Source organism: Antechinus flavipes, chromosome 5 (assembly GCF_016432865.1).
Source record: "Antechinus flavipes isolate AdamAnt ecotype Samford, QLD, Australia chromosome 5, AdamAnt_v2, whole genome shotgun sequence".
Classification (NCBI taxonomy): domain Eukaryota; kingdom Metazoa; phylum Chordata; class Mammalia; order Dasyuromorphia; family Dasyuridae; genus Antechinus; species Antechinus flavipes.
In genome coordinates this window covers 173,505,220-173,649,398 of record NC_067402.1, presented here as the reverse complement: position 1 = coordinate 173,649,398, position 144,179 = coordinate 173,505,220, and the positions used below count along the sequence as shown (strand labels likewise).

The following is a 144,179-nucleotide window of genomic DNA, read 5'->3' as shown; positions in this document are numbered from 1 at the left end:
GTTTTTGTTTTTGTTTTTTTTTTTTTTTTTTGGCTGCTTGTAATATTTTTTCCTTAGTCTGATAGTTTTGAAATTTAGCCACAATATTCCTTGGAGTTTTTATTTTGGGGTCTCTTTCAGAAGTTGTTTGATGAATTCTTTCAATGCCTATTTTACCTTCTGATTCTATTATACTGGGAAGTTTTCTTTGATGATTTCCTGAAAAATAGTATCTAAGCTCTTTTTTTTAATCATGGTTTTCAGGGAGCACAATAATCCTTAGATTATCTCTCCTGGATCTATTTTTCAGGTCTGTTGTTTTTCCAAGTAGATATTTAATTTTTTTTCTGGTTTTTTTTTTCATTTTTTTTGGTTTTGCTTGACTGATTCTTGATGTTTCAATGAATCATCCATTTTCATTTGTTCAGTTTTGATTCAGATTTTCTTCATTTACTTTTTTTACTTCTTTTTGTATATGTCAATTGAGTTTTTAAACAAGTTTTGTTCTATGGAATTTTTTTCCATTTCACAAATTTTCTTTTAAATGAGTTATTTTCTTTTTCCAATTCACAAATCCTACTTTCCTGTGAGTTCTTTATCTTTTCCATTTTACATTTCAGGGAGTAGTTTTCTTTTTCAAATCTTTCTTTTAATGAGTTATATGCTTTTTCCATACTCTCTTGCAGAGCATCTCTTTCCTTTCCCCATTTTTCTTCTAGCTCTCTTTTAAGATCTTTTATAATTTATTTAGGAGAGCCTTGTGTGATAAGGACCAGGTTATATCCCCCTTTGGGTTTAGTCTGGAGACTGTCTGCTATTAGTCTCCTCAAGGTTGAAAGTCTGTTCTCTTTCAGTATAGAAGCTATCTATAGTTAGAGTATACTTTGCTTTTTTATTCATTTTAAAACTCTTGGGGTCTGCCTTTAGAGCAAGGAGGTTCTCAGTTTCCTCTACAGAATAGGGACAGATGGACACTGACTGTCCTGTCAACAGGTTGCAAAGAGCACAGAAGTGTGACTACCCTAGGAAAAGTGGCTGCCTTGGGATGAGTGGCTGAGCAGCGGAACAGTGGCTGTCCTGGGATGAGCGGCCATGATGCAGAATGTGGCTGCACAGCTATGCTATGGTCCATGCTGAGTCACTTTTTGTGCTGAGTGAGCATGGCCAAGTCCTGTTAAATTCTGGCATTTTGGGGGGTACATTCTGCCTTTGGTGTTTGTGTAACTTTTCTGCTGATCTACTGTTTTTCAACCATAGCAGAGCAATTAACCTGTGGTAGAGTCTTCCCTGCAAATTCTCCACCTGGGGACCAGTCCGCTCAGCATGTGCTCCGTGTTCTGTCTCCCTGCCTGCACTGGCCTCCTCCCGCCCGATCAGGACAAACTTTTTCTGGTGATCTTCCAGATTATCTTCTGCTGGTAATTTGTTATACTTCCAATATTCGTAGATTTTACCAGTCAAGCACTATTTCAGAGGCTGAATTTTGTATTCAGTAGTGAGAGTATAAGGGAGCTCAGAATGAAGCATATGTCCTCTCTGACATCTTGGTTCCAACCCCTCACTCTTAAATATTCTTAACATATGCAACTGATAATCTGTTAGAGGAAAACTTTAAAAATGGTATTTTGTACCCTAAAGTCAAATATATTTTTGTAATCAATAAATAATAAATACAGGGGGCCTTTGTATTTATTTCCTGTAGTTGGTTATGTGACTATGAAAATGTAGTCTGCTACAGAATATCATTTGTAAAAACTTATCTTTTTCATTTTTATAAATTTGTCAAGGATAAGACTATGTATCAGAAAATTTTCATTAAAATAGCTTAGGAATAAAAAATGGTGCTTTGATTGAATTTTGGAATTCTTGTTTAATTGTGTTTTTTTCTTTTCCTATCCCTGACATATTTTGTAAACTGATCCTTCAGTGTTCTTTTGAAAAAAATTAATAGTATTTATTTTCCCCCACTTACATGTTAAAAAAATTTTTAGAAATCATTTTAATAAGATTTTAAGTTCCAAGTTTTTCTCTCTTCCTCCCTTTTCTCTCTCTCCTCTTCTTTTCCAAAGATGGTAGGCAGTTTGATAGTTTATACATGTGCTATCATAGAAAACATATTTCCATATTAGTCATATTTATGAAAGAACAAAAAAATCAAAAGAAAAAATACCAGAAAGATTAAAACAATTGAGAAAAATATGCTTCTATCTGCAATCTGAGTCCATAAATTCTTTATTTGGTTATCAATAGCATTTTCTTTTTGTCTTTGTCTCGGATCATTGAATTGCTGAGAAGAGCTGGGTCAATCATAGTTATCAACATACATATTCAATGTCCTTACAATGTTGGCTCTAGGATGGATTTCCTTTGTTGTGCTAGACCTAGTCAAGCTATACTATCCAATCACATCTTCTAAAGTATCAAGGACTAAATTATCACACACTAAAAGTTTTCTATCATTGATCAGGAAAGTGATTTGTAACTTTATTAAGCTGTCTCAAAACAACCCCAAAATTGAAGGACTGATTTTTTTTTTACTGTTTTGACTTGACTTAACAAATTTAGAAATTATTTTATTTTATTTTTTTTTCAATTCATCAATTCATCTATTTTTATTTTTTTATTTTTTTTAAATTTAATTTTTATTTAATAATTACTTTATATTGACACTCGTTTCTGTTCCGATTTTTTTTTCCCTCCTTCCCTCCCTCCGCCCCCTCCCCTAGATGGCAAGCAGTCCTTTATATGTTGGATATGTTGCAGTATATCCTAGATACAATATATGTTTGCAGAACTGAACAGTTCTCTTGTTGCATAGGGAGAATTGGATTCAGAAGGTATAAATAACCCGGGAAGAAAAACAAAAATGCAGATAGTTCACATTCGTTTCCCAGTGTTCTTTCTTTGGGTGTAGCTGCTTTTGTCCGTCATTTATCAATTGAAACTCAGGTCTCTTTGTCAAAGAAATCCACTTCCATCAAACTATGTCCTCATACAATATCGTTGTCGAAGTGTATAATGATCTCCTGGTTCTGCTCATTTCACTTAGCATCAGTTCATGTAAGTCTCACCAGTCCTCTCTGTATTCATCCTGCTGGTCATTTCTTACAGAACAATAATATTCCATAACATTCATATACCACAATTTACCCAGCCATTCTCCAATTGATGGGCATCCATTCATTTTCCAGTTTCTAGCCACTACAAACAGGGCTGCTACAAACATTTTGGCACATACAGGTCCCTTTCCCTTCTTTAGTATTTCTTTGGGATATAAGCCCAATAGAAACACTGCTGGATCAAAGGGTATGCACAATTTGATAATTTTTTGGGCATAATTCCAGATTGCTCTCCAGAATGGTTGGATTCGTTCACAACTCCACCAACAATGCATTAGTGTCCCAGTTTTCCCGCATCCCCTCCAACATTCATCATTATTTTTTCCTGTCATCTTAGCCAATCTGACAGGTGTGTAGTGGTATCTCAGAGTTGTCTTAATTTGCATTTCTCTGATCAATAATGCTTTGGAACACTCTTTCATATGAGTGGTAATAGTTTCAATCTCATCCTCTGAAAATTGTCTGTTCATATCCTTTGACCATTTATCAATTGGAGAATGGCTTGATTTCTTATAAATTTGAGTCAGTTCTCTATATATTTTGGAAATGAGGCCTTTATCAGAACCTTTAACTGTGAAAATGTTTTCCCAGTTTGTTGCTTCCCTTCTAATCTTGTTTGCATTAGTTTTATTTGTACAAAGGCTTTTTAATTTGATGTAATCGAAATTTTCTATTTTGTGATCAGTAATGGTCTCTAGTTCATCTTTGGTCACAAATTTCTTTCTCCTCCACAAGTCTGAGAGATAAACTATTCTATGTTCCTCTAATTTATTTATAATCTCGTTCTTTATGCCTAGGTCATAGACCCATTTTGATCTTATCTTGGTATATGGTGTTAAGTGTGGGTCCATGCCTAATTTCTGCCATACTAATTTCCAATTATCCCAGCAGTTTTTATCAAATAATGAATTCTTTTCCCAGAAGTTAGGGGCTTTGGGTTTGTCAAACACTAGATTGCTATAGTTGACTATTCTGTCTTGTGAACCTAGCCTTTTCCACTGATCCACTAATCTATTTCTTAGCCAATACCAAATGGTTTTGGTGACTGCTGCTTTATAATATAATTTTAGATCAGGTACAGCTAGGCCACCTTCATTTGATTTTTTTTTCATTAATTCCCTTGAGATTCTCGACTTTTTATTGTTCCATATGAATTTTGTTGTTATTTTTTCTAGATCAATAAAATATTTTCTTGGAAGTCTGATTGGTATAGCACTAAATAAATAGATTAGTTTAGGGAGTATTGTCATCTTTATTATGTTCGCTCGGCCGATCCAAGAGCACTTAATATTTTTCCAATTATTTAAGTCTGACTTTATTTGTGTGGAGACTTTTTTATAATTTTGCTCATATAATTCCTGACTTTCCTTTGGTAGATAGATTCCCAAATATTTTATGGTATCAACAGTTATTCTGAATGGAATTTCTCTTTGTATCTCTTGCTGTTGGGTTTTGTTGGTGATGTATAAAAATGCTGAGGATTTATGGGGATTTATTTTGTAGCCAGCTACTTTGCTAAAATTATGAATTATTTCCAATAGCTTTTTAGTAGAATCTCTGGGGTTCTCTAGGTATACCATCATATCATCTGCAAAGAGTGATAGTTTGGTTTCCTCATTGCCTACTCTAATTCCTTTAATATCTTTCTCGACTCTTATTGCCGAGGCTAGTGTTTCTAATACGATATTAAATAATAATGGTGATAGTGGGCAACCTTGCTTCACTCCAGATCTTACTGGGAAAGGTTCCAGTTTTTCCCCATTGCATATGATGCTTACTGATGGTTTTAAATATATGCTCCTGACTATTTTAAGGAAAAGTCCATTTATTCCTATGCTCTCAAGTGTTTTTATTAGGAATGGATGTTGGATTTTATCAAATGCTTTTTCTGCATCTATTGAGATGATCATATGGTTTTTGTTTGTTTGGTTATTGATATAGTCAATTATGCTAATAGTTTTCCTAATATTGAACCAGCCCTGCATTCCTGGTATAAATCCTACTTGGTCATAGTGTATTATCCTGGTGACGATTTTCTGTAATCTTTTTGCTAATATTTTATTTAAGATTTTAGCATCAATATTCATTAGGGAGATTGGTCTATAATTTTCTTTCTCTGTTTTCAGCCTACCTGGTTTAGGTATCAGTACCATGTCTGTGTCATAAAAGGAGTTTGGTAGGACTCCTTCAATCCCTATTTTTTCAAATAGTTTATATAACATTGGAGTTAATTGTTCTTTAAATGTTTGGTAGAATTCACATGTAAATCCATCTGGTCCTGGGGATTTTTTCTTAGGGAGTTGATTGATAGTTTGTTCTATTTCTTTTTCTGAGATGGGACTGTTTAGGATATTTACTTCTTCCTCTGTTAGTTTGGGCAAGCTATATTTTTGGAGGTATTTTTCTATTTCATTTAAGTTGTCGAATTTATTGGCATAAAGTTGGGCAAAGTAACTCCTAATTATTGCTCTAATTTCCTCTTCGTTAGTGGTGAGTTCTCCCTTTTCATTTTTAAGACTAACAATTTGATTTTCCTCTCTCCTTTTTTTAATCAGATTTACTAAGGGTTTGTCTATTTTGTTGGTTTTTTCATAGAACCAACTCTTAGTTTTATTAATCAATTCAATAGTTTTTTTACTTTCAATTTTATTGATCTCACCTTTTATTTTTAGAATTTCAAGTTTAGTGTTTGACTGGGGGTTTTTAATTTGTTCCTTTTCTAGCATTTTTAGTTGCAAACCCAATTCATTGACCTTCTCTTTCTCTATTTTATACAAATAGGCCTCTAGAGATATGAAATTTCCCCTTATTACCGCTTTGGCTGCATCCCATACATTTTGGTATGATGTCTCATTATTATCGTTTTCTTGGGTGAAGTTATTAATTATGTCTATGATTTGCTGTTTCACCCAATCATTCTTTAGTATGAGATTATTTAGTTTCCAATTATTTTTTGGTCTACTTCCCCCTGGTTTTTTGTTGAATGTAATTTTCATTGCATCGTGGTCTGAAAAGGATGCATTTACTATTTCTGCCTTACTGCATTTGAGTTTGAGGTTTTTATGTCCTAATATATGGTCAATTTTTGTATAGGTTCCATGAACTGCTGAAAAGAAAGTGTATTCCTTTCTGTCTCCATTACATTTTCTCCAGAGATCTATCATATCTAACTTTTCTAGTATTCTATTTACCTCTTTGACTTCTTTCTTATTTATTTTGTGGTTTGATTTATCTAATTCTGAGAGTGCAAGGTTAAGATCTCCCACTATTATAGTTTTACTGTCTATTTCTTCTTGCAGCTCTCTTAGTTTCTCTTTTAAGAATTTAGATGCTACCCCACTTGGTGCATATATGTTTAATATAGATAGTGCTTCATTATCCATGCTACCCTTTAGCAAGATATAGTGCCCTTCCTTATCTCTTTTAATTGGATCAATTTTTGCTTTAGCTTGATCTGAGATCAGGATGGCTACCCCTGCTTTTTTGACTTCACCTGAAGCATAGTAGATTTTGCTCCAACCTTTTACCTTTAACCTGCATGTATCTCCCCGCTTCAGGTGTGTTTCCTGTAAACAACATATTGTAGGATTCTGGCTTTTAATCCATTCTGCTAACCGCTTCCTCTTTATGGGGGAGTTTACCCCGTTCACGTTTATGGTTAGAATGACCAATTCTGTATTACTTGCCATCTTGTTAACCCCGGTTTATGCTTTTCTCCCTTCTTTCCCTTTTCCCCCCTTCCCAGTATTAAGCTTGTGAGCACTACTTGCTTCTCACAGCCCTCCCTTTTTAGTATCCCTCCCCCTGCCTTAGAGTTCCTCCCCCTATCTTACCCCTTTCCCTCCCAGTTCCCGTATTCCCTTCCGCTTAGCTTATTCCTTCCCTTTTCACTTTTCCCTTCTCACTTTTCAATGAGGTGGGAGAAGTTTCACCATAGATTGAATATGTCTTAAGATTTTTCACTTAAAGCCAATTCTGAAGGCAGTAAGATACCCACTATATTCATCCCCCTCCATTCTTTCTCTCAGATATAATAGGTTTCCTATGCCTCTTCATGAGATGTACTACCCCCACTTTACCCTTTTTCTGATACAATGTCCTTTCCACATCAATTTCTAGAACAAGGTATACATGTATTCTTTATACATCTATATAGTCAAAATATAGTTCCCAAGATTAATCTTTACCTTTTTAGATTTCTCTTGAGTTCTATATTTGTAGATCAAACTTTTTGTTAAGTTCTGGTTTTTTCATCAGAAATAGATGAAATTCGCTTACTTCGTTGAATGTCCATCTTCTTCCCTGGAAAAAGATGCTCATTCTCGCTGGGTAAGTTATTTTTGGTTGCATACCAAGTTCCTTAGCCTTTCGGAATATCATATTCCAGGCCCTTCGATCTTTTAATGTGGATGCTGCCAGATCCTGGGTGATCCTTATTGTGGCTCCTTGATACTTGAATTGGGTTTTTCTAGCCGCTTGCAATATTTTTTCCTTCATCTGAGGGTTCTGGCATTTGGCCACTATATTCCTTGGTGTTTTGATTTTAGGATCCCTTTCAGTGGGTGATCGATGAATCCTTTCAATGTTTATTTTTTCCTCTGTTCCTATGACTTCTGGGCAGTTCTCTTTGATAATTTCCTGGAAAATAGTGTCCAGGCTCTTTTTTTCATCATGTTTTTCTGGAAGTCCAATGATTCTCAGATTGTCTCTCCTGGATCTGTTTTCCAGGTCTGTTGTCTTCCCCAGAAGGTATTTCACATTTTTCTCCATTGTTTGATTTTTTTGGATTTGCTTGACTGATTCTTCTTGTCTCCTCGAGTCATTCAATTCCACTTGTTCAATTCTGATTTTCAGTGAAGTATTTTCTTCACTCACTTTTTTAAAAATCTTTTTCTAATTGTCCAATTGAGTTCTTTTGTTCTGTGGAATTTTTTTCCATTTCGCCAATTTTGTTTTTTAGAGAGCTGTTTTCTGTTTCCAGTTCACTAATCCTATTTTTCAAGGATTTTACTTCTTTATCCACTCTCTCTTTAACTTTCTCCAGGCTCTTTTGCCAAGCCTCCCTCTCCTTTTCCCAAGCCTCACTCTGCTTTCCCCATTTTTCTTCTAGCTCCCTTGTGAGAGCCTTTTTAATCACTTCTATGAGGTTCATTTGTGCTGAGGAACAGATGATCTCCTCCTTTGGGGATTCACCTGGGGACTGTCTGTTTTTAGTCTCCTCAGGATTTAGAGTCTGCTCTCTATCTGTATAGAAGCTGTCAAGGGTTAAAGTCCTCTTCAGCTTCTTGCTCATTCTGTCTAATAATCAGAGACAAACTACCAAAGAAAAACAGAAAAAACTGGAGTCTTTCTTTGGGGGAGGGGCTGGGTATGTTATCGAGCTTCCTCTACAGACTTCAGGAGGCAGCAGTGAGGCACTAGCAGGACTGTGTTGCGCGTGCGCTCTGACATCCCAGAGCGTGCTGAGTCACTGTGGGGGGGAAAGGGGGAGGCGGCCAGGTCCCGAGAGACTCCAGCTGTTTGGGGTTGTATTCTTCAGCCCCGGTGTTTTTAGCTTCTCTGCTGGGCTGCTGACTTGCTGCCGGAGCAAAGTATCCAAACCTGTAGCGAAGCTCTCCCCGCAGAGAAGGCTGCGATCACTCCCCACCCCCTCTCCAGTCTGCTCCCATGCTCTCACTGCCGCTGCCCTCAGCCTGCGCCCGATCTAAAACCGCCCCAGCCCTCCAGTAAAGACAAACCTTTCTTGGCGAATCTCAAGGATGGCTTCTCTTGGTAACTATATGTGGGTTTTTTTCAGTCAAGCATTAATTCAGAGGCTTGTAATGAAGTGGATAGTGAGAGAAAGCATGGAGCTTATGCAGTAGTGTGCCTCCTCTCCGCCATCTTAACTGGAAGTGAAATTATTTTATAAACTAAGAAAATGCCCAAACAAAATATTTAGTGCAGTCATATGTTTTGACTTTTCAAGATATCTTTGCTTTCAAGGCCTCTTTGTTCTTAAGTTAAGGGAGACTCCTAAAAGATCAGAGTATTGTTCCAATGCTATACTCAAGCCCCATCCCACTCTATTTCTTCCAATATTAATTTTAGTTGGAAATAAAGGATATTGCTTTGATTCAATTTTGGAGTTCTTGATATTTTTTCTTTTCCCATTCCTGAGATATTTCATACTTGCAATGTTGCCTCTAGCATGGATTTCCTCTGTGTGTATTTGATCTAGTCTAGCCACACCCCACAATAGCTACTTAAGCACCAGTTCTAATTAATCATATGACATATTGGGAACTGAACTGTCAAAAATCAAATGTAAGGGCTTTTCTATCATTAATCATGAATGTATAATTGATCAATATAGAACTGCTGGTGTGCTTGGGCTCATACAGCTGAATTTCATGCCAAGTTTTCTGAAAACTTTTTGTCTTTACTATTTGAAAAAAAATTTATGAAGTGGCACTGTTCACAATCTTCTGCCATGCTTTTCTGTTGTATATTTCAAATGAATGTATACTCTATGTGAGTGCTGCACTTCATATGTTTCTCTATTTTATATCTTTTTCTGCACTTGACAAGTTTGCTAACTAAGGCACTTTAGGGGTTCTTTTAATTTCTTTGTTGATATGACTGTATTATACAACAACAAAAATAATCATTAATACATTTATCATTTAGCAAATATTATCTCATTTCATCCTGACAACAGCCCTACAGTTATTTTTAATCTCTTTTTTTCTTTTAATATCTCAATTTTACAAGTGTGGAAGCTAAGGTAGATGGACATTAAATGACTTACTCAGGGTCACACTATTAGTGCATGTCTGTGGTTAGATTTGAACTTGGTTTTTCTGGCTGCAGGTTCAACATTCTAGCCAAAACAGTCTCTAGCTGTTTTAGTTAAACTTGTATGGGAAGTGGTGATAATCTAAATCAATAAAGCTTCCTCTTTACTATTTTTTTACTTTTCAGAGTCAGTGCTTCATTTGAATAGGGCAAACTGAAGCTTCTGTAATTAGATGAACTCTTCTCATCTTTATACATTCTCCCCCTAATTTTGTATCATTTTTAACATTTTTATTAGTTTTGTTGTACATATAAATGACTAATTCATTGTTTTCTGATATTCATCTTAAAGTAAATATTTATGATATGTAGGTATAAGGATCCTAAAAGTTTTGGTTTACCTTTGTTTATTAAGCCAAAGTCATATTTTCCAAAATACATTTCACCATCTCTCCCTGTATCTGCTTTCCTGAACTTGATTTGGAAGACCTCACCATCAACATTTCCTATATCATTATATTCTGCAATAGATCTTGACTCATAAGCTAAATTATCTTAATGGCAAACTCTTTACTTATATTCATCTTGAATATACAAGATAAGATTATAGTGTTCCTTGAAAAAATTTTTGGAGTTTGTGATGAAAGCAGCTCTACCATGTTCCTTTTTTTGTCTCTCCAAAGGAAACATATATGACTTATTTTCCTATTTAGTTGTAAGTTCCTCACATTTTTATTTCATTTATCATATGAATATTGTTCTTGTTCAATTTTTCTAATAACATTTCAACTAGTTTGTCACTGAGCAAAGATCTAACACATAATGACAACAGTTAAATTTATTTTTAATGTCTTTTAAAATAATATTTTACTTTTTTCTAATTATACATAAATATAATTTTTACATGTATTTTAACAAAGTTTTGAGTCCCAATTTTTTCTCTCTCCTTTCTTTTCTTTTTCTTAAATTGGTAAACAACTTGACGTAGGTTATATATGTGCAATTATGTAAAACACATTTTCAGATTAGTCATGAAGTGAAAGAAAAAACCAAGCAAGAGGAAAAATACACCAAAAAATAAAAATAATATACTTTGATATATATTGAGCACATCAATTCATTTTTTAGATGTGGAAAGCATTTTTCATCATGAGTCCTTTGTAATTTTCCTGGATCATTGTATTGCAGAAAAGAGCCAAATCATTCATAGTTGATCATCACACAATGTTGCTGAAATTGTGTACAGTGTTCTCCAGTTCTGCTCATTTCCTTTTGCATCACTTCATATAAATAATTCCAAGGTTTTTTTTCCTGAAATCTGCCTATGCATCATTTCTTATTGCAAAATAGTATGATTACATTTATATAGCACAGTTCATTCAATCATTCTCCAATTAATGGGCATCCCCTCAATTTCCAATTTTTTGTCATCATAAAAAGAGTTGCTATAAATATTTTCTTGTGCATAGGTCTTTTTCACTTTTTTTGGATCTCTTTGGGATACAGATCTAGTAGTGCTATTGCTAGATCAAAGAGTATTCTCAGTTTGATTATCCTTTGGGGATAGTTTCAAATTGCTTTCCAGAATGGTTGGAGTTCAGAACTTCTCTACTAGTGCCTTCGTGATCCTATTTTCCCACATTCTCTCCAATATTTATTATTTCCCTTTTCTGTCATATTTACCAATCTGATAGCTGTGAGGTGGTACCTCAGAATTGTTTTAATTTGTATTTCTCTAATCAAAAGTTATTTGGAGCATTTCTTCATGTGACTGTAGATAGCTTTGATTTCTTCATTTGAAAAATGCCTGTTCAGACAAAATAGTCGATGACTATTGTAATCTAATGTTTGAGAAACCCAAAGACCCCAGCTTTGGGGATAAGAATTCACTATTTGACAAAAACTGCTGGGAAAATTGGAAACTAGCATAGCAGAAACTAGGTTCTGACCCACACTTAACACTGGACACCAAGATAAGGTCGAAATAGGTTCATGATCAAGACATAAAGAATGATATTACAAACAGATTAGAATAGGATGGTTTACCTCTCAGATCTGTGGAGGAGAAAGGAATTTGTGACCAAAGAAGAACTAGAGATCATTATTGATCACAAAATAGATAATTTGATTATATTAAGTTAAAAAATGTTTTGTACAAACAAAACTAATGCAGACAAGATTAGAAGGGAAGCAATAAACTGGGAAAACATTTTTTACATTTAAGAGTTCTGATAAAAGCTTCATTTCTAAAATACATAGGGAATTGAATCAACTTAATAAGAACTCAAGCCTTTCTCCAATTGATAAATGGTCAAAGGATATGAACAGACAATTTTCAGATGAAGAAATTGAAACCATTTCTAGTCATATGAAAATCACTAATGATCAGAGAAATGAAAATTAAGATACCACTTAATTTTCTGAGTATACCACTATTCACCTCTCAGATTGGCTAAGATGACAGGAAAAGATAATGATAAATGTTAGAGGGAATGTGGGAAAACTGGGACACTGATACATTGTTGGTGGAACTGTGAACAGATCCACCCATTCTGGAAGGCAACTTGGAACTATGCTCAAAAAGTTATCAAACTGTGCATACCCTTTGACCCAGCAGTGTTTTTTCTGGGCCTGTATCCCAAAGAGATCTTAGAGGAGGGAAAAGGACCCAAATGTGCAAAACTGTTTGTGGCAGCCCTCTTTGTAGTGGCCAGAAACTGGAAACTGAGTGGATGCCCATCAGTTGGAAAATGGCTAAAGAAGTTATGATATATGGATGTTATGGAATATTATAGTTCTATAAGAAACAATCAGCAGGATGATTTCAGAGAGGTCTGTAGATACCTACATGAACTGATGCTAAAAGAAATGAGCAGAACCAAGAGGTCATTGTACACAGCAACAACAAGATTATACACTGATCAATTTTAATAGACATGGCTCTCTTCAACAATGAGATGATTCAGTCTAATTTCAATCATCTTGTAATGAAGAGAGTTATCTACACCCAGAGAGAGGACTATCAGAAGTGTGGTTCACAACAAAGCATTTTCATTCTTTTTGTTGTTGTTTGTTTACATTTTATTTTCTTTCTCGTTTTTTTTTCCCAGTCTGATTTGATTTTTTCTTGTACAGCAGGACAATTGTGTTATGGGCCAGAACTTGAAACCAGGTACTAAGTCAGTGGAATTGATAAAGACAATAGTTATCTAATTTAGCATGGTTCATTATGATTGATTTAGTCCTATAAGGAGATGTTATAGGCCAGAGCTTGAAACAAGGTACTAAGTGGAATTGAGACAATGGTTAAATTTAATTTAGCATTGATTTAATCCTACAACAAATAATGGTTTCCTAGTAATATAATGATTGGTATATACTTAGTGTGGGACATATAAGCAAGAAGCTCTCAGGGTCAGGGGGACAAGCACACTAGAAGCTCTTGGAGGCTGAGACAGATTCATTCATTCCATTTTCCACCTTTAGAGTCAGGGAGATTCAGAAGCCAGAGAAAGAAGGTGAGAAAGAGAGAAAGCAAGCTCTGGGAATTAAGGAGAGAAATAGGCCTCCAGAAAAATTAGCTGAGCCCCAAGTGAAGGAGACTTGGATTTGGAAAGAGACAATAAAGGATTTGGGCTTTAATCTCTGGCTGCACTTGTGGTGATTACTGAACTGAAACAAGGCTGCTTCCAGAGACTCCAAGAAAACCTCAACAAGAGAATATTACATTTTAGAGAAGAATATTACACAATTGCATAAATATGCATGTGTATGTTGGATTAACATATATTTCTACCATGTTTAACATATATTGGACTTCTTGCCATCTAGAGGACTTAGTGGAGGAAGGGGGGAAATTGGAACACAGGTTTTGCAAGGGTTAATGTTGAAGAATTATCCATCCATATATTTTGGAAAAATAAGAAATTTTAATAAAAAAAAGATAAAGTTAAAAAATGTCTGCTCATATCCTTTAATCATTTATCATTTGGTGAGTGGCTTCTTATAAATTTGACTTGATTTCCTATATGTATTTGAGAAATGAGGCCTCTATCAGAAACAATTGCTGTTAAGATTGTTTCCCAACTTTCTGCTTCCCTTCTTGATTTTATTTTTGCAACTAATTTAATGCAATCAAGATTATCTATTTCACATTTTTTAATGCTTTCTATATCTTGTTCAGTCATAAATTCTTCCTTTTTCCATAGAACTGACAGGTAAACTTGCTCTCCTAATTTTCTTATTACATCATCCTTTTTGTCTCAATCATGCACCCATTTTGACCTTATCTTGATATATGATTCAAGATGCTGATCCATACCTAGTTTCTGTCATATTGTTTTCCAGTTTTCCTCACAATTTTTTTTAAATCAAAAAGTGAGTTCTAATCCTAAAAGCTTGGATCTTTGGGTTTATCAAACATTATATTACTATAGCCATTTACAAGCAGCTAATCTATTCCACTAATCCATCATTCTATTTCTTAGTCAGTACTAGATAATTTAAATTATTACTGCTTCAGAATATAATTTGAAATCTGATACAGCTACCTTTTCACATTTCCCCATAAATTCTCTTGATATTCTTGTAATTCTTTGTACTTCCCGATAAATTTTGATATTTTTTTTCTGGCTCTATAAAATAAGTTTTGATAGTTTGGTAGTTACCAAATAAACTTTGGTAGTATGGCACCAAGTGAATTAATTTAGGGAGAACTGTCATTTTATTATATTGGCTTAATTTTTCCATGAGCAATTAATATTTTTTGAATAATTTAGATTCAACTTCGTGTGAAAAGCATTTTGTAATTGTGTTTATATAATTTTGGGGTTTATCTTGGAAGGCATACTCCCAAGTATTTTATATTGTCTATGATTATTTTAAGTGAACTACCTCTTATTATCTCTTCTTGCAGGGGATTCTTAGTGATATATGGAAATGCTGGTGATTTATGTTAATTTATTTTATATCCTGATCATTTGCTAAAATTATTATTATTTCTACTAACTTTTTAATTATTTCTCTAGGATTCTCTAAGTATACTATCACATCATCTGCAAAAAGCAATAGTTTTATTTCTTCATTGCTTACTCTAAGTCTTTCAATTGCTTTTTCTTTTGCTATAGCTAAAATTTCCACTACAATATTGAATGATAACGGGCATTTTTGTTTCATCCCTAATCTTTTGGAAGGTTTCTAGCTTATCCCCATTGCAAATAATGTTTGCTGATGGTCTTAGATAAATGCTACTTATCATTTTGGGAAAGTTTCCTTTATTCCTATGCTGTCTAGTTTTTTTTTAATTGAATGGATGCTGTATTTGTCAAAGGAAAAAAACGTTTTCAATATTTAATGAGATAATCATGTGTTTTCTGGTGCTTTTCTTATTGATAGTATTCTTCTTATTGAACTAATCCTTTATTTCTGGTATAAATCCCATGATTTGTATGATCTTTGAAATACAGTATTATAATCTCCTGAGGCAATTAAGGTTAAGTGACTTGCCCAGGGTCATACAGCTAGGCAGTATTAAGTGTCTGAGGCCAGATTTGAATTCAGGTCCTCCTGACTTCAGGATTGTCGCTCTATCCACAGCACCACCTAGCTTCCCCTGCTAATATTTTACTTAAAATTTTTATATGTATATTTATTAGGGAAATTGAGCTATAATTTTTTTTCTCTGTTTTTATTCTTCCTAGTTTAGTTATTGGTCCCATATTTATTTCATAATAGGAATTTGGTAGGACTTGTTTTTCCAAATAGTTTATAGTATGGAATACTATACTATAGTATAGTATAGTAATTGGAATAATTAAATATTTGATAGACAGCAGGATGAATACAGAGAGGCTTGAAGAGACTTACATGAACTGATGCTAAGTGAAATGAGCAGAACCAGGAGATCATTATATACCTCAACAATAAGGGATACTGTATGAGAAACTATTCTGATGGAAATGGATTTCTTCGACAAAGAAAAGATCTAACTCAGTTTCAATTGATCAATGATGGACAGAAGCAGCTATACCTAAAGAAAGAACACTGGGAAATGAATGTAAACTGTTTGCATTTTTATTTTTCTTCCCGGGTTATTTTTACCTTCTGAAACCAATTTTTCCTGTGCAACAAGAGAACAGTTTGGTTCTGCACACATATATTGTACCTAGGATATACTGTGACATATTTAACATATATAGGACTGCTTGCCATCTGGGGGAGGGGATGGGGGAAGGAGGGGAAAAGTCGGAACAGAAGTGAGTGCAAAGGATAATGTTGTAAAAAAAAATTACTCAGGCTTGGGTTCTGTCAATAAAAAGTTATAATTATCTTATAAATAAATAAATATTTGGTAGAATTCATTTGTGAATCCATCTGACCTTTGGGATTTTTTTTCCTTAGGAAGTTCACTTGATGACTTATTCAGTTTCTTTTTCAAAGATGAGATTATTTGGATATTCTATTTCTTCTATTAATTTGGGAATTTATATTTTCATAAATATTAATTTTCCTTAGATTATCAGATTTACTGTCATGTTAATTGATCAAAATATTCACTAATGGCTGCTTTAATTTCTTCTTCATTGATAATGAATTCACCCTTTTCATTTTTGATATTGGATATTTGGTTTTCTTTTCCCTTTTAAACAAAAAATCAATTAATCAAATCAAATTAATCAATGAGAAGGTCCTGGCATTGGCTCTGCCTTTTCACCCAGCAATGTGCTAAGGCATGTGGTCATCAAGATGCTGGCATTTTCCTGCTTGCTCAAGACCACACTGAGTCTCAGAGCCACTGGAAGAGCTTGATTCTGGCTTGCTGCGACATTTTCTTTCCTGATCTGCACTCCCCCTTTACTCATGTGAGACAGACATTTCTTGCTAACTTGCCAAATTTCTTGGGCTAGAATATTAGTTCACTCCATATTTTTGTTGATTCTGCCATTTCAAAATTCATTTGGGGATAAATGCATTTAGTGGGCAACAAGTTCAGTTTGACTTACCAATTTGACCTGGTAAACAAAATAAGTTAATGATTTCTTGTGGTATCTTGAGAAACATTATATCCAAAACAAAATAAGTGATAGTTCCATGAAATCTGCTTCTTCTGATTACATGTGGAGAATTTTATTATGAATTTTATTCATTCCTATATGACCCAATTTAGCAATGACATTGCTGAGTTTTAATATATGTATAAATGAGTAGCCAATATGATGAAGAGACTGGCAATCATATCCCACAAGGGTAAGTTGAGCAAAAAAGATATGTTTAGCTTGGAGAAGAAAAAATTTAGGAAAGATATTTTCAAGCATTTGAAAAGTAGTCATCTGAACTATAAATAGTAGGTTAATAGTTTTATAACTAGATGGGATTTTAAAAGTCATCTAATCCAATAACCTATTTTATAGATAAGGAGACTGAGGCACCAAGAGTTTAAGTAATTTGCCCAAGGTACTATACTAAGTGGCAAGCTTGGTTTGGTTTGGTTTGGTTTGGTTTTGAATTTCTTTAATTTAATTTTTTGGGGTTACATTTAAATTCCAAGTTGTTTCCTTCTCTTCCCTCCCAAGCCCACACTACCACACTAAAAATAAAATAAAATAAAATAAAAAATCAATGTTTGACATAGATATTCTTGTGAAATTGTACAATACATAGTTCCACATATCAAATCTTTCTCTGGAGGTGAATAAGATCTTCCTTCATAGATATTTTGTAAGTGATTTGAATATTTATATAATTCAGGATAAACTTGCTCATTAAAATTTACTCTTTGAAAAACATTACTGTCACTGGAAACAATGTTTTCTTAGTTCTGCTCATTTCATTCTTCAGTATTTCATGCAAGTCTTTCCATGTTTTCCTAAAATCAATCTGTTCATCATTTCTTACAGCATAGTAGTACTACATAATAATCACATATCATAATTTATTCAGTCACTCCCCGATTGATGGGCATCCTCTCAATTTTGAGTTCTTTACTCCACAAAGAGAACTACTATAAATATTTTAGAATATACAAGTTCTTTTCTTTTTCTCCTGATCACTTTGGGAAGCAGACATAATAATGGTTTGCTCGTTCAATGGGTTTTTAACTTGGGCATAATTCCATATTACTCTCCAAAATAGTTGGATCAGTTCACAGTTCTACCAATAGTATCCCAGTTTTTCCACATCCTCTCCAACATGTGTTATTTTCTCCTTCTATCATTTTAGCCAATCTGATAGGTATGAGATGAAATCTAAAAGTTGTTTTAATTTGTATTTCTTTAATCAGTTATAATTTAGAACATTTTTTCTAAATGTCTACAAGTACTCCCAAATATTTTATATTGTCTAACTTGTATATCTCCCTCTAAAAACTGAATCTTAATATGCTTTTTATCACTTACTAAGTGAATGATGACTCATATTCTTATAAATTTGACAAAATTCTTCATGTATTTGAGATGAGGCCTTTAGTCAATTAACTCTTTTAAAATTTTCCCAATTTTCTGATTTCCTTTTAATCTTGCCTGTATTAGTTTTATTTGTACAAAACCTTTTTTTGTAATCAAAATTATTCATTTTAGATCTTATAATTCTATCTTTTGGTTATTCACAAATTCTTCTATCTTCAAATCTGATAGGTAATATGTACCATGTTCTTTTAAGTTACTTATTTAGATGATAGCTAGATAATAGAGTAGAATTCAAACTTGTCCTCAGATACTCACTAGTTGTCTGACTCTGGGTGGCCCACTTAACCCTCTTTGCCTCAGTTTCTTCATCTAAGAAATGAGCTGGAAAAGGCAATGGAAAGCCACTGCAGTATCTTTGACAAGAAAACACCAAATGGAGTCATGAAGAGACAGTCACAAGCGAAATGATTCAACAACAAAATCTACTTTTATGTTTAGGTCATCTATTGATTTTGACCTTCTCTTAGTAAATAGTGTAAGATATTGCTCTATACCTTGTTTCTGCCAAACTTATTTCTATTTTCCCCAGTAATTTTTACCAAATGGTGAATCTTGTCCTTAAAACTTAAGTCTTTACATTTATCAAACACAAGATTATTGTGTGTGTAGTATATACACTCTATTCCACTGATACAATATTCTAATTTTTTTAGTTAGTATCAGATAGTTTTAATATTATCACCTTATAATAAAGTTTAAGATCTGGCAATGCTAGATGACTTTTCTAAACTTTTCCCCCATTAATCCCTTTGATATTCATGACATTTTATTCTTTGAAATCAGTTTTGTTATTATATCTTCCTACATCAATAATTTTTTTTTGGTAATTTAATTGGAATGGAACAGAATAACTAGATAAATTTTGGTAGAATTTTATTAGATTGATTTGCCCCATCCATGAACAATCAACATTTCTTCAATTATTTAAATCTGACCTTATTTATTTAAAAAGTGTTTTATAATTATTTTCATGTAGTTCTTGAATTTGTCTTGGTAGGTATACTACAAGGTATTTTACTTTGCTAAAATTATTAATTGTTTCACTTAGCTTTTTAGTTGAATTTTTATAATATTTTAAGTATATAATCACATAATCTTCAAAAAAAAAAAAAAAAGAGATAGTTTCATTACCTCATTGGCTGTTCTTATTCCTTCAATTTCCTTTTTCTTCCACCTAATGCTATTGCTAGCATTTCTAGTAAAATGTGGGATAAATTTGGTGATAGCAGGCTTCCTTGTTTCACTTTTTGGAAAGGTTTCTTACTTATCCCTAATACAGATAATGCTTGCTAGATGCTTGTTATCATTGCAAGTAAAAATCAATTTATACATATGCTTTCAAGTGTTTTTAATAGAAATAAGCATTGTATTTTGTTAAAAGCTTTTCCTGCATCTATTGATAGAAACATGTGGGATTTTTTTTTGCTTGTTTTTATTATTGATATCTTAAATGTTAAAAATTTTCCTAATATTGAACCCATATATTAAATGATTGACTTGGGCTTCTTAATGATTCTATGACTTTCTCATAGTCACATAGCTTATAAAAGGTAGAAATGTGACTTTAACCCAGATCATCTATTGCTAATTTTAGTATTTATTTATTCTACTGTCATATTTAATGATACTCATATGAACCTAATATTTTTAGGGTTTTTTAAAGTATTGTTGTGTTTTCAAATTCTCATTAGGAGATGGATAATGATAATGTTTATAATATATATATGCAAAGTGAGGTACATAGAAACTAAATCATTTATTTGAGATCACATGTCAATTAAGTAAGAAAACTAGCAAAATAATTTAGAACTTTCAACCAACCAGGACCAGAATTAATTAAGCCCCTAAGTAAGTAAGGAGAAGGTTAAACCTCAGTAAAAGAAGATAAGCTATTGGATCAGGGCATTCTTGAATAAAGTCATAATACAAAGACAAAATTTTGAACACAATGTAGTGGACTACTGGGAGGAATTCTATTAAAAGCAGATAATTTTATGGAATATATATATATGTATATATATACCTCTTCATTTTTAGTATTTCTGTACCTTTGTCCTGCCTGATTTCAATTCCACAGAACCTTTTCAAGGTTAAACTCATCACCATTAAACTCAGTATGATGCTTGATTTACACAGACTCCCTCTGCCTCTGATTAGGAGGCTTGAGGGTGTAGTGTCAAATTCCTCCCAATGACTTCTTTTATTTTGCTGTTGTATTGCTGTTCAGTGATGTCCAACTCTTTGTGACCCTATTTGACAAAGATGCTGACATGGTTTAACTTTTTCCTTCTATGGTTCATTTTTTAAATAAGGAAATAGAAGCAAACAGGATTAAGTGATTTTCCCAGAGTTACACGGCTACTAAGTAAATAAAGTCAGATTTAAACTCAGTAAGATGAGTCTTCCTCACTCCAAGCCCTTTATTTAACTGCACTACCTATATGTCCTGCCTTCCTTTATAGAAGGCAGAAACTGGACTTTAAAACTCACTCCACAGAGAAAGAAAATTATAGACCAATCTCCCTAATGAATATTGATGCAAAAATCTTAAATAAAATATTAACAAAGAGATTACAGAAAATCATCCTGAGGATAATACATCATGACCAAGTAGGATTTATACCAGGAATGCAGGGCTGGTTCAATATTAGGAAAACTATTAGCATAATTGACTATATCAATAACCAAATTAACAAAAACCATATGATTATCTCAATAGATGCAGAAAAAGCATTTGATAAAATCCAACATTCATTCCTATTAAAAACACTAGAGAGTATAGGAATAAATAGACTTTTCCTTTAAAAAGTCAGTAGCATCTATTTAAAACCAACAGCAAGCATCATATGTAATGGAGATAAACTGTCACCATTCCCAATTAGATCAGGGGTAAAACAAGGTTGCCCACTATCACCATTACTATTCAATATTGTATTAGACATGCTAGTTTTGGCAATAAGAGAAGAAAAAGAGATGAAAGGAATTAGAATACATAATGAGGAAACCAATTATCACTCTGAAGATACGATGATATTCTTGGAGAATCCTAGATAATCGACTAAAAAACTATTAGAAATAATCCACAACTTTAACAAAATTGAAGGATACAAAATAAATCCACATAAATCATCAGCAGGGACAGCATGGCTGGAGCCCCTGGCTCTGGCTAAGGAATGGAGAGAAGTGCCCAAGGTTGGGCTCTAGAATAGAGCTTAGGAGACCTTAGGCCTGGGACATTGTTCCTCTTACCTTGGGACTTGAATTTTATTATAATAATTAGCTGCTGAAAATAAAATATCACAAAATAAAAATAAACATGAACAAGCAAAAAAGAAAGAATGCAACCATAGATAGCTTCTATGGGGAGAGAGGATACCTGGATTCATATTCAGAGGAAGATAGTAGAGCTTGAAAAGCTATTCCTTTTTCAAAGAGAAACATGAAATATTACAAGACCAAAAAGACTTCTTGGAGAACTTAAAAAGGAATTTAAAAATCAATTAAAAGAAATGAAGAAAAAATTAGGGGGAAAAAAGAGCACTCCAAGAAACTTATGAAAATAAAATTAACCAATTAGAAAAAGAGAATCAAAACTTGAAAGGTAGAATTGGACAAGTGGAAGCTTATGACATTATAAAACATCAAAAAGTTAAAAAAAAAATCTTAAGAATATGAAACATCTCATCAGAAAAAAACAAACTGGTCTACTAGAGAACATATTGAGGAGAGACAATATAAAAATAGTTGGACTACTTGAAAGTTACAATTAAAAAAGGAAAAGAAATCTTGATATGTTATTGCAAGAAATTAATAAGGAAAGTTGTTCTGAAGTTCTAGAAGAAAAAAGTAAAGCAGAAACAGAAAAAAATACACCAATAATCCCCTGAAAGAGTAAGAAGAAAAATTAAAGGAATATCATATCCAAGTTTAAAAGCTCCCACATCAAGGAGAAAATATTGCAAGCAACAAGAAAAAATTTCCATTAAATTCTGCTCTTTTTGTCACAAAATTTGATATAGAAAATCCAGAAGAAATATAACACAAGCATTAAAAGACAATTTTAAGAGACTCAATAAGATCACACAATTTACTTCTTATATGTGGAAAATGTTATTGGTAATTGTATGAGCATCATAATTATTTGGGCAGTTGGAAAGAAAGGTTTAAGCAAAGCTATGTATGATGATGGGATGATTTTAAAAAATAAAACTACTTAGGGAGAGATAAAAAGGAATAATTATATAAATGAAGCATGAAAGGAATAATTGATATGGAAGAAGCAAGTTGGGATGGAGGGTTGGTAGTGCTTGAACTTTAGTCTCAAAAGAAGGAATACATACATCTAGAATGATATAAAAGTCTTGTAAATTAAAAAAAATATATAGAGAGGGCTAAGGGCTAGGATAAGGGAGAAGTTTTAAAAGGGTGATAAATTAAGAATTAGGAGGGGGAGAGGATTAGGAAGAAATTTTTAGAGAGAGAGGTAGATTAAGGTGGAGGGTTGGGAAAAGGATTAAAAAAAGAACTCTTAGAAAAATGGGTAGATTAAGGAATAGGAGGGAAACACAAATAATTATATATTTGAAAGTGAATAGGATGAATTTACCCCAAAAAACGAATAGCAGAATGCATTAAAAATTTGAATTCAATAATGTGCTGCTTTTAGGAAATGAAATAAAAATGAGAGACAGCTAAAAATAAAGGTTTGAGTAGAATTTATTATGTTAAAAAATCTAGTAGTAATCATAATCTCAAAGTTAAAGCTAAAATAGATTTAATTCAAAGAGCAAAATAGAGAAATTACATTATGTGTCACCAATATTATTTAGTATAGTTTAGAAATTCATTTCTCAAATATGTAAAGAATTTTATCAAATTTATAAGAATATATGCCATATCTCAATTGATAAATAGTCAAAGAATATCAACAAGTAGTTTTTTTGATGAAATCAAAACTAAATATCATCATAAGAAAAAATGAAAGTATTTTTGATTAGAGAAATTCAAATTGAAACCATCATCTTATTTCTATCAGATTAACTAAAATAATAGATGGCCTTCAATTAGGGAATGAGTAAATAAGTTGTGCATATGTGATTGTGATGGAATATTACTATCTTTTAAGAAAAGATAAATTGGTTGATTTAGAAAATCATAGAAAGAGTTGGATTTATGAAAAAAGATACTATCTACTTCCAGAGAAAGAATTGACAAATAGACATATGCATAGGATCATCTTCCATATACACATGTAAGTCTATACATGTCAGTATGTGTGTGTATATATATATATATATATATATATATATATATATATATATATATATCTTTCTATAGATATATATGTATATATGTTTATAGATATGTATGTATATGTACATTTGCATTTAATTGTAGCCTTCTCCATGTCAGAACAGGGTGGGGGGAGGAGGGAGGCAAAGAAATAAAATGTTCATAGCCGAGAACAAAAGAAAACCTAGAAGGAAAAACAAAAAATCTGGGTAGCTTTGAAAGCAATGTATAATATTTATTATGAGGGTATTCTGAAATAGGAATTTATTACTTTATATTTTGAATTCTCTCATATTCTGCTGTGTAGGTGGAAATTTTTCTTTTTTTATCTTGTATTTAACTTTAAAATTAATTTGATTTTTCAAAAAAGAAACAAAGCATTCCATTTATTAAATGATGCTTCTTTTGCAAAGATCATGATAAATAGACAAGGATGATCAACTCTTCAATTTGACTAACATCTGGCACCCCAAGCAAATTTTTGCCTAACATGATTATCCTATTACAAGCTCTTTGTACATCCCCTTGTGTTTAATCTTAACTGACTAACTCAATTATTTTAACTAATAACAAAAGTACAAAGATCTTTCAATTTCCATAGGATTATCCTCTCAAGAAACTTCTACCCTAAATAAGGTCAGAACCACAGTTGGAACCCTTCTACTAAATCCATTTGGCTAGATTACATTTACTATGACCATTTGTTATTAATTTTCCTTTAAAATTTGTACTTCCATTTTTATTCAATATACCCCTTTATTTAATCAAAATAATTATTCAGGCAAGAGGGAAGGGAGATTTTTTTTTGCTTATGATTTTTTTAAATTGCCCTTGATTTAGGGCATAAGGTGCAGTTTTTTTTTTCCTTTCAAGAGGGAAAAATAAACCCTTTACCAATCTTTTTTAATTATTTGAAATTCTTGCAACTTAAGAACTCTTGGAGGTTAAAAAAAAAAAAAAGAAACAACCTCTTTCTCCTCTGTCCAAATAAATCATGACACTTATAGATCTCATAGAGTGACTCAGTTCTTGTGCAAGATTTGCACTTTTGTTAATCATTCCTGAATATACCAGATTCCAGGGATAGAATGCATATTTTCATCTAAGACGTGGCCTAGCTAGATTTAGAGAAGCAAATCGCTAGAATGGCTACAGGGTGATGATTTTAAAAGCCAGATCAACTCTTAAAGATTTTCTATTAAGTTATAAAAGTGTTGAAATGTATGCCAGTGTAGATATTCCCCATATCAACAGATGAACAGATCACTTCTCCTCAAAGTGTTGAAGGATTCAAATAACCATATTTATTTATTTTCTCTTCCCTCCCCCAATACACCTTTTTATGCCCCCAAATTAAAGGAGGAATAGAATAAAGGATCAGGAAAAGTATTATGGAAAGTACTTGGGGTTTGTAATCATAGGACATGAACATTGAAATCTGGCTATCAATTTTACTACTTTTATGTAGTAAGCTATTTGAACTTACTAAGAGTAAATAGCTTATTTTCTCTGACTTCAAGTTCCTGAAATATAAAACCAAGAGGGCCAAAAAATCTTAGTTCCCTTATAGCTCTAAAATATTTTGTTTAAATCATCCTCCAAAAAAGTTGGAAATGATTATAGCAGAAACTATGTGCTAACCCATACCTAACATTCTGTACCAAGATAAGGTGGAAATGGATTCATGATTTAGACATAAAGAGTGATATAAGCAAATCTCAGATCTCAGATCTGTGGAGAAGGAAGGAATTTGTGGCCAGAGAATAATTAGAATATATTATAGAATGAAAAATGGATAATTTTGATTACATTAAATTAAGAAGATTTTGTACAAACGAAACCAATGCAGACAAGATTAGAAGGGAAGCAATAAACTGGGGAAAAAAAATTTTTTTTACATTCAAAGGTTCTGATAAAGGCCTCATTTCTAAAATATAGAGAGAATTGACTCAAATTTATAAGAATTCAAGTCATTCTCCATAATTTTCAGATGAAGAAACTGAAACTATTTCTAGTCATATGAAAAGGTGCTCCAAACCACTATTGATCAGAAAAATGAAAATTAAGACAATTCTGAGGTACCACTACACACCTCTCAGATTGTCTAAGATGACAGAAAAAACAATAATGATAAATGTTGGAGGGGACATAGGAAAACTGGGACACTAATACATTGTTGGTGGAATTATCAACTGATTCAACTATTCTGGAGAGCAATTTGGAACTATGCCCAAAGGGTTATTAAGCTGTGCATCTCCTTTAATCGAGCCTGTTTCTACTGTGCCTTTATCCCAAAGAGGGAGGAAAAAGGAGGGAAAGAGACCCACATGTGCAAAAATGTTTGTGGCAGCCCTTTTTGTAGTGTATAAAATGGAAACTGAGTGGATGCCCATCAGTTGGTAAATGGCTGAATAAGTTATGGTATATGAATATTATGGAATATTATTGTTCAGTAAAAAAAAATGACCAGCAGGATGATTTCAGAGAGGCCTGGAGAGACTTACATGAACTGATGCTAAGTGAAGTGAGTAGAACCAGGAGATTATTATACACAGGAACAAGAAGATTATACCATGATCAATTTTGATGTACGTAGTATATATGTATATATGTTTATAGATATGTATGTATATGTACATATGCATTTAATTGTAGCCTCTATGTCAGAACAGGGTGGGGGGAGGAGGGAGGTAAACTAGCACAATGTCATCTGCAAACATATGGAAGACCTCATCTATAGAGATTCTTTCTTTGACTTGGACTCTTTTCTGGATATTCTCTATAATGGATATAATAGTATTAGTGAAATATGCCTACTGCTTTATGCTTTGAGTGATATTAATGAGATCATGGGAAAAGTTGATCTCTATTGCAATTTTTAAGGAATCTTGAACAATTTTGAGGTACGTGTTGTGACACCTTATTGTAAGATAGCCTTTACAATGGTATCTTGTTCTCCTGAATCAAAAGTTAAAAAAATAATTATTTAGAGTAGATCAAAACAAAACCCCACAATGGGATAGTAAATGTTTTAGATATTTCAGACAATTTCTGTTGGAAATGATATGATCTATACCAGAAAATCACTTGTGAAAACATGCCTATTCCACCTTATTAAGCTAGTCAATAGTGACTCCGTTCATGTGTAGATTGTATTCATGAAATGTTAAGTAAATAGGAAAGAAACCATTTATTTTGATAGTGATGTTCTATGTTCACTTCTTTTTTTCTGGGTTTTTTTTTCTCTCTCTCATGGTTTTTCCCTTTTGATCTGATTTTTTTCCCCCAACATGATTCATAAAGTAATGTGTATTAAAAATGAATAGATTTACTAGTAAAAAGAAGAAAATTTAAAATGCTCCAAAAGATGAATTAAAAGAACATCACTATCTTTTTTAATTTAAATTTTTTATTGTAAGTTTATTTTTAATACACATTGCTTTATGAATCATGTTGGGAGAGAAAAATCAGATCAAAGGGGAAAAACCATGAGAGAGAAAAAAAAAAAAAACAGAAAAAAAAGAAGTGAACACAGCTTGTGTTGATTTACATTCAGTTTCCTTAATTTTTTTTTCTGGATTCAGATGGCATTTTTTGTCCAAAGTCTATTGGGATTACTTTGGAGAAATTTTTAATTTTCAATATATTTTTTTCCTTTCTCTCCCCCATATACATCTCCCAATACCCTTTCAATTTTACTGCCTCCAGAACATGCCTCCATTAAATACACTTCATTTGATCCAGCTGCTTTTCCATTTCTATTTTCTTAAGTTCCATACAGATCTATTTTATAAATATATAGGATTGCAGTGGTAGAATCTGAGTATAATGATTTCAATTTCCTTGAAAGAGAAAAAATTTATTATAACAATCTTTGCAGATCTTTCCCCAATTTTTTGCATTTGTTATTCCTCTTATAGTTTCATCATTAGATCCTTTAGGAATTATTTAGGTAGTTGAGTTTCTCACCCAGCTTTGTTTAAAATGATTTTACTTTCTACTGCTTCCCTGTTTCATGAATGAAAACTTCTCATAAACTTCCATATCCTTCTCATTAAGAGTTTATAAATGAGTTTATGTTGTAAATGCCTGTGAACTACTTATTGCTTTCCTATGTCTCTCCTACAAATATGCCAAGTATTCACTGAAAAAAGGTTTTTTAAACCTTTTTTGTTCTTATTATGGCAAATGATTTTTAGTGGCTAACCTTATAAATTAAATTATAACAATCGATGCCAATATCATTTATCCCTTCCTTTCATCATCTATCATCACTATCATCAATAACCCATTTAAAAAAATAAAGTTGGAGTAGTTTAATTGAATGATATTTTTTTCCATTCTTCCTCCTAACTTTATACTAATTTTTACTTTTTCTCTAGCAAGTTTGTGTCCTATTGTGTCCTATAATTCAGGAATGACTTTTACATTAGTAAGGAATTATTACTTATCTGTTCAATTACAATTAATTTCTTTTAGTGTTATTTTATTTGGTGTTAATTATGTCCAGAATACTGGGTTTTTGAAGAAACTATTTGTAAAGCATAGGCATCAGACTTCTTTGTATTCTGTAAAAACAATAGAGGCAGCTTAGTGGCACAGTGGATAGAGCAACAACCCTGAAGTCAGGAGGACCTGAGTTCAAATCTGACTCAGACACTTAAGGCTTCCTAGGTGTGTGATCCTGGGCAAGTCACTTAACCCCAGTTGCCTCAGCAAAAAAAATAAAAAAGTAACACTAATAAAACAGGGGTATGGAAAGGAAATGCCTGCGGAAAAACCAGAAGGAACAAATAAACTTTCTAATGAAATTTTTAAAAATTATGAAATGAAAAAAATGCCATGAGGTCTCTACGGGAAGAGAATAATTCTACCATAACTTAGCTAGACAACTAGAACCACAGAAATGGAATAATCACATGAACCCCAAGAGTGAGTAGGTGGAAGATCTAATAAAAGAATGGAATAGTAGGAAGTGAAATTAGATCTCTTAAAAGATAACACAAAGGGAAAATTGATGGCTTAGAACAGAAGCAAGAAAGCTATTGACATGCTAAAAATAACAATGGCTTTGTGAAGATATAGGAAACATTATTATTTTTTTTACTTTGATTTCATCTTTATTATGGGTATAGTCATTATTTTCATTTTTAATACTTTTGATTTTGTTGTTTTTTTTAAATCATATTAATCTATGGTTTATCTATTTTATTACTTTCTTAATATTAACTCTTCATTTTTATTTATTTATTCAATAGTTTTCTTACACTCAATGTTATTGCTTTAACTTTTAAATTTTGGGATTTCAATTTAATGTTTATTTTTTTAATTATAGCTTTTTATTTACAAGATATATGGATACCTTATTTACAAGATATATGGAACCTTCTGTTCCAACTTTTCCACTCCTTCCTCCTATCCCCACCTCCAGATGGCAGGTAAGTCAATACATGTTAAATATGTTAAAGTGTATGTTAAATACAATATATGTATACATATCCATACAGTTATTTTGCTGCACAAGAAGAATCGGCCTTTGAAATAATGTAAAATTAACCTGAGAAGGAAATCAAAAATGCAAGTGGACAAAAATAGAGGGATTGGAAATGCTATATGGTGGCTGACATTTCCCAGAGTTCTTTCGCTGGGTGTAGCTGGTTCTATTCATTATTGAATGGAACTGATTTGGTTCATCTCATTGTTGAAGAGAGCCACGTCCATCAGAACTGATCATCATATAATACTGTTGTTGAAGTATATAATGATCCCCTGATCTATAGGAATTATTATTAAAAATCCAGTAATACAAATATTATTACAATGATATCAAAAGACAGGATTGGAAGTACATATAATATGTCAATATTTAAAAATAATTTATGTAGTTGACAGGTTTTAGTGAGATTACCTAAAATTCATTGCCTTCCCAGAAAAACATAGCTGACAACCACATTTCAGAAAATCAATGAAGAAAATGGACTGGAAGTATCAGAACTAGAGGGCAAAAGAGAAATGAACAGAATTCTCAGAATGCCACCAGAGAAAAAGTTCAGACTGAACTCTTACAGAAAATGCATTTTCCCTTCATTTGTTGAGGGGTGGGGACTTACTCGTATGAAGTGTTACCGATGTTATAGGACACCTCAAATGTGCCAACTGGCTTTATTAAATTTCTTTTTCTTTTTTAGGAAAAGGTTTGCTGAGTCGGGCAGAGGTGAACATATTCATCCATAAATGAAATGTAAAAATAAAAGTCATTTAAAAAAAACTAAGATTTTATTCCTCTATAAAAGCAGTAGCCAAAATACAAAGATTTTAATTTAAAAAGGAAATGGTGCAAATATTCAGAAAGAGGAAGATCATTTACTATAATCTTACTAATCTTTTCTCATCAATCACAAAAAAAGAGGGGGAAATGGATTTAATACATTTAACACTTCTTGAAATTGTAGTGCCAGAGATAAGTCACTGACCATAAAGATAAGGACTGGGTGATAAGGAGGACAAGAGATATTTGAATTGAACAGTGAGAGTCTTTAAGAAGATTGTCACAAAGGAACTGGAAACTGAGTGGATGCCCATCAGTTGGGGAATGGCTAAAAAAGCTATGATATATGAATGTATAGGAATATTATTGTTTACAAGCAATGATTAGCAGGATGATTTCAGAAAAGCCTGGAGAGACTTAAATGAACTAATGCTAAGTGAAGTGAGTAGAACCAAGAGAACATTATACACAGCATCAAGATTATGTGATGATCAACTGTGATGGACTTGGAGCTTTTTACAATGAAGTGATTTGAGTCAATTCTAATAAACTTGTGATGAAGAGAGCCATCTGCATCCCGGAAAAGGACAATGGGGACTGAATATAAATCACAACACAATATTTTCACCTTTTTTGTTGTTGTTTGCTTGATTCTTTTCTTTCTCATTTTTTCCCCTTTTTGATCTGATAATATTCTACAACATGATAAATGTAGACATATGTTTAGAAGAAATGCATATGTTTAACCTATACTGGATTACTTGCTGTCTAGGGAAGAGAGTATGGGGAAGGGAAGGAGAAAAATTTGGAATGAAATGTTTTACAAGGGTAAATGTTAAAAACTATCTTTACATGTATTTTGAAAATAAAAGTTTATTATAAGAAAAAGAAATTGCTATAAGCAAAAGAAGCTACAATTATGAATAGGCAAAGGAAAAGAAAAAAAATAAAAGGGAGAAGAAAAAGTCAAAAGCAAGAATTAGTGCTTTAGCTTTCCTAAATCAAGTAAAGGCAAAGAGAATTTATTAAGTTCTTACTATGTTCCAGCCACCATGCTAAGTGCTAGAGATACTAAGAAAAGGGAGAAAGAAAATATCCCCAAAATAAATAATAAAAATCTCTCTTAACAAGGATCTGATAGTTTAATAAGGGGATGTAAACAACTATGTACAAATAAAATATATACAGGATTAATTGGGACTAATCTAATGCACTAGAATTAAGGGAATGAGGAAACATTTCTTGTAGGTGATATTTTAACTAAGATTTGCAGGAAGTCAAATGGTATAAATGAGGAGGGCAAAGCAATTTGGGCACAGGTGATCCAAATACAGAATCACCAGGTGGAGTATCTTGTAGAAGGAAGCAAGGAGGTGGGTGTCACTGAATTGCAAAGCAAAATATAAAAAGACTCAACAAATAAGAGAGGGTAAGATTATAAAGAATTTTGAATGCCAAATAGAGCATTTTATATTTGATTCTGGAGGTCATAGGGAGTCACTGAACCTTTTTTAATAGGATGATGATGTAGTCAATCCTGCACTTTAGAAAGATCAATTTGACAGCTGAGTATAGATGAAAAGGATGGGGAGAGGTATTAAGCAAAAAATTCAAGCAGCAGGTTTTACAATAGTTTAAGCATGAGGTGATGAGGGCCAGTACCAGGTTGGGTCCAGTGTCAAAGGAGAGAAGTGGAAATTTTACCAAGGTAGAATGACAGAACTTGGCAACAGAGTGTATGTTTGAATGAAAGAGAAAATAGTTAAGGGTAACTCCTAGGTTTTATGCCTGGATAAGTGGGAGGACAGTGATGTCCTCAACAGTATTAGGAAAGTTATAAAGAGAGAATATGTGGTTAAAAAAAAAGTTAATGAGTTCAGCTTTGGAAATGTTGAGTCCACAGGTCAACCAGTCCTAAATGTGTAATTGACAGTTGAGGAGAAAAGTTAGGACTGGATAAGTAGATTTCAGTTTCAACTGCATTGAGATGATAATTGAATTCATGAGAAATGATGAGATCACTAAAGTGGTAATATAACCACTTTATATAACATAATATAACAGGGGTCCTCAAACTTTTTAAATAGGGGGCCAGTTTACTGTCCCTCAGATTGTTGGAGGGCTGGACTATAGTAAAAACAAAAACTTTGTTTTGTGGGCCTTTAAATAAAGAAACTTCATAGCCCTGGGTGAGGAGGATAAACATCCTCAGCTGCTGCATCTGGCCAGAGGGCTGTAGTTTGAGGACCCCTGAATTATAAAACATCCCAACAAGTCTATGACAGATTTTCAAGTTCATTTAAAGTTTAGGGTAAAGTGAGCTCAAACTTAGCTCTTAATTGTTGGAAGTCTCTTTCTTTCATTTGCAAGTTATTCCAGAAACTGCCTTTACACATGGTGAGTTTGCGTCAGTTTTTGTTCTTGGCTTCCAATCTAGGATTGAGGGCAGTTAGATGGTGCAGTGGATAAAGTATCAAATCTAGAATCAGGAAGATTCAGACACTAGGTGTGTGACTGTGAGCAAGTCACTTAACCCTGTTTCTCTCACTTTCCTCATCTGTAAAATAAGTTGGAGAAGGAAATGGCAATCCACGCCAATATTTTTGCCAAGAAAACCCTAAATGGGATCACAAAAAGTCAGATATTGCTCAACAATAACAACAACAACTCAATTTAGACATGGCCACCACCTGAGTCAGGATAAATTTTAGGACATTGATGGGAAGTGCAGTATCATCTGGGAATATGTGATATCTTTAGGAAGTGGGGCCCTTTTCCAATCAATGGGGGAAAGTAATTGAAGAGGGAGAGGAAGAGATAAAAGGCTGGGCTAAACTTTTCCATCCCTTCCTCAGGCATTTCCTCTTCAATACTAATTGAAAAGTCACAAAGTTCCAATTTCTAAAATTCCTCCCATTCAGACTAAGTCAGGAAATGGAACAAAATTTCCCAACCAATTCTCTAATTAGATCTCTAATTATCTTTCCCTTCAGTAAATGGCTTTCTAAGACTTAGTCTTAAAGTCTATAATTGATTGATTGATTGATTGATTGATTAAGAAGCTTTTTCACTTAGTTAAGATTTCTTAAGTTTAAATAGAATGGGACAATTTCAATCAACTCTTACAAAAGTACTATATGGTCTCTCCATTAGAATAAAAATTCAGGGAGTTCCCCCATTTAACTCAGTGCCTTGCACATAATAATAATCAATAATATTTATATACATTTTCAAAATGCTTTACAAATGTTTCACTTTATTCTCAAAATAATCTTGAGAGGTAGGTGCTGTTATTATCCCCCTCCCATACCAGTTTTTTTTTAACAGATGAGGAAATTGAGGCAGAAAGTTCAAGTCACACAGCTATTGTGTCTCTAAAAGAGAATTTAAACTGAAGATTTTCCTGACTAAACATTCTATCCATTTCAATATTCTATCCACTGTGCCATCTAGCTGCCTAACACCACTGACTGCAACTATAAAAGCTAACATTTAGGCTTTAAGTTTTGCAAAGAATTTTACATACATACACACCTCATGCTTGGTTGATTGAAACATGTTTTCAAAAAGAACAATAAATAATAACACATCCAAATATTCTCATAAGCATTTTCTTCCCGTGTATTTTTGCTCGTTCAAATGGCAGTTTGGGAAAAAGGAAAAAAAAAATAACATTCCTGTGTATCTCAGAACTTTTGTTACTCATGTCTGATTCATTCTTTGTTCGTGTATGTTTTCGCTTTCTGCCTCATTCATTGCCTGTTTGTAGAGGATGAGGACTCTGAATCATAGTTAACTCAGATGAAAAACAATTCTCATTTGGTCTTAGGAAGTTTGGAAGTATTTGTGCATGTGTTGAAGTCTTCTGCATTCGGGAGTTAATTTTGAGGGAAGTTTTAATAACCCTCTGGTGATGGAAGATTTTGCTCATGAGTTTCTTATGATAAACAAGACATTTATCCTAGCTCTCATCATTTCGGGGAAATCTGGCTCTCCTATTCACACGGTGCCCCAGCTTGAGACCCAGCCGGGGAAACTTGAGCTTGGCTGGGATGGGGGGTGGGGAGGAGTGCAAGGTGGGGGGATGTGTTTTGGTTGTGAGGCTCAGCAGCAGACGAGTGCGTAGTAGAGCAGCTTGAACAAAGTTGAAATGTGAGGTGTGTATGTGTAAGGCTGGGGGGGCGGGGAGGAGTGGGGGAAGAATCGGTGTGATTGGCTTCTTCTGCTGCTGCTTTAAATGCTCCCACAATGCAGCGCCCAGTGTCCCAGTTCCGTTACAATGTATCTCCTGGCAAAGCAGAGGGAGAGAGGGCCCAGAGGATAGGAAGAGAGAGGCAGAAAGCAGTTACTGTAACCAGAGAGCGAAAGGCCGCAGGAGGTGCGCGCGGGAGCGCGCGCACACACGCACATACACACACGCATACACACGCACAAGCGCGCGCAAGGCAAAGGGGGAGGAGCCGCGCTGCTCCGCAGCCCCTCTAAGGCTGTTGCTGGTGCACAGCCCCCTGAGCTACAGACAGAGCTCGAGACAGACGCAGATTCTGGCTCCCGCCCCCTAGCTTGATCCCAGCTGCAAAACAGCGGCGGCGGCGGCTCCTGGCCCCCTCCCCTTCCCTGCCGCTGCCGCTCCTATTCCTGCTGCTGCCGCCGCCGACGCAGCAGCAGCAGCAGCTCGGGTGATTGAGCTCTCCTCGCAGCCGCGGGACCCGAGGCAGTGGTGGTGGTGGGGGGAGGTCCCTCCCCACGTAGGCACTACAGATCTCCTTCACACACAAACACACACATTCCTTGGATGGGAAGCGTGTGTGCTTCGTAGGTCCTGAGCTCTGCTCCTGGAGAAAAAGAGAAGCCGGTGCTGGAGAGGAGCGAAGCCTGAGTAGCAAACAGCGGCTGGAGAAGGAGGAGGAAAAGTGCCGGGCTGCACCAGCCCCAGCCCCAGCCATCGTTGCTAGCCGGGCAGGCAAAGAAGCTTTGCAGCAGCAGCCTAGGCTCCTCGGAGCCGCCCGAGTCCCTGGTGCTCCCGCTGCTGTCCTACACAGCTTTACTCGGCTGGACTCTGCAGCCTACAGGGGCGTTGCAGTTGCAAAACTGTAAGTATCAACTTTAGTTTGCTCTGAAGATTTCTTAATGGGCCTTCCACCCCTCCTCCGCTTCTTCCTCCTCCTCTTTCTTTCTCCAAACCTCCTGCTTCCTCTCCGGGTTCCTTCTCTTCCCCGCCCCCCTCATTTTTCTCTTTCTCCACCTTCTGTTTTCTTTTACTCTTTCAGCCTCCCCTCACCCCTTCTTCACCTCCCCATTCACCTTCTTTCATTTTTTATTTGATAAGTCACATACATACTTTTCAGAAAAGTACAAGGTCGCCCCCCACCCCTTAACCCCGAGCCAATGTCCTTGAAATGAGAGTTTAGAGGCCACTTTTTACTGAAGTGAGGAATGGGATTTTGACTTCTAGGATTTTTGCCCTCAGTAGAAATCAGATTTGTTTTTCTGTCGTAAAGCGGGTTAGTGGAGTATTACTACTTTCTTGTTTTGAAAAGATAATTTGTTTCTTTGTCCATTGTTAAAAAAAAAAAAAAAAAAGAAAAAGAAAAAAAATCTTGTCTTTCTGTACTACGCCCCACCCAGCTTTGAGTCCTACTGAGCAAAGATAAAGTAGGAGAGACATTAAAAGTAAATCCTAATGAGATTTAAAAAGGGTAAAAAGATGAGATTTGGTTCTTGTTTGGTACGGCCGAGTATAGTCTTAAGACGAATATGTAGATTCTTTATGTTGGTTTTCCCAAAAAGAAACAAACTACATTTTCATTTAGAAGAACGCCTGGTGTTGCTAATCATCCACTATTTTCCCTTCGTGTTAAATGGTATGTCGAGTAACTCAGCTGTGCAGATTTAATGCAGGTCAGCATTTCATCTTATGTTTATTAGTAGAGAAAGGGAGAAGATAGTATGCATTTTAGTAGCTACTTAAACACCTGTCAAAGTAGGTAGGATTTGGGGGAGAGATTGTGCTGGAGTAGAAAGAACGCTAGGTTTAGAATCACGATTTTGGTTCTAAAGCTGGCTTTATCACTATATCTACATGTGTGACCTTGGACAAGTCAACTTTTTCATACTGGGTCTGTTTCCTAGTCTATAAAAGCTCTAAATCTGTGATTTGAAATATGCATATATATATATGTATATGTATATATAATATATATGTATGTATAGATTAAGGTATTAAGTAAATTGTTTTCTTATAGTAGGCATTATGAAAGTATGTAATTCTTTTTTTTTTTTTTTTACAGTATGTTCTGATAATTTTTGACTTTTGATTAGATTCACTTTGTATCCAGGAGGCATCCTTAATATAAAACAGACAAAACATTCTATAAAGGGATTCTAATAAAAGGCTCAGATGGGCTGAGATTTTTATTTGTTTAATTTGCATTGGATTTTGTTAGGAATTGCTGCATCATATGAAGGGGAGAGAAATGGTTTGTCTGAATGCATTCTAAACATCATGCAGTTTACCTTAGAACCTCAGATAATCTTGGACCCTTGCCGGGATAAGATGAATAGCAGGCTGTGCAAAGATGTTGATAAGTAAATATCAAATGCTTTTTTCTTTTAACTCAGTCTCTTTCCTCCTCTCTTAGAAGAAAGGTGTGGTACTTATGAATTTTATCATTTTGTAGCCTCTGATAATATTGCCTTTCATTTTATTATTTGGGGGGAGAGGTCAAATGAAACAGTTACATCTGTTACTTATAAATTCACAATAGAATTCTCTTTGAAGAATGCAGTTTGTAATGGAGTTCATACAGATTTAAGGAAATCTCTTGCTTAGTTTCTTTCCTTCTAGGAGTTTCAAAACAGGAATATCAGGTAAAAGGTACAATTATGATAAAGAGAAAGGTTTTCTTAGGATCATCTAGTTAAAAGCTTTTCAAGTGTTGGGACAGAATGATACAAGAAGTATGAGGCTGTAAATGAAGGTACTTTGTAGAAATGATTAGTGTGTTTGAATTGTACCATAAAGCTTCAAAGTGCTGTAGGTAAAAAGTTATACATTATTAACGCATTTCTGCTTTGAAATTTCAAAGGAGAGAAAATGTTTGGAGTTGCTTTTCTTATTTTATTTTTAAAGAAATGTAAAATTCAATAACCCTTTGGGAATTGCAGATTTAAAATTTTAAATGTTTTGTGTACATGTACATTCATTTCCTTTTGTTTTTTTTAAGTGCTAAAGTCTTTTAGGTAGCTCAGAGTATGACTTTTGTTGTCTCTGTCCAGTTTTTTGTCATGGATGTCTCAAATATCTTGAGAGTTGATCATAAGCCCATAGAATCATAGATTTAGAACTGCAAGGGGTCTTGGAGGAAGTGAGTCCAGTTCTTTTCCTTTACAGAAGAGGAAACTGAGGCAGAGAGTTAAGTATTTTGCTTGAGGTCACAGCTAGTTCTTCAGGATTTTATAGACCTATAAATTGATAGTGGTGGGAGGGATAATAGGTATTTATATAGCATTTTAAGGGGCAGCTGTAGTATAATGAATAGAGTACAGAGCCTGAAGTCAGGAAGATATGTATTCAAATCCTGCCTCACTCATTAGCTGTGTGACTGTGGGCAAATCATTTAACCCTGTTTACTCCCTACACACACACACACACACACACACACACACACACACACACACACACACACCCCTATCCCATTTACCTCTTTTCTCATCTTTAAAATAAACTGGAGAAGGAAATGGCAAACACTCAAGTTTCTTTGCCAAGAAATCAATCCCAAATGGGATTGTAAAGAGTTAGATACTACTAAACAAGGTTTCCCAACTATCTATCTGTATATGTATATACTTGTTTATACATACACATCTACATATGTGTGTGTGTGTGTGTGTGTATATATATATATATGTATTTCAACAATCCTGTGAGATTTTTTTTTATCCCCATTTACAAATGAACAAACTAAGCTTGAGAGAAGTGATTTGTTCACTCTTTAGTGGTCATTTAGACCAACTCTTCTGTGTTGTACATAGGAACATAGATTTAGGAAGCTTGATGTTTAGACCAACCTCCTCATTTGACAAATGGGGAACCCGATTTCCAGGGACCTTAAGTGATTTGCAGCAAATCTCAGAGGTAATAACCATTATAAACAGGATTGAAACCTAGTCCTCCGAGTTCAGAGCTGGTGCTCCTTTTCATTATATGGGTCAAATGGTAAATTAGTGACAACCAGAGATGGGAAGTTACTCTCCTATTGACAAGTATAGTAAATGGTAGAATCAGAATTTGAAGACAGATCATTTAATTCAGAGTTCAATGCAGTTTTCAATTGCCCTTCCTTAAAATAAGGTGATTCTTGTACTGTTGTGGTGGTGAATGGCAACGGGGGGAGGGGAACATCATTTTGCTAGAGTAATCACAATTGTTTAGATACTGTGTCACTTTCACATCTGCTCTGAAATATTGGGACAGTATACCTAAACATTGCTAGAACCCTTTCAAATGATTTCAAGGTCAATGAGGGTGGAGTTTAGGATATAGTGTAATTGATAAATTCAAGCTGTTATATTTCTTTCATTATTACCTATTTATCCCACTTAACATGGTCTTCCCAGAGCTCAGAATATAAAGAGAATTTAAAATATCATTCCTGAAAGTGAACAGCAAACTCAATTATTGCATATGAATTGCCATCTTTGACATTTTTCTTTGTTCCTTAATGCAGAGGTCAAATTAGCATTCTCACTCTACCTCTTTGCCAGTGACATACATAATACAGATTTTGCAGTATTTAAGGGGGGGAAACTGATACAGAAAATTAATTGCACAGTTATAAATTGAGACATCTTTTAATTAGTGTTACCCTTGTTTTCTCTTGTAGATAAATCTTTTCCCTAAGTATATCATTAAAATAATTATGCTGCTTTTTAGAACCCAAAATTATTGAAAGAAAAGGTCTTACTCTGGTATATTATTTTATACATTGTCATATGATAACACATGCTAGTTATTGTTGATTACTTAGTGACAGACTTCAAAGAAAGTCAGTGAAATAAAATGATGGCAGAAGAAAGAATTCTGCTTCTAATTTTAAGACTCAAGATATTTAAGCTGTTTAAGTATCTTATTTATAAAAGTAGAGAACTATTTAATCCATTTTATTATAGAAAAGTAGGTATAACTATAAAAGAGAGGTATTGTTAAATGGACTACTCAGAGAAAATGTATTCCTTGTTTTTCTTACTGCTATCAACTCTAGCAGACTGATATCAAAAACTCAATTTTGATTCTCCTAGAAATAAGAAAACTAATGCTCTTGTGATTGATACCAAAAGGCCCACATCTGTATAGTCTTTAAATTTGCAAACAACTTTTACCACAAGAATTCTTTGAGATAGATAGTATCTTCCTTTTTACCAATTAGGAAACTATATTGAAGTGAGTTCACATAATTAAGTTTCTGAGGTGGGATTTGAGATCAGTCTCCTGACTCATTAGAGAGGGAACTTTTTGAGATCAGTGACTGTTGTCTTTGATATGGTCTTGTTTGCCTTTTTGTTTCCCCAGACTTTAGCACAGTGCCTGGGAAGTAATAGGTACTTCATAAATGAAGTTGAGAGACTGACTATGCCTTTCCAAAGGAGTATCAACTCACTTTGCTGAATTGTATGCATGTTTCATTTCAGCAAATACTTTGAAACACTTATCGTGCTTCTTTGTTACATCAAGGATTTGAGAATTTTTTTTGAGGCACCTATTTCCACAGGAATGCAGAAGATGACCCCTTTATAATGTATTGTATGGTATTTGAGAGATGTAGCAATTGAAAGTTCATCACTCTACAGCCAGCTTTTAAAAACTAATTCTAAGAATATTTTCCTTCATCTCTATTTATCTTCTAACTTCCCTTGCTTTCTTTAGGTGTGTTTAAAGCAATAGTGCATACCTTCTGCAAGAAGTCTTTCTAGTCCTTAATTTTTATGTATTCCCTTTGAGATTACTCCCAATTTATCCTGCATATAGCTAGTACATGGTTGCATGTTAGCTCTTCTGTTAGACTGTGAGTTTCTTGAGAGAAGAAATTTTTTTCTTCATTTCTTTGTATCTTCAGCACTTAGCACATCATAGGCATTTAATAAATACTAGTTGATTTATAGGGTGATATATGCATAGTCACAACTCCAACTTTGATAATTCGGAATGTTGCTCTGTATTTGAAAACATGAACGTGCCACAATGGAAGTCCAAATCCCAACTTTATTGAGTCTATTAATGTCATTTGTACTTGTTACTTAGTTTTGTCAATTCCCCCTTCAGAATTTTTACCATATTTTTTTGAATGATTCCTTTAAAAAAAAAATGAATGTAATTTCAGTGAAACTTGGAAGATACAGTAGATCCCTTTAACAATTTGTCCGTGCTCTAAACAGATCAATCCCTAAGATATGATGAATGGGATGGGTGCCTTGGCATAGGGCAGTAATTATAGATATAGTTGGAAGAGAAGGTGAATTTCTGTGATGTCTAGAAAGAAAGAAAAAAGACAGATAGACTACTTGACTTATAGATACAGTTAGCCTACATCCCTATATACAAATAGAACTGGGCCTTCCCAACTAGATTATTCTTGTTTCTATTGTGTTGATTTTTGTCTAATTTTAATGTAGAAACCTCAGGGGGAGTGGGAAAAAGGAATTCTTTTCTTTTTCTCTGTATTTTATATATGTATGTATATATATGTGTATATATGTGTATGATATGTAAATATTCTGTATGATACTTTCACACATACAGATGTAGTATGTGGGTGTATGTTTGGATGTGTGTGTGCACATGTCTTCAGTGGAACATGTGCTCCTTGAGGCCAGTTACTGTTGATTTTAGTTTTAATACTCATTCCAGCACATTACTTTCAGCACTTATGTAAGTAAGCACCTCCTAGTTGTGGAGGTGCTTAATTTCTTGTTAATTTGTTGATTTCTAGCTAATATCTTCCAGGCATGACTGACACTATACTTATTTATATAATCAATTCTCTATATATTTATGGAGTTAAGAATGACAGAAGACTAATTTTCATCCCTTCCATTTAGTCATGCAACCAGCATTTATTAAGCCCCTACTATATGCCAGATAAGCCAGATACTGTATGCTAAAGCACTGGTGATAAAGAGGCAAAACAATCAGTCCTCTCCCATTGTCTAATGAGAGCGAGGACATGCAACAACTATGTACAAACCAGAGGTGTATAAGATTGTTGTTATTAAATGTGAATTCGCAAAAGGGACTAATGACACTAGGAGGATGATGTCTTGATTTGCAAGTCAATTGGATTTAAGTAAGGCAGGACTGTGCAAAGGCATCCAAGGGTGGTGATGGCCCTCAGAAGGGCAGCAAGGAGAAGTAGACAGCCTGCTTTTTTGAGGCATACTGTCTCAGACCTTGGACCAGTCTTTTAAATCCTCAGTGCCCCAGGCAACTGTCTAAGATTATTAGTTGAGAGCTAATAGTTTCTGTTAAAAAATTTCTTTACATAGCTGCTTATACTGGTGGGATTTTAAGGACACCCAACTTACCTGTATTATGTCACTAATGTACGTTCTCTTCTTTCTTTTACTTATCATCTAGATAATAGAGGGTTATTGTGAATATTTAGGAGACTGATACAGCAGTGTGTGATTGATACCAGTCAAAATCGATTATGGCAGAATCCCCCCAAAATGGATATATTCACAGTTTTGAAGTATTTGTGCCTCTTGCTTGGTTTAATATTCATTATCCTAATTATTGATTCATTTTTTAGTGATTTTCAAAGAATCATAGAATCATTCTAGAAAGGAACCTTGCTTGCAATCTAGATCAATCCATACCTAAAATGAATCCTCACTATAACATAATCTGCCAAGTGTTCATCCAGCTTCCCTACCACCTCCTCAGATGGTCAATCTCACTTTTATATGGTTCTAATTGTTAACAGAAATAGAGTGAAAATAATATACTTTGGGAATAATTGTACTAAAATATCTCATGCTTTTTCTATTTTGTTCTGTGTAATTCTCATTTTCCTTACACATTTATTGGCTGTATGACCCTGGACAAGTCATTTAACTCAAGTTTCCTCAGTTTGTAAAATTGGAGATAATTGCATCTACCTCACAGGATTCTTGGAAGGATTAAATTAAATAATATGTAAAGAGCTTTGAAAACTTTTGCAAACCTAAAATACTATTTAAGTGTTAGCTATTATTACTATTATTATTACAACTTTATGATATGAAGGAATCTCAAGATTTTAGCAGTAATTTAATTTGTGTGCACATAAGAAAGTTTAGAAGCTCGATTTCTCTTAATGCTTAGTCAAGTCAAATCCACAAGCATATATTAAGTATTTATTATGTGAAAATAGAAATAGAAACACAGTATTTCCTCCCTAAAGAAGCTAATATTCTAATGGGGGAAGACAATACATAAAAGGAACTGGGGGCAATAGGAGCTTTCCCATCCAAGAAAGTGGGAGAATCAGGAACAGAATAGAAGGAAATGAAAGGGTGAACATAACTAGCCTGGGCTTTCTTGAAAATGGTAGTTTTGGGAGGAACGAGGCAATAAGAAGGGCCATAGGAATGGAGTGATCTACTAAAGTGAAAGGCTTTTGAAACATGATGGTAAAGACTGAAAAATTTTGCAATATGATTTTGCACAAACTGCCAGGAATTTTTGGGCTTTGATTTCTTATATTGTAAAATAAAGGTTTCAAATGTGGTCTCAGACATTTCCTGTCTATGTAGCCTGTTCAGTTCTTTCATCAATGAGACTTTTTGGTCTCAGGACCATGCTTTTAAAAAGCATGGAGGAGCAATTTACTCCCATCCCCTACCCTAAGAGCTTTTGTTTATGTGGGTTCTATCTGTTGGCATTTACCATGTTCAAAATTAAAAGCTCTTACCAATGTTATAAAAAGAGTTTGGTCTTGAGAACCTCCTGAAAGTATCTTTGGTATTTTTTGATACTGACATTCTATTAGTCAATGAGCTAAACTCTTCTGTGATTCAGCCTAAAACTCCTGACATTTAGTTCCTCTTCCATGGTTAAGCTCCGCCTTTGAAGACTGATAGCTACCAAGAGAGCTGTGCTAATTGGTATCTTCCCACTCCATTTCACCTTCCACACAGCTACTGAAATTATTTTCTTTAAGCACCTGTATGATCACTTCTCTCCCCTATTCTTAAGCTACAGTGGTTTTATATTAGCTGTGAGATCGAATATAAACTCCTTTGTTTGGCACATTATTCCTCTCTGTATATATATTATAGTCTAGTTTTTTTGGCTAACCAGATTTCCCTCACACAGGATGCTCCATCTCTAATCTTTGTCTCTTTGCTTTTTCAATGTTTCCTCTGTGTCTCGAATGCATTCTCTCTTCACTTTGACCTCAGAGAGTCCCTGACTTCCAAGACTCAGTTCAATTACCACCTGCTATTGGAATGTAGACATGTATATTATATAAACATATAATATTATATATGTATATACAACCAAACATATGTATATGCTTATGTGCACACTATACATAGACACATACCTAGAGTATTTAGAAAATAACCTTACAGGAGAAGGCACTTTTACCTGGTAAGGATCAAGGGGAAAAGGTGGTAATTGAACATCGTTTTTTAGTTGTTGCAGTCTGATTCCATTTACTGTTTGCTATTTCCTTCCCCAGCTCATTTTAAAGACAAGGAAACTGAAGCAAACAATGTAAAATGACTTGGTTAGGGTCACACAGCTGATATCTGAGTATATTTGAACTGAGTTTTCCTGACTTCAGGCCGTGTTGTATCCACTTTGTCACTTTACCTAGCTTTCTGCTTTTTTCTGTAGTAATTACATTAAAAAATGCTTGATTGATAATGCATTTTTAATTGGTTACAAAGCATGAACTTTGTTAATTGATGTATTTTTAATTGGCTACAAAGAATCGACTTTGTGAATTGATAATGAATATAATATGTTCTTTCTAAATGAACTAAATTGGCTGTAACAAGTTAATGGTTCATCCAACTGATTGAATTTCTACTAAGATTTTAGTTTCTGTATAGCTTTCAATAATCCACATTATCAGATGTTACAAATTGTGCTAAATTTCAAAATGCAGGTATCAGACATCTTTTATTTGGTTTTGAATGACAGCACAATTCATTTTATAGCAGATATGTCTTTCTAATTAAGTTTTGCTTTGCCTAATAGCAATTATTTTCTGTGTGCAATAAGAGAAGGTGGCTTCCAACTTACTGGTGATGAGGAGAGGAAAGAAAGGCAGACTGGTACTTCAAAGCAGGAAGTTGATCATCCACATATACTAGTCCTCAGTTTGCAAGCTGTGTTTTATAAAAAGTCTCTTTGGGAATAGGTTGTTTAGAATTTGGAGTTCATCTTCCCAGAGAAACAATGCTTTAAAGTGATGCTTGAGATCTAGGCCAACCAATTTAATCCAACATATAACTGAATATGATAGTACTGTTAATACTAAAAATTTTAAGAGAACGTGTGGTAATCTTTCAGATAATTATAGGATGACTAAATTATTGGACTGAAAAAACCTGATAAACTTTGATATTGTTTAAATGGGAAAACATTACATGGGGAGATATTGTGTGCTAGAGACAATATCTTAATATTTGCCTGGTTTGAATTGAAGAAGCAGGATGTCTTTTGTGACTGCTACTCTTTTCAAGCTTGGGATGGAGGAGGAGGTAAATTTCATTAAGTAGTTTTTATAAAGTACCTATTATCTGAATAAATTAAAAGAATAAATGCAAATAAATACAAAATAGAGAGGGAAAAGAGCTCTAGAAGTTGAGGGAGGACACCAAGAAAACTTTTTGTAGAAGGTACTTAAGCAGCTGTATGTTGAAGGAAGATAAAAATTCTAATGAAGCAGAACTGAGGAGGATATGTAGTCATCCCTCAGACATGGCCTTTGAATAGCCTGCTCAAAAATATGAATGAGCAAAGTGGAGTTCCATGTGTGAGGAACCAAGAGAAATCCTGTATAAAGACCTTGGGGTGGGAGTGGAGTTGGAGAAGTATAAACTGGAGTAGTGGAAACTTGAGTAAGGGAGACTAATTAGAAGGCCACTGCTATTGTAGTAGTCTAGATGTACAGTAATGAAGGCTTAAAGTGATTGTGAATAGAAGAAAAAGTGATTGGATAAGAGAGGAGTACTGGTAGGAATTTCAATATGGAAGGAAAGCTGGAGGAGAGGCTTGATTCTGGAAGCTGGATATATCAAGTCATCTGCATATAATTAAATCTATGGAATTGATAAAATCACTGAGAGTTAAGAAAGAGAAAAGGGCTCAGGACAAAGCTTTGGAGAACATGCACAGTTCAGGGGTATGATAAACTTAGTAAGAGACCAAGAAAGAGACTTACATCTAGGTGAAACAACTAGGAGAAAAAAGCATTTCAGAATCATCTAAGAGAAAAGAATTGTTTCATTTGAGTGATATCATAAACCATATGCCAAAAGAATTGAGGACTGATAGAAAAACTGGAACCAAAAGAGTATAGAAGTCTTTTTTTTTTTAAGTTTGCAGAGAAAGGGGAGAGATAAGAATGAGCTTGAGGGCATGGATAGGGTTTAACGAAGTGTTTTTGTTTTTGTAGGGCATGCTTGTAGGCCACAGGGAAAGAATCAGCAGATGGGAAGATTTTGTAGATTAGAGGTTGAGATGATTGAGAAGATGGGGAAAAATTGAACCAAAGGCGCATGTAGAGGGACTGACATTGGCATGGAGAAGGGTCACTTTATTATCAAAGCCTGGTGAAAGAAAGCAAGAGTATAGAGGATAATAAGTGGAGATGTTAAAGGTTTTTGAGATGAAGAGTAGATCATAACAAATGGCCTTAATTTTCTTAAAAATTAAAGAGATGAGATTGAGAAACTGTAGAAGGGGAGGAAAAGGTCAAAGGGGAAAGTTGGAGTAAGCTGGTTTCTTTCTACCCTTTCACAAAGGCTTTTTATTTTCATTATATGTCCGGGAAGTGCTAGTAGGGGTAATCAAAAATCAATATTAAACATTTTCTTTAGAGCTGGGATTCTTAACGTAGGTTCCACTCACCTCTAGATTTCTGTGGGTTGGTGGACTTGGATGGGAAAAGCAATTGTCTTAAAAACCTACTGAGAAGGGATTTGTAAATTTTACCATATTGTAATCTTGTCTTTAGATTGATCAATTTAATGATCTTTTTGGGGTAAGGTACTTTTGTATTGACTTACTTCTCTCAGGTCAACCAGAATTAAAGGTAGGAACCCTAATTCTAAGGCAACTTTTTGAGAACATCTGCTAATGGAAAAAGCCAGGTACCTTTGATCTTGGGATAAGTTCTTATGATTATTTTCTATGTAAATAGGATCATTTTTAGTTGTCTACCCAATTTTGAACCTTTTGAAATTATAATTTCTTATTTTTCATATGATGTGTGTATATTAGTGTGTGTATGCAGTTTTATAGGATACTTTCACATATTTTAATCCTTAGAGGAGCCTTTTGAATTAGCTTGGAAGCTGGTATTTCCTACTTTAGATGAGGAAAATGAATTTTGGAGAGGTTGTCAGCGACTTTCCTCTAGTAGCATAGGCATAACTAGTAGCATCACTGATAGAATTTAGTTGTAGAATGCTGGAATTAGAGATTTAGATTTTTGAGTCCCTACTAGTACCTTGTTACTTCTCACATAGTAAACACTATTTTCCTTTCTAAAATACAATGCCTCCCCAATCTTGGTGTGGTTAAGCTTCAAATGATACCAAGACTTTTGGGGGCAATCTGAATTAAATATGAAAATTTTAACATGAAAGTAGATCTGATACTGGCCTGGAAACTGCAGGTGCCTTCTTGCACAATGTTCTGAGCACTGCAGGTACTAGATTTTTGGGTGAGCCTGGCCTTCAAAGAGAGTGGTTCATAATCCTTTTTATTCATTGTCTTTGATTCCTTAAATTCTCCCAATCTGGAACCCCAAGATAGTCAAGTTTACATATGATTCATGTATAGGGCTTTTCCAAAGGAATAAAAAAGGTACTTAAGCTATTCATTTGCTCAACTACAAAAGATTTCTTTAACACAAAAGACTGATAAAACACACATTGATAGGACTTAACACATGATGAGATAATAAAGAACTATTATATTTTCTTGGGAGGTTGAGACTTGAGACATGGGACATTTGTTGGATTACTAAATGGGCAATTTACCTTCATCTCTGATCGACGTTGTTGAGCAATTTCATATTAATCATGATAAATTTGTAATGGTTGCGAATTTTGTGAATTATGGCCAGCATTTGAAAGATGGCTACAGTTTGATTTTGGGACTATAGAAGAATGATGCTAACTCACTTATATATAAAGTAATCACACCTGTCACCAACTTGTCATTAGCCTGATTTTCTAACTGTATTAACTAGTGCCCTATTTCATGTAGTATGCTGCACTGAGCTGACTACTTATAGATATTCTAGTAGTATCTCACTGAACTTGATTGGAATTTTAAAATGAATCTCACTCTGCAAATAGAAAGCTGCAATCAGTTATATCAAAGAACTGTTGAGTCAAATGCCTTTTCAAAAAGAATTATAATATATAATAATAGCTAATTGCATCTATTTGCTGGTAAATTTTTAAAATTTCAGGGGAAGAGATGGGGAATGTTTCTGGATATATAGGTAACTAGATGGTAAGGTGAGTAGAGCACTGGACTTGGAATAAAGAAGACTCATCTTCATGAGTTTAAATCTGTCCTCTGACACTCATTAGCTGTGTGACCCCGGCAAGTCTCTTTTTGCTGTTTCTCTGTTCCTAATCTGTAAACTGAGCTAGAGAATGAAAGGGGGTCATAAAAAGTTAGGCACTGGGCAGCTAGATACCACAGTGGATAGAGCACTGGCTCTGAAGTCAGGAGGACCTGAGTTCAAATGTGACCTCAGACATTTAACACTTCCTGGCTATGTGACCCTGGTCATTTTACCCCAATTGCCTCAGCCAAAAAAAAGAAAGAAAGAAAGAAAAAGTTAAGCACAACTGGGAAAAAAAGCAATAGCACATGTAAATGGAGATGAATATTCATCCATAAAAATGAATATGTAAGTCTGTTTTATTGATATGAAAGATTTGTAGTATATAATTTATAAAGAGTAAAATACACAACTCTATTATAATAGCCAACTGATTCTCACAGAATGTTTTCATTGATTTTTTTTGCTGGATTTGTGTCTACAGCCTACCTATGGTTGCTGTTATTGTGCTGTTGTGATTTGATTAATGGAAGTGCATCCCAATCACTAACTTTTTCCCCAGTAAATTTATTGTTGTGAAATGTAATGTTAAATGATTTCTCACCCTTGTCTAAATTATAGTGATTAAATTGAAACCTACTTTCAGCTTTAGCACTGCTGATTACAATAATGCTCACTATCTTTTTTAGCTTTTGTATAATCGCAAGGATTGAAAATTGACCGATTCTACATTATTTACAAAATCTTGAAAATCATTCAAATCAGATCCATATTTTAAAATTTTGCTTAAAATGATGCCTTTTTTCCACCAGCTAGTAATAAGTTAGTAATAATTATAAAAGTTGTAAGTTAGTAATAAGTTATAAGGCCACAAGGGGAGATAGTAGAGCTAGTCAATATTTTCCAAGGTTCCTTCTTTCTTTTCTTTTCTTTTTTTGCTGAGGCACTTGGGGTTAAGTGACTTGCCCAGGGTCACTAAGAAATGTTAAGTGTTTGAGACCAAATTTGAACTGGGGTCCTCCTGATTTCAAGGCTGGTACTCTACTCACTGAGTCATCTACCTGCCTCCCAAGGTTCTTCCTTAAATCAATTATCTGATATCTTATAGATATCCTCATTTAAAAAGTGATAATACACAAAAACACAAGGACTTTGTCTGAATTATATTTTATAGTCATGAATGAAGTGCGTCTAAAATTTGAACCATAAATTTGAGATTATTTGTAATTCCAGCAAAAAAAAATCTGACAATCCACTGTTTTCTGAATTTACTGATTAAATATTCAAGTTGAAATTTTTTGTTTTCAATTTTAATTTTTGTTTCTAATTCTCTGAATGGAATATTCTTACTATTACATAAAGTAGTAATATTGAGCTTATATAAAAAATAGCTCTCTCAAAGATCCTTAATTACTATCCAGTACTTTTGTGGTTTAGAACTTTTATACTCAGACTTATTGACTCTTATTTAACATATAGTTCTTAACCCCTGACATATTTTCCTAGCAGACTAGAAATGGGGGTGAACTGGTAGTAGTTGGACTAGTAACCTTTGGTGACAGCTTAGAGCCTGAAGGGGAAAAGTGGGAAGAACTAAAGCACAGAATAATAATGCTTTATTGGGAGAGATGCTTATCATTATAGCAAGGTAGAGACAGAATACTGCCCTAAATTATCCAAAAAAGAGTAAGTAAATCAGTATTTAGTAAATTATTTTTTTTGTCTAGAAACAGAAGAAAGGTTCATGATCAAATAAGAAACATATCAATATATAATAAGATATCTTATAGAAGACCAAAATCATTTTTGTTACATAAATTTCAAAAGTTTTTGCATAAAGCATTTAATAATGTTGATATTCAAAAGGAAACAGAGGAAGAAAATAATCTTTGCTTCAAGTTTCTCTGAGAAGTTTTCAGTTTCCAAAAAGAAATTGTAAAAATCCAAACCCTTCTCCAATTAAGGGACTAAGGATATGAATAGGCAATCCTCAAGGGAAGAAATTCATACTCTTGATAATAATATGAAAAAAGCACTCCAAATCTCTACTAATGAAAAATGCAAATAAAAGCAATTCTGAGATTCCATCTCACACTCATCAGTAACAGAGGTGGCCAAAAAAAGGAGAAATGGTAAATACTGGTGGGACTGTGTGAAACATTGATATTGGTGGACCTGTGTGAATCCAACCATACATGAAAAGTATATGCTCTTTGACTCAGCTACACCATTGCTAGATGTACTCCTAAAAAATAAAAGAAAGAGAAGGTTCTTTATGTACAAAAATACTTCTAGCAGTTCTTTTTGTGGTGAGAAAAACACTTGGAAACTAAAGGAAGAGCTGAATAAGTTGTATATGAATGTGATGTGGTATCACTGTAAGAAATAAGGAAAGGAATAGAAGAACTGTGGGCCAACAGTGGAGAATGACTACTTGAAGTAGTCTTACTTATGTCATGGAGCCATTAAGCTAACTTCATTGAGACTTTCACTTTTTTTGCTATCTTCTTCTGAACCCTTGTGAACATTTCTCTCAATACTTTTAAAATTATGTCACCTCTAGTAGGATCTCTTTTAAGTGTATTCCATCTAAGTCAAGTTACTTTGTTCAAGTGTCATTTTGTTTATGCTCCATAAACACATCTGGGACTAGTAGGTTGTACTTTCCTTGATTAGAAAAAGGTTGTTATAAAAACTCTGAAAATCTTTTTAATCTGTGGTTTGGTCTGTTGTTTTTCTTTGAGTTTCATCTTTAAATGCCCTCAGGATGACTTTGCATAATTTTGGCTCTGGCTAAACTTTCTTTAAATTGGTTTTTATTTTCCATTGCTTTTTTTGTTTATTTTATTAAGCAAAACTGCTTATAATATTCTACCATTCTTCTAGAATTTCTCCTGCTTCATCTTAAATATCAGAAGTTAAGCACTTAGACTGCAATTCTTTCCCCTTTCTCTTCTCTTTTTCTATTCCCCCCTCCCCACTTAATTGTATTTATTTAAGCATTTATTTTCCTCTCCCAGCCCCTTCATTTAAAAAAAAAAAAAAAAGGAAAACAAAAACAGATATGCTTAAGAAAGCAAAACAAATTCCCTTATTGGTCATTTCTAAAAAACTGTCATTCTGCATCTTGACTCCAGTAGTTCTTCGCCATAGGTAACATTCTTTATCAGTAGTTTAGAATCATTAGTAATCAGTGCATTGATCAGATTTCTTAAATATTATAGAGTTGGTTGTTTTTAAAATACTATTGTTAGATTGGGAAAAGCTTCTTGGGGATTCATGACATTTTAACTGTGACTTCAAGTTGAGCTTTATCACTCTGGTGCAACAAACTATTACTGTGAACTTGTTTAGTTTTCTTTGTAACTTCTCCATACAGTTTTTGTCAAAGGTCTTCCTTCATCTGATCCTTTAATAACTCAGGAATATCACACAGACTCTCCATTTGTGATCTTTTACTTGTGCTCTCTATATGACTCATATTCAAATCTTGTCATTTATTACCTTTGACCACCAGGCATCTCACAACCTCTTGAGGTCTCACTTTGTTCATCTGTAAAGAGATTTGATGGTTTATGAGATCCCTTTTAGCTCTAATTTATCATCTTTTTTTTTTAATAATACAAGTCTTTGATAATATCTATTATAGTGTTCTTCCATCTCTAAAATCTAATTAATTGCCTTGCACATTTCTTTTGGTATTTATAATTAAAACATGAAAAAAGAACAGATTATTTTGTACACAATTTTCATAATTTGTGGCCCTACAACTAAGAAGTAGAGAACATATAAGATCCTGCCATGTTTTTTGTCTTTTAATCTTTTGACATGTAGGAACAAAGCTTACAAGTTTTGTAAATATATTAAAATTTATAGTATCATATGACAGGTGGGTTTACGGAAAGAACTTTGATGTAATGAGTATATATGCTCGCCTAATTTGTAATTTATATTTTATCATTTATATTATTTATTTTTATAAATTTATATAAATGTATTTTGTCATACAAAAAAGTTTGACATTTTACTAATGTCATAGAGTTCCTTTTCAAAGTTTAAACCTTCCTTACATGTAACTCTTTATATTTTAAATGGAACCAACTGCATTTAGCTTTGGTACATGAAAGTTTTCCTCTGTGAGTGTACAACGTTTTGAAAGATTGCTGAACATTTACACTTAAAGGACAAGGTGGATAAATGTATATTGCAGAAACTGGAAAGGGAATTCAGTGTGTGTATATTATCTATTTCCATATGCATTCACATGGAAAGTCTGTGTGGTACAGTCATAAAAAATTGTTATTCTTAGTGCAAACACCATAAATAGTAACTTAGTAAATTTGGCATTCTTTGTCAACATGAAAGGTAAGGGGAAGGAAGATAAAGCCAGGATATATTAAAATACTCTTGTCAGATTCAGATAGGAACAGGAGTCACTACTGTACATAAAAGATCATTATCCATCTTATATTGAATTAGTTTAAGATTTAGTATCTGTGTATTGAATTTTTATTTTAAATATTTCCCAAGAACATTTAAATCTGATTTGGGCCACACTTGGGAAATGGGGGTCCATGAGCTATATTTGAAACCTCTGATCTTAGACTACTGCTGGGAGTCTATGTCTCTAAGAGGATGAAGACCATTTGGTAACTTCTATTTAAACTAATCTTAGCACTTAATTATCAAGAATTACTATTTCATACCTAGCATCCAAGAAGGGGGAGGAGGGATGGAGGTGAGGTAAGTACTTTTTAAAGATAGGTATACACACACACATTTAGCTATTGTGTATGTGTTTCTATACACAGATAGTTTTAGGACTAACTCATAATGTTTACTATGTGAGAAGAAGATACTGGGCTGGGTTTTTGAGAAAATGTTCAGTGCTTTCAAGGATTCTAGATTTATCATTGTTGAAATTGATATCTTTTAAAACATTTTTTGTATGAATTATGTACTAAACAAATTGGAAGAATTAACTAAAAGGACAATAAAAATTTATATAATAGACATAAGTAGAACACATTATGGGAACCAATGATTATTTGTGCTTGAGAATGTATGTAACAATGAGTTAATGACAGACTGAAGACTAGAGACAATACATAGACAATTAAAAGGGCACATTGTTATCCTTAAAATAGTGAAAGAACCAATTCTAGGCTCTCCTAAACTTAGGCATAGAAAATAGTGGTAGAGAATGAATAGTCACGAAGGGTCTGCAATCTGTGCTGATAAAGGCAATTCAGACATTTGGGAAAACGTAGTATGTTTGCATAATGCCTAGGATGCTTATATCAGCTAATTGGAGTGTGATGCCAGTGAGGTCAAAGTTGCGAATTTGATCCCCAAATAGACCATATTCTAAATTAGCCATTTTGCAAATATGTATTTTGGCACAAGGGGAATGGGACTAGAGGGGGTAGGTCAATCACATCTAATTGATAAATTAGCAGTGACTGATGAGTCTTTTTTTTTAATCTTATGGGGGTTGGGGGGGGGAGGCAAATAGAATTAAGTGACTTGCCCAGGGTCAAGCAAGTAGGAAGTGTTTGTGCTCTGAATTCAGGTCTTCTTAATTTCAGGGCCTATGTTCTATCCATTTCGATATCTAGCTGCCCTCCCATCTCCCCTTTTTTAAAGAATAATAGGAACATGATCTATTGGACACTTTTACCTAACTGCCTTTTTTTTTTTTATCCGTAGGTCTTTGATTTGAATGATGATTCAAATTGCTACTATATTGTAATGTATTATTCATTATATTCTGACAACTTGATGAAACTATTCAAATTGTGGGCTTCAATTATATTTTGGACATTTTCTTTTAAAATTGTTTGCCCCAACAGAAAACAGGGAACTTTGTTCCTGTCATATTCTTGAACAAATGTATCTGTAAGAAAAAAAAGTCCTCCATAAAATAGTTTTTCTATATATCAAATTCTCATTCCTCAACTTCCAATATAATATCAGACAGGTTTCTTTTTTTTTTTTTTAAGTTACATAGTGTTCTTTTTTTTTTTAATTTAATTTAATTTTATAATAACTTTATATTGACAGAATCCATGCCAGGATAATTTTTTTTTTACAACATTATCCCTTGCACTCGCTTCTGTTCCGATTTTTCCCCTCCCTCCCTTCACTCCCTCCCCTAGATGGCAAGCAGTCTTATATATGTTAGATATGTTGCAGTATATCCTAGATACAATATATGTTTGCAGAACCGAACAGTTCTCTTGTTGCACAGGGAGAATTGGATTCAGAGGGTAAAAATAACCGGGGAAGAAAAACAAAAATGCAAATAGTTCACATTCGTTTCCCAATATTCTTTCTTTGGGTGTAGCTGCTTCTGTCCATCATTTATCAATTGAAACTCAGTTAGGTCTCTTTGTCAAAGAAATCCACTTCCATCAGAATACATCCTCATACAGTATCATTGTTGGAGTGTATAATGAGCTCCTGGTTCTGCTCATTTCACTTAGCATCAGTTCATATAAGTCTCTCCAAGCCTCTCTGTATTCATCCTGCTGGTCATTTCTTATAGAACAATAATATTCCATAACATTCATATACCACAATTTACCCAGCTGTTCTCCAATTGATGGGCATCCATTCAATTTCCAGTTTCTAGCCACTACAAACAGGGCATCAGACAGGTTTCTACAGGAAAAAAATTTAGGGTAGGGTAATCAGATAATATAGAAAACCATAATAAATTTTTTTAAAGAAAATGTTTATTTTTCAATAAAGTGTGCAAAAAGGTTAAAATACTGAATGCTAGAAAGTGATTATTGATATGAAATGACAGCACAAGCAATCCCTGATTTACTGAGTTTCTTTTCCATTTGGGGTTTTGTGGGAAGAAGAGGAAGGTAAGCATTTCCTAAGATAGCTGCTTTGATTGACTACTCAGTTCCCCACACAACTTGATCTCCCTTTGAAATTTTAATGATCACAAATGATCAGTTCCTGTTCAGGGACAACAGAGGCTGGCATAGTTTCATGTCAATGATTGTAGATATAACAGAAGCATGGGAGAAGTGGGAGAAGAATTTGTTCACCCTATTTTCCCACATAGCTAAATCATTTTTTGGAGGGGGTAGGGAAGGTGGTATTTAAATAAGAAAATCAAAGACCTCTGAAGTTCAGAATAAAATGCTGACATTGGAATCTTTCCTATGATTTTTAGACAGTTTGTAAACATTCAGCTCTTACCAGGATTCTGGGGATAGGACTTCCTACCACAGCCACCACCCTAGCAGCTATTTTTAGTTCAAAACTGGATTGTACTGAGTTGGTGGTGGTAGCAAGATGTCCTGCGGCCAGACTAGTTCAGAGCAGCTGGCAAATTCCATAAACCAAGGGGTTCAAGTTAAGAATATTAATTCAGCATGCTAATTTTTAAATACTCCAGTCAAATTCTGTTAAGACTACCCATAGGCTGAGAGATACATTAAAATATATTTGTTTCAATATGATTTTAAAAAAATTCTTCATTAATTGCAGCTCAATTACTCAATACTAGTGATGTTCAGGTTGAAGTTGAACTTTCAAAGTGATCTTTCAAAGTCATGGAGTTTCTCCGGTTCTATAAAATATTCCTAAATACTTGGCAAGAACAAGAATGGTATTTGATTGTAAGCTCTACAAAGTAAGGTTGGAAATCTTCTCCAGTGCTTACAATACAAGCCATTTATTAAATGTTTGTTTAAATGAGTTGAATGAATATGCAAACAAGTAGATATTTATAAACCATTAATAGATCACAAATATATCATTTTAAGTATTTTTCATTTAGTACTGATTCCATCATTTACTTTGTCCATATCTGTGATTGATGGACAGTCTAAAAATTGAAACCCCCTTTTTCTTTTAAGAAAATCATGAAAAATTAAATAGATATGTTAATTTGGTCATGTGGAATCATACAGATCAGTGGGGAAGTAAGATCATCCTCATCCTGATCATAAATTGCACATTTAGGGCTTTAGCTTAATAGTCCTTTCTTTGTCTCATGTCAAAGTATTTTTCCTTCATAAAGTATCCTAATTGACCAAACATGAAGTTTTTTTTGTTAAAACTACAAAATTTTTTCCATCTACAAAATTAGGGTCAATATTTTAGAATTTGTTCCAGCTCACTAAAATCAATTATTACATAGTGATATGCCCATTGTCTGAGTGATATATTCAGTGTTTCAGTATTTCCTGAGCAACATACTATTTTACATTATATAATGAACTTCCATGTGTTCACTATAGCCAAACGTGAACTGTTAGTACCAATAGGATGTAATTTTTTTCCTGATTAGTAACATTGGAGATGTTAGGATAGGCCAAAGATTTCAGAGCTAAATTACGACAAGATGGAAATTCTCTTATTCTAAAGATTTCTTCTGTCTTCCAGATAATCTATAAGACCAACTTGTTAAAAGTGAAGAAGTAAGTTCAATATCCAGAGAAATCTGTTGACATAGTAACATGCAGTAGGTAAAAAAGAAATCTAATTATGGGTCTAACATTTTAAGTTACAAAGACACACTTATCTAAAAAGTAAAGCAGTGGGGCAGGTACGTGGTGCAATGGATAGCGTCATCCTGAAGTCAGGAGGGCCTGTTACTTAATTCTTTCTTGCTGTGTGACCCTGGCCAAGTCACTTAATCCCATTGCCTTAGGGGGAAAAAAAGTTTTTTAATATGTAAAATACTTCTATTCTTACAAGTATTCATTGGCTATAAGTGAGTCAAATTAGTTCCTAAGCTTTGGTTTCTTCATTTTTAAAGGATGTTGTTGTAACAGGATTGTTATGTGGATAAAATGGAATATATACACAGTGCCTTATCAAAACAAAATGCTGTATAAACATAGCTATTAATAGGATATAGATTTAGAGCTGTAGGAGACATTAAAAGCCTATCAAGTACTTTCTGTTATGTAGAACCATGTTGAGCAATAAGATGTAGAAGCTGAGTTCTTTTATTCATAATTCTTACTGTTACAATAAGATAAGAATGTGGTCTGGAAAGTTTTTTAATCAAGATATTAAATTATAATAAAAGATTTCAAAGGCAAATAGCAATGCTATCTGGTTAATTACTATGCACTTCATTCGTCCTTCATCAACTGTGCTGAATTGTGAATGAAATTATTCTGAGATAGAACTGTCAATAAAATGGCAGAATTTTAGGTGACTATTGAGCTAAAGTGTGACATGGTATCACATCTCAGATGGCAATTGTAAATTTTCATTCACATAGTTTACTACATAAAGGAGCAAGACCTACTTTCTGACTTGGCTTATGGATATCATAAGCCATACTGCTAATTTCTGTGTATTTGTTAGTACTAGTTACTTCAGTAAACAAGGGTCCATATGTGCTCACAGTTTGAAAGTGAATTAACTCAGCCCACTAGATTCCATTCAATAATGGCATTTTTAAGTGCGTTCAAAGTGCATTCAAAGTCTCATGGTAGCATAAAATGACATGGGGAACCATATTTAAACCCAGGTTGAATTTTGTTTATAACTTTTCTTTTTCCAAAAAAATTATTTGTAACCTTTTTTTTCCTTTAGAGTTCCATGTTCTTTCCCTCTCTCCTACCCCTCCCACTCTTCCCCCTTCCCTCGAGAAGGCAAGCAATATGATATTGCTTATACATGTGAACTCATGCAAAACATTTCCATATTAGTCATGTGGCAGGGAAGGCAAAAAAAAGTTTAAAAAATATATACTTCAGTCTACCACTTAGTTCATCAGTTCCCTTTCTGGCCATGAATAGCATTTTTCATCATAGGCATTTTGGCATTCTCTTGGATCATTATTTTGATTTAATTAGCTAAGTCTTGCACTGTTGATTGTTCATTACAATATTGCTATTTACTTTGTACTATGTTTTTCTAGCTTTGCTTTTCATTAGTTCATATAAGTCCTCCCTGACTTTGCTGAAATCATTCCTCTGTCCTTTTTTATAACACAAGACTTTCACATCACAATCATATAGCACAACTTGTTCAACCATTTCGCAATTAATGGACATCCCTTTAGTTTTCAATTCTTAGCCACCACAAAGAGTTGCTATATTTGTACATATAACTCCCTTTTCCTTTTATCTCTTTGGGATATATATTTACATTGCTGGGTAAAAGTTTTTTTTATAAAAGTTTTTATATTTATATTTGAGAAAGGAGGCCTTTATTAGAAACTTGCTTTAAATTATCTTGTGGTCTCAGATCTTTCCCTTCTATTGGTGCACAGATCCATGATAATTGGACTATTAATCTCTTTTGACTTCTTTACTCCAGGTATGCTGGACTTAGGTCATTTCTCAGAGGATAGACCTGACCCCAGCTGGTTTTCCAAGTTCTTTTCCATTACACTTGATAGCATTCTTTTCTACTTAAACTGTGGTTTTGTATTCAATAATAAAATATGTTTTTATTTTTCCAAATGCATGTAATTATGGTTTTCAATATTGAATTTTATAAGAGATTTTATGTTTCAAATTTTTTCTCCCTCCTTCCCCTATCTCACACCTTCCCAAGACAGCAAACAATCCGATATAGGTTATACATGTACAATCCTTTTCAAGAGCTTTCCATATTCACACAACATATTTTTAACTTAAGTAGATCCTCCCTTCCATTCTTAACCTCAGATAGTGACATACTATGTGACCTTGGATAAGTCATTCTCTGCCTCAGTTTACTCAATTGTTTTTCTTGTTCAATCATTCAGTGATAATTTTTCAGAACCCCATTTTCCATGGGGTTTTCTTGGCAAAGATACTGACATAATTTTCCATTCCTTACATTTAAGGTCAAGTGATTTGCTAAAAATTATAGCTAAAAAGTGTCTGAGGCTGATTTTAAATTTATTTCTTTCTGACTCCAGGTCCAGAACTCTATTCCCTGAGCCACCGCCTACCAATACCTGGCACACAATAGGCTCTATATACATGCTACTTATTATTGCTCTAAATTTGACATTGTTGGGCAGAATCACTTTTTGCTATTTCTTGTAGAGTATATGTATAGTGGGGTGCTAAAGCAGAGTTACTGCATTTATGCAAATTCTTTTTCTCAGCCTTCATTCCTAAAAAACTGAATTTGCTTATACTCTCCATAACTGACGTTTTGAATCAATTGAACAGAGATGCTTAGTGAGAGTTCTAATTGTAAGTATTTTGTTGGATTCAAGTTTTTTTTTTTTTTTTTAACCTTGTGAACAGTATTATCTTATCTAATGGAATCGGCTATAATTACTCTATATTGGGCACCTCATTCTTTTCTTTTGAGGCTTAAGGTTTAAAAAAAATTTGCAGAAAGTAATTACTTCACCATCTTGCTAGTCAGGTGATTAGTTCTTATCATTCTACTGTAGAAAATAATCCTTCCTTATTAATGATACTTAGATGCAGAATATAATTTGCTTTGTTGCTTCTGCTACCTTTTGAAGAATGAAATTTTTATTTAAAAAAATCTAGTACATATCCATGGAATTAATGTGTTGTTCTCTGTTCCACTCGCCTGTCTCCTCATCACAACGATGCCATATTAAGATTGTGATATTTTCTTTATTCCTCATTTTTTCTTTTTGTTAAGGAAGTATGCAACATAATCTGAATATATTGTTGCTTTTGTCTTTATTGATATTTACAAAAATTCTCTTCACTTTGATTTCTCTCTCTGATTACTGAATTTCCTTACACAAGTATCTTTTAAATGGATCTTCCAGTTACTAAGTTCATCTTTCTTTGATATTTTTTAGATCAAATTTATTTCTTTGACCTAGGATGTCTTCCCATGAGACTATATATATATATTTCCAATTGTTTATAGGTAACCAAAATCTTGGATTTTTCTTTGACATTTGGATTTTTGTTTTCTGAAAACTACTCTTAATTTCTATATTGTAGGTTCATTCTAGTGTGTGTGTGTGTGTGTGTGTGTGTGTGTGTGTGAGAGAGAGAGAGAGAGAGAGAGAGAGAGAGAGATGACATTTTGCTCTGGCAAAAAAAGTATTTTTCCTTTTAACTTTTTTTTAATAAGCATTTAATTTCTTTACTGTCAACATAATTTTCAAAAAGAAAAACCAATCCCTTATATAGTAAATAGAAATAATCTAACAAACAAATTCCCACACACACATATAATTTATCTAGTAGGAGAATTATTCTCTTGGTTCTGCATGTTTCAATTTGCTTCAATTTATTCAGATCTTCCCAGATTATTCAAAACTATACTTTTCACCATGTTTTATGAACTATTCCATTAGTTATATATCATAATTTGTTCAGCTGTGCCCCAGCTGACTCTTAAATTTCCATTTTTTTTCCACTACAAAAAGAGTTCCTATGAATATTTTTGACATAAGGATCTTTATTTCTTTTCTTTGATCTCTTTGGGATGTAGACCTGATAGTGATATGGTAGGGTCAAAAAGCATGCATAGTGATTTTTGGGGTATAATTTCAAATTGTTTTCCATAATAGCTAAAACAATTTAGAATTCCACCTAACATTGCATTAATGTGCCTGTTTTCCTGAAGTTTCTCCAGTTGTCATTCTTTTTTTTAAAAATCACTTTTTGCCAATCTGATAGATGTGAGATAGAATTTCAGAATTGCTTTCTATTTCTCTAATAATTAATGATTTAATTTTTTTTTCATATAACTATTAGGAGCTTAGATTTCTTCCCTTGAAGAAAGAACATTCTTTGACTATTTAGCTTTTCTCTTTTAGTTAAATTTTTAATTTAACTTTAGGCAATTACATTCTTAACCTATTACCTACTTGTGTTACATGTACCCATCCCTGTAACTCCTACATTTTGAGTTTTCCCCCAGAAATTTAAATCCCATTGTCAGGCATTGTCTTCTTAACCAATATTTGCTTCTAAATCTTTCTCTTATAAATCTTTTTGTTGCCTGACTTAGACTTCATCTAATTCAAGTCAACATACTAAAATGATTTAGCATTTCTTTCTCCATCTCATTTTATAAATAAAGAAACTGTGGCAAACATAGTAAGTAACTTGCAGGTGATATAGCTAATAAATGTCTGAGGATGAATTTGAACTCGGGTCTTTTTGAGTCCAGGTTCAGCATTCAGCATTATACAATGTGTCACCTAGCTGCTACATTCATACATACATATACACACATACATACACGTGCATACACATATATATTATATATAATTTGATTCTTTTCTTGATGTTTATAGAATCTTTAAATTGAATCAAAAAACTACTTTAGTATTCAGTTTATAGAAAAGAGGAGATGTAGAAAAGTCAAATTTTTGTAAAACCATATTTTCTTCATAAATATATCTGGAAATGAAATTTTGTTAGTACCTGTTTTGTAGGTCACTGTCAAGGTTCTTGTTACCATGCATCCAGTTAAATGGCTTAAATAACTTCACATCTTTAAAAAATATAGATTGTAATGAAAAAACCCATGAAATGAAATGGAAAAAAAATTCTCTTTATGATGAAAAGTATTTTCTGTTCTCTGAACACATAGGAATATGTCTTGTTACTAAAGTAAATCTCCCTAAAATAAATACAGCAATGCATCTCTTTATTTTCAGAATGCTGTCATAATTCTTTGGGAAACTCTCAATTTTCATCAATTCCATCTTTCTTAAGCTTTAAAAAAAAAAACTGTCAGAGTTTCACATTTTCACAATACTAGAAAAATATCAATAGAAAAATAAGTTAAATAATTATACTATAATATTAAAGTTATATTTCAGATAGATAAGTAATATAAATAGAAAATTTCATGTCATTTCAAGAATAGATAGATATGAAAGTTCATCTTGTTCACAGTAAATAGTTTGTTTGGCACTCACTATATTCCAGACATTGTACTAAATGTTTTACAATTATCATATTAAACTGAGAGGTATTTACAGGTGAAGAAACTGAGGTAAATAAAAGATCAAGTGGCTTGCCCAGGGACATATACTAGTAAGTGTCAGAGACTGGATTTGAAGCCAGGTCTTCCGGGATCTAGGCCTGATATTCTATTTACTTAGTGGGATTGTGGATTATCCCATCCTCCTGGAAAATAGTTTGATATTATGCAGAAATCTTTGACTTTGAACCATGTTCATGACAGGAAAAGTAATAACAAAAAATACTAAGATATTTGCCCCAGCATTACTAGCGACAAATAATTATGGAAACAAATTTTGTGTACTGAATTGGGCATATACCTAAAAAAAAGTGGCTTATGAATCTGACTTTAAATTTAAATTTAAAGTAAATTCACTTTAAATAGTGACAAATTAATCAGAGAAACATGAAAGTTTGTATATTTCATTCAGATAAAAGAAAGCCAAATAATAATAAAACATAAATGATGTAAACAAAAGTAATATATTAAAGCAGAAGAAAATTAAGATCAGATGTAATGGCCAGTGTTGGCTCTAGACAGTTGAAATTGGCAAGGGATCAGGGAAGGAAGGATGGGAAAAGTAGTACAGAGTTCTGGGCCAAAACCATAGGTTCCTGCTGACTGAAATTATAAATTTCTTAATTTCAGTAGTTAAAGACAGCACATCCAAAAGGAGAGGCATTAAGTGAAAGTCCAGATAATAAAGAATAATCTGGATATCCCAATATTGTATATTCCAGGAAGAATTTACCACTTGGGAAAAAAGGGGTCCAACGAGGAAGGAAGCAGCTGAAACACCCTCTTCTTCTTTGGAAGCCATTTTCATTTTTTCTTCTCTTCAATGAACGATACTAGATTTTTGGTGTTAAACAACAAAAATAGGATTCTTCCTTTCCCCTTTGCATTAGGCAAGATTCCAATTATTAACACACTAGCTGCCCTTAAGAAAGTTACTGCAGTATTGTGTTTAGTTCCAGGCAGTTGAAAAGGAGGTGCAAGGTCATTTCTGGAACATCTTGGTCACATCAAATGACTTACAAACAAACTTCTCAAACTCTATTTGCAAAGGTACAGAATGGTGTAAAAAAAAAAAAAAAAAAAAAAAATTTAAATAAACATCCTGTAGGGAATGCCTTCAGATGGTTAATAAAGTATAGAGTATAGGATAAAAGTTGAGTCTGGAAAGTGAGAACTGGAATGATTGTTGTGAAAGCTACTTGAATTTCAAACCAGTAGTTTTTTTTGCCCTTTGCCATTCCTAAATTAAAAGAGGACAAATTTGCATTTTTAAGCTAAAGATTAGCCAAAGTTGTAAAACATTTTGTACTTTTTCAGGTGCCTGTAGCTACTCCCAAAATATCCAACCACACTGAAGAGTGCCTCATTTTCATTTCAAATTCTTGATGTGAGGTAAGTCTAAAACTGTTTTCATTTTAAATGAAGAGCAATTCTTAACTTGGCTTGGTGAAATGATTTTTAGATCATTAGCATCTTAGAAGTTGAAATTCAAAATTGACGGGCAGAAAAGAAACATTTAGTTTCATTTTGGTAACCTAATCTGTATTTTTCCTACATTAACAGAGCTGGGCAAGATTCTTTAGGAACTGAAATGACATGTGATTTACTAGATGCTTTTATAGTTTTTAAATCAGTTGGTTTCACTTGTAAACAGCATTACAGATTTTGAACATTACACTTGAACTCTTATCAAGTATGTATTATGTGTAAGAGACATTGTTAGTGAGATGTAAAGATGAAAACCTTCAGGGAGATCTTCAAAGGTGCTTATTATATATATTTCCATATTTTTATTTCCTTTTCATTGATGGAATTTCTAATTTTTAGGCTTTTTGTTTAGATAGTGATGAATTGAGATCAAGATGGGTTTTAGTGTCATTTTTAGTAATTGAAATGGTAGATTCATGAACACACTGTCACAGAAGGTGTCCTAGGGAGGCTATATGATTCACTTATCCCAGTGTTGTAGAAAGGAGTCATGTTTCAGTTAAAAGTTGAACTGGATGACAGGTAAGGATTCTTTGCAAATCTTAAATCAATGATACTTGGAAAATTAGCTTGAACCTGGAACAGGAATGAATGGGTCTCTAAGCAAACTTTTCCATAGTATTGCCTATCTAGATCATTACTCTATGAAGCTTGTTTTCCAAATTGTGGATTATTTGAGTGCTAATTCAACATAGGAATAGAAATATAAGTTTGGAAGTAGCACTCAACTTTGAAGGCCTAGAATAGCACTAAAATTAGTGTTAGTCACTAATGGCTAACCAAGACCCATGTGTCTTGGTTATATCCTATTAAACTGTATGGCATTTCATGCTTTATTAACCTTGTAATTCTCTTAATCTAGTACATTCTATTATATTGTATTCATAACAGTCCTTTTGTTTTTTGTGTGCTTACTGTATACTTAAAAAATTGATTATGGATCCTAGAAAATAATTTAGATTGATTCTAATAAATTAATCACTTTTTGAAAAAATTTTATATTTTAGTGGCAGTAAACTTTGAGATTGAGATTAAAATTTATTAATTAAATTCTAATTAATATTTTATATATTTATTATAATTACAAATTAATTAATATTATAAAATTAAATAAATTGAAATTTATTAAATTCTTTAAAATGAGAAATTTGACTCTGAATATTGAGGTCTCTTAATTTTTAGTTTATGTGACGGTTACAAAGTTTTTAATTAGAGAATAAAACTCAAGTTCTTTGGCTGTCCCCCTTGCCTAGAATGTTCTTCATATCCGCCTGCCTTTGACTTTTTTTTAGTCTAAACTAAAATTCTATCTTTTACTAGAAGCTTCCCCCAACCCTTCTAGTGCTTTCCTCTTGTTAATTATTTCCCATTTTTCCTGTACAAGGCTTGTTTTGTATATATTAATTTTCATGTTGTTTCCTCAATTTGCCAGTTTGTTGAAGGCAGGAAATGTATTTTAACTTTATTTATATCCCCAGCTCATAGCACAGTGACTGTTATATAGTAGGTGCTTAATAAATGTTGGATTAATTAACTGTTGAATTAATTTACTCATGATATAGAGTTGTTCTGCTACAGAATATGTTGCTGCCAGTGGTACTAATAGGCAGAATTAGCAAACAACAATTGACTAATGGAAATAATTTAATACTGATTAAGTTTAATTCATCTTAATTAATATTGATTAAGTGTTCTTTAGGGAGCACTAATTTTATTTGAAAACTGTAGTCCTCACAAGAACTAGCAAACAAATTTTTTAAATGAATATATTTTATGTATTATTAATTATTCTTGATACAGGTACAATTAGCAGTGCAAATTGCAACCCAAATTCACCCTTTTATTGACTTCTCTGTTTTCCCCTAAATCATCATTAGGAGGATCATTCAATATATTCGGAGAATTTCCTATAGATTTCTTGATATTGTGCAAATACTAACAAGGACAAACAAGACAATTGGGGCATTTGTCAGCTAACTCTCATCCTTTGCTCCTTGACTGGCCTATTTTGTATTCTAGTTCTACATCTCTAATGATAACTGTAATGATATTTCCTATTCAGTGCCTTATTGGTAATGTGTTATAGGCCATTCATGCCCTCCATGCATCTTTTATTATTTGGGTAACTCACTGCTAGTAGTACTGTTTTTGTTTCTTGTCCCTCTATGACATCTCTTATGTCTCTATTCATATAATTACTACTATAGTTCCGGCCCTTTTCACCTCTTCCCTGGCTTCCTAAATGTTCTTCCTGCCTCAAGATTTCTCACTTCTCTGATCTGTCATCCTCACAGTGGCTTTCCTTTAGTACAGATCTGATCATGTCCATCTCCTTATTATCTCTGTGAACAGATATAAACCCTTCTGTTCCCAGAACTCCAACCTGTCTTTGCAACTTCCCTTCTCCCCTTCCCATACCCCATGCTGTTTCTTGACTCTCATACCTACTCTCATCTCCATAATCTATATGAGAATATTTTACTTATGTATTGAAGGGCATCATTGATTAAGGCAAGAGAAGGAAACATGTTTTTCCATCAGATGACATCTGTATAATTAGAAAATTGATAGATGTGGACAAAGTCCCGCTGTACTTATCTGTTGACTGTTTTAAGAATACCTGCTTAAAGGTACTCGTTCAAATAAAAGTATTTCTGATACCAAGATTGTATGATTCACTGAAAAAGGTAAAAATATAGATAACTTTATTTAAAAATTCTATACATATTAATATTGAACTAGCATAAAACAGATGCATGTCATTATCTTGTGAGATATTAGCACAAAGTCCAAATAGGATTCCATTTAGATGGTAAGGTACTGAAGAGGTTCTTTCTCATGACACTATTCTGAGGGAAATATACTCCCTCTTTACCTCTCTGTCTCATAGAATCCCTCTTTTCCTTTGAGACGTACCTCAAATATGATGTTCTACAAGACTGTCTCCATTTCTGGTTTTTGGCCTCCCTTCTTGTTTTTAACTGTCTTATATTTATTTTCTTTATATTTATTCTGTATTCTTTTGAATGTGAACTCCATGTACTTAGGAATTATTTTGTTCTTTTTTATTTGAATATGCATTAACTAACACAATACCCGACGTATCCTAGATGCTGCATGAATACTTGCTTGATTTATCCATTTACTCTTTAAAAAGTTTTAAGATAACTGTCTACCCAGGGGAGGAAAAAGCAATTGAAGAATGTTGCACTAGGATGAACAGGCTGGGTTTTCTTTGGGAAAACTGCATAGTGTTTTTAGTGAATCCCAAGTGATCTCCAGGTAGGGAAACTGAAATTTTTAATTTTGGTAAACTAAGGAAATGAGAGGCAAAAGCCTGGGATCCTGGTACAAGCCTAAATAGTTGAATCCCCATTCTACTGCCGTCATTATATTCTGGTAGAGATGCATTATCTTTCTCGACACCTCACTGAAATCACATGTCATCTGGATTACTATATCCATTATTCTATGTACCAGAATCTACCTGTACTGTGTGTACACATTATGTAATCAACTTTCCAGCACAGCAGTCAATTAGACTCTGTGGATGAGTCAGTCATACATAGCCAGAAGTTTTCCCTATAGTCAAGTGGAATGGTGATTTGGTAATCTCTAAGGGGTAGAAGAGCCCATATTATATAAAAGATTTTTGTGTAAGTTACTTTATACATTATATTCCTTTCTTGTAACTATGGAATCTTAGAATTGTAAAATACTTTAGAGGTAATTGACTACTCTAGGGGTTCTGCTCAATGCAGAAAATATCCTTTATAACATTCCAGTAAGATAGTTCCTACTTAAACACTTCAATGGTGGAGAGGCAACTCATTTCACTTGTGAATAGCTCTAGTTATTTGAAAATTATTTCTTATCTTGACTATATCTGCTTCTCTGTAGGTTCCATCTAGCAAATCCATTGTTACTTCCAAGGCTACAAGGATTCTTGCCTTTGTCAGCCCTACAGACATTTGATGGCAATGAGCATATTACCCTTAAGTCTTCTCTCCATGAAAATTTCCTGCTTTTCATTTTTTCCTCATATGACATAATTTCATAAATCTCAGCATCAGATTCTTCACTACTTTTTTTTCCAAAGGCAGAATGAAAGTGTGAGGAGATAGAATGAAAAAATAAGGTTTAACATTCATTTTAAAAGAAATTTTAATGTAGACCAGTATAGATTAATTTACTGGTTTTACTTTTTTAGAATCCTCAAATATTTTAAGCTTTTTTTCTTTCAATGTGAAACTCAGAACTTGGCACACAGTAGTCAAAGTTTTGTTTAACCCAGTGCACAATGACATTATACTATAGAAATTTTTCTGGATAGTAATGGTCTATTGAAACCAAGAAACTTTGTGAAGCACATGTCACAGTATTTGCTCATTTTGATACTGTATTACAAACATCCCTTGAGCCTTTTTTGCAATACTAGTTGCTAATTTACATGTCTGTCTTCCTTCCTATACTTTTAGCTATTTAAAAAAAAATCCTACATGTAGAGCTATTGATGTCTCATTAATCTTACTATATTTGGCCTATTTATTATTCTAGATTATTAAGAATTTTTATAAGCATATTTTCTTCTTGAGCTGAATCATTCATAAAAATGTTAAATCAGAACATGCTTAAGATAGAGCTCTATAATATGCCAACAGATTTTTCCTCTATGCTTTCATTAATCTATTACTCAGTACTTTGATTATTGTTCAGACAGTTAACTCTACTGTATTCTAGTTTACATTTTCCCATATTGTCATTAAAGATATCTTAGAAGAATCAAATGCTTTACTGAAAAAAATCATTGTACTATATCCACAACATTTCCTTAATTTAATAATCTAGGGACTTTATAAACAAATGAAAATTTAAGTTGCCAAGACAACTTTAATCAATTTTACTATCTGTTTACTATCTGTCGAGCACATTTTGCCAAGGTAGGATCAAAAGTTCTTGACCTCAATCTAATGGTAAAGAACAGTGTACCAAAAAAAGTATATGCGGGATAAATATGAAGTAGCCTACAGAAGAAAGATACAAAAATTAAAAGGGAGTAGAAAAAGCTTCTAGTAGAAGATGGGATTTTAGCTAGAACTAGAAGGAAGCCAGAAGGAGGCAGAGATGAGAATGGAAAGCATTCAATGTATGAGGAACAGCCAGTGAAAAGCCCAAAGTCTAGAGATAAAGTATCTTTTTATATAAAAATAAAAAGGTGAGCATCACTAGATAGAAATGAAGGGGGAGTTTGAAGATGTAAGGACCTAAGAAGATTGGAGGGAGATGGGTTGGTTATAAAGGATTCTGAATGCTAGACAATTTTATATTTGATCTTGGAAGAGGTCATATGGAGCTACTGAGATTTTAAAAAAATGTATCTGACTTTTCTTTCATTGTTAGTGACAGCCAGAATTTTTTCTATATATTGACATATGGAAGTATATACCAAAATTCTGTATATACTATTGTAAATACTGAAATTCTGAGCCCCAAAAGAAAACTTTTAATATGAAACCTTTTATTTTTAATATAAATATTATTTATATTTTAATTAGCTCCATTTAATTATATCTTCTGTATTTTTTCCTTTTATTCCCTTTTTTTGAATATTGATGGAAACAAATTATCTTCACTTTATTTAGAAGACATTAATAGTTTATTAAGGTGAAGCTGTCTGAAAGCAATTATCTTTAAATTTACATTAAGTGAAGAAAGCAGGGGAAGGAGAAATATGAAATTTTATTTATTATTTCCTTCTTTTTCAGCTCAAAATATCACTGTTTTTTTTTCTTTTATATCCACAAATAAAAGTTTTCTTTAGACAATAATGACTAATGTCTATAATCAAACTTCAAAATTGTCAGCAGAGTAATTTCCTTAAAATTCCTAGACCATCTGGCTATAATAAATCCTTTCCCAATTTGCATATGGATATTCTCAGAATAATCTCAATTTCTGTTTGAGATATTTCTTTTTTTTTTCATTTTCTTGTTTGAGGCAGGCCTACTATGCCCTATATGAGTTTTAAGTGCTTGTAATTTATCTTAGGGTGGGATGTTCCCAAATAAAAGTGTTATAAAGGAGTATTTGTCATTGTCACAGAAAATTATTTGCACGATTTTGAAACATTTGAAATTAAGGTACAAGCAAAGCAACTTGGTACTAGAGGAAAAGACATTTTCTATAATTTAAGTTGTCATAGTAACATAATGCTAATACTTCCTTAGATGGCAGACCTGAAGAATTTCAGTGACATTCAGATTGCCTTCATTATCCTTTCATTTTGCTATTTATTGTGACCTAATGTAGTTTTGTTTTTTAAAAAATGATTTTAGCCCTTCCTTTGAAAACTTCTGTTGCAAATTAAAAACTAAAAAGTCATATCTGTGTGTGCATGTCTATTTGTTAATTTTTAAAATCTTCCATTAAGCACTTTCAGCAATTATTATGGTATTGATGTAATGTTATCATAAATGGAGAGAAAAATATTATGGGGAAGATTTGGAGGAAAATCTATCTCAAAATAAAAATCTTATTTTGAAAATAGTGCATTGCTAATGTTTATGGAACTTTTTACTTGAGTTACTCAAAAGTTATGACTCCATCTCATTCCTGATATATTTACCAGACTGTATTTTGAGTTGCCATTTTAACATAGTAATACTTTATTTAAAGAAATTTTTAAAGAAAAGTCTTAAATAGTAAAAAGGACTCTGGATCTCTCCCCATTTCTCTCCCCCAAAAAAAAAAAAAAAAGTTAGGTATTACCCTCTCAGGATAAAATTGTATTTTGAGTAAAGGGTAATAGCAGAATATTTATTAAGTAAGAAAGGCAAAAGACAACCTGCCCTCAAGGAATTCAACTATCTAATGGAGGACCCTAGTAAACAAATATGTATGAACAAACCATGTACAAGACAAATATGAAATAATTAAACATTAATTAACAAAGGAAAGAAATTAGAATGAAATGGGGTTAGGAAAAGCTTTCTACAGGAGGTGGTATTTACATGGGAAGGAAGCCAGTAAGAAGAGCATTGCAAATTTAGGGAGCAGCTGGAGGTAAGAGATGAGTATCTTAGTCATAGGATAGTAAGGAGGCTGCTAATGGTGTAGAGTAGATAGGGTAGGTAGGTGTAAGATGTAAGAATGGAAAAAGGACTGGAAATCTGCCTGCTGGCAATGATCTGATCCTTACCTTCTGGACTCTAACCTTCACACTAAAACTGGTTCCCAGACTTTCACAATCTGGGATAATCTTCATCCTTTGGAAGTTAGCTCTCTCGTCTTTGGAATTGGGCCCCACTTAGGACTAATTGGTCAGTTATTAAATATATGCAAATTAATCTATTTAGTCCACTCAAATCAAACTCAAAAGATTCAGCTTAATATTCCATTCTGTCATTCATCAGATCATGTGCCTCTTGCATGTGTTTTTTTTTTTTTGTCATTCCTCACCCCATTCTTTATCTTCAAGTTATAGTTGTTTATTTTGCTGAGTTGGAGTTAAGGGACTTGCCAGGGTCACACAGGTAGGAAGTGTTAAGTGTCTGAGGCCAGATTTGAATTCAGGGCTGGTGCTCCATCCACTGAGCCACCTAGCTGGTGGTTAAGCAGTTTATGATTCTAGACTTGAATTCAAGAGAACAAGGTTGGATTTACCAATATATGATACAAATGCATGGAAATCACAAATCTTTGGGAACTGATGAAGTCATCAAAAAACAGAAAGGAGAGATAAAAGAAGACCTAGGAAGAAACCACTCATTATCTTTAAATATCAGATCTGGGTAATAGTTCAGCAAAGAACAATGAGATGGAGTCTTTAGAAAGATGGGAAGAAAATTAACTGCAGTATATTGATAACCCAAAGAGGAAACATTTTCATTTCCCATTATACCACCGTTTCTTTCATTTTCTTTTCTTCTGACAAAATAATTCAAGTTTGTATATGTATGATATAAAGTCCAGCCTCTTCACCATCCTGGTTGCTTTCTTTTTTGTCATTGTCCCTCCTAAAATGTTCCACCCTAAATTGAGGGAGAATTCTTTGCTTTTCTCTGTCAACCAATTCTGAAATCTGAATTTACACTTTTTTTCTTTCTCTCTTTTTCTCTCAGCAACTTTTTGCTTTTGACCAGAAATTTAGCAAAGGAAGTAAAAAGAAAGTAGGCAATTGTGGTATAGTACTAAAGGTTTCTAAAGTTCTTTTTCTGGCTTAATAATCTGGTTATTTTGTTTTCAAGAGGGAATGGTAAAGCTAACGATGTGTGTGTCATTTTTAATGACAGATGAAACTTCCATTGTGTTGCCTTCAAATAAGTGGAAGTGATGGCAGAGAAATGAAAAATGTTCATAGTTTGCTAAATATGCCCGAATTTATTGTTGCACCATGTAGCTCTTTATGTAGTCCTTTACATAGGTGTACACACTCTTTCTCTTGTTCTCTTGCTTTGAGTATGACATGTGGAGATTTTTGCTCGAGATAGTTGATTGAAGTTAAGGAATTGCAAATTGAAGGTAGCCAGTTCATCTGGAAATTGAACATTTGACCTGGGGCATCAGTCAATTCAGTTAAATGTTTATTGATTGGCTGTGTACAAGGCATTATGCTACATTCTGGAGATACAGAGACATATACAAATCATTATGTCTTCAAGAAGTTTTCTTTCTGTCATTCAGATGTAAAAATTTATAAATAAAAACCAATCACTGGAAGGATCAGGAAAGACTTCCCAGAGAAGTTGGCATTGAGATTTGCTTTGAAGTAAACTAACGTTTTTTTATATGGCAAGATAAAGTGGATGTGCTTTCCAAACAAGGGACAGCCTGTGTGGAGGTATAGGGTACCTGAAGAGGTTTGTAGTCTTAATTTGTTCTATATACACAATGAAAGGGGGAGGAAGAGGTTAGGAGTGACATACTTATATTCCTTTTAATTAGCTACACTTGGCCACTAATTTGTATATTAAGTACTGTATACAATACTATATATTGCTACATACTACCAATTATATATTGCTGTGTATTACCATTTTAGTCATCTTGTGATCTGTTCAGGTCTGCAGACTGCTTTGTCAATATTTAAAGAGTTAAAAAAACATGAATACATGAATACTAGTGATCTTTTTTAAAAATAACTTTCTGGATTTAGATAAGTGAATCTCTTATTAATATTTTATTATAGGATGGCTAAATTTTTATTCCCTATCCTTATTAACAGTGTGCTTTTTAATTCATACACTTTTGGGTGTATGAATCCAACATTGATGGAATTTTTTTTTTATGGTGACTACTTCAAAAATGCATGGCCATAGCACTTTTTTGAACAAGGTTCCATGTAGTGGCAAATGACAAGTGTTTCAGTCTGATATGGATGAACTACTATAAACAGAATTGTTAGTGTGAGAATTACTTTTTGAAAATATAATCTAGCAGTTTGGTAAAGCTAAATAATTATTAGAGATAGATAGCTATAAACCAAAAGTTCACGAGTCTTTGTAGAAAGAAACCCTTTTTTTCCTTTCACACATTTCAAATAGGTGTCAGAACAACTTTCAACAAGCAACATTATTCATCCTAGTTTAGAACTGAATTAATGCTGTTTTCTTTCAAGTACCCTTGGCCTTTTATTTTATTTTATTTTTTTGGTTGAATCATTTTATTTCTTTTTTTTTTTTTAATAACTTTTTATTGACAGAAACCATGCCAGGGTAATTTTTTACAGCATTATCCCTTGCACTCACTTCTGTTCCGATTTTTCCCCCCTTCTTCCCTACACCCCCTCCCCCAGATGGCAAGCAGTCCTATACATAGGACACAGTATATCCTAGATACAATATATGTGTGCAGAACAGCCCTTGGCCTTTTCAACATTAAAATTTTTTATAAAGAAACAGTGCATAATGTGATGTAATCATACCTATATCTCCTTTCTGTAGAGACTGAGGCTGAGGCTAAGGGTTCTGAATTGTAGTAGGGCTATAGCTGATTGGGTGTAAGCACTAAATTTGATACCAGTATGGTGAATTAAGAAGGTTTGGGGGAAAAGGGAAACTAGGATGCCTATATGAGCTTGTCTAAGCTCCAAACCAGCCCAGACTGGAAATGGAGCCTGTCCAAACTTCAATGCTGATCAGCAATGCATGGCCATCATACTTCTAGCTTAGGTGTGGAAGAACAGAAAGAAGGAAAGGGAAAAGAGAGAGAGAAGAAAGATGCATGTGAAGAAAAGAGGAAGGGAGGGAAGGAAGGAAATCATTTCAAAATATAGTAATCCTGCCTCTTCAGTAATAAATCACTTTTAACCAAGTTAAGCAAAACCAACCAACAAAGGAAAAATATTTGGTTTCATTTCATTGCTCTTTTCATTTATTGTTATAGTCTGCTAATATCTCCAATTTCTACTAGTTTCTTTCTAGTTATTTGTTATTCTGTGAGCTCCTTGAGGATAGTGGGTTGCTACATTTATATAATTTCTTTAAATGGCCTGGTTTAGTGTAAGACCAGCACACAGTAGGTGCTTAATAAATGCTTGTCACTTTGACTCAACATGCATATTTTCTGGATTTTCCTTTTTTCACTCCACTATCACACAAGTCTGCTTTTCTTGACTCAGTCTTACTTTTAGAAAAAGCTAACCATAGTAAGTGTTCATAACTTGCTACATCCCATTCAGCCCCTGGCAACTTGCCATCCTTTCCACACTCAATCTAGACTGCTTTTCCCAAGGCCAATGATGATTTGTTCATTGTTAAATACAATGGATTTTTCTTAATTCTTCTAATTCTTAAATTCTTCATAAACTTTGATATTCTTATACATCCCTTCCTGAATACTCTCTCCTGCTTAGGTGTTTACTGCCCTGTCTTATTTCTACCAACCGATGGATCTTTTCCAGTCCCCTTTAAAGCATCATCATTCCTGTCCTAATCCTTCATCAATATAGTCTTTATTCTCTTCTTATTCATTCACTCTCTTGATGATCTCCTCAGATTCCAAAGGTTAAATTTTCATTGTCAGTAGATAGCTTATATTTCTATCCCTAATCTTGTTTTGAACTGCAATCCCAAATCTCTAATTGTTAGCTGGATGTTTCTGCCTGGATGTCCCTTAAGTATTTTTGCTTTAGCATGGACAAAACGGAACATATTTTTGAGATTTCCCCAATATCCTTTGCTTTAAACTTTCCTAATTTTGTCAAGAATGCTATCACTCTTTGCTTTCTCACAATCCAGTAGTAATTTACTCTTCTTAACATATCAATTGTATCCAAACAGCTGCCAAATATTGCTAATGCTACTTCAAAAATATCTCATTCTCTTCCCTTCTTTATTCTTGTCCCAGTGTATGTATCTTCTTCATCACTTCTCTGAGGACAGATTGGAATTGAGTGGTTCTGGAGATGAGAAATTACCCATTAAGTAAGAAGTTTTAAAGTAGTATTTACAAGTGATTGATGGGGGTTTATATTAGGGTAGTGTTGGCAAGACTTCAAAGAAGAATGTAGACAGAGGAGATTTTGCAAAATTAACTTCATCACTCTAGCTCTAGTTGTCACCTCACTGAAATGAAATACCTGCAGGAGGTTTGCTTTAAATGTTCCTTTAAGGTATCTTCTGGGATTTTGTATATCTACTCAGTGCACAGAATAAATGAATTAAATATCATATTGAGTTCCCTAATTTATGATATAAGAGAAATAATCCTTATTTCCTTTTCAGGATAAACCTTTCTCAGAAGCATGTGGGGCAATTTAATAAAAAAATATTTTCCAACTATTTCCTGCATATTGTCCAAAATTATGACATTACTAGACATTAGTTAGATATTAGCTTGGGTTTATAAGTACACCGAGAAGCTTAAATTACATCATCATGTAAAAATTTTTGAGATCTGCTGCACTGAATGAAAATTTTGATTGTCAAATTAGGTAAAGAGTTGGAAAAGTTGCTGATATAGTCAAAAGTACAATTAAAATAAAACGACTCTAACAAAAGGAAAGTAGTGTGATCTTGATTGTCTTGAACTAATTCACAAATGTTAGGATATCTGTTTTCCTCAACAATTTAAAATATTCTAATGAGCTTGTGATTTGCTACTGTATGATGAACCTCGTCAGGTACATTGGAACGGAAGGCAAATCGATATAGTTATCTTTGAGGAAACATAAGGCAGTTTGGGAGCTAAGAATCTGGGAACCTGGGAACATGATGTGGGAGAGAGGCCCAGAAGGAAAATGAGAGAGCCCCCATTTCAAAGTTTGATTTGCATTCAATCTTTTTCGTAAACACAATAAAGAAGCTCTTCTGCCCAGATAATCATATTTAACTTGTATGAAAGAGCCAGCAAGTATACCATTGCTTTTTCCTTCTTGGAATGGCAGAGACAAGGGAGCAAGTTTTTGAAGTTTCTTTACCTACATCAGAAACTGGGGACCAGGCCCTCATTCTCTTGGCATTCCTGACTTGTGAAACTCCCTCTCCCGCTTTCCTGTCTCTCAGGTGCCAAAGTGCCCAAATTTTGTACAGGAAATTCAGGAATATGGGCTGATTTGTCCATAGACATTTAAAGCACTTGTGTGCCTAGAAAAGATAAAGTAGAAACATTATAATAACACAGAGCCTAGCACTTGAAAAGATCTTAAAGGTCAAGGATCTCATATTGAGGAAAGAGACTTACAGGAGTTAAATGACTTGTCTAGATCAGCCACCAATTTAGACAAAGAGGTGTGACTAATCAAGTCTCTGACTACTAGTGTGTCTAAGGGTAGTTTGCTTTTGCTTTCTTGTTTTGTTTTCTTTTGTTGTTTTTGTTTTCTTTGCAAAGCAGTTGGGATTGTCCAGGGTCACACAGCTAGTCTGAGATAAAATTTGAACACACCCCTTCAATGCAGGGCCTGCACTCTATCCACTGTGCCATCTAGCTACCACTGTTCAGATCACACTACTTTCCTTTTGTTAGAGATATTTGTGTTTAGTTGTACTTTTGACTACATCTGTAAGTTCTCCAACTTTTAAAATTTGCTGTGTCATGCCTTTGCAGAGCTGGATTTTTGGCAGCAACTATGATTAAAAAAAAAAAACACCTAATTCTAGGCAAAAATCAATGTCAAACAGAAAATGAGGATGTTGGTGCACTATCTGATTCCAAAGTTTTAGAAGTTGTGCAGAATCCAACAGTGTGTACATCCCATTAATAACTGCAGTTATTTAAGAATGAAATAAAAAACATTGTTTCAATTTCTTCAATTCCATACCATACAGAGATACTGCACCATGGTACTTCTCCATGGTGGTAATATTAAATATTTAAAGAGACATGGAAGAAAATGAGTCATATATCCATATTTAACTTGTATTGACTACAAAATTTCTTAGAGGAGAGGGCTACATTGGAATGAACTGAGATAAAAGACTGAGAAGATAGTTTGGGTTGGGTTTTTTTTTTTTTTTTTTTTTGGTAGTGACACAGGAGGCACTAATAGTATAGCATTACAAAAGAAAATAAATATTTATATATAATTGTCAATTTTTAAAAAATGACAAATTCATGGACTTTAAGTTAAAAACTACTACTGTAGGAAAACCCAGAGTGGCAGAAGGCAAAAGAGTTAAGAATTGTATTCTGGAAGTCTTAAGTCACAAAGTGTGTATTCAGTGATCTGAAGGTAATACAGAAGACCCAGGAAGGTGAAACTGAAAAAAAAAAAATTACTATTGATTTTAGAAAGCAAGAGTGTCTTTAAGAACCTTAGTATAGTTTCCATTGAGTTAGGATAAAGAAAGACCTTGAAATAGTTACTTGGTCTTGCATATATTTGGGTCAGTCTTGAAATGCAAATGTCATAATTATTCAGGTAAAATTGAATTAGTCTATCTGATAATATATTGAGTCAATTTTTTTCTTTGAATAGCAGAATAGTAGTAGCTTCCATCTTTCCACTGTTCCTAACCTTATCCCACCTCCCACAAGACTTCACTTTTATATAGAAATGAGCTGTTCTGAAATATAGAAATCAGCTGTTCTGCAGAAAATTTCCCACTGGAAATAGTAGTTTTCCTAGAGTTAATATTGCACAATCAGGTCCTCTGAGGTTTAACTGATTCTTCTTAGAAAATCTGTCTTAAATGGAACATTTCCCCAAAATGTTTTCTTTCATCTCTAAAAAGTTTTTTGAAACTTCCCTCAAAATACTATATGGATTAAATAACTAATGACGTGTAACCTAATTAATTCACTCAAGATATGAAGAATGAACATCTAGAAGATAAAATACTTGTTTTCTTTCATATATTAAAGTACTCCCAAAATTTTTATTTATTTTGTTCATTCATCCATTTATTTTTGAAGGCAATCAGGGTTATGTTACTTGTCCAGGAACTACACAGCTAGTAAATTTATAAGACTGGATTTGAACTCCTGACACCAGGAGCAATGCACCAAAATTTTCTTAATATTCCCACTCTGAATCATCTCTTATAACAAAGAAGTAGTTCAACAAAACAATATGAAACTGATTTTGACCTTAAAATTAGTTATCTTCAATGTTTGGAAGATCTGAACATATGCTTTCCCCTCTCATGAGTAAACCACTCATATTTATATAGCACTTGGTAGTTGTTTTTTCATAAAGCCCTGAGATAGGTAGATTGCTAAGGAATGAAAGATGCCTTGTTGATTTAGGTTTAATGTTGGATGGAAATGAAGCACTCCTTGGTTATTTCTTAAGAAAAGGAGGCTTACTTAGAATATTCAAGGTGGATTCCTCATTGCTTAACTCTATGTATGGAACTCCCCACCACATCCCCCTTATCTCTATATGGAAATCCACTGGATCAGCAGAATTGGGTGTAATGATGATTCATGCAGTTAGGAACTAGTCTAAAGGACTGGTTAAACGATGTGGGCCTTTTTTTTTTTTTTTTAAACTCCTAATCAAGTCCTGGGGAGAGCTTTATTGCCTTTCAGGGGGAAAAAAAAAAATTGGTCTAACCCATGTTGGGAGGAAAGAACCCTAGCAGAAGGGGCTGCAGATAGTACAAATACTTCTCTCTTCAATGTTCAAACCAAAGTTTAGATTTTTCAGTTTTCCCATTGTCACATAGGTGGCAAGTGTCAGGCTTGAAATTCCAATCTAGGATTCTAGTTTACAAATCTAGCATCTTTACTACTTTGCTATAATTGCTTTTGTATGGATATACAAAACAATAATAATAGCTAACATTTATATAGTACTTACCACGTGCCCACCACTATGCTAATCACTTTACAATAGCTATCTTATTTGATCCTCACAACAAACCTAGTTGTTGCTATTGTGATCTCCATTTTATAGATGAGAAAGCTGAGGCAGAATGTTATTTCCAGTTTTACATAGCTAGTAAACATTAATAAATATATAAGACTGAATTTGAATCTGTCTTCCTAAATAAAATAAAAATAAGCTACTTTGTGGAGTTTAGCATTTTTTTGTTATAATAAATAGACGTATATGATTTACCTCTTATGTAGCCCTTTTTCCTGTCTTGATATTTCCCCTCTCTATTCTTTATCCTGATACCTATGGACTACTAATGTTAACTGATATTCAAAGAGGAATGTTCAACTTTTAAGTTATTGTAGTTATGGTTCTTGACTCTCATAGAGCAAAAAGATAATAACCCATACTTAGTTCTGTGTTCTCATCAAAGTCCTTGGGGACTTTGGAGAATTAAAATTTGGTGGGCCTGGTCCTCTACACAGAATAGAGTCTTTAGGAAGGATTTAACAATGGAAGAAGAGGGACAGCCTTATAGAGGAGCAGAGGTCTTGGGAGAGATGGACTGTTCCTGGGGAAGATTCCCAAGTTACTGAGAGAAGTTCCAGAATGAGCTAGCAGTAGAAGAGACATGATTTTGAAAGTGAGAGGAAGTCAGGAAGGCTGAGAGAAGAATGGACTGAGTTTATTGTGCATCCTCATAGCCTACCATGCATAGACATATTGAGAGACTAACATAGTGAGTTGGCCATGTGACTCCATGTCATAGTTAGGCAGATTTCTTTTGCATAGTCACAGGTTTCATTTAGGAGTGTTTTGGGTATTTGATATTCTGGGACTTGATAGTTTTGGCACAATATCATCTGTAAACAATACATGGAAGACCATACCACATCCTTCTATTGGGCAATAAGTCACATCCTTCCGTTTGGATTCTACACAGAACATCATACATATAAAATAGATATGAGATTTAATGAGCTACCAATTGTTTTCCTCACAAATTTTACCCACTCAGAGGCCATATTAATTCCAGCTCTGATTTTGGACCAATAAATCGGGTACCAAGTTCAATATCTTTCCCCTTAGACCCCACCCATCCAGATATTACCATTTTGTCCCCTTTACAACAATATACTTTAACAAATAAATCTTTTCAATTTCATGACAAAATGCTGTCCAGGGTCTGAGAGTTTATGATATCTGAAAAATGTGACTATTTTAAATGTTATCAGCTACTTATCATTGCTCACATAATTATATCGTAAACACACTAGAACTCTGTTTCCCCTCCCCCCAGATATAAACAATAGAAATCATTAAGAAATTACTATCTTCTTTATCTATATTGCTCATTTAATAACACATGTTATATAATAGTCCAGACAGCTAAGTGTCACAGTGTATAGAGTGCCAGGCATGAAGTTAAAAGAGGATTCCTCTTCCTGAATTTAAATCTGCTCTCAGATGCTTACTAGTTGAATAATCCTGTTTGCCTCAGTTTCCCCATCTTTAAAATGATCTGGAGAAGGATATGGCAGTATCTTTGCCAAGGAAACCTCAAATTTGATACAAGTCAATTAACCTTTCAGTTTCCCAAGCAACTTTTCAAATCTCTAAATTACAAGTGTCTTGTTGACTTGTTGAAGACTATGTAGAGACTAAGGTCATTCTTTTTAGTATACATAGTTTATATTTTCTGACTGGTTGCAATTTGTTTCCTAAAAGTATATTAACAACATTGAGTCAGCAGGCTTCAGGAAAAAAATTCTTTTTTTTTTCATCCAATGTAGTTGTGGTTGGCATAGGTCATTGGGTTTAGATTAAGGCTCTTGTCAGGCTTCTTGAAAGAAGGCAATTGCTGACATTTATTTTATCTTGGTAGGAAAACAGAGGTGTTTCTATTTTTATAACTAACCTCAATTTTGTTCTGGTCTGTGCCACACAGACTAGTGCCGTACATCTTCAGTCATTCCCATCAGCATAACAAAATTGCTCTAGAACTGTATGTGTACATTTTTAGTGCTTGGTAAAGTGGAAAACTATTTTGTTGGTCTAGCCTCTTAATAACTTCACTAGCAGAGCTGTCAACATGGCTGACAGATGGTAAGAGCACTTGGTTGCTCTCATATATACACTGGTCAGTCCTTTGTAGAAAAAAGTGATTTAGGGGCAGCCAGGTGGTGCAGTGGATAGAGCATCAGCCCTGAAGTTGGGAGGACCTGAGCATAAAGCTGGTCTCAGACAATTGACACATCCTGGTTGTGTGACCCTGGGCAAGTCCCTTAACCGCATTTGCCTCAGCAAAAAAAAAGAAAGAAAGAAAGAAAAAAAGTGATTTAATAACTTGCCATAAGATTCAATGGGAAGTGGGGCTCAGGCTTCAGAATTTTAGATACATTTTCTATAGCTTATTCAAGGATACATCAAAGAATACTATCAGTAAAATGTATTAGTTGCCCTAATTTTTGAAGTTATTTAACCTAATGTTCAGGAAAATAAGAAATAAAGCTATGACCCGGAAAATTTCAATGGCACAACTGCATAATTTTCAAGTGTAAAAATATTTGGGTGATAAAATTGGAAAATACTATTTTTGGTCAGAAAAGAGGTGTGATAATAAACTGATGAAACCATTTCATGTGGTTCATGAGCTGACTCTGGCAGAATTTCCAAAGGAGGACATCCAAAAATATTTTGAGCATTAGCATATATAGCTTCTCAATAAGATTAACTTATGTGTTTTATTTATGTGTATATATTACATATATTTATTGCATAACATGCATATTTATTTTATAATGCGACAATTATGTATGTGCCATTATCATTATATTCAATATGTAGTATTATATACATTATACTTGCAACATTGTAATATGTATGTTACATAGCTTGAAAATTTGGGGACCTGGGATATTGCTGCTTTTTTCAAGAAAATATATTTTACATAGAATAGGGAATAAAATCATATGATACTTGGTTGTGTATCTACAGAATGGATTATGACCACCACCAATACTATTATCATCTTGCACTTCCTTGTAGAACAAAGTGCTTTAGATAATTGATTCACTTGTGGCTCTGGGTAGGTTAAGCAATTTACCTAAGATGTAAATTCATCTTTTATGACTTCATGTTCAGTACTCTTTCCATGATGCAATATTGTCTCTTAGGCTCTTCGTAGTAACAAAGAAAGAAAGAGTATTCTCATCCTTTTCTAAAAATGAAAATATTGGGTTGAAGAAAAGTCTTTTGATGCCAGATCTAGCACTTTCCCTTTATACTTTCATATTCCACTTCTACAAATTTCCTAAAGAAGTGTTCAATTTTGTGTGTGTGTGTCATGATCCCTTTGGCAGTGTGTGAAGCTTATGGATCCATTCTCAGTAATATTTTAAAACACACAAAATAAAACATATAGGACTACAAAGGAAACTAATTTATTGAAATTCATTTATTAAAATATATTAAATAAAAATATTAAAACAAGCTTATAGACCAAAGCTAACAATCCCAGTCTGAGTCCTGTATCTTTAATTAAATATTCACTTAATTGTGCTAATTTAGCTCTGGGTATACAAAAAAAGTGAAAATCAGCCCCATTCTACTAAATACTCATCCCTTAATGAAAGAGACAATAAACAGCTATGTACTTAAGCCTTTTTTTTTTTTTTTTAATGCTGATTTGAGTTCAGTAGAAACCTTAATTTCAAGGGGCTTAAGTCAGGAATATTGCATTCTTTTAGTTTTATGAGAAATAGTTATGAGAAGCTGCTTCTCTTGCATACTCCTGTCTGACATGGACACTCCTCAGTATCTCACCTAAAAACTATAATTGATAAGCAAATTTCTATTCCATCATAGTGGAGAGAGTTTCAAACAAGGGTTTTCTTACACTCAGTGAAATCAGAAATTCTGAGCAATTGAATCTACCTTAGGATGCTTATGTTTCTAAAGAAAAGAGAAATTTAGGAAATTTAGATAAGCCAAAACTCTAATTAGATATTGATAATATAGTTGATAATATAACTTACAAGAAAATAATGCATAGTTCTTATTAATTTGGGGAATCTCTTGTTTTTTTAATGATTTTATTACATTTAGTTATTTGACATTTGTGGAAAGTAAGTGTAAAATCACTTTAGTTTCTTTTGTTAATGTGTTCATGTTCTTTTATAACTTTGATTAATGATGTGCTGCTAATAAACATTACTAATTAATATGAGGATCTGCAGATGTTGTATCTTGTGATTCAGAGCTAATATCCCCATGAGTACTATGTAATTGACTCTAAATTATCTTTCTGATTAGATGTCCTTTAGGCAAACAATGGGCAAATCCATTTTAGTGTTAGAACTAAGTGATAGTTATCGAGTTGGAAAAATCTTTATGTTTGGATATCTCCACATCCCAAATAGGAAATCTACTACAACATGCATGAAAGGTAGTCATGTAGTCTGTTTAAAAAATTAACAGATTGGAAGCTCAGTACATGAGTAGCCTACATAATGTTACATAAGGCAACTTGACTGAGAGGGAACCAAGAATCCTGAGGAAAAAAGGGAGAGGCAGAAATGAGGACCTAACAGATAGAAATATTAGCAGTTTGCTTCAAGAAAAGACATTAATCAAGCTCAGTTTGTTTGATTTTCCCGCCTCTAATTTGTCTTAATATTCTATCTTAAGGTAGTTTAAAATTTAGTTAAATATCTTGAAAAATAATATTTACATAGTAAATGAACTCGAGTATTCTGACTTAGACCTCTTCACTCTGCTGTCTAGGTGCTTCTCATAGTTTTCTGCCATTCAAAGTGGAAGGGCCATGGAGTCTCTAAATGGAATATTGTCTTTATCACATCCAGTGAAGGTATCAGAATAGAATTGGGAGGGTAAGGGGGGAGGATTTTTGTACAGTACTTAAAATTCGTTAATATATTAAAGATTTTATTTATATATATATATATATATATGTATGTATGTGTGTGTGTGTGTGTGTGTGTGTATATATATATATATATATATATGCTTTGTGTGTAATGGAAAACATATTAGGCTTGAATTCAGAAGAGTTCAGATCTGACACTAATTTTAGTTAAATCACAAAACCTCTCTTGAGCCTCCATTTCAAATAGGAACTGAAATGATATGCATTAATAGGTACAGTTAGTTTGGGGGGGGATGCCTTTTCCCCTCATGGTTTAGACTGGAGATTATTAATCAGTGTTCTCTGGGGCTGCTTACCTGAAATGAGAACTCTGCTTCTTGCCAACCAGGCAAGCTATCAAGTAGCATTTGGGGGGCAGGGTGGGAGAAATCAGTTAATCTGCAAATATCTATTAATTGCTTCTGGTAATATACTATTGAAGATTCTCTTGTGATTGTAAGGAAAGAATCCTTGTCCAAAGGTTTAAAAAAACTGTCTCCTTTCCATTCTCTTAAATCAGAATCTGGCTAATGATATTACTGGTAATTCAATGTTTGTAGTTAGAAGTCAAAAATTAGTTTATTTTTGGTTCAATTTCCTTTTAACATTATTGAGCTCATCTGGAAGAATCTATTCATCTCAAAGAGTCAGGGTTTTTTTTTCACAATAATTTAATAAAATGACATTATTTTTTGGAGAGCCTTTATTTTGGTCTCTGGTTTACATTTGCAGATGCATATATAATAGTTTTTATAAAGTGGGGTTACTATTTGCAGTTTTAATTAAGCTTCATAATAGATGATTAGATAAATTTGTTAGAGCATGATTCTGAGAATCCTTGGCTTTTCCAAGTTTTTCAGGTCTTATTTTAACTTGAAAGAAAATTACATTTAGGAAAGGCAGAAGGAAACTGATGTTTTATAATCATAGTTTTCAAACTTTTTGAGACTGTAGAATTTTTTTTTCTTATAAACTTTTTTATAAACAGGAGATGATAAGATTTAAGCAAACATTTCATAGACATCTCAAAATCATCAATTTCAAACCTGAACCTATTTTTCTCCCAAAACCCCTATTTCTTCCTTATTCCTCTATTTCTCAAGGCACCACTGTCTTTCCATTTTCCTCGGCTCACAATCCAGATTAGTTTTAGACTTTTCCTTCTCCTTAAACACCCATATCCAATCAGCCACCAGCCCTGCTCACTTCTCACCTGAACCCTATCAATCACTTCTAATTGGTCTCTTTGGTTCCATTCTCTCTCTTCTCCAATTCATTCTTTGCATAGCTACCGCAGTGATATTCCTAAAGTAGGAGTGACCAAGTCACACCTCCTTGAAAAATATTGTGACTCCCTTTTGCACCTGTAACCTCTTAATTGCCAAATCTCATGGTCTTTTCTCAGTCCCCATCCTTCTTGATTCTTGACATCTCTGTATGCTTTGAGACTACTGATCACTGACTTTTTTCTCCTGGATACGCTCTTCTGCAGGATTTTATGACATGACTCTCTCTTGATTACCCTCCTAGCCATGCGGCTGTTTCTTTTCAGGCTACTTTATGATCCAGCAGCATTTACCTTCTTGCTGTTTCTGCCACAATGTGTTCCATCCCCCCCATGCCTAGAATATTTTTTATTTTTCACCTTAACTTCCTGGTTTTTCCTCTCTTTTTTTTCCCCTGAAGGCAAGTGGGGTTAAGTCACATAGTAAGTGTCAAGTGCCTGAGACCAGATTTAAATTCTTGATTCCTGGCCTTGTGTTAGGTCCATTGCCACATCTCCTGCCCTGGCTTCTTTGAATACTCGGTTCAAATCTCACTTTCTGCTAGAGACCTTTCTCACTCCCTAGTTCCTCTAATATTCTGTATATATTTGTGCGCAAATAATAATTAGAATTCAAGTTCCCTGGGGCAAAGGAACCTCCTTTTGTCTCTCCTTGAATCCCTGCACTTAGCTCTTCTGGCAGGGGGTAAATAATTAACAGATGCTTGCAGCTAACTAATTTGTCGCTTTCAATCAGGTATTTAAGCACCTACACTGAGCTAGGCACTGGGTATACAAGTACAATGAATTCTTTCTGCTCTTTATACATACAACATTCTTTCTCCCTCCTTCATGCCTTTATTTCATCTTTCCCGTATCCCTTGAATCTTCTCCATCTTTCCTTCCATTCCTTTGGATTTTTACCTCTCTTCAGGTGCCCCTTTCTTGCTTGACTTTTGAGCTTTTCAATTCTCTCATTTTCTCAGATTACCTTGTTTAGCTTTAAATACGCTTGCATCTTCTTATATGTATACATGTTGTTTCCCTGCAGTAAGAATTAGTTCTTGAAAGTATAGGACTCATTTTATTTTTCTTTGTATCTCTAGCAGCATAGAGGTAGACTGAATACAGAGCTCTGAACTTGGAGTCAGGAAAACTTGAGTTCAAATCCAACTTCAATTACTTTCTATGTGACTCTTGGCAAGTCACTTAATGTTTATTAGCTTCCATTCCTCATCTGTAAAATAGGAATAACAATGGCACCTATTACCAAGGGTTATTGTGAAATCAAATGAGAATATTATGCTTTGCAACCCTTAAAGTACTGTGTGATAGTTTTAAAAAATTATTATTATAATTAATGCTTAGCATAATATGTAATACTTTAGTAGTGTTTACTAACTGTTCATTGAATTGAATTGAAATTAAGCTTCATACAGTAGCTATTAATTTTCCTTTTTGAAGAGGACCAGTGACATAAGGATGACATGTTGCCTGTGAATTGGATTTTAGTAAGGCAGAAATGAGCCAAGTCTTAAGTCTCACTATTTCCTCCAGAGTTAAGGGAGTCCAGTGGCAAGACTTGTGATACACAGGACTCAATGGGTGACCTTGGCCTTTCCAAAGATCTCTCCCAGGTCTCAGTTTGTGTAAGGCAATGATGCCCAAGGGGGACACTTAAAATTTCTGGTTAGAACAGAAAACAATTGGACAGAGCACCCACATGTAAGGAGGAGGGATCATAGTTGGTGAGGGGAGAACAAGGAGGAGGAGGTAATGAAGAAACATCAGCACCCCTCAACTTCTGCTCAAATCGACAGGTTAGGTTCCCAGAAGACAGCTATTACTACACTCAGTTAACATGAAAAAGATAGTCAATACAAAGCATTTTTCTCAGCATCTATTGGAGGAGCTATACTTTGTTTCAAAATGTACCTTGTTGAATACTGGCATTCTTATCAACTTTTTGAAAACTCTTGATTTCAAAAGTGGTCAACTTTCTATTTTGCAACCAAATGTTAAGGAAAAATGCTTTAGATATTATCAACAGTGTCATTTAGCAACAATGACAAAGAGCTAATGCTGTCCAAGACTGCATTGAAAGACTGTAAAAAACACTTTGATAGTACTACTGTCTCATGGTCAGGTTACATTAGAAATAACCAATTCACAGTTCTGGGTGCCACATTGTAGGAAAAACACAGCAGATCCATATAAAACAATCATCATTTAAAATAACTGGGATTTTTATTCTGGATAAGAACCTTGTAATTGGCTTCAAATATATAAAAGATTGTTATGAAGGATTAGACTTGTTTTGCTAGGCCTTTGCTCTGCCTTAGTGATAGATTTAGTCCCAATATGATAGAAAACTTCTTAATAATTTATCCTCTTAGAAAGATAAGTAACTTGCTAAAATAAGTGTTTTAAAAAGATTAATTTAGTGTGTGTGCTTTATAGACTGGAGAAGGAAAATTGGAATCAAGTGTCTGGTACTGGTCCAGCTATGTTATAATGAAAATGACAGCAATGGAAACCAAAAGAAGTGACAAATAAAATTATAAAAAAAAGTAACAGAATTTAGGACACATTGTCATCAGGAGTTGAAAGAAACATTTTTAAATTAACTCTTGACTTGGTGTCACTGTGACTCAGAATTATAGGGGTTGATAAGGAGCTTTGATAATGTTATAGACATGCTGTATTTTTAATCTTCAGATTTGTCATGTATTATTGTGATAAATGTGGAAAATTCTTAGAAAGAGACTTTTAAATCATAGTATTTATGTATATTTTTATATATACTTTTAAATCATAGCTTCCAGGCTTATAAATTCATAATTATATTTTAAAATAATGCAACCAACATAATATTTGCTAAATGATGTTAATTAGCACATGGTACACTTAAAATAGTGCCATGAAGGTTTAACTTATGTTTTATAAATATGATATAAAAGCTTGAAAGAACTTTCAAGGATCTCAAGGGAGCTAGTGACATAGTCTACAGACTTAAGGAATTTATATCAGGAAAGCCTCTAGATTGGGGGTTACTTCACTGAATTTATTTTTATTAATAGACATCTTCCAAGATAGACTAGATAGTTCTTAATTATACTTTGCTGTCAGATAACATCAGATTAAATGTTGTTTGGAAATATGAAAGAATTTTCAACTTATTAAAAGAAATTTTGTTTGGAATTTTTTTCTCTTTCTTTTTTTTAAAAGAATGAAATGTGAAAAAATTATTAAAAGAATTTTCATTTCATCTATTATGTTTTGGGGCAGCTAGGTAATGTGGTAAATGGAGTGCTGGTCTAGAGTCAAGAAGACTCATCTTTTTTAATTCAAATGTAGCCTCAAACACTTACTAGTTGTTTTACTCTGGGCGAGTCACTTAACCCTGTTTGCCTCAGTTTCCTCACCTGTAAAATGAGCTGAAGAAGGAAATTGGCAAATCACTCCAGTATTTCTGCCAAGAAAACCCCAAATGGGAGTCAGGGAGTCTGACGTGGCTGAAGAACAATGACAGTTATGCTTTGAGTGGTATAGTGAACTCTATCTAACTTCTGAGTTCAGAAAATTCATGAAAATTCAAGCCCACCTCTGATACATAGGCTGTATAAGTAATGGAATCTTTTGATACTTTAGGCAGCTCTGATTATATCCCACACATATCCATTGCCAATGAGAATTTACTCATCAAGAATTCCCTTGAAAAGTGAAATCATAAGACACCCTGTTTTAATTTTCCTAGGAGACAACTTGAAAACTAACACACATTCTCTCTCTCTCTTCTTACCCACTTACTTCACCACTCCCTGGGAAGGGGGAAAAAGGAAACCAACCACCAAGCCTTTATTTAAAAAATATATAACCTAGAAATCAACATTAGCACAGAAGGATATTTTCTCTGTAGTCTGCCAAAATGTTCCTGGGATCCAAGAATAAGAAGTAACTATAAAGTAAAGAATGAAGTTGAGTTAGATACCTTAGTGGCAAAAAATGTGGACTTTGTTACTATAGTACTGATTTAGTAAAGGAAATCCTGAGTAAATATTGGTAATGATGGAGATACAATAGAGTCGTAAATGTTCTTTAAGTGAACCAAGTTGATTTTGCATTGTTTTTCTGTCCCAAGAGACTCTTGATCTGTAAGCTCCTAAAAAGAAGTTGAATCTCATTATCTCCACAGATTTTTATAGTGGATTGATAGTGGGTGTTTCAGCTGTATCATTCATTCTGCTAATGTCCAAAATGCCTGTGGTACCAATGGAACTGAAAAAGTTATAAAAAGGGTGTTTTGAATATATATATTTACCAAAAGGAGACTATTTGTTTAATATTATTTTCATGTGTTGCCATAACTGTTAGAGTAAGCATATAGAAGTTTTTATTGCTAGAAACTCATGCACATGTTTGTGTATACATATTGGTATGAATGTATGCATACAAAGTTGGTCTGAAACTTAGCTTTCTTATCTACAGATTAAGTTAAAATATGAAATGGGGAATTGCTTCACTTTGTCTCTAAGCAGGATTATGATTTCCATTTTAAATGTAGATAAATAGCTTAGTCTAACCATGGATAGATGACAGAATCCAGTGAAATTGTTCTAATCTATCATTCCTGCAGTAGTTTCTCAGGCTAAATTTTGATTTGTGCTTGAGTATCACTCCTAAAGAAAGTACCAGTAGATATTCTTTGATATTAGATATATTACAGTTATTACAAAATATTACATATATGTATATATGGTTACATGTACATATATATAACATGTGTGTATATGTATACACACACATATATCAGTTATTACAGATATTACAGGAAGTACCAGTAGATATTCTTTGATCATGAGCAGTTTATGGTATCCATTGTTTCTTTTTAATCAAATTATTTTTATAGCATTGTCTTGTCAATTTCCACAGTGTAAGATAGCTAGTAAGATACGATGAAACTTTATTAAACATGTTGTGTTATTATAGCATGTTCCTTCAGTTTCTAAGGTCCCTTTCAGCTCTGAAATGCTGCAGTTCTATATAACATCTGCCAAAAGTGTTGCTTCAATTTGCTCAAATGTTTTTTTTTTTTCTTTTCTGAGTTAGAAAGGAAGGCAGACATTATTTAGTTTGCAACACCCACATCTTTTTATTGATAAGGAGACTGAAATCCTGAGTTAAAGTGCCTTAGCCAAATTCAAATTGACATCAAGCAAGTGACCAGAAATATTTTGAACACTTGCTACTAGTGTGTATGTAGAGGAGGGAAAGGTATTTCCCCCCAATCTTTTGTTTAATGAAAAGAATCTAGGTAACACTAGATCAAGATGAAAACCTAATGCATGTATTTAACATATCTAATAACATCAATCTCTCAAAACTGTTAGTGTTTACTATAATTTGGCCTCTATCTCCCACCCCCCTCCAAATCTTCCCATACTTTTTGTTCTTTTCAGTTAGAGAAATATTTAGTATTCAGTATATGAAAACCATGAGGTCTTCACAACTGATAAGTAAAGCTTCTTTTCCTATTCTCACATGACAATTTTAACTAATCTGTGAATATATAGAATTGTTCCCACATTAGTCATGTGTGAAAAATTGACTAGAGATTAAAACTGCAGCACACAGATCAATGCCTTATCAGCATTTGGAAAAACCATCCTATTAACTCAAAATAATCATTGTCTTTTAATATTATTTTTTATCGCTTACTATATAAAATCATTGGAAATATGCTCATTAATTGGACAGGGTAAGTTTTTCAAAATTATTTTTTTAAATGAACTATTAAAAAGGATCTTTTTTTTTGACAAAATTAGATTATGAATAGTGTGAATGGGGAAAAAGGGTAAGGTAAAACACTTAAGGACCAAAATTAAACCATACATCAAATGATCAAAGTAGATTGAATCCTGGTTGGCAGAAATGAATTGGTCGTGGTTAAACAGCTAGGTAGGTAGGGTAAGTAAGAATACTGAACATGGAAGATTTCATATTAGTTCAAATGTTGCTTCAAATTACTATATGACCTTAGGCATTCACTTACCCTCTTTCAGCCTCAATTTCCTCATCTATAAAATGGAAATAATAATGAGAAAACACAGAACTTTGTAAACCTTAAAATGCTATTAATAATTTCTAGATATTATGATTGTATTGTTGTTTTAAATATAAAGTTAAATATAGTATGTGGGTTAAATAAAATTCATGTATTCTACTTTAGATACTTAGTGATTTATTTCCTCTTCATTTTATGAAGGATGTAGGAAATTTAAAGGTTTTTAAGAAGTTTTCACATTTTAAAATCTCAGGAATGGGAGGAGGAGATATGTAGAAAGACTGAAGAATTATTTACCTGGTCTGGAGAAAAGAGATTTAAGAAACTATTTGATTGTACGGGGTTCATCAGACCTTTATATCTCTTAATGATGACAGAAATAGAAGGAAATGGCATTATGTAAAGATTTGACATAAAGAAATATTTCCTGACAAGAATGATGTATTGTTAGGAAGGATATCAAGGAGTGTACATTATCTTCATCCTTGGAATTATTTAATAATAAGTTAAATAATCATCTGCCTTTCCTTATCTCCCCCAGGCAGAAATAATAATTCACTCTCATTCCACCTTGCTTGCACCTCTTCATTTTACTTTCACATTATACCATGACTTATAATTCTTCATATGCAAGCTTTCTATTCCCTACTCTAAGGTCCAAAAAGAAAGGAACTAAATCTTATTCACTGAATAGTATTTTGCACAGACTTAACACTCAAATGTTTGAAAGAATGGATTTGTTTATTCCTATCTATAGTAGACAGTAGAATAGAATGATCTCCTAAGGTTCATTTACAAATACAATGTATTTACATGAATTGATTTAGAAATGTAGAAGCTATGAAAGCAAAATGAACATCTGAAGGATGTGATAGGTCTATGATTCGCTTGTGGAAGAGACTCGACTTGAAGTCAAATCTGGCTGCCTTGCTGTTCATTTCACAAGACATTCCCTCTGCAGATTTTGGGCATTTTCACAGGCTGTTTTGCAGGCCTAGAACTCTTCCTCTCATCTCTATCTCCTGACTTTGTTGGCTTCTTTTTAAAGCTCCGCTAAAATCTACCCTTTTCTACAAAAATCCTTTCTTGATCCTTCTTAATGCCAGTGCCTTCCCTCTGGATTATCTCCAATTTATTCTGAATCTAACTTGTTTTTATGTTATCTCCCCATTGGATTAGGCTCTCCTCGAGGTAAGGTCTGTGTCTTTGGTGTTTCTTTGTGCTTGTCAAAGTGCCTGGCACACAGAAGGCACTTAATAGTTATTGAGTGACTGAGTAACTTTGTTTAGAATAAATTTATGTAGAAGTTATTTTGTTTGTTACAGTTTATATTTAGAGATGAAGGAAAAATTCAAGGATATTTTGTGTCTAATTTTGTGCACAAATCCCATCAAATATTTCAAATCCCTTTCCTCAGATATTTTTGTTCCCTCTTTCCTAAAAGCAACACACATTCTCATTCATTCTCTCTCTCTCTCTCTCTCTCTCTCTCTCTCTTTCTTTCACTGTAAGATAGTGGTAGAAAGAGTACTATCTTTGTGTTCAAAGGACCTAAATTCTAATCCTACAGTGATGAATTTACTGTTCATAGGTCTCAGTTTTCTAATTTTAAAATGTGTAAATTAGACAAAAGTTTCTTTCAGCTCTACATCTGTGATATCCTACAAATTTCTCTTTAGGATTTTTTTTAATTGGACAAATAGCATATATTTCCAAGTCCCCCATGTTCTTAAAAGGTTTTAAAGACAGACTTAGGTCTCCTCTTTCCCTTTCCCCCCTTTCTTAAAAAAAAGTTATACAAATATTGAAGTTCAGAAGTGATCTCTAACATATTGAGGCATGGCATATTTAAAATTGAGTTACAGAACACTAGGCCCCAAATCATAAAGATAGAGATTCAAATATGGTTTTATATATGAACTATGTGACCCTGGCCAAGTCACTTAATCTATGTCTACCCAGTTTCCTCAGCTATAAATCAATATAAGAGCACCTTCCTCTTAGAGTCTTTGTGAAGTGAAATATTTGGAAAGTGTTTTGTAAACCTTAAAAGCATAGTTGCTAGTTGTTCTTAGAGTTCAATCATCTTTATCATAGACTGGGAATTGACAAACTTAGTTTTTAATCTTCAATCTGCCATTAAAATACCTTTTGAATGTTGGTGAGAAATATTTAATTTTCCTGGATATCTGTTTCCTCATCTACAAAAAGTGTGGGAATAGATTATCTCAAAAGTCCTTTACATCCCTATAATTCTATGACTATACATGGCTGCTATTATCAATTAGCAATACTTTTCTGTCTGTGAATTAAATTAAAAGTATTGTGGGGAAATAACTCAGAAGCTGACAGACCCAGACCAGGAAATTTCTAGCATAATATTTGACATAACATATTGACATATAGTGGGCACTTAATAAACACTTATCAATGAATGTAGTATCAAATTAACGGACTTAATCATGATTCTATTTTAACATTTGGTACATGTGTTGGAATGGCCCTTTTTTGGTTCTAATATTCTGTTATCCTTTTCCTACTGTTCTCAAGTGAATTGAACAATAATTAGAAGCAGTTTTAAGAGGAGCATGGCACACCCAAAACAAAAACAAAAAAACAACAAAAAAGTAAAAAAAAAAAAAAATTAAAGGATTTCTGAAATAAAAGAAAATAAGAAATCTTTGAACAAGACTTAGATTACTTCTTGCATGATAGTGTCAAGGTTCTTTTTTTAGTCACAGCTTTTAAGTAGTCCAATTATTTTTATATTCTCTTCTTGATCTGTTCTTTAGACCTGTTTTTCTTACAAGATGTTTCACATTCTGTTCTATTTTTTATATTTTGTTTTGTAATTTTTTCGGCCTCTTATAGCTTCATGGGGTTCTCCTTGCCCAATTCTAAAGTCAAAGAGTCATTTTTATCTCCTTTATTCTTGTTTTTCTTGGATAATTTACATTTTTGTTTTTGTTTTGTTTTTCCTTACTGTTTCTCATTTTTAAATTCTTTTTGAGTTTGTCTATAAATTCTTTCTGGGCCAGTAGCCATTTAACATTAATCTTTGGCGTAGAAGATGGATTTTTTTTTTTCCTCTTCGGTGTGTTCCTCCAAAAGATGAACCTTGATGTTCCTGTTTTCATAGTAAGTTTCTAAGATTGGGTTCTTTATTCTTTACTTGTTCTTTTTTTTTGTTTTGTGTTGTTTAAATGAAAAGTATTAGTGTAAGCACCTGATTGTGGGATGGGGGGGGGGTGATGGCTCTAGCTTCACTTCAGCTCCCCCCACTCTGGAACCCCAAACCAAAAACTCCTGCAAGTGCCCCATTGCCTCTGCATTCCTAATATGCTGGCTCCTCTCCAAGGGCTGCTTTTCTGCAGCATAGCTAGGCCTGGCATTCCTGATCACCAGAGCTTTCCTCAGTCTTTCCGGGACTCCACTCCTCAAGATGTTCTGGGGAAATAAAAGGTCCTATGGCTCTTATTGAGGCTCCGGAAAATAGCTAGTGCCTGGGGTCCCCACTTGGTGTTTCTGTTAGCTCCAAGGTGTTTGTACTTCACACTAGTTAATCCCTGTCTAGGGTCTTTCTTCAGATTTTCTTGGGTTGTGCCTTTAGAACCCTGCTTCTGCCTCAGCTTCTTGGTTTTTCCGTGTCTGTGTATTGTCTATCTGTCTGTGGGAGAAATCTGAAGAACTTGAAATTTACTTACCTACTCTGTCATTTTACAGAATTCATCAGTAGAATTTTTTTTAAAGATGATTGTATATGAAACAGCATGTTTCTTTCTCTGAATAAAGATAGTTTCTTCTTTCATATGTCCTGTGTAGTTAATTTGAATATTTACAATAGTTAAAATGACTTAATTACTCAATGTTGTTTCTAAAATAATATTCCTGTTATTATTTTACTTTCAAAAAGTATTGCTAAAGTGTTGCTATCACTTCACATGGAGTTTATTTATACCACTCTGCCATTTTCCCCACTTTATTCCAGTCTACCCCCTGGACCCAGGCAGAACAAATCCAACCCTTCCTTGATGGAAAAAAATCTTTCAATTAACATGTTACCTTAAATATTCTATTCTCAGGATTAAATAACCTTTTTTTGCTTTTGTTATTCTTTATATGGGGCATGGTTTTCAATTTTGTCGCTATTCTGGTAACTATTCTATGGATGTGTTTCATATTATCAATGTATTCCTTAAAATGTGTTACTAAGAATTGTACTTGATACTCTAGATCTAAGAGGATAAAGTGGAAGTGTCATTTTTCTTAAAGAAACCTTAACCCACATTAGTTTTTATTTTGCTTGTTGTATCATACTGACCTTGTTGTAATCCATTGCAATTCCCAATTTTCCATGCCAACTTTGACTTTTAAAGCTGATTTGCCATCCTTATTTATGGCAAGTCATTATGATTTTGTGAGTTTATAGATTTATCTAACAATAAAATTCTCATCCTTAAGGATATTTGCCTTAGTTCTTTAAAGATCCAAGATGGATTTTATGATACTCAGAATATTTTTTTGATGTTCTATAACCACATGCAATTGAATAGCTCTTTTCAATGGTATACGTTGGGGATTTTGGCAAAAAAGAAACTACTTTTTGGTTCAAATGTAAACATTTTACATATACATATACATATATATGCTATTGGCTAGCTAATAATTTTTTAAAAGTTGCTATCACTATTGCTTCAAAGTCCAGAGTGCTTTCCAAAAAACAGCATTGCTCTATCCTAATTAACTATAAAGGACATATGAAGGAAGAAACTACCTTTATTCAGAGAATTTATTTCTGGGGGAAATTACAGAAGATTAAAGCAAAAAGTTCAGGAGTCTTAAAGATTATATTTGAATAATATTATAGATCTGGCTTAATCCTTAATCCATTGTTTTAATGTAATTATTTCATTTAATTAGAAATGCTTTTATATAGTCACTTAAAAACTGAATTACATTCACAAGACCCTCTTATTTGTTTTCCCAAAAATTCCTTCTCTGAGAATATGCTTTATAGAAAATTGTAACCTACAGTTTTAGTTTAGCATTAAAAACATACATAAGTCAGCATTCTCTATGTATTTCAAAAGGATTTACAGAAATCAAGCCAATTAATTAGAATAGTCATTCTGGATTGTGAATGTCAAAGAATAGGGAATACCATTTATAGTACTGAATACTGGCTTTGTAGCTCTAGGAAACAAAAACATAAGAGACCATCAAGTATACCTTCCAGTACAGTTTATTTGTCCTTCCACAAGCTATTCATTTTTAGGATGATTTGAATTGGATGGATAGAAAGGATCTTCAAAAATCATTTTGGCTATTTCCCCTTTGTATTCTTGTCTTTTATTCAGAAGCATGTACAAGCTTGGACAAGCACAAGAGCCAACTGTTTTTTAAAAGAATACAATTTTCAGGTCCAAATTCTCTCTCTCCACCCATTTTTATTACTTTAAAGATCAGGGATACAATTTTAAAACTCCCCCCAAAATAGTTATACTCCTCCCCTCCTTTCCCTTTATTTGTGCTTTCCCACAGCAAGAAAATATTCTCCTTTAATAAAATCCTTCAGAAACTGGTAACAGAACACTGAAACTGTCTCTGTATGGAAATTTTGTTGTTACTCAGTTGAGTATGAAGGAAATACGCTTATTGTCATACTAATACTAAATCATTGGCATTGTAAATTAGTTAAATTAATGTAGGAAAAAAGTTTATAATCACTCAGCAGTCACTAAATTATTCATAGTTGTTGATCCTCAAGAAATCTCTCCTTATACCCCAATAAAAGACAGAAATGTAAGTCCTATCTTTACATAATTTTCAGTGTATTCCTGTGTCATAGGAAAGAATGAAACAAAAAGAGCAAAGCGTTAGTTGGGGAATAACATAGCAGTTGATAAACAATGAACCAAAAGAATTCAGAAAAACATGGGGAAACCTTGTGTAAAATGGTTCAGAGTGAAGAAATTAGAACTAAGAGGTCAATAGCTACAATTTAAATGATAATATAAATGTCTCCTACGTAGTATGTCTAGTAAGTCCTATGCTAAGTGCTGGGAGTTGAGACATAAATGTCACCAAGTATCTTACATTATATTAGAGGAAACAGGTATATGCAAATAGATATAAAATACATGGAAAGTAAATACAAAGTAATTTTAAAGAGTACTAGGTACTTTTTGGAGTGGGGAGCATAGCAGAGGGTGTAGAGAAAGAGAAGATCAAAAAAACTTTGAAAGAAGGTAGCAGTTAAGCTAAGTTTGATAAAAGCTAGGAGGGTGAGTGCATTATATGCATAGGGGAAAGCTGGGAAAAGAGCTGATAAATGGCTTGAGTCTTAGGAGAAACATCTTAATGAGCCATTTTGGTTGGAACAAAATATATATGTATGAAAGGGAGCATACATACAGAAAGGTAGGCTGGAGCCAAATTGTGGAAGACATTAAATCTTAAATAAAAGAGCTTCTAGAGCTTTTTGAGTATGGATTATGGTTAGAGTAGTGAAAATATCATTTTTGTTTTTATAAAAAGATATGATATTGGAGGAAATGTGAGAAAACTGGGACATTAATACATTGTTGGTGTTGTGAAGTGATTCGGCCATTCTGGAGAGCAATTTGGAACTATACCCAAAGTACTATCAAACTTTGCATACTCTTTAATCCAGCAGTATCTCTACTGGGCTTGTATCATAAAGGAGGGAGAGGGACCCACATATGCAAAAATGTTTGTGGCAGTCCTCTTTGTATTGGCAAAAAACTAGAAACTGAGTGGATGCCCATTAATTGGAGAATGACTGAATATGAATAATAAGAAATATTACTGTTCTTTATCTTTTTTTTACTTTTTGATCTGATTTTTTTCTTGTGCAGCATGATAATTGTAGGAATATATATATAGAAGAATTACACTTGTCATCTAGTGGGGAGAAAAGAAGAAAAAAAATTTGGAACACAAGGTTTTACAAAGGTGAATGTTGAAAATTATCCATGCATATGTTTTGAAAATAAAAAACTTTAATAAACTCTCATATCTCCCCTCCTTTTCACTGACAGTCATTATTCTAGTTGCTGACTAACCTGTTTAATTATTTAATATCTTAAGTTTCTTCCCATTAACAAATATCAATTAAATTTTTATCTCATCTCCCAATTCATTGAAGGAAAAAAATTAAAATATGTCTTTGTGTATGTGTGTGTGTGCAGACACACACACAGAAACAAATTACCATTTTGATCATTGATCTATATTTCACTAATCTATCTAGAGCATCCTTCATTGTCTTCAGTACTTTAGAATCATGATTATTCATTGTACCATAGATATCTAATTAGTGTCTTTTACTCAAATATCTCCCACTCCAATCCATCCTACAACACAAAATAAAGACAATTGGCCACTCCTACTTTTCCAATCTTTTTACACTTTATTCTCTTCCATACATTCTATGATCCAACAATATAGACCTTCTCTCAATTCTTTGGCACAACATTTGATGAAATGTTTTCATTCTTTACCTTAACCTATTTACTGATTTCTCTGGTTTCCTTCCATTTCAAATTCCACCTTCTGAAAAAGACCTTTCTAGGTCTCCCACCTACAATCTCACATCAGCAGCTAAAACCTTCCCCTCTCAGATTATCTATTTCACATATAAAATTTCCAGTAATGTTACAAATTCTCCCCATTCATCTTCAAGCCAATGAACATCTTTGTTTTAGTTCTCAGCTATGACAAAATGTATATTAAAGCATATGCTTATTGACTAATTAGAAATATTTTAGTAGAGATAAAACCAACATAGAAAATGGCTTTCATCTGTATACCTTCCTGTGAGATGTCTGTTTATGGAATTTTTTTTTTTGGAAAAATCAGAATTTGAAATTACTTTCAGAATTGGATTAATTCACTTTTATCAACAAGTTTTCTTTTGTCATATTTGTTAATTTGATCATTGTAACCTAAAATTACAGAGTTGCAATCTGCTATTTGAAATATTTGTGAAAATTGTTTATTCATATCTTTTGACCATCATATCCACTGGAAAATGATTTTGGTTATATAAATGTTTTAATTCTCTCTGCATTTAAGATTTCAGACTTTTGTCAAAATTATAAAAAAGGAGCAAGGGGAAAAATTAAAAATAAAATTTTGAGTTTCAGAATGTAGACATTTGTAACATCTTAAACAGAATTACATAGCTTTTGAAGTATAATTGTAGAGTAACAAAAGAAAATGGGGGAGTTACTCTGGTGCGGTGTAGAGAATGCAAATGAGAATGTATCCTAACTACTTATTGGGAACCAGTTTGTACTTGAAAGTTGAACCCTTGTGGTAATTTGGAAACAAATTAAGACAAATTAAGAAACTATAAGAATGTCTTCTGCTTAATCAAAGGCAATCAGCCAAATTGATTTAATTCTGTCATGAACACTATAATTGTGCAATACATAATCTTGATGGTGTCGAATCAATAGAGAATAATATTTCAAACATGAACATATTGATTGTTAAAGAGGAAAAAAATAAATTAGTTATGTAATTAGGAACTTATTTATTGTTTCAGCTGCCACTAAATTTAGTCCAAACCCTTTGATCTATTGTCACAAATCCCAAGAAGTTTGCAGACCACTAATAAAAACCACCCTCTGTGCATTATAAAGATTTGGTTTTATGAACTGTGCACATATAAATGTTCATTTTACTTATTATTTGTCAATATACAAAAACATATTTAATAGAGATGTTTATAATGGTATATATTGAATAATTAAATACATGAATTTCTTACATGTTTTAGATAGCATCTGGGAGAAGAGAAAAAGTTGAAAGGTCTATTTATGGATTTCTTTCTTTTTTTTTTTTTTTTTTTTTTTTTGATAAGTGAGGACATTATTCAGATGGCTAATTTATTACCTGAGATAAAAGAATAACATGGGAACTCAGACACCAGAAATAATGTCTGGTGTATTTGCATTTAATTAAGATCTTCATATTTGTAGATGGAGAATATTATATTCTAATAAGCAGGCAACATTTTAACTTTTTAGTAATTATGAGGCAGTAGAAGCAGTTTTTATTTGATAAGGTTAAGGACTATCTGTGCCAGCAATAATTTATGTTAAATAGTTAAGGGCTAAACTTCACATTTCTTCTTTGTATTATACATGTATTTTCACATAGACTTATCTAATAGTACCATTTTTACTTCATTTTTTTCACTGAAATATTACTGTAATCTAAAAAGGATCTTATAATTTCAAGTGAATGTTATATTGCAATTAAAGTAGAAATGATTCATTTCATTTCATAGTTGTCTACTTTCCCTGCTCATTTTAACAATATTAATAGGATTATTTAAAATTCAAAATTTATCCCACAGATTTAGTGGTGGTCTTAGATATTCTAGTGCCAATTTTAGCATTTCCAGATTCATATGGACATTTCTGCTGTAAAATTTGTCCATGCTTTTTCCATCTAGTTGCATATCATTTATTCTCAAAGTTCAGAACATCTTATGTTACTACCCATAATGGAGATTCTAAGAATAATTCTACAATTTCCTACAATGACTTATTATTAACATTGAGTGTTTTTTCTCCTTCCAATGATTTGTTTTTAAATGTGAAAAACTTTATATATATCTTTGAAAATAATGGCAGCTAGCAATTTTTAGATGTTTTAAGGTTTGTGAAACACTATACATGTTATCTCAATTTATCCTCACAATAGCTCTGTGAAAGTATCTGGGAGAGTGATACTATTTTCCCATTTTACAAATCGGAAAACTTGAGTTAGAGAAAGGTTAAGTGACTTACTTGCACAATATTATATAGCAAAGGATCTGAGATGGCATTTAAATTTATACACTCCTAAATCCAAGCCCAACACTCTCTACTGTATCATTCATAGCACTGAAATTTAGTTCAAATCACTTTGAAAGTTTTTAGTCTATATATAAACAATCCTTTTTGTTTACATGAAATTCTTAGAGCAGTATTTCTCTTTTATAATATTACAAAAATGTTGACAGCAAAACTAACATCCTAACAATGTAATTAATTTTAATGAATTAATTATATTTTTTGCCTGTCAGCTTTTGACTTTACATAAATTTGAATTTTGATAAAACACCACTGCAGTTCCTTTCAGCTCTAGATCTATGGTCCTATATTACACATGAAGAAAATCTTAAGTCTGAATGGATTGAATTTTGTTAGTGTTTCATGATTTTAATTCTATAAATCTTAAGAACCAGATGCTAAACAAACCTTGTTTTGATGATTCCAACATCTTCCCAGGACTTTTTTATTATCAAAAGCGGTATATGAACAGTGCATGGTATTTATACTTTCCATACTATTTGAAATTAATTTTGACTTAAAATCCTTGATCATGAAATTTTATTTCTTCACATTTCTCTTCCTTCTTTGAATTACACAATTTTATTAGATAAGAATAAAAATCAAGTACATTTAAAATAAAGTAAGACAAATACATCAATCTTTATATTCTCTCAGTATTTTTTAAAGTTTATGCCTTTATGGCACATAAGTTCTTAATAAGTAGTGATAGTAATAATATAAACAAAGTTGACCTACATATCCAAGTAGGAATGCTTAATGATTTTCTAGTAATTCCAGAATATATTCCTACTTTTCTCCATTATAGCTCTAATTCCTAGTTCTTTCTCTTGATTAAAATTTCAAGGCCTTAGTAATTTAGTAAAATTAAAATGCAATATTGTTAAAACCCTGACAACTAGCTTCTAGCTAGAGACAAGGTTCTGAACTGATTCTAGAAGTAGAGTGGATAGTAGCTTAAGACCATCCCCAAATATATTTGATGGTGAACAAAATAATCCATGAAAAACACAGCAACAAACAAATGTGGGCAAGAAAAGATGGAGATACAAATGTTTTATTTAATATATTGTGAATTGCTCCTTCATTGTGCAGAGAAATGAGGTCGTCTGGATAGCAATTTTATAAAGTTCATAATTTTTATGTAGAAGTAAGAAATTTGAGAAAAGGAACTGACAAGAAGAAAATAGGGGAAAGGGATGCTTATAGAACAGAGCAGTCATACCAATAGTAGCATTACTTGCAATAGTGTTAATGTTAGTGGTAGCATCCTTTAGAGGTACTGGTGAGTACTTAACACTTTGACAGTGAGAAAGAATGGAAGGGAGGTAAATAGCCTTCTCTATCTTAATGTTATAAACTTTGAAGACATAGGCATCCATTCTGGGTGGGTGTGTTGAGGGCCAAGAGTCACACAGCCCCCTGAAACTCAGACCCTTGAAGGCATAAGAAATCTCCATGGTGACAAGCTATGCAATAATCACAACTGTATATACTAGTATAGACAATAGCTTTTATACAGGTTGTACAACAGAGCTGAGTTTATAATCCTACACTAGATTCTAATATCCTAGTGAAAGGAAGAGACTGAAAGAGCAACAAGATTTCCCATCAGGGTTCTTTTCCACCAGAGAAAAATCAACATCTGTACATGACTTCAAAGAGTGAGCACAGTAAAATGTCAGTGGATTAATAATGTATTGGTTAAGTCTAGGATGTCAAAGCTATCGTGCCATGGTTAAAAATTCTTAACAAATCCTGAGTCATCTAAAGCTGTAGAACAGTACCTTATAATACAACTGCTCAAGTTAGCATACCTAGCCTATTATGTATAGATAATTCTCATTAGGGGGAGGAGGGGACTTCTGTGACTAAGTGCTCAAAGGCAGATTTTTTATGAACAAACATAAATTAATTGAACCATAGTCAATTCAAATAGATGGCTAAGAGCATGAGGGACAACAGGGGATAGGCAGCATAATCCAACTGAGATATAGTATTAAAAGACTATATTATAGCTGGCAAAGAGATGGCAAATCATAATGCTATGGCTTTTTCAAAAAGCTCATTTATAAGCCCAATTTCTTATCCCTTGATCAGTTTTATAATACTAATAAAACTGACTGATTTTGCTTGGTAATTGGTATCTTGTAACCTTGGTCAGCAAACACTTTACCTTCTTTGCTAAATACTTTAGGCTCTCATTAAATAAAACCTTTCATTACTGGAAAATGTCATCCTTCAAGAACAGAGATTCTGAACTTTTTCTTTATTATAGACTGTTATCAATCAAGGTAAGGCTGTGGACCCCTTCTCAGAATGATATTTTTAAATGGTACAAAATCAAATATGTAAAAACTAATTTTAGTGAAACTTTTTCCTGTCCAAGTTGACAGACCTCCTTGAAATTGATCAGTGAGGGTCCATGGACACCAGGAAAATGTGACCTACATTTGTGGATTACAATAAGAAAAAATTTTTTTTTCTGTGCATGCCTGCCCATGTGTGTGTGGTGGGTGGGTGGGTGTGTGTGTGTGTGTGTGTGTGACTGGTTTCATTATCTCTTTGTATTTTGAGTGAAAAAATATTTGAATCATAATCTAATTAAAATTAAAGAGGGAATGAGAATATTTTGAAAAATATTGGGCTTGCCCAAATGTTCTAATGTTGCTTGTGTCCATAAACTAAAGTTCTTGTGAAATTCAAGCATGCTTATAAAAAAAAAAAATCAAGCTTCCATTTATTAATTATTTTAATGAAATCAAAAGACTTTTGTTAAGCAATTTAGAGCAATACATCAATAGGCGATTTAAACAATTTTGTAATCAGGAATTCTTTTGCTGAATTATGTTATTTTTTTGCATTCTTTTGTGTATATTTTTCTTACTCATTCATTGTTAATCTATTCATAATTAATATGCTGTATTCATCTCTATGTTGACCAAAGTAAATAGTTATGTTGAGCAAAACACAAGTTTCCCAAGGCCATTTTGTGCAAACAAACAACTGCTCCCAAATTAATTGTAAAGTTAATAAGCTAGTTATTTAAACAAAACAGGAAAGAGATTGTTTTTGAGATAGAAATTCAATTCTTCATAAAATAGTTTTTTCATCCATTACTTGCTTTCCTCTTCAGTTAGCTTGAATACTCTGAATAAAAAACAGCTTATTATTTTAGTGAATAAGAGTTTTGAATTGAATGGAAATTTCAAAGAATATAAACTTTAAAATATTTTGATTCAGTAATTTTTAAAATAAATGGAACTAAACTCAAACTTATTCTTTGGCTTGTAAGATTAATGAATATGTGGCTGAGAAATTCTAAAATGGGACTTTCCCCATATGGATTGATACAGTTTAAGGTAGGTTTTTTTTTTTTAAGGTAAAATTTAGCTTTGTTAAAAATAACTTTGTTGCATTTTTCTGCTTAAGGAGATTTTACTTAAAAGGTGTTTGGGAATCTAAAATTTTGAGTGCAGGAAAAGTGCCATGATGAGAACCGTATACTTTATGAATATCTGTTTTGGATATCTCAGGTGACAACACTCAACATTGAAAGTTTAAAAATTGGTTCCCTATTGTTGCTGACTCTAAAATACCCCTGAGAGAAACAGAATGCAGAGAGATCAGTTAGGAGGGCATTACAATAGAACAGGCAAAACATTAGCTAGGCTGGTTGCAATGATAAAAGCTAGAGGTTTGATGAAGTGGACTTGAAAAAAACTTGGCAACTGATTGGATATGGAAGTGAGAATGAGGGAGAAAAAATGATTTGCTTTTGCAAATCTGGGTGATTTAGAGCCCTGAACAGAAATTGTCAAGAGATTCAGGTTTGGAGGAAAGATGATTTCCATTTTGGAAATCTGACATAAGGTGCTTCCAGTTGGAGATTTCCAGCAAACAGTTGGTAATAAGAGAATTAAGCTCAGGAGAGAGATGAAAGTAGAATTTGTAGACTTAAGAATTTCAACATAGAAATGATGAAAAACATAGGGACACTGACAAAGCGTCATCATTTACTAAGAGGGAATGTAGAGAGACCATATGCATATACCCAGGACAGAATCTTAGGGTATAGTAGGACATAGAAAATAGGACATGGCTGAATGTATATAAGAGACCAAAGAGGATCAAGTAAGGAAGAAAACTTGATGGAAAGTATCACAAAAACCTAAAGAGAAAAGGGTATCTAGAAGGGGAGGTACTTTTGCCTACCCATTCAAAGGCTGCTAAAGAAGTTAGAGAACAAAGAAAAAAACATTGGATTTGGACCCAGTCATCAAGGAGCCATTAGAATAATGGGCAAAAACAACATATAAAGGAATAAAAGTCAAAAATGCATCTTTAAATGCAAATAACTTTAAAAAGTGATGGAGAACATCTTAATACAGATAAAGTATTAAAACACAAAATCTGGAGGGGAAGAAGATGATTTGTTAGGGTGAGAACTGGATCATGTTGAAGAAAGCAGTCTGAAAAATCAGGAGAATCCAGAGAGGAATGAAGGAGTGTACACTTAATGGTAGCCCCCTGAAAGAACAGTTTCAATCTAATGGAGAGATCAGAAACCAGATTGCCAAGAGACAAGCGGAGTGTTAGAAGTATTTTATGGAGTGTAATGTGGAACAATACAGGTGAGACATTTATAGCAACTTATCAAAGTATACATATGCACTTGCAACATGAGAAGCCCACCTCCTCTTATGTTTCCTGGATGATGTCTCAAAAAGTGATGGCCATTTTTTGTATGTCACCTTTGATAAAGCATGCTACACTGATAACCAAGAGCCACAGGAAAACCACTGGCACATTGGCTAGATTTTTCTTTGAGAAACTCATGAGACAATATGGATAAGTCATTGCCCAGGATCAAAGGGAATTTTTGGAGGGAATCCTCATGTCGTCATGTTATTTGTCAAAACACTGGAGTAAGAAGTATTTTAAGGATTTAAAACTTAACCATTGTCTTAGCATACTACATGGAAACATTTCTTGTATAAATATCATGTGGCTTTTATTTAAAAATGAAATGTGGTTTTCATAAGCTCAACATTGATAAGCTCAGTTAAGTGTTCAGCCATTAGAAGCTGGAACTTTACAGCCCACAAGACCTTATTCATTTGATTACATACCATTGTGAACCACATACCTGCTTATACTATCAAGCAGGCTTCTTTTATGTGATTTCAAACTTCTTACAGAATTTACTTGTTAATATATTTCTTGGTTAGAAATAATTAATGCCTTACTAAAATAGTTAAGAAAATTAATTTAATTACAAAAAAAGAATAAGTTTTAGCGTTTTGAAAAATTGTTTCTACAATGTAGATTTTAGGTTTTACCTGTTCAAAGAAAATTAATTATAGATAAAACATTTCTATTGTTACACAGAGCTAGTTTTTTTTTTAAATGACTTATTTATGTCAGTGTGTATATGTGTGCGCACACACAGATATGCACACACATGCACACATGCTAATAACTACAGTACTGTCCATTCATCAAATGATCCATGTTTCAAGAAAAAAACTGTAAGCTTCTAAAAGTAGAAGTACATTATAATGTTGGGGCTAGGAATAAAAATTAACACTTAATATAGAACTTTTTATTTGACAGTGAAAAAGATGCATCTGTAACAGGGTGTTTTCAAAGTCTTGGTTCAATTTTAAGTTTTAATAGTAACCACATAAATGATTTAACCAGATTTATGGTATAATGAAAAGCTTTGTAAATAGATTGTGACATAGAAATACTTTCAGAATATTCATGTTAATCCCTCTTCAAGAGTTTTAACAAAACAAATTGAAGTATAACAAGAATTGGCACACTCAAAAGTAAATAATACACCTGGCAGTGTCACAAACTTCACTGCCGTACCACTGCTTTTGGGGAAAAAAATGGTATGACAGTGAAACGGATGGATTGGGGATGGAATACATCTTCTGGTATTTTTTCATTTATTTTTAAAGAGAATTTGTGCCAATAAAGTAAAGGGAATATTGAATAAGTATTGTTAAATACCAGGCTCTTCCACTATCCATTTATGTTTAGTTAAATAGAACAAGGAAGATTTAATGCAGAAATTTCTTATTGTAGCAATTCTTCTCTACATATTAGTAATAAGTGTTTTATACTCTAATTCTTTACCAGAATTTTTCTCTGCACATTTAATCTCCATTTTCCTGTTTAACATTTTATTTCAATCTATTAAATCTAAACTTGTTATAATAAGGATTGGTAGTGCTACTAGAAAGACATTGGGAAAGAAAATAAACAATTGAGACTTCGGGTTCCTAATTAAAATGAGAATATTAAACAAGATGATATTTGATTCTCTATAATTATGTTTTTATGTCACATCTGAGATGTGAAACATCAGATATTACCTTTTGCATATTCCTAGATCATGGAGGTGAGGAGGAAGGTGCTAAATGTGGCCTTTGGATGTTGCTATCAATGTAGTCAGGGAAACAAAAGGATAGGGCTGTAAATCATTCCCCATTTGATGGGCATCCCTCTGCCACCACAAATAGAACTGCTATAAATATTTAGGACATATTGGTAGAATGAATGAATGTGTTTGTATAATATGTACCTGTGTATATATGAGAATTTTGTATATTTGAAAGGAATAACAAGTTATGCAGTTTCATGTATAATCACCTTTTTATTATACCATGTTGTGGTAATGCTCATTTTAGTCCATAAATTGAGACAATGATTTTAAAAAAAGAAAAGGAATCCCATTTACAAGGAATAAGTAAATCACATTTTTTTTTAAAGTTTGCATGACCTCTATACTAATTCTACAATTAGAAATATATTCCTTTGGATTTTTTCTTCTTTCAGAAAGACAAATATGTTCTTCGAAAGTTAGTCATGTTCTTAGGATTAATTTATTAGATAAAAGATGGATTAGATGGATGTACTCTTCCAACTCTGGGATTCTTGGATTCTGCAAAATTCTTCCCTTTTTTAAAACCATGCTATTTTCTTTGTCTCTGCTGACCCTGAAGAAGACTCAAATGACCCTTGGTATATAGGATAGTGTTCCCTAATGAATCAACAAGCATTTACTTATTGTTTACAAAGAAAAATAAAAATATAATTCCTGCTTTCCAGAAGCTTACATTCCCTTGAAGAAACCAATAGAGAATTATGTACATACAAGATATAGACAGAATAAATGGACAGAAAATGACTTCAGAAGAAAGGCACCAATAGGGAAGGAACTTAAAGTCTGATCAGAAAATGTATTTTATATAAGGTGAGATTGAAATTAGGAAAATTAATCAGAGATGAAGAGGCAAAGCATTCCACACATTTGGGACAGCCCCATGAAAACCCCAGAATTCAGTGATAGCTATCATGGGATTCTTGGTAATTTTTTTTAGTATGCTATGTCATGGAGAACCTTTTTTTTTTTTTTTTTAATTTTCTTTATTTTAGAGTTTCATTCTATCTCAAAATTATTTTCTTTCTTTGTACTCAAAAATTCAGAAAATATTTACTTCAAAGTAAATCAAGTTATGTTACATGTATATATTTAATTTTTTTTTTTTTTTTTTTTGCAGCTGACCCCAGATGTTCTGCCTTTTCATCATTTTGGTGACTATAGATATGACCTGAAAACTAGATGACTAGGTTTATAGCTCCTGCATGATTGGCTGTCTGCACCATGGAACTCAAAGTATGGGTGGATGGAGTCCAAAGGATCGTTTGTGGGGTCACTGAAGTCACAACTTGCCAAGAGGTTGTAATAGCTTTAGCTCAAGCAATAGGTATGTAATCCAGTCTTTACATTCCTGGGATTAAGATTTTTTTAATTTTTTAAAATGATACAACTTGTAAAAAAAAATAAAATAAATAAATGGAAAATATATTCCAATGTCATCAAGCCATGTCGTTCTCATTAGCTTTCTAAATCTATAGATGACAAAAGGGACAACATAACCTAATGGATAGGAAGTATATCTAGAATATGTTGGTTTAAGTCTTATCTGATATTTACTGCTTGTGTGACTTGGGGCAAATTATTGAACCTATGTAACTTAAAACTATAATTTGCAGATTTAGTGTTTATTTAGTGTTTATAAGAGTTTCCTTCCTAGGAAATGTATCAACCAATAAAATCTTAACAGGCTTAAAAAAAAAAAAAAAAAGATTTAAAATCTTAACATAGAAACATATGGAACACACACATTTCACTTTCCACAATTCCTCCCAACTGCAAGTAAAATTTACTGATTCTTTCTCATACTAGTCACAGAAAATTTTGTTTCTCCACATTTACACCAGTCTTTTTCTATCTAAAATGTATCCTAGAGCCATTATTCTTATTAATAACTTCACAATTTATAAACCCATTAATCCTTATTTGATCTAAAATATAGATACCCAAGAGCTCTTCGAATTCAACATTAATAAATGTACATATTTTTAAATGTTCTACAATAATTAATTTTAAGATATAAATAAATGAGACACAACTAAAAAACCACCAAATCTATATATGTACACACATATATAGAAATATTGTGTGTGTGTATATATATGTGTGTGTGTGTATACACACACTCATATTCAATGGCACAGTACTATATAAATACAACTTGAACATTTCTTTTCTGATTATATAGTAAAAACTAAATTGTAAAGCACTATATGATAGTGATAGATAACTCCTTACATGTATCTTTGTAACATTACTTTAACTTACTTTGTTTTGATTGTTTTATATCAGTGTTTTGTGCTGTTCAAAGTTTTAGTACAAGACCTATAGGATTTATAAAAGAAGCTATTTAGTCCAGTCTTCTTATTTACAATTAAGGAAACTGAGCCCCGAGAACATTAAATGACTTGTATAAGGCCACAGAAGTAGTGAATGATATTTGAACTTAGATCCTTTGAGTTGCAGATCAGTTCTTTTCCAACCATATCATACTACTTCCCTAATGACTACAATTCTACTGGTTGTCATATTGGCTGGTTTGGGTACAGATGGAGCTATCCTGTGCCATATAAGCAAAAAAAATGTCCTAGTAAGATTTGTTTTATAACTTTTCCTTTCCTATGGATTTCTCCTATAAAACCCAATTTGATAAATTGAATTGAAATGTATTGAAATTATTTGAAATCTTATGTTTTTCTGTCCATTAAAATTAACACTTCGTTTGAAAATACATTATATTCTTTAAGTAGAATTTAAGCAAAATATGGAATCAAATCAAATATTTAGTTTATTTAGTGTCATATTTTTAGTTTCCAACCATTTTTCCCAAATATTTTGATCAAAATTTATACTTTGTAACTACAAGCACTCAAAATGTAAACCCAAAGTAATCTTTTATTTCCCCACTTTTGATTGTGTGCCTTATTTGATCTGTTTTGACAACAATTGGAACACAAATTTTGCATTACATTTTTAAATTTTGACAAACCACTCTTTTGTGTCATTACTGCTTTATCCCTTTATAAGTTACAGAAGACTAACAGAAGACACGATAGCCAACTGATATCACTGTTCACTTTTTTAATCTTGGAAAATATTTTCTGCTCTATATTCAAATTCTTTTCAGAAATTCATAGGAATTTATAAAATTTATAGAAATTTATAGGAATCTCTTAATGTCATAGTGGATGGGGTATAAGGATCAGGAACAAATCTGGGTTAACATAAGCATTCTTAAACTTTGATATAATAACTTCAGTAGCCTTATTTTGTGAGTTATTTGTCAGAAGGATCAGAAATGATAGTAATTTTTGCTAAAAATGTGAAAGCACTAGTATTTACGTAGGATTTTAATTTAATCAATCTTTTCACTAATCTTTTCAATAAGAAGTTTGAATTTCAAATATATAGGATTGAATTAAAGCAGTTTATTTAGGAAATAATTAAATTTAGAAATTGATTTTAAGTAGTTTTTGGTTCTTAGAAATTAAGTCTTGCTCAAAGACCATCTGCAACTATTTCTTGAGTTAAGTAAAGGATTCTGTTTTGTTATTCCATGTCTGTGCTTAAAAATTTTTTTTTTTGCAAAAAACTTAGCTAAGAATTTTATTTAAATAATGGAGGATTCCTGTATGAGAATCTTGGGTAGTTTTTTTTTAATTTTTGGACAATTTTGACTATACAATCTTTATAATTCTACAATTTCAAAATGAATTTTAAAAAGGTTTTGCCCCTTTATTGCATATTTTTTCTTAATTTACAGATGATATACTTGAAGACCAAGAACTCCACTATAGTAATAATAATTGCCCTTTCTTCCATTGTTCCTTATATCCATTCATAGCATCACATACTTATATGTAACATAAAGCTTTATACACATTCATACACATGTATATGATTATATTCTATTCCCGTAATTCCTGAGATTAGCATTTTTAACTGGCAACATGCAGTACTGGTTACAAATATAATTCCAATATATTTGAGTGTATGATGTTTCCCTATTGGTGGAAGCAGATGCCTTCCAAAATGATAGATAAAATCTTGAATTCTTCTACAATCTCTCCAACAGATGTTAAGTGCATACAGCTTTTACATGACTAAACCTATGTCCTTTCTACTTGTACATCTTGCTTAATATAGTCTTTTCATTGCTTTTCTTATGTAATTCTTGAATAATGCATTGCAAGCTGCTCACATCTAAGATATTCCTTTCCATTGTTCTTCTAGTAATTCTATAGAGACTTTAGTATCCCATGACTCACAACTATATTACCAGCAAGTATATTGCTGGATTAAAAAAAAAAAAAAATGTGTAGTGAAAACATGGTAGAACTTAATTTGTCCTCAACTTGGCTCTTGGTCTCCTTCCAGTATTGACTAATATATTAATCTTAAATTTTATTCATTTATTAATTTATATTAAATACCCTTAGGAAATAGTAATGATGTTAAATTCATTATTTTGCTTTAATTCAGTGTCAATAAATTTTTAGGTCAACAACATTTTGGAATAGACTCAGTTGGGAGGTAATATTTTCTCATTTATAGCCTTCAAATTGCATGTTGATTTTTTTTTCTTGAACTTGATATTATTCCAAGAAGTCATTGATTGGACTACTTATAAAGATTTGGAAATGATTATATATCTGGAAAATACTGATTTCATCTATATTCTTTTCCTTTCTAGAAGGACTTTTAATATTCATAATGACCAAATATATGCTTTATCCACAAATATAATATTTTTGACCATCGAATATTATTTTAATCTCTAAGCAAAATAATTGGTTTTTGTTATTTTTTTTTTAAGTCCATGCTTCAGATTCCTATGGAAAATAATGTAAATTGAGAAGTCACTTTAGAGGGTTTGACTTATACTAGCTGCGGAAGATGAATTCATCAAACATAACCATAGCTATTTCCCCATGAAAAGTCTAGCAAAGCAATTTGAGTTGGCTTTCTCATGCTTTCTGGGTCTTTAATGTACTTTGCTGCGTCGTGATGGGGAGGAATCTTTTTATGGTTAAATAACATTATATTTAGACAATCTTTTCTCAACTCAATTTTTTTGCATTCAATAGGTTTTTTTCAATTACATATAAAAATAGTTTTCAGCAGTCAATTTTAAAAGGTTTTTAGTTTCAGATTTTTCTCCTTCACTCCTCTGTCTTCCTTTCCCAAGACAGCAAGCAATCTGATATATTATACATGTATAATCATTGTAAATATATTTCCACATTAGTTATGTTGTTAAAAAAAAAGAATCAATATGAAAAGGGGAAAAATATGAAAAAGAAAAAAGCAGAAATAGTGTGCTCCAATCTACATTCAGATTCCACAAGTATTTTGGAATTGTCTTGGATCCTTATATTACTGAAAGAGCTAAGTTTTTATGTCATAATTCATCATCCCACAATGTTGCTGTCATAACTCACTTTCTATCAGGCTTTAGAAAAGAAATTAAAATCTGCATTAGTAATAAAATAAATTATTGTAAAAACCTATTTTAATTGCTTAAATTACATTTTAAAGATGGATCCTAAGACCTAAACTGTCCAACACCAGTATCAAATACTGATATAAATTATATATATATATGATATAAAAGTAACTGGGATTATGGAAGGATTTTAAAATTCTGATTTCTTCATTGTAGGGTATCTCCTGGTTAACATTCATACATCTCAATATCTTATCAAGTTCTAAATTTGAAAATATCTAAATGGATTATAGGCTTAATAGAATTAGAATATTCAGGGGATAGTGGTCCAAATATTTGTAGAGAATTTGCCTCCTATAGTGTACAAAATAGGAGTCAGATTTAGTTCCATTTGCTTTATATCTATAGATATATATGAAGTTTTCACTTCTTCCTGCCTAGATTAATTACTTCATTATCACTGTTTTGTAGATGGGCAGAAGTGTTGGGGTGACTTTACCAGCAACACACAGCAGTTGAATGGAAGATCCCTCTCTGTGCTAGCACCCACTAACTCCTAGTCTGATATTCTTTCATAATGTCACAAGAGAGCAGTGAGCTTTAACAAAACATTACAATATAGGCACAGTGGTTTTAACATTCCAGCATGTCATGCAGTACTGCTCTGGAATGTTGGGCTGTAAAGAAATGAAAAAGAAAGAAATAATCCTTAACCTAAGAATCATTAAAAGCTCAAACAGTATGAATCAGAATAGCTCATTTCTCACTCTTAACAATGATAAGGACTTAACATTCTTCTAGTTCTTTGAGTCTTGTTTTAGATTATCTTGCTCATATTTAATAGGTGAATTTCCATTTCCCTCTGTGCAGTTTGAAAAATCAGTGATCTTTGACATGTTTAGGTGCTTGATGTAACTAATTTCTCAGGCTGGATAAAGGCTAGGAGCTTTTATTTAGATAACAAACAAAGTTTTGTTATCTACATCATAGAAGTAATCAGAAAACTTAATCATTGCTTAATAGAATAAATTGGGATGAAAAATGAAAGTATGTTCATTGGTAATGTTTGAATTGATGGCATAACATAAGCAGTTTCTATACATAAAAATTTGAGTTTTTGAATATTTATAAATGTTTATTTTGATAGAAGCTGTTTTATCTATGTGAACTCTTCATAAATCCTTCAAATCCTCTCCCATTTTTTTTGTTATACATTTTTGTGAACATTTGTGATAACTTCCCATATTCTTATATAAAATTAAAGGACAAAATATGTACAATTATGTAAAATTCCAAGAAATCATTTTATTATTAGCTGGGCTTATTATTTGAATTTTTTAGTATATTAAGCATGAACTAGGACACAAACAATATACTATACTAATATTTTTCTAAATCTAACAAAAGGTGGAATTATTAAAATTTTAGGAACATGATCAGAGCCTTGGAAAACAGAGTGCTGAGAAAGCAAAGTACTGAGCCTCCACGACATATTTTTAATTTTTTTTTTTACTTTCCCTAGTTACATGTAAACCATTTACATTTGTTTTTAAGACTTCAAATTCTAGATTCTCTCACTTTCTCCCCACCTTCAACCCTCTTTGAAAAGGCATTTTGAAATTTTTCCCTACCCACCCCTCTCTCCAAAAAAAACCCCTCAAGTTTTCAAAAAAAAAGTATACTTCAATCTCTATTCAGACACAATCAGTTTTTTTCTCTGTGTATGGATAGTATTTTTCATATAAGTCTTTCAGAATAGTTTTGAATCATTGTGAATAGCAGTCATTCACAACTGATCATCCCACAATATTGCTAATATTTTGTACAAAGTATATTCACTTGCTTGTTTATGGAGGACTTTCCAGGTTTTTCTGAGATGGGCATCTCCTCAATTTCCAGTGCTTTGCCCTGAAAAAAGACTTGCTATACCTTTTTTTTTTTTTTTTTTTCCTGAGGCAGTTGGGTTAAGTGACTTGTCCAGAGTCTTAAGTGTTAAGTGTCTGAGGCCAGATTTGAACTCAGGTCATCCGGACTTCAGGGCTGGTGCTCTACCCACTGTGCCAGCTAGCTGTCCCTATAAATATTTTTTGGGGAATTCATACCTAGTATTGGTATTATTAAAGCCAGAGGAGATACATGATTTTATAGCGTTTTTGGACATAATTCATAACTTTATCATTTAACAATTGGGGAATGGCTCTTATTTTTTATTTATTATTGCTAACTAGATTTCATCCATTTATTCTTCTCTTCTTTTTCTTTTTTTCCCTCTCCCCCCTCCACTCTTTCCTGCAGGGTAAGATCCATATTGATTGTTTATATTTGTAGTTGAGTCAGTTCTGATGAGAGTAAGTTTTACACACACACACACACACACCCCTCCCTCTACCTTTCTATTGTAAAAAGTTTTTTTTTTTCTTTTTGCCTTTTTTATGTCAGCTAATTTATGCATCAAAAGCACTGGACAGCTGGACATGCTTCATCTCTTTCCCCTTTTAATTGCTGGACAAATTCAAAAAGCTTTGGTTTATCAATTATGATACACTTGCTCATTAGAACCATATAACTTTGCATATTAAATGTAAATTTTCACCCACAAATAAAGAAATTAAGAGGTAGAGGTAGAAATAGATATTAGATTCTATCTTTCCCCATATCTTTGTATAACTTTTAAACATGAACCATTTTGCCAAGGTACAATTTTATTCAATTAAAAATGAGTCATAAGAAAAAATTTGTGCTAATGAAAACAACTCAGAACTGAGCCTGGCCTTATATTTTAGAATTTTGATTATCACTCTAGCAATATACAATCATGCCAAAATATGTGATTATTGGAAAAATGTATTTATAAAAACCTTTAAAATTTTCTATCTCTAGATCTTTATACACACACACACACACACATACACACACACACACACAAATCATGCAAATTTATACCTATTTGTAGGTATAAATCTCAGGACGTGGATTCCAATCCCCCCCAGGTCTTTTGACCCTAGAACAGTAATTTTTTGTCTCTGATTCCGAATGTAAAATGTTATAATATATTAAGAAATTAATAGATAATGGGAAGAAGCATGTTTTAATACTGTGATTAAGCAGAAAATTTATAACCAAGAACTGCATAGAAAGGAGAATTGGGAAGACTTGGGCTTAAGGCCCACTTCAAAATTTACTACTTAAATGATTATGAGAAAGTAATTAGAACCTTGATTTCCACATCTACAAAAATGAGGCTAATAATAGCAAATCGTACTTATCTCATAGTGTTGTGAAGCTCCAATCAAGTAATGTTTTAATGTCCTTTGCAAATCTTTAAACATCATGTATTAGTAAAATCATCCTAGTGCTAAAAATAAAAACAAAAGCAAACACAAAGAAAGTAAAAAAACAGCTGTGCCCTCAAGGAGTATACATTCCAATGGAGGAGATAATATGTAAATAACTAGGTACATGAAAGAAAGGTACAGTTGGGAATACTAGAATACTAAAAAAGACTTCCTTCAGAAGATGAATTTGAGCTGAGTCTTTTAAAAAGCCAGAGTGGGAAAAAAAGGTATATGGGGTTACAGTGAACATTCCAAGCATGGGGATAAAATCAATGCAGAGAAATGGAAAAGGGAGATCAAGTATGATGTTCGAGGAACTGGAAATTAGCCATGTAGTTAAGATCATAAAATGTTCCTAAGTAAATAAAGACTGAAAATTAGATACAGGTTATGAAAAGCTTTGAATGACTAACAATGGGCTTCATATTTGATCTGATTGGTGAATTATTAGAACTCATTGACTAGGAAGTTTACATGGTCAGAAAAATCATCTTGGTAGTTAAATAAAAAGATGCACTGGAGTTGGAAAAAGGCTGGAAACAAGAAACGCAATTAGAAAACTATTGTAGTAGTCCTTGTGAAAAATGTTACGTACCTGATGTAGGATATGGATATATGGATAGTTTGGCAATTGAATTATCACTGGTATTTTTAGAGAGGACCATTTCAGTTTAATGATAGAGTATAAAACGGAACAGATTTTGGAATTTAATTTGAAGAGAGGAAGGTGGAAGTTGTGAGTATAGATTTTTTTCAAGAAATTTAATCATAATGGGAGGAGAAATATAGGATGGTACCTAGTGGAAGTGATATGATGAAGTGAGGTTTTATTAAAACAGGAGAGATAGCAAAGAAGGAGCTAATAAGCTAGGAAAAGATTGATGAACAAAAGAGGGATTAGATGACAGATTGCTGAAGAAATCAGAGTTGGGGTGTATGTAGAAAAATTAGCCTTCAAATGAAAGGCCACCTTTTCACCTATGAATAAAGGAATATATAATAAAGGACCAATTATTTAAATGATATGACATAAGGAGAAGATTAGGGAAAGATGTATCAATTATTCTGATAACCAAATCAAAACAGCTGGGATGAGAGAAGTTGCTAAATGAAGCAAAATATTATCTAATATCTCTTATCTAAATTGTGTAATAAATTGCCACAAATTGATACCAAGAGGTATTACATTGCAAATAACTAACTGTAGTAACAAATATTTTAAAAATGTTTTTAAATGAAATGCAAATGATTATAATCATAAAATGTTTATTTTATCTTATTTTAATTTAAATGTTTATTTTAGGTTTTTAAAAAAGTAATATGCAAATGATAGAATATGCAAATTTTAAAATGAAAACACCTTAGAAATAGCCAATTGGCCAAGATGGTAAAAGGCAAACAGTCAATACTTAAGGGGTAATAGGATAATAGGTACACCAAGATATTTTTGATGGAATTGTGAATTAGTCCAAACATTCTGGAAAGCAAATTTTAGTTAAGTGAAGGGAAAAAAAGCTCAGGAAATTATTCATAAAATTGATCCAGGAATTGCACTATTGACTAGATGTATTTCTTGAGAAAATCCATAATGTAAAGGTCCATTTAAAATAAAATATTAACAATAGCAATTTTCATAGTATTAAAAAACTGGAATCAGTGAGTACCTGTGAATTGAAGAATGATTTAATAAGCTGTGTCATAAGAATGTTGTTCAATGTTATATCACAAAAACCTTTCAAATATGAGCAATCCAAAAAAAATGGGAAGATTTGTACAAAGTATTGCAGAGTAAAAAATTTAATCCATAATCATTTATTAAGTGCTTCCTTTGTGTTTGATGCTATGCTAGACTCTAGACAGTGACCAAAAAATGAAATAGTCCTTGCCCTCAAAGATCTAAGAAAATGATGTATATTGTGATGAAAATAACAACAGCATTTAAAGGGCAACTGAGTCCATTAATTGCATTAAATAATATTAGTTCTTGGGAATCAAAAATAAAGTACCTCTCCTTTCAGTAAGGAGATAGGATTCTATAGATCTAGGAGAATATAGTTAGTAATGGTGTGTTATTGTTGTAGTGTTGTGTTTTGTTTTTAAGACTGGCATTTATTTATTTTTAATTTTATTACATATGCATGGATAAATTTACAAAACTTTCTGTTCCAAATTTTTCCCTCCTTCCCTTTCACCCTCTCCCCTAGATGGCAGGTAGTCTAATACATGTTAAAATATATGTTAATCCAATATATGTATATATATTTATACAATTATCTTGCTGTACAAGAAAAATCAGATCAAGAAGGAAAAAAAAAACCCTGAGAAAGAAAACAAAATGCAAGCAAACATCAACAGAATGAGTGAAAATGCTATGTTGTTGTCCACACTCAGTTCCCACACTCAGTTCCCACAGTCCTCTTCTCTTGGTGTAGATGGCTCTCTTCATTACTGACCAATTGGAATTGGTTTGAATCATCTCATTGTTGAAGAGAGCCACATCTATCAGAATTGATAATCAATTGATAAGACTGGTTTTTAAGTGAGTTATCCAATCTAAATCCAAAAATCTTGCCATCTCATGAAAAATTTTTAATGTTGAAATTTATCTTAAAATTATTTTAAATGATCATTCAGTTTGTGATCATCCCCTCCATTTGATTAAAAGAGGCAATGAGAAAGGTAACAGAAAAGCAGGAAGAATCCTTTTATTGAGCATTGATCACCAGAAATGGGAGTCATGAGAACCAAGCTCCCTGATATAAACTTGCCATCTAAGTCTGAGAGAGGCAAGTCTGGAAGCTTATTCAGAATTAATTGTAATAAATATGTCAGACTTCAAAACAAAGATATATATACATATCTTTCTGGTGATATGCAAGAAAATACACAAGTCTGTTAAGATCAGTTCATTGGCACATTCCAGTAACCTCCAAGTTTATATAGTTTGGTTCCATATCCATATAAACAAACATCTCTTAGCACCCATAAAAAGAAATGTCCCATTGCTTTCTTTTTTCCATGCCTGTTGATATCAGATATGACAGAATGCTTAAATACTTTGTAGGATATCGAACCCAATGCCCTCATTTTACATATGAGGAAACTAAATTGTCAAATGGTGAAGTGACTTGGCTACAAAAAGGCAGCAATCTAGGTCCAGTATTTTTTCCTTTGTGCTACCATGTGGCTCTTAAATAAGGCAACTTCCTGAGATTCCTCCTTAAATCATATAAACAAAATGCAACTAGGAGCTATAATATAGAATGGTGGATTTGGTCTTGTCAGACCTTAAAAGTCTATTTTACCTTTCATGATTAAACTTGTAAAGTTGAATATTTTAGTCCAAGTATTAGACTACATTTATCCCTATTTTTCATCTTAAAGGATTCAGCCCCAATGCTTTATGTTGTAAAGATCTTTTTAGAACCTGACTCTGTCACTTAGTGTGTTAATGTCTCAGCTGCGTGTTTTTTTTTTTTTTGCTGGTCTGGATAGATTCTTTTTTATTTATTTATTTTGTTTATTTTTTTATTTTTATTTTTATTTTTATTTTTTTTAATTTTAATATCTTTTTATTGATAGAACGCATGCCAGGGTAATTTTTTACAGCATTATCCCTTGCACTCACTTCTGTTCTGATTTTTCCCCTCCCTCCCTCCACCCCCTCCCCCAGATGGCAAGCAGTCCTTTACATGTTGAATAGGTTACAGTATATCCTGGATACAATATATTTGTGCAGAACCGGACAGTTTTCTTGTTGTACAGGGAGAATTGAATTCAGAAGGTATAAATAACCCGGGAAGAAAAACAAAAATGCAAGCAGTTTATATTCATTTCCCAGTGTCAGCTGCGTGTTCTTCTGCAAATCTGACAAATGCCAACTCTTCCTTCCTATTTGTTATTGAGAAAATATTAAATAACCTAGGGACAAGCACAAATTCTTAGGACATTCCACCTGAGACTTTCTTTCAAGGTGTTTCAAACTTTTATGAGTTCAGTCCCAAATCCATCTTTTGTACATTTATTCATTAATTACAGTGTACATCCAGCTAACTTTTCCACATGATATCACTAGAGACTTTTTGCACTTGTAGATTGAAATTTAAGCAAATTATAGCCATGGAATTCTGGGTTTAATAATCCTATTCAAAAAAAGATGGTAACATTAGCTGCCAAGACCCATTCTTGATGAAATCACTTTCTAATCATTGTTTCCTTTTCTAGATATTCACTAGCTACCTCTTTATTAATACATCTTAGGATGGTCTTAGATTTATTCTTTGGTGGGCTTTGCGGAGTTCATTCTTTACTCAGGACAAACATTTGCCATTCTCCCATCCAGTAATATTTTTCTTGCTCTTCAAGTCTTTTCAAACATTACTGACAGTAATTCATCAATTACAGAAACCAAGGGATATAGTTACTTTAATCTCCTTAGTAACCTAAGTTACTTATTGTAGTTTAAAAGAAAATGTGATTACTTAATAACTTTGAAAAGCATGGTGCTACTCTTTCATATTCAGCCTTTTACTTGTCCTTGTACTCATCTTCTGCAGATACCTTTTTTTTAAAATCTAAGCTGACATGTGAATTCCCTGCATGTATACATTGGTACCTTCAAATAGCTCTCCTCGTTTCTCCACAGAATTGTTTCTATTCTTCAGAATTTCATTTTTGAGAGCAATGGAGCCAGAACATTTTATCTTCCACCTCTACCACTGACTACTTCAGTAAACTTGGCATATGGTAGGAATAGTATCTCCAGGTACCTAACTAGTATCATGCAAGATGGCACTCATGTCTTGCTGATTCCATATTTGAGATGGTCTCCACTGTGCCAGGCTGGATAATCTCTGCACAAGGAAAGGGAGGCAAAACATCTATCTTATCCTTTCTCTCTCTGAGCCTGTGATTCAAATGAATGAAAGGTTGTTTCATTCATTAAATATAAAAATGGAATTTCAGTGTAGTATGGAAAGTATTTGGAAAGTTCCCTAATATTGTATTCTCCCTAGTTCTCCCTACAAAAACACATGTACCCTTCCAATCTGTGATCATGGTTTGGAGGTGACAGTGGGTTATTATGCCAAAAGAACACAAGTCCTAGTAGCAGATTCTGTCAGTCTATAGTTAGTTATTGTTTTTGATGTCTGTTTGTTTTAGTGATGTCTTTTGTTTTTATACCACATATCCCAATATTATCTTCCCTTCTAACAATAAAAATGGAAAATGGGGTAAAATCTCCACCATGACTGCCTCTGATACACTTGCAAACATTTCCTCACACATCGTCTCCCATGTCTCTATAGAAAAAGAGAAAAATGATTAAATATATCCATCTCTTCTCTAGCACTAACATGTGTCATTATTACCAAAGTTGACCATCTTTCAGAATTTTTTAAAATTTATACCAGTTAGTATTTTTGTATGTACTTACCTCCTGGTTCTGTTTATTTCATTCTGCCTCAATTAATGTGAGCCTGCATATCTTTCTCTGAATTCTTCAATTATCATGTTTTATGGCTAGGCCTTATAAAATACCATATATAATATATAGATAGTAAAGCACACAACATAAGTTTGCATATACATGTTAGATCCTTATATGTATTTAATGTGATTTTAAAAGTACATCACAATTTCTTTCTAACATAAATAATCTTTAAAGCTATGACTTATACATTAATGGACCATATGACAACTATTTCAGAGGATCATCCTAGACTGATAGAAGGATGATAAATTCTCCAGTCTCAGCAACTCTCAAAGATTATAAATTGTAGAATGATTAAGGTCTGCAGTTCCACACCAACAAAATTAAAAGACCTTTGAGAGGTTTTAGTTCTGTATATTTAAATACAAATCTAAATACACCTTTGAACATTTGTCATCTTTAAATCTTCTGGGAATTGATTTGTTCCAACTTATAAAATGTACTATAGTATTATCAAATAGCTCCCTCTGTTGGATAATTTTTGATATTGTATATACAGTTTGGACATCTTGTTATTCTTCTTACCTAGGTCGAACCGGAAGATACACACTAATAGAAAAATGGAGAGATACAGAGAGGCACTTAGCACCTCATGAAAATCCAATCATTTCATTAAACAAATGGGGACAATATGCCAGTGATGTTCAACTGATATTACGTCGCACAGGGCCATCTCTTAGTGAGAGGCCAACTTCAGACAGTGTTGCTCGAATACCTGAGAGAACTTTATATAGACAGAGCTTGCCCCCCTTGGCTAAACTGAGGCCTCAGAATGACAAATCAATAAAAAGGCGAGAGCCAAAAAGGAAATCTTTGACATTTACAGGAGGTGCCAAAGGACTCATGGACATTTTTGGAAAAGGTAAAGAAACAGAGTTTAAGCAAAAGGTTCTCAGTAACTGTAAGACGACAGCAGACGAATTAAAAAAGTTGATCCGCCTTCAGACAGAGAAGCTTCAATCCATTGAGAAGCAGCTTGAGTCCAGTGATGTGGAAATTAGATACTGGGAACAAAAGTACAATTCTAACCTGGAAGAAGAAATTGTTCGTCTTGAGCAGAAGATCAAAAGAAATGATGTAGAAATTGAAGAGGAAGAATTTTGGGAAAATGAATTACAGATCGAACAAGAAAATGAGAAACAGCTGAAGGATCAACTTCAGGAGATAAGACAGAGGATCCTAGAATGTGAAGGCAAATTAAAAGACTATTTAGCTCAAATTCATAGTATGGAAAATGGACTAGAGGCAGAAAAGTTACACCGGGAAGTACAAGAGTCACAGGTCAATGAAGAAGAAGTAAAAGGAAAGATTGGGAAGGTTAAAGGAGAAATTGATATTCAAGGACAACAGAGTCTGAGATTGGAAAATGGCATTAAAGCTGTAGAAAGATCTCTAGGACAAGCCACCAAAAGGTTACAGGTGAGAACACTTTTACAGAAGGCAATTTCAGTCTACAAAGTTAAACATTCAGAAATGATTAGCATTTGATTTCATTATATTTAGCAATCAAGATTGGCAGTGGGATTTTTGGGGGGGAGGGCGGGGAGAGGGTGTTCTAAGTACTAGAAATATATCTCTGATTACAGTAGCATCTTACTAGAATCTTTGTACTTTATGAAGGAGCCTGGAAACGACCAAGGTATCAGTGAAATGATGGATACAAAAATTTTATGTTTGTACTCTCCAGAAGTATTTTCAATTGAAGTAAGTAACAGATTGATAGATATATGGATGCTTTGCCTTTCCCATTGGGGTAAAAATGAGCTCTTAGCAAAAAGTGTCGATCTAAATGAAATCTTTGTGACTGAGTACCCAACATTTTAATTCTTTAGTCACAGATGACTATGAAAAGGTGTTTATTTGCTTCAGGATTAAAGAGTATCTTAGTAATTTTTTTTCCTCTTTGAACTAGGACAAAGAACAGGAACTAGAACAGTTGACTAAAGAACTTCGGCAAGTCAATCTTCAACAATTTATACAACAGACAGGAACAAAGGTTACAGTTCTACCAGCAGAGCCCATTGAAGTGGAAGCCTCGCATGCAGACATAGAAAAGGGTAAAATATTGAAATTTCTCTTGGGAATATTATTTAATCTTTTTTTTTTTTTTTTTGCCTTTTAGTGATCAGTTTTGAATGAACTATCCACACAATTTACAATAGTAATTTATTATACTACTACTTACCCATTTAATTTTTCTACAAATATATATTTGCCTATTAGTAATCTTGAAAGTAAGAACATGCAAAAATATATGCAAACTAATCAAAACTAATTTTATTCCTTCATTTAGAAGACTTTCCCAGACATAATACAAATATCACAATTGACTAATTTGAATTTTATATGTTCTACACTGTCTGTTTTTCTTCCTCCCTATTAATTAATTGAAGTTGTATTTCTAGTTTGGCATATGTTTTTGTTGAGTTGTTTGTCATGTCCAACTCTTTGTTATTCCAGTTAGGGTTTTCTTGGCAAAGATACTAAAGTAGTTTGCCATTTCCTTTTCCAGTTCATTTTATAGATGAGGAAACTGAGGCAAACAGGGTTAAGTGACTTGCCTAGGATCACATAGCTAGTAAATGGTTGAAGCCAGAATTGAATTTACGGCAACAACAGCAGCAATAGGCACAGTTCTAAAACTGTGCCTGAAACCTAAGATAGCAAAACTTATAGATACAATGTCATTTTACTTAACAATATTATTTTTTAAGAAGTAATTATGTAGTTGTAAATTAATCCATAAATATAAAAGTAATTATGCATTGTAAATTAATCTGGCTAATAGAAGAAAATTGAACCTTTTTTAAACATGTCAACTAGATCACCAAAAATCAACTTATTGAATGGACTTTAAGGCAAAGTCACACTAGGTCCTTTATAAAAGGACATATAATTTGTTTCTCTATATGGTGTAAAGTATGTTCTTAGCTCTTTGCCTTCATAGGCCAGGGACTCTTACTTCCTCATGCTCTTTACAAGTTCAGTTCATTAACAATTACTTATTACTAATGATTATTTTCTTGTTTAGACACAGCTTTCCAGTCTGGATCCTTAAAACGGCCTGGTTCTTCTCGGCAGCTCCCCAGTAACCTTCGGATTCTTCAGAATCCAATTTCATCTGGCTTTAATCCTGAAGGCATATATGTATAATAATAGCCGCCACTTTGGGAAAGGACCAGTAAAGGTACCACAGGACCGTACCATTTTCTTCTCTTGGAATAGTGCCAATGATGTGTGGAAGAAGTATTTCATAAGCCACTGTATCTTTTGTTTTCTCCCCCATCTTGCAAATACTTGGAGCCATACCCAGTGCACTGATGCAGATGAACAAAGGAACTGTGTTTCTGAATATCAACAGTGTTGAAGTTTCTGTCCAGCAGCTGTAATGCAAAGCTGTCATTTTTATTTGTAGCATTTTAAAAGCTTTAGGAAAAGTATTATTCTGTGTTTATACATAAATAAAACAGTGTCTGAAGAGAATGGAAGAAAAAATGTGACTGACTTAAAAGTTTAATTTATTCCATTGAAGTGATGGATGCCTGAATGTTAATGTTTTAATTTTTTTTTTTTTTTTTTTTGCTGTTGCTTGTGACTGATTACTTAAAATATTGTATGAACCTGAATGTGTGTATATGTGTCCAGACTTCACTTATACCTTTATTCATAATAACAGAAATGTTGTGGGGTGCTCTCTTTTGCATTATTGCTAAAAGAACCATTTTGTACGTGTTGTGTGGGTGGTCTCATCCTTTTCTTGAGACACATTTTGGGGGAGTAATATGGCATTAGCTTGGTCAATTCATTTTTTTTTTAAATCTGGAGAGTTTAGCCTTCTTTGAGGATTTTCCAGGACATGAAGGAGAATGCACTAGATAGAAATATTTTTATTATATAGAATGTATATTTGTAAGTTTCTGCCATATTTCAGACCCTATTGGACAAAAAAGTGATTATTAAATATCTTACCAAATAGATTTGGGATTATATGTGGATTTATTTTTATCAGCCCCCCATTTTTTTTTGAAAAAAAAATTGTTCTCATTAACCCTTAGGATATTAAAATACAATTGTAGATTAAGGTCATCTCTATATTGAATGTGACTAAATGATGCCTCCTTTTAAAAGCCCGCTTCATATGTAGGGCCTACCGAAACAGATAATATGAATGTTACTTTCTGGATATAGGTAATTATAGATGCTGGGTCACTGTGCCTTCTTAATCACTTAGGCAAAGAGAAGGAAGAACCGGGGGTCAATACATCCTACTGGGAAGAAAAATATGAATTCAGCACTTGTTTAAAAGTTTTAAAGTATTGCTGATGAAACATCATGTTTCAATTTATATGTTCCACTTAATAAAACCAAAAATAGTGTAATTACCCCCAAATAAAATAAATGACTGCCTAAAATTCACAACTAATACTCTAATGTATGTTACTTGTTAGCACTTTTACATTCCCTATGACCAAAATCCAGCATTTCATAAAGCTTTAATCTATAAAAGAATGATTTTTTTTTTAATCTGGAAAACATGCACTCTGTTTTATTTCCTTAGCAAAACAAAAGCTTGTTTCAATGTTTTTAAAACAATTACCCAAAGCAGATTTTGGCCTATTCCTGAAGGGGAAGTTTGGATCTTAAAAGTTGTAAATTCATTAATATCATAAACACATGACTGTTAAACTTCCTAAGAAAAAATGAAAGAGGCCATAATATACCTAGGTTCTTTCCAAGGAAATTCAGTCCTTGAAGCAAAATTAATTTCACTGATCCAGATAAATTGGAAAGTGTCAAATAATCTCCTTAGCTTCTACCTCTCCAAAATGATTCAAAATGCTTGTATCTGATATTTGCCACTATTACTGAAAATAATTGGTTTATATCACTATATTTTGGAATAACCGGGATATTGCTTGGGCCTTCACAATTTTGTTCTCAGTTTACATTAGTATCTTTTCCTTCAGTACTTTTTTCTTTTTCATTAGAAAATTGGGAGTATTTTAAAAGTCATCATTTGGGGACTATATATTTCGAGAAAAATACTGGAAGATGTACACCCAAATATATGCCTTACTACTTTTTATCTAGAGACCACTTATTCACAAGGAAAAGTCTTCTTGATTATTAACTCTTAATGCAAAATACAATTTAATGAAAGAATATATAGAAAATTAAGAAGTAAAGAGAAAATTGAAAGTGGCATATAATCATATACATTAATATGAATGCTTTCTGAGACTTCTGGAAAGCTGGACATGAGACTCTCTATCCTCATCATCATTCTCAAAAACATCAATGTTCCTTTCTGAATAGAAAGTATAAAGTAGCCATGTATTTAAACCTTTCTCATGGCTCCACAAGTATATGGAGAGACCCTTTTAAAAAGGGAAAGGGGAATGGTTAAGAATCCATTTTCCTTAAATAATTTGGAAAACTTTGAATTCCAAGCCCAATCATTTAACCTGCCATGTACAAAAATGGCCATGTCTTTGGCTTAAAAAAAAAAAAAAAGAAACTAACTTGCAAACTTGAATAGCATAGATTACAGAATTTATGTTTACATGCTTTTTATATTATCTGGCTATTTAATATTATACACTATTTTAATACAACAGATTGCCTTCAAATTTGTGTTTTACTAAAACTTTCAGAAACAGGGCACTGCAAAATCTTTTCTACTAAAAACTAAGTTGAAAAAACATTGGCATACTTGCCTCTGGGTGTCCCTTATTCTATGAAAATTGCCAATACATGTGCCTAAGTGGTTTTGTTGTGCTTATAAGAGATTTTTTTGTTCACCAGCATCTGCTTTTCCTTTCAATGCACAAGGGACATATGTGTAATTTCAATTAGCATTAATGGAAGTTGCATATACAAATCCCTTGTTCATCAGTACTAAGAATCAGTAGGTCATTGTTTAAAGAGAAAAGAGACTAACAAAAGGAAAATAGGATCAAATTAGAAACGTATTTAAGAAGGAGCAAAAACTGGGACCATTTCACAACTAACTATGGTACCTGCTTTAAAAAATTTTCTTGTGAAAAGGAACAAATGGTCTTTAGATAAAGTGATGTGTATATCATTCCAGGTTTAGAACTATGATCGATCTGAATCTAAAACTTTTGATTTCAGAGGGTGCAGAAGGAAGTGAGACAATGGGCAAATTCTAGTGTTCCTTACCTTTACATAATTGGGCCTTAATTACCTATGTAAATAAATGGTTTTCATATCCTCTCCCCAAGTTGTTATGGCCTATATTGTATTAAAATAGCAAAGAAGTGTTACTTTTATATTATGTCCATTAAAAAAAAAAAACATTGCATGTTTATACTATTTGCTACAGTATTTTAACATTTTGGATAAAGGCCATCAGCTGTATGGAGAAGACAAAAACAATCACTATTTATTCAGTATTACTGCTTTATGTTTTCAGAATGAAGCTTTCAATGCTAATACAGTGATTTCTTGAAAGCTGCAGTAGCTGTTTTAATGCATTTTATATATTTTTAGAAACCAAAATAAATGCAGATAACTATTTAGTATATTATGTTAAACCAGCAGAGATATAATGGCAATAAAATATATACATGTTATAAATATATCTATATATATGAATAGGGAAAGGGGAAAGATTTTAAAATAGGTTTACAACCAAACATGGTATCCGTCTGAAATATAATTTCTCATATCCCTCTTTTTTTTTTTATTGTAAGGTACTTGATTAGAATATTTCAGTTGTTGCTGCTTTACACAGAAAATGCCATGTTCACTAATTGTGAATACAGGAAAACAGCTTTTTCGTGCTGCTTTGCTTAAATATAAATCACAGTTCTGTAATCTGTATTATATGTAATTATTCTTTTCTTTTGACTGTCATTTCAAAAATGTATATTTTCTGATTATTATCATGAATTGTTAATGCTATAAAAAACAAAGGATAAATATCTGATATTCTCCTATATAATAAATTCCCATGAGTAATTAGGGTTTTATTATTGATGGTTTCTTGGAATATATTGCACATTTTTTAGTTGTAATAAAATTTAGTGGTGACTCAATTAAAAAATATCAAATACAAAAGGTGCATATCTTGATTAGCACATAGTTTTTTTTTTTCCAATATAATAACCATTATGACTGGAAAAAACATCCTTAGCATTTTAGTGAAAAATATCTTCCTTAGAAGTGAAAAATAATTTATCACTCCAAGACTATTTAGGAACAATAATCCACTTAGCAATAGAGAAGTGCCAAAACCTACTTTTTATTGAAATATGAAGTATACCACCACCCCAAACCTTTAACTGAAACAGATTCCTTAAATTCCCAGATTCGAAATTCTTACTTTTTTGCCACAATGTACTCCTAGAATCCTACTGATAAAATGGATAATCATAACTTTTTTTTTTTTTAAACATGAACATTCTTATGATTGATTATGTTCTTAATTTAGGTCATGAGATGAAATAAAGTAGGCATACATATGTCTGGAAAAGCAAAGATATAAACATAAAACTCAGAAGAAAGAAAATGGAGTATGTTTGAGCCCAGCCTCCCTTTACGAATATAAAAACATTAAACTTTGTTAATGGAATGGATTCTCAGTGTAGAAACACATACGGCGTGGGACACCCCCCCACCCCATCACAGATAAGCTTTCATTTATGATTTTGTAGATAAGTGCAAGGAATTTGACCAATGAAAATGCAGTGAATTAGGATTATATATCTAGTAATATCAGTCAGGACATGAACTCCACTCTTCCTGATCCAAACCTACCACTCTATATGCTAAGTCAACTGTTGCTGTCAGTTTCCTCTACACCACCTCAGAAATACCAACTAATGAAACACATACACACACACCCAAAACAATAAATATAGTAAGATAAGGTAAACCTAAAAAGGTAAAGCCCCCAAACTAAAACAGAATATATTATTAGAGCTTCCAGAGTAGCAAATAATCCCAATAAGAGAAATAAAGAATGAGATTAGACAGCTATTAAAATAGAATTGAAATCATTGAAGAGCAATGATCTTTGAATAAGAGAGTAGTCTTGAAATTTAGTAGAGCTCCTTAAGTAGTAGAATTAATATTGGAATTTTTATTTGAACTCAAGTTCTGTCCATCCATCAATTTTTCTATAACATCTTGAACCCCCAGGTCTTCCAGATATCAAGTCCAAGCCCTGTATCTACTATGATGCAATGCTCTCTCAGAACAATTAACAAAATCAAAAGCAACATACTAAAATAATTTGCACATTTTAACTGTGAAAGGATAAAGTTCCAAAAGATTCCCTGAGCATTAATTGGTCTCTCTCCAAAATGTGAAGAAATTTAATCTGAGTATTTGTATGAGAAAATTATACAAGAAACAGGATTGAATAATAGCACCTAATAGAAAGTCTAAATTTAATCTGGTCTGAAATATTTACTTGCTGAAGTCCAGAGTTTAAGTTACAGAGATTTTCCAAGGAGTCAGAGACAATTAATTAGAATCACCAGTTTAAGTATTTCCCACAATAAATGAGAAATGAAAGTATCAAGAAGGGAAATTAACCTACAGATCAAACTGGCAATCTAAAAAAAAATGTCTTTCATGTGTGTATTTTTTAATTTACTGGAGTCCAAAACATTTATGAGGAGCCCAAAATTAGCTTAAGCTTTGGCATGGAAATTGATTATGAAAAAGATTCATAGCAAGGTAAAGTGTCTTAAAATTAATGAATAAATGTGGAGACTCAGAATTTGGACTCTATAAGGATCAAATTTGATATCTGGGAAGTTCTAGAGTTTATCATTCAAACAGTGCTTAGTTGGCATTGAGATAAGGAAGTAGTGATCACATCACAGAGCTTCACATAGTTTCAAAAATAGGTCATGCCAGATTAATCTTATTTTTTTTTTTTGACAAGCTTACTACTAAACTAGTAGATGAGGAAAATATTGTGAATACAGTTTACATAGGTTTTGGCCACACATTGCTTAAGCATCTTATACTATTCTTATGGAAGTAGATAATGCAACTAGATGGATTTCACTAGTCATGAATGGTTTTATGCAGAACTCCAGTGAAATGAGAAAATTATACAAGAAAGAGGATTGAATAATAGCACCTAATAGAAAGTCTAAATTCAATCTGGTCTGAAATATTTACTCACTGAAGTCCAGAGTTTCAGTTACAGAGATTTTCTGTAACTCATTTATGGGATAAGTTTTTTATCAGACTTATAATATAGCTAACATTCTAGAGGACAGGACTCAAAAAGATTGACATTGGACTGAATCTTATAAGATGAAATTTTGTAAAAGTATATGTAAAACTGGCAGGTAGGTGGTCCAGCACATAGGACAATCACCTTGGAGTCAGGAAGACTCATCTTTCTTGAGTTCAAATATGGCCTCAAACTATATGAGCAAGTCACTTAACCCCATTTACCTCAGTTTCCCCATCTGAGCTCCATTTTCACCAAGAAAACCCTAGGTAAGATCAGATCAGACATGACTAAAAAGGTTGAATAGCAAAAAAAAAAAAAAAAATTTAAAGCCTTAAACTTGGATTTAAAACATTAATTTTGCAAGTTCAAGAAATAGATATAATTGGATAGCAGTTTGTACTTTAAAATATTCTCTATAAGGAAAGTTCTGGTAATTTGACGTAACATTCAAAAGATCCAATTTGATTTTAGGGGCATTAAGAGCCATAACTTCTAGCAAAAAGTGATAGTCCCACTATTCTATACAAATATCCAATCTATCTCTGGATTATTGTGTCTTTATAAATTAATGAATAAATTTATTAACTTTTATTATATGTAAGATACTATTTTGACTAGCACTAGTACTCTTAATTAAGCAAGGAACTTAAATTTTCACAGAAGAGATTCCATTGGGAAAATGGTTAGCTAATAAAGAGTTTAAGTCAGAAAGATGGTGAACAGAGCCAGGTGCTATCAATTGGCATCCCCTTTCCAGAACTAATAATAGTATTGACAAAAGGTAGCCCACAAAGGCAAGAAAGAGGAGGGAATGTATGTGCCTGGTAGCAGAGCAGGGGATAAAAAAAAAATTGGAAGGGATGTAAAACCTGCCTGGAGTCATTTGGTTATAATGAATAAGGAAGTTTTTACTTTAAGACATCTGGGAGGCAGAAGTTCTAAATATAAGTAGATTAAATCCTCTAGGATAAGATTTCTAGAAGTTCAGAATGTGCAGAAGGGGTTTACAGCAGGGTAGATGGCAGGATGGCTAAGGATGATACCACAGTTTGAAAAAGTATGAAAGAGGATGATGAAGGGCTTTGGATCTATATATTTGAAGATGCATTGAAACATTTTGGGACACTTGGCCTAGAGCAGATTCAGGAGATAAGATGACAATCTTTAAGTGTTTAAGGCTCATGGTATTCATGATATTCTGTGGCGTCATAATATCTAGCTTTGTTAAAACCACAGCTCACAAACTCATTCCAATAAGTTTATTTTTATCAGTCTGCTAGAAGATGCAAAGTCACTTAATTAAATAACATAGTAAAAAAGGGCAAATATTTTATCCCATAAAGCTAGGATGCATACCCCTACAAAGACATCATTATTGGAAAGGCTGGACTTAGGGATCATTTGGGAATAAAAGCCACAAGCAGGGAACACATGATAATGGAAGACATGTAGAAATTCAGCTCACATTCTGATGTCTTCTGCTCATATTCAGGGAGTAGTTAAGTGTTTACTATACAGCAGACACTATGCTAGACACTGAAAATATAAAGAAATGAGCAACCACTATTCAAGGAATTCATTTAAATGGGAGAAACAATACACTTATGTACATGCAAGATATATGTAGAATAGATGAAATAAACTTAAGGAATACACTAAGTGAAGAGGTTGGGACCTGGAAAGAACTGCTGAAAAAAAATAGTATTTCAGCTAAGTCTTGAAGAAAACCAATAGGTTTGAGTGAAGAGGAAGAACACTAAGGAGTATCCATTGAAGACAGTCAAGAGAATGGAGTATCATGTTCAAGAGATAGCAAAGCCAGTGCCACTGACTGAATCAGAGTTTGTGGAGGAGCATAAAGTGAAAGATCAGTGAGAAAAGAAAGGATGAAGTTGTGGGAGTTTTTACATATTGCAGCACTTTTATGTTTGATTCTGCAAATAATAGGGAACTACTGGTGCCTAATGAGTAAGAAGGTTACATGAAAGACCTATACTTTAGGAAAGTCACTTGGGCAACTGTATAGAGAAAAAACAGCACAGAGAAATTTGATTCAGGAAGACCATCCAGAAAGCTGTCGAAGTAGTCCAAATGGGAGGTGATAAAATCTATACCAGTTTGGTGGCTATGTAGACGAAGGAGAGCATACACAAGAGATTTATGAAGGTGGAAAGAGCTAGGTTTGGCAACAAATTTAATTTATAAAGTGAGTGCAAGAGGGAAGTTGAGATTATAAATTTTAGTGACTGGGAAAATGGCAGTGTCCAGTATTACATTACAGAGGGAATTTGGAAGACAGGAAAGTTGGAAAGCAAAGACAGCAAGCTCTGGTTTGGACATTTTGAGTTTGAGATGCCTAAGGAACATCCAGCTCAAGATACTCAAGAGGCGCTTGATGAAATGAGATTGGAGCTCAGGAGAGAGATTAGGGCTGGATATGCACATCTGAGAATCATCTGCATCGAGATCATCTCTGAATTATGGTGACATCATATTACTCTATTAGACCCACTCTCTATAGACTTTGTCTTTTCTATTTCCTGCTACTTTTTCTTTCCACTTATTTTTTTCACTGCTGCCACCTACTGGGTATTGATATAATCTTTTCCCTATTATCTATTGAAATTTCAATCGGCATCACTTCCTAATATTTCAACATTGTTTCTACGGTCTCTGACGCATCCCTTCCCAAGCTTTGGCAAATCGTTCATGAACAACAAGCACTTAAAGGAGATGTATCATAGCATAAGAATTGAAATATTTAAATTGGATCAATGATCTATCCTAAGTTCTTTCCAGTTCTGTGGATCACAACCTATTCATGCCTGCCCAATTGCCTCAGGGAAAAAAAAAAAATTTAATGTCCATAATAGAGACCAGTAGTTTTCTGCACAATCATCTTTTTTCAGTCCTGTTATTTGCATGCAAATGTACATCCTATTTGATGTTTATTAATTTCAGAAAAAAAATAAAAATTATAAATAAACTAAGCATAGAGTAGTTGTAAAGAAGGCTTTCAAGTACAACAAACTCAAAATTGGAAAACTAAAGACAAATCACAAAAAACTCAATACCTTAATTTTTATCTATTGACGTAAACTGTCCTTTATGTATCTTTCTAGACATTGTCTTAAAAATTGATAGACAAAGAAGATGGAAAAATATAAAAAGATTAGATAATCATCTGTTGAAAATTAAGAGATAAATCAACTGAAATTGCTTCAACCATTCCATATATTATGCCAATCTCAGTTTTCTAGTACCTGATTAGGTTTTGTCCTTTACAATACTTTTTCTAACCTAAGTTCTGATTAGTCATCTTCATATATTAAGATTTTTCACTTTTTACCAGCTAAAACTGAGAGGCAGCTAGGTAATACAGTGGATAGAGACCTGAGCCTGGAATCAGGAAAAACTGAGATCAAAAATAAGCAGATACTTACTGTGTTACCTGGGACAAGTCACTTAACTTTCATCTGTCTTAGTTTCCCCATCTGTAAAATTGGGGTAAGGATGATAGTAGGTGCTATATAAATGCTTATTCCTTCCTCTCCCCCCAAATTTGCTACCTTGTCTTAACAATACCTGTAATTCTAACTTTTCCTCCTCTTCCTCAACTTTAGGGTATTATTCATATAATTAATCAGAAATCTATCCTAAACTAAGTACTTACACTATTCAGTATAGATACAAATTATAATTATATTGGATATTCTCATAATATATATTATATATATATAAAACAACCAACTCAGAATTCTTTTTAGTAAATGATTGTGCTATCATTACTAAAAAGAAATAATTTTTTCACTTTGTTTTGAATCTTTTTCTGAAATCTCCCTTATTTTGGAAATATTTTAATTTATTCCAAAGGTCATTCATATTTTACATTCTTAGTTGCTTTGCAAGAAACACACACACATACACACAGAATCTTTTGAATCTATTCTTATTGCTTTCCCTCTTATCTTTATTATATTCAAATGACTGTAGTTTTATTAGCTTTTGCTCAATTTTTAAGGTTTGTGAATAGATCTTACCAAAAAGAAAGCTATGAATTAGATTTAAAATTTTTCAAATAATATACTATTGAGGGGGAAAATTCTCTCTCCCTTTCTCCCCTCATTTTTAACACATACATTTTTCTCAACATGTAAATACTTTGCTATGCAGAATTAACTTCTTTTAAAAATTTTTAATAATACCTTTTCATTTTCAAAATACATGCAAAAATAATTTTCAACATTCACACTTACAAAATCTTGTGTCCCAAATTTTTCTCCCTCCCTTTCCCCCCCTCTCCTCCCCTACACAGCAAGTAATCCAATACAGTTTAAACATGTGCAATTTTTTTCTAAACATTTTCTCATTCATCATGCTGCATAAGAAAAATCAAATCAAAAGAAAAAAAATGAGAGAGGAAAAAGCAAGCAAACAACAACAAAATGGAGAAAATACTATGTTGTGATACATTTTCCATCCCCATAGTCTTCTCTCTGGATGCAAATGACTCTCTCTGGCATAAATCCATTGGAATTGGCCTGAATCACTTCATTGTTGAAAAGAGCCTAGTCCATCACAGTTGATCATCACATAATCTTGTTGTTGCTGTGCAGTGTTCTCTTGGTTCTACTCACTTCATTCAACATCAGTTAATATGTCTCTCTGGGCTTTTTCAAAATTAACCTGCTTTTTCATTTCTTATAGAACAATAATATTCCATTACATCCATATACCATAACTTATTTAGCCATTCACTAACTAGTGGGCATCTACTCAGTTTCCAGTTCCTTGCCAATATAAGAGCTGCTGCCAACACTTTTGCACATGTTGGTCCTTTTCCCTTTTTTATGATCTCTTTGGAATACAGATCCAATAGAGACACTGATGGATCCAAAGTGTATGCAGTTTGATAACCATTTGGGCATAATTCCAAATTGCTCTCCAGAACGTTTAGCATTAACTTCTTTTTTTTTTTTTAATTTTTATTTTTTATTTAATGATTACTTTATATTGACAACATTGTTCCTTGCACTTGTTTCTTTTCCGATTTTTTTTCCCCCTCCCTCCCTCCACCCCCTCCCCTAGATGGCAAGCAGTCCTTTATATGTTGGATATGTTGCAGTATATCCTAGATACAATATATGTTTGCAGAACCGAACAGTTCTCTTATTGCATAGGGAGAATTGGATTCAGAAGGTATAAATAACCCGGGAATAAAAACTAAAATGCAGATAGTTCACATTTGTTTCCCAGTGTTCGTTCTTTGGGTGTAGCTGCTTATGTCCGTCATTTATCAATTGAAACTTAGGTCTCTTTGTCAAAGAAATCCACTTCCATCAAAATATGTCCTCATACAATATCGTTGTCGAAGTGTATAATGATCTCCTGGTTCTGCTCATTTCACTTAGCATCAGTTCATGTAAGTCTCGCCAGTCCTCTCTGTCTTCATCCTGCTGGTCATTCCTTACAGAACAATAATATTCCATAACATTCATATACCACAATTTACCCAGCCATTCTCCAATTGATGGGCATCCATTCATTTTCCAGTTTCTAGCCACTACAAATAGGACTAGCATTAACTTCTTAATCCCAGTCTGTGGTGTTCTCTTTTTTTTCATAATATATGATGGTTCTCTGGGAGCAGGTTTCTTGGGGAGGTTTTCTGGAGGCAGTCTTCGTTTCATCTCTGCCTTTAATGTATCCCCAAACCTAGCACAGTACCTGACACAAAATAGGCACTTGCTGGACAGATTGACATGTTCATTCAGTTCACATAGATCTATGTATAGCCTGTTTCTAGGTATGAGTGGTAAGGGGCCTTATTCTTCAGTTCAGAGCACACTCAAGTATTGTAGACAAGTCTGTGTTTGGGATGGGATCTCTTCATATTTATGTATTCTTTCCTTTGACACAGGGTCTTACAAGATATTGAGAAGTTGGAAGAGCCATCTGAGATCCAGTGGTTGAAGGTAGGATGGAAGTGATCCTTGAAAGGTGCCCTACTTGATTATCATTGAATTGACATAGTAGCTGAGGTGTTGTGTCCTTCCAGCAAAGGAGCAACTTATATCTCAGATATGCTTTTGAAGTCAACTTAGAGGCAGGAAAAATTTTTATAGTTACTGCTTTGACCCCACACTTCCCAGATGTAAGAAGGAAGAATAAGTCCAGAATGAGGAGTACTTTGATTCTTGCTATATCTTTGAAATAAATATACCTTGGTTAAAAACTATTTGATGTTATTCTAAAGACCATAGAGCCTTTCCATTGGACTTGCAGCTGAAATCTTTCATATATGTTGAAATTATTATTAGAATTATTGTTAATTATTAAAATATATGCTACTTGCAAGTAAGCAGTGTCTTACCTTTTTATTTACATTATCTGTTTTTAGATCAATCTTTGTATGTACTTAGTAAGCATTTAATAAATGTTTTTGTCCATTTATATTGAGGAGATATTAATTGATTAACTGATATTAAAGTGCAAATCACTGACAATTGATATTAGGGGAAATATACTGAAATAAGGGTTTTAGAGGCATACATATCTCAGTTTAGCTGCCAACTAGTTCAAGTTTGATATTGGGAAGGAATGAAGTACTCATAGATCATTGAACAATTAACAAAAGAAAGCTTACTCTCGCATTGAATATTCAACAAATATTCAGTAGAACTTACCTTTCATACATGGGTTCCATTTATCTCCACATGGGGAAGCATCTGGTCAGCAGGACAATGTTTTAATACTCTGACATCTGCCAAGTCTGAAGAGCCCCAATCCTATATGGGATGCCATATCAATTTGGTCACAGGCTATTAGGAAGTTGTGTCACAGCTTAAGCCTTGTCCTACTCCCCAGGACAAAGTTTCTATTTTGTCATCTTTTAGAAGAAACTAGCCTAATCCAAGCTGTGCAAGGAAGACTTGCCAGTATGTGATCTGAGATAATATCCATCTAGAGTTTACCACATTCATTCATTTATCCAGTAAGACTACAAGAAGCCCAATTTCTCTCTGATTTTGCTAATTATGAAGATAATTATCCTTTTTGAATGTATGTCATCTTCCCTCAGATAACAAAAGTTAAACATCAAGAAGTCATAAGCCATTTGTGAGTACAATTTCTAACAGATACAGGTTACAAAAATATAGCTACAAAGTCCTTTCATGGAGTATAAAGGAGTACATAGATTGTACATTGAAATACAATTCTCCCTTGAAATTTTGAAAATTCAGTGTGATGGTTCATTTAAAATAAAATTACATTGAATGAGGCTATTTCAAATGATTTCTGTGGGGTACGTTCACTTGATTTTAAACATATAGTCTATTTCATTTTTTATAATAATTTTATAAACATTCTTTTCTTGGTATTTAGATCAAAAGAGTTGTTTTGAATGAAAAGCTGAAAAGATTTTTCTAACCTAAAATTACATAAATTTAGTACGTTGAGCATTTTCTTTTAAAAGTAGTACTTTTGTTAGTGTGTTAAATGAAAATCATTATAATGGGTTTTCTTTTTTATCTAATTAAAATTTATTTATATATACTAGTAAAAATTTTGGTCAGAAACCTAAGTCTTTTATTGAAAAGTTTATCATTTCATTGCCACACCATTCCCATTCCAACTCTTCTAGTACACACCAGGCTCACACTTGCTCCTCCATTACCTATGTTATTCTGCCTGTCTTTCTGGACTATCTTTTTTATCCTCTACCTATCCAAGATTGAAACTTCAAAGGTCCAATTCTTCTTCTCCATCTTCTACCAAGCCCTTTGAATTAGGAGTAGATTCCCCCACTTCTTTGTATTATTCATTATTTCCCTTATCTACTTTATGATCCAATTTTCATTACTCATGGACATTTCATTTCTTAGCTCTGTAACCTTAGTCATACAAAAAGCACTTAAAAAGCATTTACTTCATGTCAGGCACTAAACTAAATAACGAAGGATTCGTGAAGGCAGAAATATGGTTCCTATCTTCAAGAAGTATACATTTTAGTGGGGGCAATCAACATGCAAATGATTCAGGCACTTATGAGATATATACAGTATAAATGAGAGATAATCTCAAAGAAAAGAAGGGCAGCATAGGAAAAACCTATGGAGGTTTTTTTCTTCCATACTGGAGAAGGAAACCTGAAAGGAAGCTAGAGAAGGTAGGAGGGATAGAGATGGAGAAGGAAGAATATTCCAGAGATGAGGGATAGCCATTTCAAAAGTATAGAATTAGATGAAATATCATGTGTAAAGAACTGGCAAGTAGGGCAGTTTCATTGAACCCTGTGTAGACTTCATGGAGGGAAGCAAATATATAAGAGGAGTAGAAAGACAGAGTCTGGGCTGTGCAGAGCTTTGAATGATAACCTTCATATTTTATTCTAGATATAATAAGGAGCTGCTAGACTTTGTGGATTTGGGGAAGGAGGATAACAAGATTAGACCCATCCTCTAGAAAAATCATTCTGACAACACAGTGCACAATAGATTGGGCTGGGGACTACTTAAGCAAATAGACTAATTCAAAGGCTATCTGCAGTATTTCAGGAAGAGATGTTATAAGTCTCCTACTGGTTGTACTTTGTGAGTGTGCTTCCCGCCTCACTTATACTTTTGAGATCATTAGTTACCTTCAAAATTTAGCTCTTGCTGTTCCCTACATGATGTCCCCCCATCTCCAATTGCTAATATTTCCCCCAGAAATTGCCCTACAGGGGAGTATGTCATGATGAGGACTTTTCTAATTTGCTTCAGTGCTACAAAGACTAATGATGTAACCCTAACTGAATTCATGTTTAAAGCAATTGACACACCCTTCCTTCTGCCATTTTTATAGTTCTTCTTATCAGAAGCAAAAAAAACTTCTTTGAGCTCCCAAGTGGGTATAAAGGGAGTATAAGTGGCTACAGCTGCCTTATCTTTCCATACAAGTTTACCATGAGGCCATGAATACATGACACCTCTAGATTTTGTTTTGTGTTTATTTTCTGATCTTAGGTAAAAGAGTATCTAGAGATGGAATAGACTAGGTTATGATAGTGTAAGTTTTGAAAGCTGGAAGAATCAACAAATATTCACTGAATCCAATGATGAGCCCGTCTTGAGGAGAAAACTGTTGGATTCCACCCAGCAGTGAATCCACCTAGGGAGCTGAGACACTGTCCTGTTAGCCAGATAATGATTCATGATTCATCCATTGTCCATACCATACCCAAAAGTTAATTTGGAGGATATTCCTTTAGGAAGAAAGGACTCCAAAGGCCACCAGTCACATTTATTCCCTCCATATAAGTTTCACTACATTTTGCAAAGTCACTAGCAATGGACATCTTTCATTTGATGGCCATAGCTGTCTTTCTGAATTCCATGGATGAAGATAACCTGGTATGTTGGTGGAACCCAGTAGCACTCAATATTATTCTCCTCGGTTTTGATCATATCTGTAACTGTGTCTTCAACTTGCTCTCTAGAATACTGACCCCAAAACACTTACCAAGGTGGAAAATCTAATTCAATGTGGAGAATCTGAAAGTCTTTCTGAGGTGGAGAGACTACAAATCATCCAAATCTATACAACCATTCTGAAATCTCCCCCGATCTTTAAGAATTGACTTCAATATATGGCTATGCAAAGAAATAAAAACCAAACTATTAGTGATCTAAGGAGCTTATATTTGATGACAAAGAAGAAATTTAAGGGTTTCTTTTTGGTAGATAATCTTCAGGAAAAATCACTTTTAAAGCTTTTCCTCCTCGAAAGATCATCATGAGCCACATTTCTTGATATTTTTCCTATGTCAATTGTCTAAGCCTTAACCTGACAGAATGCAGAGTTTATTTCTTTGAAGAACTTTTTTGAACCAATTTTTATTAAATTATTACAGAAATAAAATTTTATTGAAATGAGAGTAGATAATTGAAAATATTAACTTTAATTTACTTTAAGCATTAGTTTGTTTTAACTGTTTTAAAGTAAACTGATGTTTTGTTTTGTTTATTTCTTATTTCATTCTTCATATTGAATTTAGCAAAAGTGCACATAATCTTTTTGTTCTCCAAGGTCTTTTTCTCTGCAAATGGAAAGTCTTACACAAGGGGGCAGCAGTTACCCTTGATATTTTAGCTGCAATCAGCTAAAGAAAAAAAGAATTGGTTGAAGAGAAATGCCGACTATCTGGAATTTGGGGTTTCTTTTTTGATTTAATTTGATTTAATGTTTAGAAAAGGGGATGAGTTTGATTACTGTTCTGCTCCCATAATTTGTTCTATCAAAATAGGAGCAAAAATAATAATATAAATGTTATTCATGGTACTCAGATCATCCCTGAAGTGCAAAAATAAGTGTCTCACATATTCTTTAGCAGATGATTTCCAGTCAATGGCACAACTGAATGACAGCTGAAAATGATGTTGGACAAGAATGTAGGCATAATTTCATTAAAACTAAAACAAATCTGATAATTCCACAGAAGTTTTAGGGCATTTCTTTGCTATCCATTAAGATTTCATAGATTTGAAGGTGATAGGGAGAGGACTATGATTTCATTGTAGTTAAAAAAAAAAAAAAAAAACAACTCCTAAGTGAGGAAACTCCCTATCCCAGTATAAGTCTTTATCCTTCTGTACAATTTATAGTCATAGAGAGCTGCTTAGAACACTGATAGGCTTAATGGCTTGCCCAGAGTAAAAAAGCCAGAGAATGAATTTAAACTCAGATGTTCTTAGCTTCAAGTCCAGCTCATTATACATCATCTCACTATGCCTCTCTTAAAATTTGAAAACAAATTTAAAAACCAAAGACACTATAAACTTTCACAAAGCTAACACACAACCATTTAATATTGTTTCCTTGTCTGATCATAATCAGAATTGTCCTGAAGAGAGAAGTAAAGGTCCTATAGAGAGAATTATGGAAAAAACTATTGACTTTCCAAATTAACTAGATTATACAAATAAGATATATCTTCAGCAAAATAAATGTTTAAAAAGTCAATTAGTAGATATAACCATCAAACTGCTTAATTAAATAATCAGTGTTTTAAGTACTGTATATTTGGGGAAAACGTCTAAGAAATCTTTTTAAATTTATATTTCCAGAAATTGTCTCACATTGTGTTCTCCTCTTCTTTGAACTCACACCTTCTCTACCCCTTACTTCAGGCATAGCTGCTACCAAGTAAATTGGTATAAACAGTGATAATCTATCTCATGACTAGGTTTATCTAGGTTTGTGCTCAAATGTTAACCTAGAAAAAAAGATAAGAGCTGTTGCTACTGTTGCCTTAAAAAGGGATCAGCATAGTATTAATTAATGTGGCCTTTGATCACTATGGTAGGCTCATGTCTAATGAGGAGACTTTTAAATGGCTTTGTTTGTAGTTTGAAAGCATAGTTAAAGGGCAGCTAAATGGCACAGTAGAGAGGACTTGCCCTGGAGTCAGGACAATCCGAGTTCAAATTTGGTCCCAAACACTTAACACTTCCTAGCTATGTGACCCTACACTTAACATGTCCTAGCTGTGTGACCCTGAGCAAGTCATTTAACTCTAATTGCCTCACAGAAGGAAAAAGATAATAATTTCAAAAGAAAGCCTAGTTATTAAATGACTTGTGATTATGTCCTCAATAGGAAAGCAAACCCCCTGACAATAAACTGTGCGACAGGGGTGTATAGAGGTAGGTTAGAGTCTTAGTTTTATGCCGGAAAAGATTGCTTTCTCCTCTGTGTCTCCTAGAATCGTCCCACCCTCGATGATCTATGCACAAAAAGGACACCAAGAAATGTAAGAACAGAATCAATCACAAATGTGAATTAGAAATAAAATTAGTTCTGTCAAATATCATGTTTAACAAAGTTTTTTTTTTAGGTTTTATTTTTGGGTTTATTGTTGTTATTGTTGGGGTTTTTTTCTTTTCCCTGAGGCAGTTGGGGTTAAGTGATTTGCCCAGGGTCACACAGCTAAGAAGTGTTAAATGTTTGAGGTCAGATTAAAACTCAGTTCTCCTGACTTCAGGGCTAGTGATCCACTACATCAACTAGCTGCCCCTAACAAAAAAAAAATTTTAAAGGACATAATTAGATATGGGCATCCACAACATTCAAAGGGTGTGCTAGAGCCAGATGGAAATGGTTCTGAAGAATCAATAATTAATTTTCAGTGTGAGCATTTACACTTCAGAAATTGGATACAGACCAGATCTTGATTTATTGTTTTGTTGATTGTGTAGACTTAAGAAAGTGAAAAAGAAAATTCTAATAATGTAAATTAAATTTAAAAGTGTTGTTTGTACCTTATTTTCACCAGAAAGTCAGTTGCTTAAACATTTATAGCACACCCACGGATTCAGGTGAAGAAAGACAAGGAGGAGGTTTCTTTTATTTGTTTTTCTCTTAGTGTTCTAGGTAGCAGAAAAAGAGCCCTGGATTTTTAAAACAGGAATATAGTCAAATACTCTTCTTGTCTTTTTAGAAGTCATCTTCATGACTTCCCATGGAGACCTAAAGAGTTTGAAGAAAATAACTGTCATCAACTGCCATTTCTCCCCAGGAAGTATTGCCATATCCCTCTTATTTCCTTGTCATCCATCGAAAAATCCTCAAAATTCTCACTGTACAAAGGGGAAACCCTGACTTCCAGGCCTGATCTCATATTAGCTTCCTTTATATTTAAGCTGGGGAAAAACACAACTCTCAAGGTCTATGAGGCCAGCCTAACCCTTGCCAGAAGTGTATTACAGTACAAATACAATTAGAAATATGAGTTATTTAAGCACAGGCATTTGTGACATTCTACACAGTACCTTGATACTGAGTAAATATTTAAAATCTTAGTTTAGAAATTTTAATGTGAAAATAAGTTTTGTAAACATAATACAGATTTAAGTTTCAACCAATGTGGCATGATTACCAATCTGTTACTGTAGTTGGTATCTACACAATACCAAAACAATCATATTAATAGTGAGAAAAAAGTCAGTTCAGTTAAAAAAAAAATTGAATGGTTAGCATTATAGACAAAAAAAGTGCTTTGACTGCATGCAATCTTTGTCTTTATCCAGGATAAAGATAAAAATATTGAACAGTGATAAAGAACTAGTGGTACACTAGACTTCTATCCATATTGATACTGATACATTAATGAACATTTTTTGGGTAAAATTTTCCAACCAACTTTGAATTTGGTCTTCATTTTCTTACTTGGTCTACAAGAGTATCAGGACAGACTTTGGTAAGTGTCGAATAAGACATAAAAATACAATTGCTCAATATCTATCATCTCTCTGTCTAGTAACCAAGAGTCAAAAAAAAAAAAAAGTAAGTTAGTGCAATATAACATTTCTTTATGATCAAATGCAGAAATCTTTCAAGTATTCATAAATCGTTATTTGTAGTCCTTGGCGCATGTCTTCCCATACCTCTATAATTCAGTTCCTTCAACTATAAAATGAGAGGTTTAGGTTAGATGATCTTTAATCTTCCATTTCTATCTGTGACTCTAAGAAGCTTACCTAATTAAGTGGGGAGAGGAAAAAGAATATAGATTTAAAGCTAGAAGGAAACTGAGGCCATCTATTCCTTTCTTCCCCATTCTTAGATATTAAGGAGCAGAAGTAACAATTGAGTCTAGCTCAGCTGATTTCAAACTGAACACCTTTTCTACTAAACAATGCTATTCCCCAGGTTCCTCATGTATAAAAGTTTATCTATAGGGTCCTTTCCAGGTCTAAAT

General features: G+C 33.1%; 1 protein-coding gene across 3 annotated transcripts; it reads left to right on the top strand.

Annotated features, from left to right (window-relative positions):
- Positions 1-34,367: 34,367 nt before the first annotated feature.
- On the top strand, positions 34,368-128,199 carry RASSF8 (Ras association domain family member 8). 3 transcript variants are annotated; one of them, XM_052000176.1, is made up of 6 exons: positions 34,368-34,990; positions 62,936-63,010; positions 108,064-108,270; positions 121,745-122,634; positions 123,128-123,272; positions 124,247-128,199. In XM_052000176.1, the coding sequence occupies exons 3-6, from the start codon at positions 108,168-108,170 to the stop codon at positions 124,366-124,368; spliced, it is 1,260 nt and encodes a 419-aa protein (XP_051856136.1). In that variant the 5' UTR covers positions 34,368-34,990; positions 62,936-63,010; positions 108,064-108,167; the 3' UTR covers positions 124,369-128,199. The 3 variants fall into 3 exon arrangements, with proteins under 3 accessions (XP_051856136.1, XP_051856137.1, XP_051856139.1); XM_052000177.1 differs by lacking the exon at positions 34,368-34,990 and having other exon boundaries at positions 61,414-63,010; XM_052000179.1 differs by lacking the exons at positions 34,368-34,990; positions 62,936-63,010 and adding an exon at positions 102,074-102,169.
- Positions 128,200-144,179: the final 15,980 nt, after the last annotated feature.

Bases quoted from the DNA above. Each gene is read 5' to 3' on its own strand.
- RASSF8 (XM_052000176.1), top strand. From the start codon at position 108,168: ATGGAACTCAAAGTATGGGTGGATGGAGTCCAAAGGATCGTTTGTGGG. The intron at 122,635-123,127 runs GTGAGAACACTT...TCTTTGAACTAG, and splicing joins AAGCCACCAAAAGGTTACAG to GACAAAGAACAGGAACTAGA. The intron at 123,273-124,246 runs GTAAAATATTGA...TTTCTTGTTTAG, and splicing joins GCATGCAGACATAGAAAAGG to ACACAGCTTTCCAGTCTGGA.